General features: G+C 35.6%; 7 protein-coding genes and 2 long non-coding RNA genes across 15 annotated transcripts; 3 read left to right on the top strand and 6 right to left on the bottom strand.

Annotated features, from left to right (window-relative positions):
* The first annotated feature begins 19,494 nt into the window (after positions 1 to 19,494).
* On the top strand, positions 19,495 to 22,497 carry LOC113105542 (oxidoreductase HTATIP2-like). 3 transcript variants are annotated; one of them, XM_026266651.1, is made up of 6 exons: positions 19,495 to 19,600; positions 20,509 to 20,692; positions 20,922 to 21,029; positions 21,449 to 21,586; positions 21,703 to 21,764; positions 21,940 to 22,490. In XM_026266651.1, the coding sequence occupies exons 2-6, from the start codon at positions 20,510 to 20,512 to the stop codon at positions 22,154 to 22,156; spliced, it is 708 nt and encodes a 235-aa protein (XP_026122436.1). In that variant the 5' UTR covers positions 19,495 to 19,600; position 20,509; the 3' UTR covers positions 22,157 to 22,490. The 3 variants fall into 3 exon arrangements, with proteins under 3 accessions (XP_026122436.1, XP_026122435.1, XP_026122437.1); XM_026266650.1 differs by having other exon boundaries at positions 19,504 to 19,691; positions 21,940 to 22,491; XM_026266652.1 differs by lacking the exon at positions 19,495 to 19,600 and adding an exon at positions 19,622 to 19,760 and having other exon boundaries at positions 21,940 to 22,497.
* Positions 22,498 to 23,093: 596 nt separating this feature from the next.
* LOC113105541 (protein arginine N-methyltransferase 3-like) lies at positions 23,094 to 74,313 on the top strand. 2 transcript variants are annotated; one of them, XM_026266648.1, is made up of 13 exons: positions 23,094 to 23,110; positions 23,342 to 23,441; positions 24,697 to 24,853; positions 26,286 to 26,430; positions 28,237 to 28,302; positions 28,829 to 28,950; positions 33,057 to 33,156; positions 47,322 to 47,400; positions 53,320 to 53,507; positions 56,303 to 56,389; positions 64,505 to 64,555; positions 66,211 to 66,298; positions 73,931 to 74,313. In XM_026266648.1, exons 2-13 carry the CDS (start codon positions 23,345 to 23,347, stop codon positions 74,038 to 74,040), a joined length of 1,290 nt encoding a protein of 429 aa, XP_026122433.1. In that variant the 5' UTR covers positions 23,094 to 23,110; positions 23,342 to 23,344; the 3' UTR covers positions 74,041 to 74,313. The 2 variants fall into 2 exon arrangements, with proteins under 2 accessions (XP_026122433.1, XP_026122434.1); XM_026266649.1 differs by lacking the exon at positions 23,094 to 23,110 and having other exon boundaries at positions 23,340 to 23,441; positions 24,774 to 24,853.
* Positions 74,314 to 76,460: 2,147 nt separating this feature from the next.
* LOC113105540 (sodium- and chloride-dependent glycine transporter 2-like) lies at positions 76,461 to 86,423 on the top strand. Of its 3 annotated transcripts, none has more exons than XM_026266644.1 (16): positions 76,461 to 76,942; positions 77,743 to 78,195; positions 79,457 to 79,601; positions 80,061 to 80,192; positions 80,346 to 80,519; positions 81,321 to 81,468; positions 81,573 to 81,705; positions 81,873 to 82,007; positions 82,131 to 82,234; positions 82,501 to 82,625; positions 82,782 to 82,894; positions 83,047 to 83,178; positions 83,461 to 83,560; positions 83,862 to 83,962; positions 84,137 to 84,304; positions 85,804 to 86,423. In XM_026266644.1, exons 1-16 carry the CDS (start codon positions 76,940 to 76,942, stop codon positions 85,960 to 85,962), a joined length of 2,325 nt encoding a protein of 774 aa, XP_026122429.1. In that variant the 5' UTR covers positions 76,461 to 76,939; the 3' UTR covers positions 85,963 to 86,423. The 3 variants fall into 3 exon arrangements, with proteins under 3 accessions (XP_026122429.1, XP_026122430.1, XP_026122432.1); XM_026266645.1 differs by lacking the exon at positions 76,461 to 76,942 and adding an exon at positions 77,479 to 77,646 and having other exon boundaries at positions 85,804 to 85,962; XM_026266647.1 differs by lacking the exons at positions 76,461 to 76,942; positions 77,743 to 78,195 and adding an exon at positions 78,616 to 78,799.
* Positions 86,424 to 90,127: 3,704 nt separating this feature from the next.
* LOC113105271 (uncharacterized) lies at positions 90,128 to 91,971 on the bottom strand. The gene is made up of 6 exons (XM_026266327.1): positions 91,847 to 91,971; positions 91,310 to 91,681; positions 91,113 to 91,148; positions 90,734 to 90,835; positions 90,615 to 90,643; positions 90,128 to 90,520 (listed from the first exon to the last, which is right to left on the bottom strand). Exons 1-6 carry the CDS (start codon positions 91,887 to 91,889, stop codon positions 90,392 to 90,394), a joined length of 711 nt encoding a protein of 236 aa, XP_026122112.1. The 5' UTR covers positions 91,890 to 91,971; the 3' UTR covers positions 90,128 to 90,391.
* Positions 91,972 to 98,915: 6,944 nt separating this feature from the next.
* Positions 98,916 to 99,820, bottom strand: LOC113105270 (uncharacterized). Its single transcript, XR_003292327.1, has 3 exons — positions 99,784 to 99,820; positions 99,101 to 99,202; positions 98,916 to 99,004 (listed from the first exon to the last, which is right to left on the bottom strand). It is a non-coding gene; the product is annotated as an uncharacterized LOC113105270 (long non-coding RNA).
* A 10,042-nt stretch (positions 99,821 to 109,862) lies between these two features.
* LOC113105269 (uncharacterized) lies at positions 109,863 to 111,915 on the bottom strand. Its single transcript, XM_026266326.1, has 6 exons — positions 111,825 to 111,915; positions 111,293 to 111,649; positions 111,078 to 111,125; positions 110,838 to 110,982; positions 110,659 to 110,698; positions 109,863 to 110,033 (listed from the first exon to the last, which is right to left on the bottom strand). Exons 1-6 carry the CDS (start codon positions 111,865 to 111,867, stop codon positions 109,926 to 109,928), a joined length of 741 nt encoding a protein of 246 aa, XP_026122111.1. The 5' UTR covers positions 111,868 to 111,915; the 3' UTR covers positions 109,863 to 109,925.
* A 1,122-nt stretch (positions 111,916 to 113,037) lies between these two features.
* Positions 113,038 to 113,844, bottom strand: LOC113105539 (uncharacterized). The gene is made up of 3 exons (XR_003292378.1): positions 113,628 to 113,844; positions 113,465 to 113,499; positions 113,038 to 113,193 (listed from the first exon to the last, which is right to left on the bottom strand). It is a non-coding gene; the product is annotated as an uncharacterized LOC113105539 (long non-coding RNA).
* Positions 113,845 to 117,209: 3,365 nt separating this feature from the next.
* On the bottom strand, positions 117,210 to 119,101 carry nitr12 (novel immune-type receptor 12). The gene is made up of 6 exons (XM_026266643.1): positions 118,922 to 119,101; positions 118,469 to 118,822; positions 118,014 to 118,391; positions 117,804 to 117,932; positions 117,525 to 117,571; positions 117,210 to 117,444 (listed from the first exon to the last, which is right to left on the bottom strand). The coding sequence occupies exons 1-6, from the start codon at positions 119,094 to 119,096 to the stop codon at positions 117,316 to 117,318; spliced, it is 1,212 nt and encodes a 403-aa protein (XP_026122428.1). The 5' UTR covers positions 119,097 to 119,101; the 3' UTR covers positions 117,210 to 117,315.
* Positions 119,102 to 122,628: 3,527 nt separating this feature from the next.
* LOC113105537 (uncharacterized) lies at positions 122,629 to 128,144 on the bottom strand. 2 transcript variants are annotated; one of them, XM_026266642.1, is made up of 9 exons: positions 128,089 to 128,144; positions 127,591 to 127,941; positions 127,388 to 127,504; positions 127,071 to 127,223; positions 126,912 to 126,952; positions 125,449 to 126,434; positions 124,643 to 124,711; positions 124,501 to 124,532; positions 122,629 to 123,179 (listed from the first exon to the last, which is right to left on the bottom strand). In XM_026266642.1, the coding sequence occupies exons 1-6, from the start codon at positions 128,129 to 128,131 to the stop codon at positions 126,327 to 126,329; spliced, it is 813 nt and encodes a 270-aa protein (XP_026122427.1). In that variant the 5' UTR covers positions 128,132 to 128,144; the 3' UTR covers positions 122,629 to 123,179; positions 124,501 to 124,532; positions 124,643 to 124,711; positions 125,449 to 126,326. The 2 variants fall into 2 exon arrangements, with proteins under 2 accessions (XP_026122427.1, XP_026122426.1); XM_026266641.1 differs by having other exon boundaries at positions 124,643 to 126,434.
* Positions 128,145 to 129,058: the final 914 nt, after the last annotated feature.

Raw genomic sequence — 129,058 nt, 5'->3', positions numbered from 1 at the left:
ATAAGATAATACATTTTGGCTATGATATAAGCAAAAATTTCCACATCAGTGCATCTTTAGTACTGATCTTTTGAACTCTGAAGCCTTAAAAAAAAGTTTCAAACATTGATAATAATAATACATTTTTCTTGAGCAGCAAATCATCATATTCAAATGATTTCTGAAGGATCGTGTGAAACTGAAGCCTGAAGTAATGCTAAAAATGCAGCTTTGAATCACAGAAATAAATAGAAAACATCTGTTTTAAATTGTACAAATATTTAACAATATATAAATATAAAAATAAATGTAGCCTTGGTGAGCATAAGAGACTTCTTTCAAAAACAATACATATCTTGCTGACCCCAAACTATTGAATGGTAGTATACCTCTCTTTTGAAAATTGTTTGATTGCTTAGCAAACTAATGTTGGATCTATTATACATTTTTCTGCATATGAAATTACTCATTTGCACAGTTTTTACAGTTATCGCTTGTGCATTTTGGATATACTTTAATGTCTTACTGACGCTGAAAGATGTTATTATCATATTGTTTCACGAATATGAGCTCTTGATCAGAGTGCTAACCATACAACTGAGCATCTATTTCTTGATTATGTTTGCATACATGAGGCATCCCATGACATTTTCCCTTGATAATATTACATTGATTCAGAAATAGCGTGAGAGAAATCTTAATACACCTGTGCATATTGCTTGATTTCTCTTAGTTGTGTTACATCTGCTGTCGAGACTGAATTAGTTTAACTGTGGCAAACCAAGCGAATCATTACACACCACCAGCTACACACACACACACACACACACACACACACACAGCATTTCTCTTTGCCCCATTACTCACAAGCCAGCGTGACCAATCCTGCTTTGTCACCAGTGGTCAGGTCATTCAGTGCCGGGCTGTATTTCTCTTTCCCTCTCTTTCTCTTTCTCTTTTTTTCCACACACTCGCTCGCTCAGCTGTCACATGAGAGGAACGTAAAGGAGCGAAGACGCAGCTTCTCTCCCTTTGAGTCGGGTCACCGAAAAGAGTCACAGAGACAAGAGCAAAAGATAGAAACGTGCGATTTAAAAGAGATTTAGAATTGAAAAGAAACTGTTGAAAAGTGTGTGTGTGAGGGGAGGGGGGCGAATTATCATTTATATCGTCTCAAGAAGCAGATAGTTATAATCTTATCAAATATTTATAATCTCAAATTCATGGTTTGTGATCCGAAGAGCTCAGAGTTCACAGTTCTGGTTCATTGAACAAAACTTATTTACATGCATTCATGTGCATTTTTACACATTTTCACAAATGCTAAAATAATTAGTTCAATTCTGAGATGTGTAAAAAGTGCCAGTTTTTATCTTTAAGACATAAAACATAAAAATTACTTTTGTTGAGGCAAACTAATATAGTCTCATTGATTTAAATAAAATGCATCAGTTTATATTCACTTTTGTTTCCTTCATAATGTATAACCATTAATTATATATCATTTAATGATTTAGACATGCAATGTATATTTACTTTATTGAACTGAATGAACAGTTTTAGTCATACCTTGTCAGGTAACCTAAAATGTTTTTAATGTTGTAAAAGCTACACTACTCTTGCTCAAAATGTAATTGGATAGGACTCAACCCGAATCCACTGCATTTAATAATAATAAAAAAGATTTTTAAGACCCAGATTAGTTGTAAGCAACTCTCAGAGTATATTTTTACGGTCTAGTCTCCTCAGTCTGTTCTCCATATGCCGAGTCCCCTGTTATTGGGACGAATGGACATCTTGCCACCAAGCTGGTTCTTAACTCTCCATGTCAAACACAATGGCAGCAATTATATGCTAATCAGCGCCGGCCTGCCGTAGCCCTCTCGCTGCAATGTGCCTCTCTGTGTGTCTGAGCTGGTACCCATGAGCGTGTTTAGTCACGGCCTATTACAGCACCATTACGACGGTCACGCTTTAAATCTGGCTTTCTCCACGCAGACGCTAGCGCTTTCAGCCTCTGTGTTCAAAATCATATTAATGATAATGATATGTAGTAATGATAGGTTATAGTCATTATTAGGACGATGGTGAATGTAATTGTATGTAATGAATATGATTTTTACAAAAATGCTTATGGCTTTTTTTTGCCATCCTATATTTGTGTTTTTATATATATCGGATCGGTGCATGCACACAGATTGACAGTATAGCACATGCCAAAAAAGATACACTCTGATGCAGAGACACTTTTAGTTTCATTCCATGAGTTTTCACTTATTATTATTTATTTTTTTTGTTGATTGACTTTTAAGGTAAGTGTTTAATATCGTTGTATTTCAAATGTCTTTAATTGAGCGCCCATGACTGTGTTTTGGGAAAGGCATGTTTTTATTTTTAATTTAAATGGACAACTAGAGCACATTGTCACTGACACAAATGTTCAGGTAAACTGCATGACTTTAGAGTAGAGTAAACTATTCAAATACTAGGACTTTTATTTATGTAGAAGAAAACTGATATATAATTGATGATATTTCCTGTAAAAAAGGGTTATTACATTTTTGTGTACTTTAAATAAAATAAACATTAACTGATATATATATATATATATATATATATATATATATATATATATATATATATATATATATATATTCATTTTCATTTAGTTTTGCTTGATGTTCAAAAATAATGAAAACTAAAACTAAGATAAAAATAGATACTTATATAAAACCTATATAAAAACTAATAAAAATAACAAAAACAAAGTCAATTAAGTAACTCTAAAATTAAAATGAAGTTCTAAAATAGAAAAATAAAAGCTAATTCAAACTATGAATAAAAGCTATAGGATCTCATCAATACTAAAATAAACTGCCGTGAAAAAAAAACACATCTCATCAGTATTAATCCTGCCTAGAAAGTGCATAAAAACTGTATGTTGTATCAGTCTTTCTAATTTTGATGGTAATTAGGGGAGCAAATTGCTGTTCTCACAAAATGCAGGAAAAGCAAAAGTTTGCTGATTAGCATATTGCTGGGTGCTGGCATCTCCTTTGCTCTCTTCAGTCATCAGAACAGCACAGGCCGGCGCCGCTTTTAGCCCAGCACACACCCACAAATGCTTCAACCGCACAATGCAGAGCCTGGGCTGAATGGCCACTTCGACAAATGAATTGTTTTAAAATGAAGCTCCCTGTCTGTCTCTTGACTGCACCTACGCCCCGATCTCCCTAGCACCCCCTGCAAAAAAACTTTAACACACCCCCAGTGGCCGCACCTCCCACCCCCTAAAAGCAAAGGCCCCTTTTGTTAACCTAATGTGCATTTACCAGTTGCTTTAGCTGGAGACATCTGCTGTGTGCAACCAGTCAATATTGTGAGGCCAGTTCAAAGCAGCCAGTTCATTATTCCTGTCAGCTTAACAGGCAAAAGGTGGCAGACTGCGGGAGTGCTGGAGCACAATGCCAGGCACAATGAAGGGCTCATTACGCCATGATTTATTTGGACAAGATGCCCGTTTTCACCTCGGGTCGGCACCGGTCTTTAGGTCTGGCCCTTTCCACGTCGCCACCCCTCACAGTGAGATCTTCAGAGAGAGATGATATATTGTAAAAGGTCACGCTGATGTGGAAAGCACGGTGGCTACGGTGAAGTGTGTCCACAGAGGGTGGCAGTTCTGTTGGAGGCTTTCAAGGCTTTTATATTGTGCCTGTGATTTTAAAATACTTTTTATGACATCTTTGTACACCACTGGCCCAGTTATATAAGCATCAGTGGCAAATGTTTGTCTTAAGAACTCGGACTGCTTACTTTTTTTTAGTAAGTAGCCAACAAACTATTCTCTTCGGAGACGTTCACACTGTCAGTTTTTTTTTGGATTGACAACCGCATTTTCTTTACAGGTGTGAGTCTCAAAATGTCTTGTTCACACAACAGCTTACAGTTGTGTTTAGAATAGGCTACTGTCTGTATGAACGTGGTACGGGAGACAAGACCGTATTCTTTACCAGTAATAACTACAATGACCATGATCAAAATAAAATCAACGATGGCGATGTCCATAAAACTGAAATTCTTATCACTTTCTGACATGACAAGAGTCAAAATGCAGCAGCCTATAAATTTGAGTGGAGAGCGGAGCATTTGACTCACGCGCAGAACACAAAACTGACGGGAGCGGCTCCGGTGGAAAACTGAAGGGATCTGAAACTTTCAGATGGTCAGCATCTAATTAAAAAAGTTACCGAAAATATATGTGGAAACACTCTCTATACTGTATGATGTGAAAGAGAGCGAGATGTCCAGTCCTGTTCTAAGAATGCATGCAGTGAGTCAATGAAAATGTATGGTTGTCAAACCCATAAATAACCAGACTTTGTGTGAACGTAACCGTATTAAGGACTTAAATACAGGACTGATAACCATGTTCTGCTGCTGTGTAAAGCAATTATACAGTATATAAATATATATATATATATATATATATGTATATATATATATATATATATATATATATATATATATATATATATATATATATATATATATATATATATATATATATATATATATATACGCTGTATATATATTTTTAGATGTTTCATATATATTAATTTAAATAAATGTAATAGGTTAAATAAACTATTATTATTTTTAATAAACATTAAAAAAATATTTTTGTGTCATCAATGTTTAGGCCAATCAATGTAAATATTAAAGGGGGGTGAAATGCTATTTCATGCATACTGAGTTTTTTACACTGTTAAAGAGTTGGATTCCCATGCTAAACATGGACAAAGTTTCAAAAATTAAGTTGTACGTTTGAAGGAGTATTTTTGTTCCCAAAATACCTCTTCCGGTTTGGCACAAGTTTCAGAAAGTTTTTTTTCGAGTATGGCTCTGTGTGACGTTAGATGGAGCGGAATTTCCTTATATGGGTCTTAAGAGTGGGAGCGTCGCGAAAAGTCACAAAAGAAGTGTGTTTTTGGTTGACAGGGCAAGACAAGTTCCCCTGCATTTCGAAGGTGCTTGTTTTACAAACAAGGCCCAGTTTGACGCTGGATTTGCACATCGTTTACTTCTTAAGGATGATGCAATCCCAACGAAAAAGGGTCACGATCGTGTGTTGGAACCGCAGGCGGTGAGTAAAACTGCTTCAAATATCTCTGTGTTGTTAACTTAGCTATCGGCACGTAAGCACATCAAGTAAACAACATGCGATGTTGTCATCAAACTGCACTTTCCACATGTACAGCTTAAAAAAAAAAAAAAGTGGAACATAAAGTGGAACTCAGTCATTTTCCAAAAGCGCTAAGCAAATATATATACAGTTTCAGTACATACCACATAGAGACGTCGTTGCTGATGCTGCTCTTGTTAAATTTCAGCCTCTGGATCTGATCCTGGATCATAAATATACGACTAAATCTGACTGTTAACCATGGTTTGTTTTGGATGATGGTTTTTTTCCTCACGGTAATGTCACAGCTTCCAAACGCTCTCAACGCAAAAGCCTACTGGTGCTTGTGATTCTTTAGCTCCGCCCACACGCCACGCCTCCAGTCGGTCGTGTTTTTCCGGGAAAAATCGGTACAGACTATCTTTCTCTTATGAATATAATAAAACTAAAGACTTTTTGGAGTTATGAAGGATGGAGTACTACTCTATAGGTACTCAAGATTAACAGGATATTGAGTGAAAACGAGCATTTCACCCCCCCTTTAACATTTTCCAAATTACAATTATTAAAATTCTTTGACAATTTAGCCCAATCTGATATTTTTGAATGAAGAATGAGTTTCTGCCAAAATCAGTATTGTATCTAGTCGGTATTGAAAAATCCATTTAAAATTTTACACAAAATGCGATATCCGCTGTGTTATTCTGTCATGTTTTCTCCCTATATTGCCAAACCGTGACAAAGGCCAGTCTCCCTTCTCTGCAGAATTCGATACATCCACTAAACCAATCACAGTGCACCATCCCATTATTAGAAGTAAATCTCCATCACATGCATTAAGATGTAGCGCCATTTAATACACTGAGCTATAAATCATTGACAAGCTACACAATATCGTGTTCATAATCGCTGATGAATCGTATTCGATTATGAACTTGATATGCAACAAAATGCCTCTTTTGTAATGGGATTTATTGGTTTGTCTCGTCGCTCCAGGACACAGCATCACAGTATGTTAAGTGGCGTAACATTTCTGTCACACGCTTGAGGCATTCAGCCAATCACAATGCACTGGATGGCCAATCAGAGCACACCTATTTTTTTAGAACAATGATCTTTGTAAAAATCAATGTGTTTCAGAAAGGTGGGACATAGAGGAGCAACAGTAATTACATTATGTGGAAAATAATGTTTTTATTTTATTTTTTACCTTAAACCACATAAACACATTGCATTACACCAAATAATGTTCTTTTTAGCATCCCTTTAATACAGCATATAGCAGTAAATGAATCTAAAATTGCATTTTTCTCAAATTAATCAAAATGGATTTATAGCATTTGGAAATAAACTCTTCATACATATATATATATATATATATATATATATATATATATATATATATATATATATATATATATATATATATATATATATATATAAGACTGGGATGTATTCAGGTAGGACAGTCAACCTACATATCATTGACTCTTTAAGACATTATTTTTAGTTTCATGCACTGGGCAGAACCATAGAAATTGGTATTTAAAGAAATGATCGACCTCTGCCCTCTATGAAAGCCAAGTATAGGTCTCATAATGCTCAGTGGGGATCATGTGAGGTGATGAGTACGGCTCATTCATACATATGCAGTGAGATCATAGCTTCAGCACACTGCACACATACAGAGCCTAATTGCTATTTAATGTATGGAGGAGACTAAATAGGGCAGAAGAGAGATTCAGTCTCGACTCATGTGGCGTTTTGTTAAGACGCCACGGCCACACCTCTCTCTGAATCCATTTGCCTAAATCACAGCGTCTCCAGAGGCCCGCTGGATAATGTACCAGCCAAGCCTGATAAACTGTTTTGTTAACAATGCATTATGAAGGCAAGAAAGGGAGGACTAAAAGAAAAGAGAGAGGCAAAAAAAGAGGTGGACACTTCTGAATGCCAAACAGTTGGGTGGGTGTGTTGGGCCTCTCTATTCGGAGGAGCAAGAGGTGACACCCCCGTCTCAACGCTCCACACACAGACACACACACATATACGCATGGCTCATTTGATCCAGGCTCATCTTAGTCACACCACCTGCTCTACTCATTTTTCCAATACACGCTCGTTCACAACCACGATGGAACCAGCAACAGAAGGTGTCCCGCTCCCCCCGACCGCTAGCACCCCGGCTCTCTGTCCCGTTTTTACCCATCACTTTCCAATCCCACTCCTCCCCAAGCGCAGGGTTTAAAAGAAGATGACAGCGAAGATTGAATGGCCATCACAGAAAAAGCAAAAAGACACAATGAAACGATCAATGACGCTGAGATCAGAGGACTGTTTAAAGTCTGTGTGTGTGTGTGTGTGTGTGTGTGAGAGTCCTAATGGGTCATCCGTCACGGTTAGTGTTTCCTTGTCATGACAGGTTATAATAAACACCCTTTATTTGCTCGACATCATCTCACCTCTGCTTCAAAGGGGGAATAAATGTCTCCCAATTTGACACTGGATCATATTCATTTCATGAGAGGTTTCTAATGACCTTTTTTTTTTTTTTTTTTTGATTTTATTTGATTTTCTATTTGATTTGATTTAAATTCATTTCATTTTAGTTATTATATAGAAACACTTCAGTATAAGGATCAATTCTCACTATTAACTCGTTGCTTATTAGCAGGCCTATTATGTGTTAGTGTTCCTGTAGCTCAACTGGTAGCGCACTGCGCTAGCAAGCGCAAGGTTGGGGGTTCGATTCCCTGGGAACACATGATATGTAAAAATTGATAGCCTGAATACACTGTAAGTCGCTTTGGATAAAAGCGTCTGCTAAATGCATAAATTTAATTTAATTTAAATTTAAATTTAATTTAATTTAATTTATTATTAACATATTGGCTGTTTATTAGTATTATGAAGCACATATTCTACATGACCATATTCTAAATTCCCAATCTTACCCAATATCAAATCTTAACAACTTCCTTACTAACTATTAATAAGCAGCAAATTAGGAGTTTAGGCAAAAGTCATAGTTTATGGTTTGTAAATGGTGAGAACTGGTCCAAAATAAAGTGTGACAGATTGTTTTTATTTTAAGTGTATTTAGGCCTGCTTTGCTAGTTACCAACCAATTTAAAATCTAATCTGTTAATTTATTTATATTATGTATTCTGTCCTTAATTACCGTAATTTTTACTCATACAAGTACACTACTGTTAATGGGATCAGTATTTTTTTTTTTATAGATTTTTTTCAATATATATATAAAAAAATTACAATAAAGACTTGTAAATAGTCACAAACAATATATTTCAAATAAATGCAGTTCTTCTTAACTTTCTAGCCTTCAAAGTATCCTGAAAAAAAGAAATTGTTGTTTCCACAAGATTAGATTTGAAAATGTATTTAAATCGAATTTTTTATCTTAAATGATAAAAATCCTGTATTTTTTATTAATTATTTTTATAAATACTGTATTTATCAATTAATAACCTTGGTAAGCATAAGAGACTTCTTAAAAAAAAAAGTAGCAGTTATTTTTCGAATGGTTGTGTAAATTATACCTTGCATCTCAGCTGGTTTTAGTTCAGGAACCAGAATTTATTTTGGTCATCAAGTGGTGACAAATACCAAACAAAACTTTCTAATATAAAATATATTATTATTACCTTCAGCTGTGTAGGCCTAACAATATGCAAGTTTTTGACACAGCATTGGAAGAATAGGAAAATGTAAAATTTTGTAAATGCAAAAATAATTTATGATAACAGATGAAAAAATTACATGATTATTTATTTATTTATTGCAAAAATAGTGTTATCTTTAGAAAATTAGATGCCCCGATGTTCACAACAAAATAAAGGGGTATAGTTTGTTCCTTCATTTATTTTCATATCCCAGTGAAGCAAGATTATATTGTTCATTGCATTTTATTTTTTACACATTAAAATTTTTTCCACTGCTGCTCATGACCCTAACTGACCTGCAATCCAATTGATGGGCTGCAACCCACCAGTTGAGAACCACTGTAAAAGTTGGCATACAGTATACGGGTGGACCGGACCTGTTTTATACAACAAACACTGAACATAAGACAATGTTTCTGCCCATTCTACAACATTCTTAAATTTGTACAAATTATTTTTGAAAACCATGTGAAACATTCTCAGAACTTGAAAGCATACAGTTTGCAACAACATTTATAGTTTTAATAATACAGTATATAACATGTTTCCTTGTCCTGTCAAAACTGATCAATCTGTCCCAAGATCAGACTAATATCTAATTCAACAGCCACTATTTAGCATCTCACCATGTTCCACACTTGCGGTCTCTCAGGACAGCTATCCCCAGAAGGACTTAGCAAATCCAGCCACTCTGAGGAGAGTAAGTCCCTCTCTGATTAGCCATTAGCCCCTGCACCGATGGGCTTTAATGCCCCAGCAGCACAGCTTCTGCCGTACTCCCCCTCCCGTGCCTGTCGCTGTCTTTCGTCCTTTCTCTTGACTAATTGGCACAGAGGGGTATCTGACAGGGTTGCAGCCTGTGGGAATAGACATTGACATCTGATCTGATGCTCACTTAAAATCAAAATCAGACTAAACCGCACTGTCGGGACTTCTGGGCTCCTGTGAGGATGGAGATCTTGCCAGCAGTGGCTCAAGGTTTGGGACACTGATGTCAACACTGCAGACAGCACATGAGAGATAAAAGAATGAAGACAGATCATTTTCTCTGTCTCAGTTTTATTGACAGTGTCCAGATGATATAAGTGGAGAGGGAAACCTTATGCTGTCATATTATACATAAAATCCTCATCATGTTTTACCGTACATACTGTAGAAGAAATCCTGTCAGTATTGCCTGAAATGGTTTGAAGAATGTTTATATTTCTTATATACAGTTTACACTTTTTTGGATTATTAAGATTTTTTTTTTTATGTTTTTGAGGGTTTTCTATGCTCCCCATAGAATTATAATATATCGTTAAAAAAAGATTATTGTGAAATATTATTACAATTTAAAAACAATTCTATTTTAATGCATGTTAAAATATAATTTATCCCTGTAATGCAAAGCTTAATTCATTCTAATATGCTTCTTTTGAAATCAGGAACATTTCTTATTATTATCAGTATTGAAAACTGTTTTGCTGCTTTTTTTTCAACATTTCTTTTTATTAATAGAAAAGAGAAAAATAAATCTCTTTTAAGATTATAAATGTTTTACTGTCATTTTTGGTCAATTTAATGCACGCTGATTAAAAGTATTAATTTCTTTCCAGAATAAAACCTGGTATTTGTTCTACAATACTTTATTGCAGTCAGATCGAAGCCTTGTATCTTCTTTGTATCAGTTTGTTGAAAGTTCTTCCATTATTTATTAATTAATTTATGTTGTTCCAAACCTGTATGGCTTTCTTTCTTCTAAAGATATTTAGAAAAATTGAGTTCCATTTTTTAAATGGAACTAAATGAAGTTCAAAGTAATAATAATAAATCAGTTTAGTAAATACAGACTATTTATATTCTATGCACTCTTAGAAAAAACTGTTACTGGGGCAGTTCCTTTTCATAAAGGTACACCTTTGTACCTTATTCACCCCTAAAAGGTGCATATCAATACCTTATAGGTACATTATTAGTGCCTTTACATATTATTGCATGTGCTGTATTCGGTTATTCACTCAACATCATGCCTCGTGGTTTAGTGCGTCAACATATAGCGTAATTGCTCTCCCGCAGAGACCTGAGTTTGAATCCCACCTCAAGGTCCTTTGCTGATCCCGCTTCCCTCTCTTCACCCCAATACTTTTCTGTCATCTCTGCACTGTACTCTCCAAATAAAAGGCACAAAAAGCCAGTAAATATAACAAAAAAAAAAAAAAAACATTTTATGTCAATCAAACTTGAATAACTTATTAACTTTCTGTGACTTTGTTTTTCAGTCTGTCCAACATTTATGGCACATCTACGACTTTGATGATGGTTTTATGTCGCAATTTGGATCTTGATATTCCCAGTCCCCTTTCACTTTCAACATATAGCAATTTTTCTACCCTTTAGCGTATGGCGATCCACAGAGGAAAGCAATTTATACATGTTTGGAATGACATCGGGATGAAAAGATAATGACCGAATTGCCATTTTGAGTGAACTGTCCCTTTAAGAAGCATATGTGATATATATGCTGTATTGACATTGATAGGAACAATATGAAGGTTGAGGTTCAGCCTTAAGTGTGTGTGAACCAGGTCTAACAGATTACTGAAATCACAAAAACTCTCATATGGCCAATACACATATGTGCATGTATTTCCTCCAACTTTTGGCTTACAGTAAATAAATACTGTGGTCAAAAGTGTATCCAGATGCAACTATATTTGTCCATCATCCAAAAGAGACCAAGTAGTCTCATTTGTCCCCCGAGTAGCCCAACATCATCCTCTTTACGTTTCTATCCAAATAAAAAAAAAATTCCATCCCATTCTTGTTGCGGCATCTCTCTTTCATCCATTCTAAAAAGAAACGGTGAACAGAAACCATCGTGAGACTGAACATCACAGTCGGTCGACTCCTAAGCAAACATCTCGGGCTAATGACTCACCCATCTTCTCCACCTCTCCAATTAGGTTCAGTCATGGGGGTTAGAGAATCTTTTAATGCCTGCTAATCTCTAACACACACACGACCCTCTCTCTCACTAACACGGCCTGGAGATAATCATCGAACCACCCAGGCAGCGAGGGTGAGAGTGTGGAGGAATGAAACGAGCCCAATCCCTGCAAACCTTCTTCATCAACCAATAAATGGAGAATATGCAAATGCTGATTTGCTAGGAGGAGTACTGTAGGGTTTATAGGGATTAGTGCTTGTTCAACTCCGCTCCCTGCAGAGCTGTCACACTAATACAGGTGTTGGTAAACTGTTGTTAGCCTCCAGCTAATTTGGTTCCTTTCACTGTGGCATTGTGCTAGCAGCCTGGCCATTTGTAGTTGTGTTTGCTCTTTGGCGGGGAGAAATCTCAGGGCTGTGGTGGGTCTGATATGATCCTCTGCTTGGTTCAGAGTCCACACTCTGGGCTACTTTGGATCATCTTAATGAGAATCTTAAAGCCAAAGTCCTGCTGAGAGGCCAATGAAGACGTAGAAGATGCTGATTCCACCTTTTGTTGAAGAAGATCGTGTTTTGTAAATGCTCCTGCTTGTGAGGTTTGTTTAGCATGAATTTTGGCACAATATCAATATTGTAAGTAAAACCGAGAAACCATTCTCACTCAAATCAGTCGTGACTGATGTGGGAAAGAGTGTAGAGGTTAGCGACTTAGCATGTTTCCCTAAGACGAGAGGCTGAGTTGCACACAAAGCTCAACCTCAGAGAACATCGGCAGTTCAAAGAAGTCATTAGGATAGTCCAGACGTGCGACAAAAGGGAGATTTGAAGTCTGCTAACAGAACTGATAGAGAAAACCTAAATCAAATATAGATAACCACTAGAAGAAGCTTTCTCTTACTATAGCATTAGCATTTCATAGAAAACAAAAGGCTCAGTGCTTACATTTTCACTTGGGTAAATCTGAGAATCTCCCAAGCCTCCCAAGCTCTATCCTATGTATATATCCATCCATCCGTCTGTCCGTCTGTCTGTTCAATTCAGTTCAATTCAATATTATTTGTATTGCGCTTTTTACAATACAAATCATTGCAAAGCAACTTTACAAAAAATTACGTTTCTGTAATATTTAGTAGTAGCTTATCAGTGGTGACTCATGCTTTATGTACATATGGCAGAAATGTACGGAAACAACAAAGACATAATCAAACAATCAAGCAACGAACACTATTAACAGCAATTATGATGCAATCAAACTTATAGCAAAATTGGTATTTCTGTTTGATGTTTCAGGGTTGGCATCATCTGAGGTCCTCTGAGGGGTTGGCATCATGTCTTCCCAGGTGTTCTGGATCCAGACTGGAGCTTAAGAAACAAACAGAGACATAATGGGCATAGCTGCTGTTACAACCAAGCGAAATTGATTTATTTAACCCAAGCTAAAAATAATAATGTGCATTTGATCAGATATAACTGCAGTTCAAGATTATGAGATTCATTATTTGAATACTTGGCGAAAGAGATGTGTCCTTAATCTAAATTTAAACAGAGAGAGTGTGTCAGAACCCCGAACATTATCAGGAAGGCTATTCCAGAGTTTGTGAGCCAAATACAAAAAAGCTCTACCTACTTTAGTGGACTTTGCTATCCTAGGAACTACCAAAAGTCCAGCGTGTTGAGACCTTAGGGAGCATAATGGATTGTAACGTGGTATAAGGCTAGTTAGGTATGCAGGAGCTAAACCATTAAGGGCCTTATAGGTAAATAATAATATTTTGTAACTGATACGGAACTTAATAGGTAGCCAGTGCAGAGACTGTAGAATTGGTGTAATATGATTATATTTTCTTGACCTGGTAAGGACCTTTGCTGCTGCATTTTGGACTACCTGTAGCTTGTTCAATGAAGACGCAGGACAACCCCTAGCAGTGCATTACAATAGTCCGGTCTAGCTATCTCTGCAAACAGTTTGTAATTGTAAAATAGCAATTGCTAGGAGACTGAGTTGTGTTTTTAAAGTCAAGTTTTCTGTATGTTTTAGAACCTGGTTCAGCATCTGTTCACTTCTATCTTAGCTACTTATACTGTATATTTTTCAAAAGCTCTCACTGGTGCAGCACATTTAAGGTAAAAAAATATGTACCCTTTAGGGGTACATAAGGTGCACAGATGTAACTTTTAAAAAGGTACTGGTTCAAGTTTTTACATTTTTTTTTTATGAGAGTGTATTCTCATCTACAATTACCTAACTGTGGAAAATGTGAAAACTTTTTTAAGACAAACATTTTCATGTACCTCTCAGAAAATTACTCAATGTAAATTAAATTGATGAAGCCGCCCCTACAAGAAACTTTGACCAGCCCTGCGCTGTAATACACTTCACCCTCTCCTCCCATTGTAAGCTAACATATCTGTGCTGGCGTGCTTAACACAGCATGCCGGACAGATGTGCTAATGCATTTCCAAGTATTAACTGAACCTGCTGTGGCCTGGCAGGGGCCTCATCTATGCTCCCATCTCCCTCTGTGTCGGCCTGCTCTAATCTGTTTGCTTATTTAATTACGCCATTGTTTTGGATGAGCTGGCAGGAAGCCTGGTCAAAGCAGGTCTGAGACCAGCTTAGCTGATGGCATTTGGGCCACAAAGCTGAGCTGAGCTGCACTGATACTAAGCCTGGATCGGTCACTCTGCCAGCACTTAGACTCAGTCCGAGACCTGTGTAATGAGTAATGATGAAGCTTTACAACTGACTACACAAAAACTGTGCGAAAGAGACATTTTTCACCCCAAACCTATATGATGTCCACATTGCTTGTAATGTAAAAGTGTCTGTTTTTCTGATTATATACTGATTACTCTCATTGTGTCAAAATATGGTGTAAAATATAACAATCTTCAAATAAATGAATAAAAACGGACAAATATAATAAAATCCCTTCCAGATCTTGGCATGATATGAGTCATGGGGCATTGGACAAGCCATTGTTAAGATTATCTGACATGCAAATGAAAAAATATAACAAGGCAAACGGTCAAGTCTAATGATGTCACTCCTGTTCAGCTCTGGGATTGTGAAGCCTGTGATTCCTGCACCTGTGGGACCACTGAAGAATTAAGCCCACATTATTGGACAGTGCTTTTTTGACAGTAACTGACAGTTGCTTTTGACTGTAAAGGGTATTGAGCTCTAATTAAGCTAATCCTCACCCGGGGATCAGCTGGGATTGGCCTGCAATCCTCAGTCCCTCTGTGGCAGCTCCCTGGTTCTGTTCTGGAAACCTCCACTTGCCTCTTGATTTTAACCTGACATCCCGAGCCGCCCGCCTCCTCTTTGGCCCCTTGCAAGCTGCAGATCCTGCAAAGGTGCTACAATGAGGAGCAGATTGTGCTGTCAGGCTCCATTAATGGCCATCATTAGCATCACACTCAAGAGTCAGTGGCTCTGCTGGCTAAGCCCTCTGTGTCAGTGGGCAGGTTTCAATTGGCCAGGATATGGGACATATTGCACTGCAGTGGGGCATTAGGCCTCCTGGTTCTGTGGATTCTGGATTAGACATCCATTTTTTAACTTAAAGATTCTACGGTTAAAACAACCTCAGAGTCATTTGGAGGCTTTGAATAATTTTGCTGTGAAAATGCTTCATGGAATATTTTGAGATAATCTAATTTAAACCTAGAAATAGAGAAAAAAGTTTTAGGGTTTCAACACATTTTAAACAAATGTTATTGCATAACATGAATATGAACTAACTAGGGCACTCATTTCAAAGTCACTATTCAAGTGCTGCTGTCAATAAAACTACATATATACAGTTTTGCTGGTTATATATTTTTTCTTATTTTATCATTTTTAAAATAACAGTTTGTTGTGATTTAAGTACATTTTATTTTAAATTCTAGTTTTTAAAAATTGTCAACAACAAAACATTTCAAATAAGATACATTTTGCATTCATTCATTTATCATTCATGCATTTATTTATTATTTATTTTTTCATTTACTCGTTCATTCATTAATTTGTTCTTTATTTATTTATGTACTTATTTGTAAATTTGGCTTTAAATAACCTTTTTCAATGTGCCCCCTGTGCAAAAGGCGATAGAGAGAGTGTCAGAGCGCTGTTGCGCTAGTCCGAATGGGGACTTTTATTATGAAGCGCGCTCATCGCGCATAGCCGGAAGAGACACTGTTCATGACTCTGAGATCGGCAGACCGCCTCAGCTGCTGCTAGCGATCAGGTTTCTGCATAAATAAGTGCTGGAGATGTGCATCATCATCCACATATGTCTTAGTTTGAATGTATCTTGTGATGTGTGCGTCCTATACGAGTGAGTACATATAACCGTTGCTTGATTGCTTGTCAATGATGACGCAGTTATTAGCTGTCTGATAGTGTGTGATAATGCTATTATCTACAGCTATTCTTGCACTTATGTTTATTTACAAAGTTCAGCATTATAATGTTATTATGTTATGAGTCATGTGGATAAATAATGACCATGAATGCACTGTCTTACAAAGTGTTTATTAATCATTGTTACTGTAAAGGGGAGCAGCCTATATTTGTGTATGTAAAATACTTGTAAGAGTGGTTCCATTTATATACATATTGCTTTATTCCTTTCAGAGAAACCACACCTTCATCGCAGTCATACATTTCATGCTTCATCTGATAAGCACCAAGCTTTCACAAGGAGACCAGATTATTTAAAGACTGTGCTTAAGTTTCGCCTCTAACTGGCTCACGCCTCCAGTCATTCTCAGCAACTTGTGTCTGCTCATCTGCAGTAGCCTCAGAGCTCATCGCTGTCAAACCTTATCCACTGGGTGGTCACTGCGGTCCTCAAGCTTTTGGTCCACATCTTGTCAGTGGACACGGTCTGATGTGCATGTAAAGGCTGACTCCCCCTCTGAGTTGATCATACTATATCTGTGAAAATAAACCTGTTCAAACTGATACTTCCCTCTGTGGTGTTCTGACCGACACACCTGGTTCGCTGCGATTCAAACTAGCCCTAACAGTATCTGGTAGATCTTCGCTACACCCCCTGTAAAGACAGTCGTCAGTCAAATGATATAAAATTTTTTAATGCACTTACATGTGCTTAAGTTACCACTAGCTAGTTTTTATCTGTAGCCTTCTATTTCTTAGAATTATTGATTGTGAAGTGTAGTTAAAGATCTGGATTTGCTGAGTTAGAATTACAATCAAATGTATGACTTTAAGAATTCACGTCCACATGCATCAAGCTGTTTTGACATTTAACAGTATGGCTTTAAAAAGTGTTTTACTGGCACTGTGAATGACAAACCTCCCCTGAACCTCAGCATGGCCTCAATCGCATTTCCTACATACGTTCATCCGATCGAAGTCAGGACATAATGACTCAACATGTGTGTATGACAGCGGCCTACACAAAGCCATCTCTCCTCCGCAGGCTGCCACAAACCCCCACCAAGACGGGACAATAGGAAGCCCTTTTGATTCCATTCAGTGGTAATTAACAGACTATACTCCGCCGGCATCTCCAGAGCTCATCGCGGTCGCCCTGTTACCGACAGGACAGCAAGATCGAAGCCTTTTGTCTTAAGCGGCGAGGGGGATGTGGATTCATTCATGATGCATTTTGCATTCTTCCCTCTCCTCGACGAGATTGGTTTAAGCTCAATAATAGAAAAAGAGCAGCTTTTCAGAGGGAGGCTTAAAGTTAAAAAATCAGCAGGGAAAATTCAGTCATTGCATGGGCAGATCCAGATGCATTGTGGGATGCTTTCTGAATAACACTTCCTTACTTGAGCTTTACAGTCATTTTAGAGTAGTTGAAGAATGGCTGCATGTATTAAAATATGGTTTATTGGGCATGAAAATTTTAAACAAAAACATGCTTCTGTCCTTAAGAAAAAGCTTTTTTCCCTAATCATTTTAAAGAAGGAATATATCAGTAGCCTTCTATAAATCTCCTCTGCATTTGTTCAGTAACATCTGAAAGAGGATTGTCAGCTGACATATGGGTCTATTCATACCAGCGGCCAACAAACGTTTGAACAAGAGGTGGAATTTAAACAGTTGGACAATAAAATCTGCTTTAAAGGATTGGAGCATATGGTGTGGCCTCATTGACTGTAGAGGAAAGGGTTTAATTCACTGCTTTGATATGTTTAATGATACAGTATGGTGCAGTTTAGCTCCATTTGAAGACTTGAATCATGCTTTATTATTGTTAAAATATGTTCCTTTGTGAATTTTTTGGTATGAAAGCCATTTCATACCTTAACCTTAACCTTAAACAGAAAGAGAAAGCCGTTATTGAATATATCTCATCACCAGAAGCACCAGTTTTAGATGAGTGGCAGGAAAGAGCACATCTTCTGAATGCAGGGGCCCCAAGTATTAAGCAAGGGGGGGATACAGTTCAGAGATCTTGGGTTTACACTGACTCCTCCTGGTGAGAATAAGGCATCACACACTGTTTTTAGGACAGAGTGGGAAAGCAAGTCAAAAGCTTGTCAAATTGGGGCTGCACATCATCTTGAACAAAACTACTTCATTAATATAGGCCAGTGATGTGACAACATATTCATTTTTAGAAGTAATAATCATCAATTTAAATATTAATTATTTTGTTAAAAATAGTTTGCTAAATGTTTTAATTTGAAAAAGATAACTAAAAAAAAAATCCATCTTTCTTTCTCTATATACAGTCTCTAGGTGAACAAAAGAGAAATAAAAACACCTTAATTGTGTGATAAAGTTTAATATATGAAATAATTCCACACTGTGAGAGAAAGTCAAAGCTGCAATAGTTTGAATACATGTACAGTAAATGTGAAAATACGAGATATGTAACATGAAAAATATTAAATAAATTTGGAATAGATAACGATTAAAAAAATAAAGAATTAGATGCTGTTTATTGTAACTTTCAGTTATTAAACTAAATAACTCTGTAGAGTTTACATAATTTAATCTCAATTTTAAATGTTGACTGAGTCAATAAACCGTAATGGTTTATTCAAAGGTGCAGTTGCATGAAGTTGTAATTGTGACATATGGAATGCAAATGTGAAAATATGAGATAAATATGTGATATGAAAAGTATAACAGCAGGGCTCGACATTAACGCTTGTCCGGGACAAGTGGATTTTGTGAAGGGGCAAGTGAAAGAGAATTTTACTTGCCCGACGTACCCCTCTCCCTCCCTTAGACACCATTTACTACACACAAAAGGCTCATTCACACATGGTACATTTTAAATTAATGAATAATAATGAATAAAAATATAGTTTTTTTTTCTACGATTTTTGAAACTTTTCGCGATCGACTTAAAATGCTTCCAAGACCGACTTGGGTTGGTGACTCGGATTAAGACATGACTTGCCATCACATGACATGACTTGTGGTTTAGTATCATATCATATTCATATTTGTATGTCAAAAAAGTAAAACATTAATCTAATAACATTATTTATTTATTTGGACAGATGGAATTTGTTGATACTGATTTAATTTGAATAGTAGGTTAACAACCTAACTTAACTCTAAATTTATTGATCACATGTAAAAATTCAATGTAAATGGAGACATGTACATTTAATTAGTTTAGGAAAATGTTTCTCATAAAGTTAAAAAGTGTAACAGCAATCAGTTTAAAACAAATATAAAAAATATGCTGATTAGATGTTAAGCGCTGCATTCTCTGTAGGCGTTCTGCGCAAGCGCAGTGTGAATCAGTGGACGCTATTACAGGAAGAAGCTACAGCGTATCAACTATCAGCTACCAAAGTCCTCTGTTTATGGAGCTTGGCATGAATATATTTGAGATTAACTGGGGTAAAACCTTAAGCTTCTTCACCGTTTTTGTTGTTGCTCTCGCCGCTGTTTTTAATTATCTGGAAAGTTCAGAGACTGAGGAGATCCCAAGGTGAAATATTCATTACAGACCACTACTGTCACTTTTATTAAACTACTATGTATCCTATATCCAATAATGGTTAGTATATCGCTGCTTTCTTTCGACTGTGCTGGCAACATCTTATGTTTTTTTCTGCAATACGTAATCATTTGATTCTCGATTACAGCAGCTTAAGAACGACCACACCTCGTTATTGTATTTAGCTAAATAACATAATCAAATAATAATAATAAATAAATGTACAAAAAAAAAAAAAAAATACAAACGGAGAATTTGATTCAGAGAGATAAAGAATATAATATTAAATAATAATAATAATAATAATTAAAAAACAACATTTAGGCTATGCATGAAATAAGTCGACTAGACGATACCGAATGCAATAAATCAATTCAGCAGAATCAATTCAGTCAGGTAAACAACACATTTGCTGGAACCGACTGTATTGTCACGTGGTACTCGAAACTTTTCTACACATTGCTCAGCATTGAAACACCTCACAGTTGATTGTAATTATATATACTGGAGAAGGATATTTAAAAAACATTTGATAGAGATTTCTGGGGCGGATTTACATTAGCATGTCAGATACCACATATTGCATTAATGGATTTCAACAATTCCAGACCTGAATTTCAGATATTAGCCTACAGTAGACAATTGTCCTGAGATTTGAATGTGGTTCAGTGAGCATCAACTCATGAAGCAGTTTAGGAATAAGGAATAAAACACCTGTTTGTTATAGTACAGCTGCACAAATTCTGCAATGTCATGGTGATGTTGCGAGACTCAGACGGTTACGTATGCAATCATTTCTTCATTACAGAATGGATCTGAACGCGATGGAGGAGAATCACAGACAGAAGAACAGAACCTGCTTCATTCTCGGCGCGTCAGGTGAGACCGGAAAGGCCCTGCTGAAGGAAATAGTGGAGCGCAACATCTTCTCCAAGATCACTCTCATTGGACGAAGGCAGTTAACCTTCGAGGATAAAACCTATGAAAATCTGGTAATGTGTCACATTTGAGAATGTTGTGTCCATAATTAGTTTGCATACCAAATATCAAATCAAGTGGCTTAAAGGGAGAGCTCATTCAAAAATGAAAATTTTGGGTGAACTATCTTCTTAAAGAAAGACAGCACAACACAAGATTTCATATTTTGTTAAAATATGCAATGCATTATTTTAAAAATGTATCATGATTCTGACTGTTTATTTTCCTCCTTGTTCTGTTCAGGTGCAAAAGGTGGTTGATTTTGAGAAGCTGGATGAATACGCTGAGGCTTTTCAGGGCCATGATGTTGGATACTGCTGTCTAGGAACAACCAAGGCCAAAGCAGGAGCTGTATGTTTCAGATGTGATCATTTTGTGAACTGTATAAATGCATGAAGGATTTTCTGCTGAACCTTAGTTATTTCAACTTTAGAAATATAAGAAAAGGGTTGTTTTTTCTCAATATTTGTATAACTCTCGCAGAAAAATAAAAATCGCTGGGTGCATAGATCGATCAGTAACATCACTTTCAGCTAAAAGATCCGCACTCGCTGTATCTTCTTAACTTTTAATTTTGCAACAGAGCAATGGACAATTAAATGTTTTGGCAACAACCCTTCACTTTCTGTTTTTTTATTAAACTATGATGCATTTGTGGGGAGCCCTTTGCGAGTTTACATTTCGTGTCATGTCATGTTTTTTTTTTGTGGTAAAGTCTGTTAATTGCATACTAAAAAACATAACCTTTTGTGTTTTGCATGGGCTTACAGGAAGGGTTTGTGCGGGTGGATCATGACTACGTACTCAAATCTGCAGAACTTGCCAAAGCAGGAGGCTGCTCACATTTTCACCTCGAATCCTCCAAAGGTGCAGACAAAACCAGCAGCTTTCTCTACCTGAAAACTAAGGTACCTTATTATAAAACCCTGTTAAAATGATACGGCTTATTTGATTTACAAAGAAGCTTGTATTTTCATGTCATTCAAGCCAATTTCTGTCCAATCCAACACTGGTGTATTTGCAGGGACAGGTTGAAGCAGAAATTGAAGACCTTGGGTTTGAGCGTTTCTCCATCTATCGACCAGCGTGAGTCAATGTTGTGCTACAACAAGAAATAAAATCTGTTGTGATTTATTATATTTCTTAGTCTGTTTATAGTCTGAGATCATAGATCTTTGTGGTGTGCATGTCTGCTTTTCCAGTTATTTCTAAATCATCATTTCATTTGAGTGTGTAATTATTATTATAATATTTTTTTCAGGGTGCTCTTAGTGGCCAGAGAGGAGAGCAGGCCAGCTGAATGGGTGGCCCAGAAATTTCTTGGTGCTTTCTCCTCTGTTTTCCCTACAATGTCTATTTCCATCACTGCAGTGGCCAGAGCTATGGTTATCAACACGCTTAAAGATGGAGGAAAGAAAGTGGAAATTCTTGAAAACAAGGCCATATGCAATCTTGGAAAAATTGGAGACAAAAAATAAAACCTTTATTTTTTTTTTTATTTTTTTTTTATTTAATTTTTTTTTTACTTAAGTGCAATTCTGGCTTGGTGTGATTCTTCAGCGGGATAATCCAAAATATTTTTTTACTGCAGTTTACTTGGATGTAATTATCATATTAAGTATTTAAAAACTGATTGACACTAATTTAATATGTGCTGTGTTTCTGTATGCTTTATTTTTGGGCTCTGGTGCTTTTTTTGTTATGTAATTTTATATTGCTCAGGAAAAAATAAATTATATTCATGGTTGACAATAACTATTGTCCATATTATTTTGTGTGTAAAAGGCCTATCTGAAAATTGGATTAAAACAGTCACCTCTTTAGTCACAACTAGAAGACAAAAGCATTAATTTACTGTATTAAACCTACGACACATTATAACTCACAGAAGCTGTTCAGCAGCTATACAGTTCAACTGCATTCAAAATATAATTTTTTTATATGGTATATATTATGTTATGTTCAAATTGTTAATGGGGGAGAGTTTACTTATGTGCTTGACTCTTGCTTTCTTTCTTATCTAACTTATACTTTAAAAATTCAGTTTAAATTTAACTTTGTAAAAAAAAAGAAAGAAAAAAAAAATCCCCCACAGAAAAGTGACAATACTAATTCACACACTAGCCATACAATACAAATGTAGTATTACTGTAAGCCTTTCAATAATTATAGTGTGTCCAAAGTCTTGACTATAGTAGGTAGGTCTAGTGCGTTATTCTAGAATAATGTTTTGTTAAGATTCACAAATACAATATACATAATGGAAACAAAAATAAACAATGACGTATTAAACGTCACATGCCTCTCGGTTACTGCGATTAATAAAGAAACAGCGACCTCACATGGCGACGAAAGCGAAGTACGCCAAAATAAGAATGACCCGGATGAGAAAAACGCGAACTTTAGAGACTACAACATGGAAGCGTACACAGGTACACGTGAGTGTATGAAATGATGCATATATTTGTTTCAACCTATGATGCGATTAAACTGCGTTATTCTACAGAGTTGGATAGTGTATTGTAATCTAACAGAAAACGTACTGCAGTTCGGCATTTTTTAAATGGCGTATTTAATAGTATAAATTTTATTTTTTGTCAGTCACCAGTTGTTTAGAAGGTGTTTATTAGTTATGAAATTTGCCATTGTATCTTGTGATGTAGGTGATGATGCACCCGAGTTGTCTGACAGTGATGAGGAACAATGGCAGTCGATGGAGGAGGGACCTGAACACATCACAGTCCCGTGTTTACTCTGTGACAGGTAACATTCAGCAGAAATCATTCACGGTGATGCTTCCTAAAAGAAAACTGAAAGACATCTCACTGGAGACAGCAATATAATTTCATGTCTGCATACCTGTATTTGAGAAAATGTAGCATGTTATTTTCAAACTTAAATAATGTGCTTTCTTGTTGGCTACTAGAGGGAACTATTACAATATATGAAATTTAATGTGCTTTGGATATCTTATTATCTTTTTCTACATGCTATTAGTGAAATGTGAGATGTATAACCCCAAGAGAAACATTTTAACATTTCAATTTAATTTAGATTAAATGCAACAATAGTGCGGTGAAGCTAGAAGAAGAAAAATGCAGAGGAATACAAACTCATTTTGATTTAGACAAATACAAACTCATTTTGATCTCACAAGGATGGATATATGAGCCAATTCAATTTTAGTTTTGTTTTTATACTGTCGTAGATTTGTTCATGTATTTTTTTTTTTTAGTTTTCATTTTAAGTTGTTTAATTTATAGTGTATGTTTTTATTACAATTTGAGTTTTTATTTCCACTTAGTAATTTTAGTGCTTCAACTTAAACATATTTTATTCAACAATGTTTTTATTGGGTTAAGTATTTCAGTTTTTTTCCATTAACAATTTTTTTTAAAATCATTTTAAACTTAAACTATTTCATACTTTTAGTTTAGAGTAAATAACCCTGGTCTGAAATTATTTATTTATTTAAAAGCTGAGTAAGGCTTTGGTTTTGTGTGTTAGAACTGTACAGAAAAAGGATGACATGCAAAACTAAAGCCTTAATTTGTACATGAGTCCAGGTGTATCTCTACTTCATTTCTCCAAATCTTTATTCTGAAAAAAATGGGAAAACCTCAAAATTATAATTTTTGGCTGAACTGATTTTTTTTTTTAAGATCAAAGGGTTTGTTTTGTACTCAAGTATATGCGTCTCACTTTAAACAGGTTTTGGTTTGCTGCTCAAGAACCATTTCTTATTGTGATCAATATTGTGCGGCTGAAATTCTGTGTAAACAGTGATTTCTTTTCTTTTTTTTGACAGGATTATTTGACAAATAGAAAATTCATAACATAATTTATTTGAAATAAAAATCTTTCCTTATTTTTTTTTACTGTCACTTTTGATCAGTTTAATGCATCATTGCAGAAAGGTTCATAAAAATATATATAAAAATAACATACTTACTTTATAACTTTTGAATGTGGTAAACATGTTTGAAACGCATTGTGCTACTGGCTTGCACTTTGTTAGATGTTGAAGAGTTGAGCGAGGCCACAGCTGTGACGGTGATCCCTGCGGCTGGTGATCAGGTGTCTCTTCTGCTTCAGAGAGCCACACAGGCTGAAGACAGAGCTCAGAGAGCCGAGGAAGCTCTGGCCCGGGCTATGGACGATCTGCACAAACTCAAGTCAGTATAACCTCAGCTTCACTCTTCATATGCATTGAATCACTGTGGTTCAGCTTTCTTTTCTTTTTTTCCCTCTCATAGTATAAGCAAATAAGCATTATTCAACTTGTAGAATAACAGTAATGCAACTGTAGTCCCTTTTGTTCAATCACTCATCTTTAGTTTGATTGCAATAATAACACAGTGTAGCTTATGCCATCTTAAACATGCCTTACCTGATAGTATGATGTTCAAAAAACATGTCTCCAGCTGAATTTTGAAAGTTCCAGGGCTTAATGAGAAAACTTTAGATTTTTGTATTCCTAATTGTGGATAATCAGATGGAACCCAGTGCATTATGGGTGTTGAAGTTTTCCTTTTTTGCCACAAATTCTTTTTTCACTTTTCATGTATCACAGATTAAAAAAATGTCACGTGACGTGAAATTGAGTTTTTATTAAAAACCCATATTGCCAGCAGTGAATTACCCTAAAAGAATAATAATAATAATAATAATAATAATAATAAAAAAATGGGTTAAAGGGATAGTTTATCCTAAAACCAACTGAAAAATCATTATGCCAGAACACAAAAGAAGATATTTAGATTTTTTTGGTCCATACAGTGACAGTCAATGGGGTTTAGTGCAGAATTTTTTCTTTTGTGAAAAGAAAGGTTTGAATAAATGCAGAATTTAAATTTTGGGGTGAACTGTTCCTTTAAATACAACTGTAAATGCAAGCTCTGTGGACTGCATATGTGAATTTTCCCACAGACTTTTAATAAGAGAGCATTAATGCACACACATTCTCCATTGTTTTTCCAGACTGAAGACCAAATTATTTACCTACAGTATTAACTGGTGTTACAATATGTCACAGTTTCTCACAGAGATGCTTGAAAATTAGTTCAAAATTCAAAGGCTGATGAAAAATACCAAATCGAGTTTTTGTTCAGTGGCAGTTAATTCAATATGTAGTAAATTGGTTGCAATACCTATTTTTTTAGTTTACATCTTAGTTTATGCTGGAACCAAATTTACCATTGTTTAAACTTATCTAACAAAGCAATTACAATAATGGCACTATCCACATTTTTTTAAAAAAAACTATATATATATAAAGGGACCTTACCTTCAGTCTTGACTAATTTGAAAGAATGGCTCACTCTGAGTTTAAATGTGCAACTCCAATAGATGTGTAATATTTAAGTGGGTCCAGCAGGGTGCAGCATAGAATTCAGTTTCACACACACTTACTGTGGCTAGAGGTGCAAAAAAAGAGGCGGGGCAATAGAAGTTAGAGATGGGGTAAAATTCCACTGCAGTGGTTAAGATTTTGAGCGAGCGCTCACATGCACGTGCACGTGTGCTGGTGGACTGACCAAGCCTTCCTCTGTCTTATTATAAATATATATATATATATATATGTGTGTGTTATTTGCATTGCCCCAGATTGTTGGCACAAGGTCTAGTGCTGAACGCAGACACAAGTCGTGGCCCTTCATGCTCAGGGGCCATTGCCGAGTTGAGAGAAGATGAAGATGAGGCCTACTTTAGCTCTTATGGGCATTACAGCATCCATGAGGAGATGCTGAAGGTAGGTCTGTCCCCCTCTAACGTATATCTGCGGCCTTATTTGCTTAAGTAGAAGGTCACAAACAACTCCCACTTTGTGCAACTACTTCCAAAAAGATGCAGAGGTTCGCTCTATGCAGCAATATTCGCCATTATTTATTCTCCCACATTGCAATTTTCCAGATTTATTATTAGGATGTCATTGTTTGAGTGCTGTAACTGCAGTAAGAGAGGTTCAAGTAAGGAGCGTTTGGATCATCAGCTCTCATACTGCAGTATGTCCTGGAGATTGCCAGTGATTGGTGCCTCCTCCAACTTGCATTAAACGGCGGTTTGCGTCAGAGTTGAAACTCTGCAGAGCAGAGGCGAGCTGTATGGTCCAACGCAAGCGCTGACGCATTTTACTGTCCACCGTAAAATGATGCCGTTTACCGTCATGAGTCCGATGTCACGATTTTTAACCCTTTAACTAATGCAAAACTTTCCATATTAGCAAAGTTAAGTGAACTTTTCTGTCCTCTGTTTTTTCTGCATCAGAAGAGGCACTCAAATAAATTGAATTGTAAAAAAAAAAAAAAAAAAAAAAAAAACACAAATGTTAAATACTTTTGGTTTTCAGAACAGAGCATTTTTAATGGATTTATCACATAAGATTCAAATCAGATCCTACTGAATAAACAGAAGTGCTGAAAAATCAATCCAATAAGCTGATTTAGTGCTCAGTTATTATCCTATTATAGTATTATTAGTTATTATTGATACTGAATTATTAATAATGGTTCTTATGATCATTGTTGAAAACGGTTTTTAATAAATTTTTTAAGATTCTCTAATTGAGATAGAAATCTTTTGTAACATTATAAATGTTTTTACTGTTACTTTTTATCAGTTATTTTTCTTTCTTTCTTTACCCCACACATTTAAGTGGTAGTGCATCATGGTTTTCACATGTTAATCAGCAGCAAAATCTCCATATTACAGTTATTTCTGAAGGACTATTAGCTGCTGAATTAAGATTTGCTATTACAGGAATACATTACATTTTAGAATATATTAGAGTAGAACAAAAAATATTTTAAATTGTAATAATACTACACAATATTATTTTTGTTGTATTTTTTATCAAATAAATGCAGCCTTATTTCAAAAATGTAAAAAAGAAAATAAAACACAAACTTTTGTCCTTTAGTTTGAACAAAAAGTTCCAGAAAAATATCATAAACTTTCAAGCTGAATGTAACTCAAAAATAGGCATTAATTATTTAATTATTTATTTATTTATTCAAGTTATTACTGTTATTTTAACATGTCCTGGTTTAAACCAATATAATTGTAATGGCTCTGGTCTGGATTGTCAATAGCTGCCGGCATCATGTTTGTTCTGGGTGGTACTTCATCTGATTGGCAGGTTAATTAGCCATTTCTGGATGAAATTCTGCTGGCAAAGCAAGAAGTGTCAGGGTCAGTTTTTTTTTCATCTCCATTCCCGACCACACCAACCTCCTCCCCTCAAAAAAGAAGAAAAAAAAAAATCATTACCAGTCACACATCCTTTAAATTGCTTTCTAATTCAATCCTGACTGTTAAAAATGAGATTTTTATTTCATGCTGTTTAACGATTGTTAATTTTATTTCCAGCGTGCTCCTTAACTGTCAGCTTTAACTGTGGATAAGGCGTTAAAATGAAATTTTTGCTCTGAAGGATTGGATCGTGTTCAGCGATTCCTCTCGCACTGGGATGGGTGCGCTCTGTCTTCTTAATGGAAAGTAGAATGGTGACGCTGTGTCATTACTTAGGACTTTGTTTCGTCTCTTTTTTTTTCGACAGGACAAGGTGCGTACTGAGAGCTATCGAGACTTCATGTACCGCAACATGGACGTCTTCAAGGGCAAGGTGAGTATGGGCTTCTTGAAGCCCAGCCACTTTGGCATTTTTAAGTGTTAAAAGCTACAACAGAGTAATAATGATTGCGTTGAGAGGGGGATGATATAAAAAAACCCTCGCATTACACAAAGCTGCAGTATTTTTTTTTTTAAAGGGGTGTTTCTTATGTGTCAACTGCAGTGGGCTGATAACAGGATAATGGTGTTTCAGCGCTCACACACAACATACACCACAGCTCATATACAAACCATTAATTTTGCGCTGACATTGGCTAGATCAGCTTTAGCCGGCCGTGGTTGAACATGGATCCCGAGGTGACACGCTAAGCTGGAACGAAAAAGGTGAAGTGGGGGTAGACGAGGAGAGGCTTATCTCGGCCATCGTGGTCCAGCCAGTGGACTTTGGCAAATAAGGGTTAGACCCTGTCAGCATGATAAATGCCTTGGGTGCCATTATTACACATCTGTACGCTTAAGATGGCACAGACAAGCTGGCAGAGCGCGGAAAGGTTATGCAGTGCTTCTTTAACCTGCAGGTGGTGCTTGACGTGGGATGTGGTACGGGAATCCTCTCCATGTTCGCCGCCAAAGCAGGAGCCAGGAAGGTCATTGCTGTCGACCAATCTGAGATCATTTACCAGGCCATGGACATCGTCAGGTGAGTCAACACTGCAGCTCAAGTAATAAACAGCTTGTCTTGAGTGAATGAGAAAGGGCCTCTTGGGAGGCATTTACTTGTTTTTAGTAAAAACAAGGTATAATATTGCTCCTTTTGGAAAATAAACCATCTTGTGTTCCTCTGGTGTTTTCTGAACATCTCCTCTCTCAATGTGATGTCCTTTTATGGCTTCCAAAGTGTTTTCTGCATTATTTTTCCCCCAACTTCATCCACTTTGAGTCACTTCTTCCCATCAATCCAGCTTCTTTAACCTGTACAGTAAGAGTTTTTCTTTTTTCTTTTTTTCTTCTGGTATTTATCAACAATTTTACTGGTCTGACCACAATTACATTTGCGTGAAATTTTTTATTCAATTCATTCATTCATTCATTCTTTTTTACTTTTTTTTTTTACTTTTTTTTTTATTTTTATGCATTTTTATATTTTTACTCCAACATTTGTAACAACAGTGGCATATGATGCATTTGCTGATTTTTGCTGAAACTGATGTTGTGTAGTTTTCAGCACATTCTTAATGAGGCATTCATGACCGTCTCAAGTCGGTTTTGCAATTTCAACATGTTTGATGTACGTTAGCCAACTAGATAACAATACATTTGTGATAAATCAGTGGAATTTGCAGCAGCAATAACAGCATAACAGAATACAAAACACAAAAAAAATAATAAAAGCACGTTTTCTATCTGTATATATTACACTTCCCACAACTTTGTGGGGAAGTCGTGGCCTAGTGGTTAGAGAATCGGACTCACAATCAAAGGGTTGTGAGTTTGAGTCTCGGGGCTGGCAGGAATTGTAGGTGGGGGGAGTGCATGTACAGTTCTCTCTCCACCCTCAATACCACGACTTAGGTGCCCTTGAGCAAGGCATTGAACCCCCAACTGCTCCCCGGGCGCCGCAACATAAATGGCTGCCCACTGCTCCGGGTGTGTGCTCACAGTGTGTGTGTGTTCACTGCTCTGTGTGTGTGCACTTCGGATGGGTTAAATGCAGAGCACAAATTCTGAGTATGGGTCACCATACTTGGCTGAATGTCACTTCGCTTTCACTATATGTGTATACACACACACTCTTTGTTATATTGCAGCCATTTGCTAAAATCATTTTTTCATTTTTTTTCCTAATTAATGTACACACAGCACCCCATATTGACAGAAAAACACAGAATTGAATTTTTGTAGATTTATTAAAAAAAAGAAAAACTGATATATCACATGGTCCTAAGTATTCAGACCCTTTGCTGTGACACTCGTATATTCAACTCAGGTGCTGTCCATTTCTTCTGATCATCTTTGAGATGGTTCTACACTTTAATTTGAGTCCAGCTGTGTTTGATTATACTGATTGGACTTGATTAGGAAAGCCACACACCTGTCTATATAAGACCTCTCAGCTCACAGTGTGTGTCAGAGCAGATGAGAATCATGAGGTCAAAGGAACTGCCTGAAGAGCTCAGAGACAGATCTGTGGCAAGGCACAGATATGGCCAAGGTAACAAAAACATTTCTGCTGCACTTAAGGTTCCTAAGAGCACAGTGGCCTCCATAATCCTTAAATCGAAGACGTTTGGGATAACCAGACCCTTCCTAGAGCTGTCCGTCCGTCCAAACTGAGCTATCGGAGGAGAAGAGCCTTGGTGAGAGAGGTAAAGAAGAACCCAAAGATCACTGTGGCTGAGCTCCAGAAATGCAGTCAGGAGATGGGAGAAAGTTGTAGAAAGTCAACAATCACTGCAGCCCTTCACCAGTCGGGGCTTTATGGCAGAGCGGCCCGACGGAAGCATCTCCTCAGTGCAAGACACAAGAAAGCCCACATTGAGTTTGTTAAAAAACACAACTGTCCAGTACAGTCCCACCAGTGAAGCATGGAGGTGGCAGCATCATGCTGTGGGGGTGTTTTATTACCAAGCTTTATTACCTTACAATCTCTTCCCCAAACTAGCCCTCTTTTTATTTGTCTCCATGCTTGACTTCAATGTGTTTACGGACTGCAGTCACGTTCCTAAAGGCCTGTCATTTACCTCCACCCAGTTGACTTCCAATCTCCCCTGCTTCCATCCCGGCCCTGTGTCTCACACACACGCTAAACATACAAATGAACTCCAGCTTGCCCTATTTGCTTCCTTTACGACCCGTCTGCCCATTAAAATTACCTCATGTATCACCTCCGAGTGCACTTCCATTTCATCCAGAAGCAGGAATATAGTTTTATTTGTTGGAGCTGAGATGTGTTCACCGCATGTGGTTTCTCTGGGAGATTTTTTTGATTATGGTTATTGTTATTATGTAAGTCTGAGGAGCGGAAGCAGGCAGGAGGATGAAAGGAAAATGAAGTTTAATTTTACAGCTCGCTGGGCGGCTGTTGGGCCGAGGCCTCCTAGATGCCACCTGAGTGTGTATGGGTTTTTACAGAGGAGGTGGTCTGACATGCATGATGCTTTATAAAGCTTCATAGAGGCGAGAATTAAGTATCTCAATTGAGTTTTTAGCTTTATACACTATATATACATAAAAAAAAAAATATATATATAAGGAATTAAATAAAAACTTTGACAGAAATGCATGTACAGTGGAGTGAAAAGTAGTATTTACATGAATAATTAAGCACTTAGTTATTACAGTGACTAAAAATGAGGGAAATAACAAAAGATTTAATCAGTAAATCATAATCAGTATGTTTTATTATTTTTTTCACAGTAGATCCCGCCCCAAGTATTTATGTACTTATTATGTGTACAAACTGAGGGATGAATCAATAATAATAATTCTTAGATATTTAATATGCACTGTTTCTATAATGCAGGTGCATTACACAATTTGATCTTGGACTTAATGATAAATTATTTTAGGATAAGTAATATATACGAAATATTTGAGATCCACAGTCTTTTTTTAAGAACGTAAGGATAATTAATGGGCAAAAACAATAATGTTCCTTGATAAATGCATACAGTATTATGTTTGTCTGAGATTTAGAAGTCATTCTAAATTAAGAATAATCTATACTCAAATTAAAACCATATTTTACAAAAACCTAGGCTAGTTGTGTTGCACTTGTATTGTGTGAAATGTTTCTCTGTATTTTTGCCCCTTTTAGTGTCTTTATTAATGTTTAAGGAGAATTTTACAACAAAAATCCAGATAATGCCCATGTGATCTCTACTATTGAGGTACTTATTCCCTAGATTACACCGTTTAACACCAGTCATGATGGTGATTTGGTGGATAATCCATTCTGCCACCATCACTTTACAGTTTAAATCCAATCATTAGTCCCTGAGGATCAATATACTTGGATCATATTCCCTAAACCAAGTACCATCCAGCAAAGGGAAGTATTTAAGCATCCCAAATCCCCCCTCCTACTCCTCTTTCTCCCCCTGTAGCTGACATTGTCCTCTAAATTAACCCAGTAATGAGATTAGTGTTTCCTAGCTCAAGACAGTCCATTGAAGGAGGGGCGTATAGAGGGAGCGCTACAATGGGATTCTGGAAGAGTGTGATAGCGCGAAGGTGCAGAGATAAGGATCGGCTGGGCAGAAATGCGCTCCGAAGCCTTGAGTAATGACTCTGTCCCTAGTAACATTAGCTGTCATGATAATGGAGTATTTAGAGAGATTGATGCACAGGGTTACCGGTCAAAATGGGAGCGATCGTTTAAATAAGGGGGGATGGGGGGTATTCATGCACATTTACACACTTACACAAACACTCAGGTGAACGCTAGTTTGTTGACCCTTAGTGCAAAAGGTCATGGGAGGAGGTGCTGTTAAATTGGGAGCGTTAGTGTTGTTGTCCTGGTGAGTGTAATTTGGATTAATTAGCAGTCGTCTTTGTGGAGATTGACTCCCGGGCCAAATTAGCATAATTAACATTAGGTGTTCAAACTAGTAACATGCATTTTATAATTTATTGATTTTCCAAACATTATTTTATTTTATTTTGTTCATTGGACCACTTGCAACTTGCAAAAAAAAAAAAAAATGGACAATTTATAATGTATTCATTAAATTAAATTTAGTTAATATAATGAATATGCATACATCTACTCGAAGTGTTAGATAATTTTATTTTTGCTCTCTGTAGAGCAAATAAACTTGAAGACACCATCACGTTGATCAAGGGCAGAATAGAAGAAATTGACCTTCCTGTGGAAAAAGTGGACATCATCATTTCAGAGTGGATGGTGAGTGGATGTTAGCTTTTTGTGCATTTTTTCAGTTTGTATATATTAATATGCTTTCCATAGAGAAAAAAAAATCATTATACAACATTTTTTTTGCAATGGATTGCACTGCTCATTGAAGCAAAATGGCTAGCTTTGCCTATAAAAGACTGCATTTGCAACAGTTATAGTTGGGTTGGACCCAAAATTAGACATAAAGGATTTGTATTTGTCAGCGTCTTTTTTTCTGTCCAGTCATTTCCCTTTTCAAAACCTGGTATTGGAAAATGAAAAAGCTGAGAGGTGTTGTTGATTGATACATTGCAGGCGTAATCCGTAATGGGGTAACTTTCATGCTCATTTTAGAAGCCAGGCATCACTCCTCATTTATTTGAACGTGACTGATGATGAGAATGAGAAGCAAAACTTTAAGAGACACATGTTAAAGGAATAGTTCACCCGAAAATGAAATTTTTCTGAAAATGTATTCACCCTCAGGCAATCCATTATGTAAATGATTTTGTTTTCTCATCGTAACAGATTTGGAGAAATGTAGCATTACATCACTTGCTCACCAATGGATCCTCTGCAGTGAATGGGTGCCGTCAGAATGAGAGCCTAAACAGCTGATAAAAACATCACATTAATCCACAAGTAATCAGTGTGAAGCAAAAAAAAGCTGTTTGTACTAAACAAATCCATCAATAAGATGTTATTTTGTCGAACATCAAATGTTTCTCAACTACCTTCTTTTACATTCCACTGAAGAAAGAAACTGAAGAAAGAAACATTTTCATTTTTGGGTGAATTGAACCCTTTAAATCTGACCGAACATTTCTAATCCATTGTAAAATAGCCAATGCAATAGTCAGCATATTAGTTACCGGTATATACTGCTTATTATTCCTTGGCTGAATAATTGTTTATTGTGATTATTCTTTGTTGATAAATTATTTATAAAAATGATGTCTTTTGTCGTATTGCTTGCTATTACTGTTGCTTGAAAAATGAAGACGTTTCATGCTGTGCCTGGCTCCCTTTAAAATAATGTTAAAATGACTGTAATGCATGGCATCTTGTGGATAATTGCTTTGATTTCTATCCCAGCAATTCAGAGAAACTGGTATTATGGGTTTGACCACAAGGAAGGCGATAAAAGCTTGTATTGCACTGCTCTCTTTGTTTAAGTTCCCTTAATTTGTAGTCCAGTAGGAAAGGGGAAAAGTAGGTCATAACTCGAGCCACCTAGCCACAGGCTCAAAAAAAAGGACATTGGAGAATTTTCTCTAAATTTGGAAACTTCCAGGAATTCCCATGCGAATTTGACCTGCATGCGATTTTCTGACGTCTCTGAGTTTTTTTATTGCTTGCAGGCTAATTGTGAAATAATAAATGTTTTATATTTCATCCCCTTATGTTTGCATGTTAGGGCAATAATTCAACAAACTCAGTGCCTGAGGCAGTGGCGAGCATGTGCATGATTTTCCAGTGTGTACGTGTGATGTGTACCTGAATGTGTGTGTGCAAAGCCTCTGACAAAGTAACCTGAGATTTGGGTCACTGGAGCACATTATTTTATGATTACAACTCTGGCTTGCTAAATGGTGTAAAAATCCTGCCCTTCATCATCTGTGCAATGTCATCCGTTTTATTCCCAAAACGTCTGAATTGTTTGTGCATTGCCACCTTTCCTTGTGAAAGCAGGGGAGCGTACAGCCGCTTTCTGAAAATCATTTTTCAAGATGTTATGGAACAATAGTTGTACAATTACCTTATTACACAGAGCTGTAGGAGACATATGTCCACAGAAAAATGCAGTCACCCTGCTCCACAAGCTCCGATATCTAACTTTGAAGTGCTTGTCAATCCAAAATGATTTGATGCTGAATTGGGTCAAATGGTCGTGAGCAAAGTATTGCTGTACTTTGATCCATGAAAGCTTCCAGAACAGACCGTGAAAGTAAAGAACAAGATGAGCATTGAAAAAACTGGTGAAGGATTTAGTTGGAACCAGTCTTCACTCAGAAATAGTAAAGGAATACAGTTCACAAATAAATGTTAATTTATTAAACATAAAATTTTGAAGTAGAAAAACTGAATTGTGTTTTCTTGTAAAATGCACTCTAATATTTTTAGTTTTTACAAAAATTTACAATTTTATGAAATTGTTGATTTTTGCAGTGAAAATGCTAAATTTGTTGAGAAAAAAAAAAAAACTTCTGACCTCGCCTTAATAATAGTGTTAAACTTACTATATATATATATTAGTTTATAATGGTTTATACAACTTGAACTTTCTTAGAATTATGTTTTGAATTTAGCACCTGGCTGCTATATATATATATATATATATATATATATATATATATATATATATATATATATGTATATATATATATATTATATATTATATTATTTTTTATTAATATTTTGAATTGGTTTTTCTATTTTTTTATTTTAATTTTTTAACATCTTAGTAATTTTGTTCTATGTTTTTGTCGTTTTTATAATTTATTTTGTTTGTATTTTCATTTTTTTTTATGTTAAATGATAATGTAAAATTTTGCCTTGAACATTTGTGAAAACATGTTTTTTTTTTATATAATTTTTTATTTAAAGAACTTTTTTTTTTTTTTTTTTAAGTTAACTGTAAAAACCCTGCAAAGGAGCTATTTTCCCCCCCAGATGTGTACCACATGTGTGTTTAAGGTAGCTGATTTTAAACATTCAACAAGTCAGTGAGATTTTCTTTAAACTGTTGCTTCGCCATAACCGGAAAGAGGAAGCTGATCATAAATAATTGTAACCATAAAGATGCTGACGCCTCTATGGCAATACTGAGAATGCATGTGTGCTTGCAGTATTGAATGTGACAGTGTCATGCGCAATCAAGTTAGCATCTTTTGCTTTCACATGCTTGCCTTTATTCATCATCAAACAGAGTGTCAATTACCATGAATTAAATGTTACAGTTAATAAATGCCATAGTGTCTTGTAAACTCGCATTGGTGCATATATAGTCCGAAGAAACTGTCGGAAAAGTTTCTCCCAGGAGGTTGGCTGTTCTACTTTTCAGATGGCTTGAGTTTGGATGTGTACTTGTAAGTGCAAGAACGAGAGGCAGAAAGAATCGATAAATCAGAGGGGGTAATTTTCAGAAGGACGAGATGTCATCTGGCAGGGAGAGACGGGTCTGGGCCGCTGTAATGTCATTTCATAACTCACACAATTGATCTGTACTTTAACACCCAGCAAAACAAACAGACTGGATTAGATTAGAGGGGCAAAAAGAAAGAGAGGGATGGTTTCTGCCACTGGCTAGGTGGAGGAGAGGAGAAGTGAATTAGGAGAAGGCTAAATAAAGCTTGTCACAGGATGATCCATCACATCATATGCTATGTCTTTCAGTTCTGGCGGGGTTACACCTAAGAAGCGTGAGGATGCTGGATCGGATGTTTTGCAGCTCTTGAAATAATTTAATAAAACAGTTATCTGCTTTACGATTGTCTGCTGGTGTATATGGCCTTTGAGAGATAGTTTACCCAAAAACTACAAATCTGTCGTTATTTCTAATTCCAACCCCATATTATTTTTTCTATTCTGTGGAATAAATTATTTTTTCATAATTGTTCTTTTTTTTTTTCATTCAATGAACCTTAATGGGAACCAGGGCTGTCTGACTCTAAAATAGCACCATTAAAAGCATCATAGAAATAGTCCATGACTTCTTCACTATATTTCAAGCAGTGTCGTTATCGTTGACTAAAATATGAAAAAAAAACATGTAAAGTACGTTGATTGAAAACAAAAAATAAATTTTAATTAGTTGCCAAAGTAATATTTCTCATCTGATGTTGAAATTGAAAAATTTAAATGGAAATAAAATTAATAAAAATGAAGTATATGAAAAAGAAACACGAGTAGAAGTAGAAAAACTTAAACTAAACTTCATGTCAATGTTTATTTTTTCATTTCCTTACTCATATATGGCTTGATAGTGATAGTTTGCTGTTCACTTTTAGTGAATGTGTTAAATAGTTTTTAATAGTCTTTTCAAGGCTTTGTCTTCTAACCAATCTTTTTTTTTTTTCCTTCAAATATTCATTTCAAATAAACAACAGGTCTTCTCACATAATCAATGGTTCTTTTTGGATATTTAGAGGTAAATATCTACTGAAAAGATAAATTACTCTAGGGCACTGATAGTAGCAATAAATTTGAATTTGTTACTTCAAAACATTTGTACAACCTCTACTCTGCTTGAAGATTTAATGAATTTAGATTTAGCCAATTTCATCATGTTCATCACAATTAAAAAAAAAAAAAACAAGGTGGATGACACTGAGATATTTTAACACTTCTTACAATTATTTGATTCTTTAGCAGGTTATTGATCACTTTACATTGGGCATATAGTGATGCAGAAAAAGGTCTTGTGTAGATGCTCTGAATTCTCTGGCATAAGCCTATTGGTTAAAGATCAGGGCTGGAGAACTAAAGGTTGCAGGTTTTAACCTCTCAGGGGGCAGGCTTTGAGCTATCACCACTGCGCCCTTGAGGAAGGCACTTAACCACAGACTGCTCCAGGAGGATTGTCCCTGTAAGAAGTCGTGTGGAAGTCATGGTAATGATTAATACAAACCCTGGTCAAAAATGAAAATTCTGTTTTCATTTACTCACCTTCATGTTATTCCAGACCATTATTCTTTCTTTCCTCAGAGGAAAATAAGTATGGGAGCCCTGTTTCCGCCACTGAATAAAAAATTGAAATGGTAATTGCAGTTTTTGTATTTTATCTCCACAATTCTGACTTTTTTTCTAGCAATTTTGACTTTACATCTCGCAATTCTGACTTTTTCAGAATTGTGTGATATAAACTCGCAATTCTGAGAACATATCAGTATTCTTTTCTTCTCAGAACTGGACTTTATAACTTGCAATTGTGAGGTAAATCTCACAATTCTGAAAAAAATAAAATACATAGTTGTGAGATGTAAATTACCTTTTTTCATATATTCAGTGGCAGAAATGGGAAAAAAATAAAAGTTAGTTTTTTTGTTCATACAATGAAAGACAGTGGGATACAATGCTATCATTGGTGCAGTAATTCAGGCAAAAGGAGCCCCAACTAAGTATTGAGTACTGTACATGCTCATACTTTTCATTTTTATACTTTTAAGTTGGCCAAGATTTCTAAAAAAGTTTTAAGCCTTTAAGCCTAATTTTCTGAGATACTGAATTTGGCAGTTATAATCATCAAAATTAAAAGAAATATGTCAGTCTGTGTGTAATGAATGAATATAATATACATGTTTCACTTTTTGAATGGAATTAGTGAAATAAATCTACTTTTTGATGATATTCTAATTATATGACCAGCACCTCTATGTCCCCATTAATCTGGTTTGGTCCTTCGAAATTAACATAGCGGGTTGAACTTTCAACTTGAGCTCGATTTGAAGTATGTTTTGATATTTAGCACATTTGGGAAGCGATGAGCTGCTGTGTGTGGTGATGGTCAAGTTGAATAAATGGCAGATCCCATCTTGGGCCTCATTATCTCTCGATAGCAGTCTTACCTGTCGCAAAAGAGGACAGCTGCAATCACTTACATCCATTCACAGCCTACAGCTGCCTGCCTGCCACACACACACAAACAAACCAACAAACATACACACACACACTCTGAAGTAGTCAGGTACACTTGTTGTTTAAACAATATGAATTAAGCACAGAGATATTAATGTTGTGTTGAGGTCAATTGGAAAGAAACTCGCTCTTTTAGCAAATGGATTGTTCGTTTCCTGATATTCCCAGATTTAGACTCCAACATGGTTTCCATTTTCTTCTATGTTGCACCATGATATTTTTAACTTGTGTTTCCCACAGTGCTTACCTGGATCTGTCACCGACTGACAATGAAGCTTTCAAGCATCTATTGTCCCTCTAAAATGAATCATGGAAACATGGGGCTTGCCTCATTTGAATATGCCTGTACAATATGATACATTTACTACTCGTCTGTATTCATATGCTAATCAGGCTCTTTCACACTTGATCCACACAGAGCAAACAGTTTTCCCCCTAGTGTTTTGATTTATTTCACAAACTATGCTTTATTAACAATAGCGTTTAGTGTAATGTTACGGTCATTTTTCTTAATGTCTTTTAATGGTTGCCCACACACAACTTTAACATCTTTACATCAAACATCTTTATGTTTGCCTTTACTTTTTTCTTTAGATGAAGAGGAAGAAACCTTTTTTTTTTTATTGCACACTTTGGTACTAATTAGCGATTCACAAATAGTGGAATTCAGGCTTTATTATTATTTTCATGTTATACATGATGCATGTATCAAGCAGTGATGTTAACTGATTATTTTCTGCTGAATGCACACAGATTTCCTGTCCTTACTCTAGCATGATCTTTAAGGGACAGTGCCATTTAATAAGAACATTTTTTTTATGGGATTAAAGCTAAAAAAGTAGTTTCTATTGATAAAACAGTCCTAAAAAAGTATCAAAGTTTCCACAAAAATATTAAAGCAGCAAAACAACATTGTTCTAACTGATGATAAGGTTTTTTAAAAAAATAAAAAAATAAATCTAATTAACATATTAAAATATAAAATATTTTATCTATATTTGATTAAGTGATATGGTTACATTATTTCCTGTAATGTCTCTCCTCATCTGTCCCATTGTTTTGTAAAGATTAAAAACAGCAGGAGTAATTATTAAGCCATTTGTATTTATTTACTGTATATTACACTATGAAGTGATTAGTTGGGTATTCAGACATTAAATTCATTATACTGCGTAGTTTGAACCATTTATGTGTTAAGTGTTTTGCTTTGGATTTGTGGGATTGAGTGAGTGCGAGCTAGATTACAAAGCCCCTGGGAGTTGGATTGATGTTGTTGTACTTTAATTGAGAGGATTGTTTATTGAATGCTCATGACGTTGGCAGACGTTGAATCGTGCTGATGCCAGGTGTTTATGGAGCAGAGATGGCCACTCTGGGCCAGACAAACACTATTCTCTGATGTTCACAAGAAACAGATTACAGCAGCATGATCTAAAACAGACTCTTGACTTAATTGACCTGTGTTTCAACATTTGATTGTTTGTCTTTTTTTTTTATTGAGAATCGCCTTTTTTGCACAAGCCATCTGAGTCCTCACATTTAATTTATTGTTATGTGAACCGCAATTATACTACATATCATATAGAATTCTCTGTTCCAAATCTAAATGGAAAAAAGTAGCATTCATGTATTTGTGTGTGTTTATGGGGTGATTTGTTTAATGTGCATGAATGCTGCTGTCCAATTTTCATTAGCACTTTATTAGTTGCATTCATGTATTTCTGCCCCAGCTCCACATGGCTTAATGAATCGATCTGCATTTTGGCCACATTCAGCCATTAATGTCGCAATGACTCTTTTTACCACCAGTGTGTGTTATTGGATCTTCTCTCTGTGGGATTTACCTAGCTGTGCACACTTTTCTTGTGGGACTAGAAGTTGTGGGATGCCAGCTTATAAAAGTATTTCTTTAAAAAATGTGTTTCAGAAAAAGTGTTTAGGCTATTTTTCAGGAAACAATAATGGGAAACAATGGATCCAAGCACCATGAAAAAGGCTGGTGATTGCACAGATTAATTCTTTCCTTACTAATAAATGTTTAAATGCTTGGTGGGAGAAAAGAAAAATTACTTAATTTTAGGATTGCAGAGCAGTGTTGGGGTGCTACTAGCTAAAAGCAGAAAATCTTCACTATTTTCAATGCTATAATAGAATCTGTATTCAAAACATTGTAGCTTTTCCATTTACAAGCTACTTTTATTTAATGAGTAGTGGTAAAGCAAGTACTAATGCTATACGGGTACTGTATAAAGTGTTCTTGTTACAAGTTGCATGTACTTGTTATTATAATAACAATAAATTATGCAAAATTACATGCAAGTAAGCCAAAATCTAACCTTAACATATATAGTTGATTGATATTAACATATACATGTAGTTAATTCATATCACTCAGTACTTAAATATACTGTATAATTAGACTGTAACAAGGACACCTTAAATTAAAGTGTAATCAAAAATATTTTCCCTTACAGCTTTAATACAGTTACATATAGCAACTTATTCTTGTTGTTTGGAATTAGATAGATAGATAGATAGATAGATAGATAGATAGATAGATAGATAGATAGATGGATAGATAGATAGATAGATACCATAGATAAATAGATACATGGATCGAGAGACAGACAGACATATTGTAAAAAAATTTGGTTAGTATTTTTTTTTTTTTAAATAACAAATAAATACACATTAATTTGAAACAGTACTGTAGTAAAAACAAATTACCATTTTCTATTTGTATTATTTAAATGTAAATTTCCAGAGTAATTCTTCTGGTCTTCCGAAATCACTTTGGAAACGCTCCTGTGTCACAGCGTTCTGAAGCACGTGTAAAATCAGTCCAATGGAGCAGCGAGACGTCACAAGCGTTGTGATTTAAGCACCAGGAAGTATAAAAGCACACCCGGCAGAGCACAAGTTATATTTGATGAAGTAGCATGCAAGGGTTATGGCAAAGGGAGGCAGCATCTTGTTCCCTCTGGGAACCATGGTTACATACATAACCTAGAGACGTTCCCCTTCAGGAACTCAAGCTGCATTGAGAATAGTTTTGGGAATAAGAATACACTGCAGCATACTACCAAATACCTGCCTGTGTGTGTATATCTCCTGTTCACATCACGAAGAGAGAACTTGGGAACCTGGGGTAGATTCCAGGTCTAGGTTATAGAAGTGGACAAAAGTCTGTGGAGAGGACCAGCTCACTGCAGCACAAATGTCCTGCAATGCCACACTCAAATTGAAAGCCTTGGAGATTGCCATACTCCTGGTCAAGTGTGCTCTGACCCCCATAGGTGATGGGATGCCAGAGGACTCATAGGCTAGTAAGATGACCTTGACCACCCACCTACTCCTAGTCTCCTTGGTCACTGGAGATCCTTTCTTTGGCAAATAAACAGCTGATCTGCCTTATGCCACTGGGCAGCTCTGTGTGTAAGCATCCAGTGCTCTAACTGGACAGAGCAGATTAAACTTTTCTTGGCCTACTTCCTAGAATGGAGGAGGGAAAGCCTGAAGAGCTATGGGCCCTGGCGAAGAAGTGGGTACCTTAAGGACATACCCGACCCTCGGGTAAAGGAATGCCCTAACCATGTCTGGAGCAAACCCAGAAACAGAAAGTGTCTGAAGATCCCAGATCCTTTTAAGTGAGGAAATAGCAAGGAGAAAGATAGTCTTGAGTGTGAGAAACTTGACTGAAACTTAATCTATGTGTTCAAAGGAGCCAGGTCACACGAGGGCACCTTAGTGCGCTGTACTGGCCTCAGCCTCAAAATGCCATAAAGGAAACAAGTGATAAGTGGGTGTCTTCCCAATGATTGGCCACCCAGAAGTGCATGGTAAGCAGCAAAGGCTGTCATCGTATACCTTCAAAGTGGAGGGAGATAACCCTGCGGAGAATTGCTTCTGCAGAAACTCAAGAACTGTACCAATTGGGCAGTTGACTGTGTCTTGCAGTTGCTGTCCACACCATGAAGTGAAAAGCTTCCACTTCAAGGCATACTGTTTCCTAGTGGTGGGAGCTCTGGACTGGAGTATAGTCTCAACACCCTCAGTTGAGATACTAGATGTTAGGGGCTGTGCCCCCTCAGGGGCCACACCCGCAACTTCCACAACTCCGGGCGGGGTTGAAGAATGGAGCCCCCCGCCTGAGAGGGGAGGTCCCTCCTGATCGGAATCTCCAGTGGAGAGCCATCAAGGAGGGACACCAGGTCCAAGAACCATTCTCTGGCCAGCCAGAATGGGTCTTCTAGCAACAGGTGGAGCCCTTCCCAGCATACTCTCTCTAGAACTCCCGGGAGCAGAACGATTGGGGGAAAAGCATACAGTCAAAGCCTCAGCCACATCTGCACCATGGCATCCAGTGCCAGTGTAGCTGGAAGTGTGAGGGAGAACCAGAGCAGACAGTGTGTTGTTTCCTGTGATGCAAATAGATCCATTTCCGGGGTATTTCTGAATGCAGACCCTCCAGCCATTTGATGTAGGAGACCACCAATGTATTTTCTGTGTGGACAAGCACATGATGCCTCCAGGTCTGGAAGGAAGTGTGTCAATGCTTGAAACATGGCCAGCATCTCCAGGTATGTGCCAAATGAGATTCTTCCACATTTGCAAGGGACGTAAGCATCACCATGTGACCTTCTTCATGCAAAGCGGATTCCCCTTGGGGGAAAATGAGCCATCATTACAAGGGTCCTCTGCACAGCAGGCCAAAATGTATCACGTTGGATGCTGCTGCCATCAAACCCAACAGCCTCTGAAACTGTTTGACAGTGAGTGACTGGTCTTCTCTTACTCTCTTGACTGTCATGAGGATTGACTCAATTCTAGCAGGACACAAATGTCTCTGCATCATGGTAGAATCCTACACCATACCTAAATAAGTGGTTCTCTGTTCTGAACTGAAGCAATGGAACTGAAGCCGTTTAATAGTGGGGTTTAAAAGATGGAGATCATAGATCGGACACAACCCCTTTTTTCGAAAAGATGAAGTAACGTATGTAGAACACGGACACCCTTGTGAGAGGCAGAACACTTTCTATGACCCCCTTCTTCAAGAGCGTATCTACTTCTTGTTCTCTTCCGTGTTACTGTTGCCAGGTGGCAGCTGGGAATTTTACACGTCGGAGCTCACTGAGCCCTGAAGCACCGAGAGTGGCAAGTGTAACAAAGAGCCTCCGTGAGGGCACTGAGGAGGAATGGGCACCATATACTGAGGTGTTATCCTTTCCTATGGTGGGGCTGCCCTCAGGGACCTGATGATGGTGTCCTCAGGACCATTTAGCCAAGGTCCTCTTAGATGAAATAATGGTCCACAGATCTGTTTTCAGACTAGAAGACCCCGACTGACAGCGTCGCCCAAACCCCTGATCTTTCTGTGGAGGGGTGCAGATTGCAATGCTCTGCTTTTGAGACTGGCGGTATGAGGAGCTTGATGGCTGGGGCTACTCCCACTCAGCAGCCCCATAGGCCTGGGAGCAACAAAGCAGGATATGTTGGAACACTGCTGCTTGCTTTGTTGCCTCCTGAGACCTATTGACGACAGTGTTGACTGCATTGCTGAAAAGGCCAGATGGCTAAAGCGGGGCGTCTAGGAGGAAGAATCTGTCCGTTATCTTACATTTCGGACAGATTCAACCACAGATGCCGTTCTGTGGCCACTAAAGCTGCCATTGAACGGCCTCTGGCCATTTCTTTGGTAACACGGGACAAATTTGTGCTTGTAGACAGACAGACAACAGTAAATAACACTGAGATATACAGTACACTAAGCGCTAATGAAGATCAGAAGCTAACTTGCGCTCCGCCGGATGCGCTTTTATACTTCCTGGTGCTCACGTCACCCCACTCATTATGTCTCGCTGCTCCATTGGACTAATTTTACACATGTTTCAGAAAGCTGTCAAGCAGGGCATTCCCAAAGCGATTCTCGACACAGCTCAAGTTCCTGAAGGGGATCCGTATTATCAGTGTTGAAAACAATGTTTTTGTTCTGCTTAAATATTTTATTGTCCACTTTAGACATTCTACTAGCAGTAAGTAAATTTGCAACTACATGTCAACATCAGTTAGTAGAGTATTAGTAGACTGTCTGCTTAATATCTTCTAACACTTTCTTTGTCAACTTGTTGTCAACTTATACTAAGCCTAAACCTACTCCTAACACTAACCCTAAACCTACCCTAACAGTCTACTGTGAGAGTTATTAGACATGTAGTTTCAAATTTCTGAGATTTAGTTGATATGTAGTTGACACGTAGTTACAAAGTTACTTATAGTCAGTAGAATGTCTAAAGTGGACTATCGAAATAAAGTGTAACTGAAAGTTCAAAATAAAAAAATAGTAAAAAAGTATTTTTAAATACTGTCATTTTAATAATTTAATGTATTCTTTGTTGAATAAAAGTATCAATTTATAAAAAAAATCTTGCCCTAATATTTTGAATGGTAGTGTGGGGAGTCGTGGCCTGGTGGTTAGAGAGTTTGACTCCTAACCCTAGGGTTGTGGGTTCGAATCTCGGGCCGGTAATACCATGACTTAGGTGCCCTTGAGCAAGGCACTGAACCCCCAACTGCTCCCCAGGCGCCGCAGCATAAATGGCTGCCCACTGCTCCAGGTGTGTGTTCACATTGTGTGTGTGTTCACTGCTCTGTGTGTGTGCACTTTGGATGGTTTAAATGCAGAGCACGAATTCTGAGTATGGGTCACCATACTCGGCTGAATGTCACGTCACTCACACACAACATCCCCCCTTACCCCCCCCCCCCCACACACACACACACTCTTCTCTCTCTTTCTCTCTTTGTCTCGCTCTCTGTCTCTCTCTCACACTGCAGTGGAGGCAGCCGCCTGTGAAATTGGGTTCTAAATTACACCATGGAGAAGCTTAGCCATCACTCTGATGCTAAGTCTGTTTAAAAATGGCCCAGAGAGAACCAGTATGAGTCGCTGTCACAGTGTGGCTTTTGAGGGTTCTATGAGCACAGAAGTGCCTATGTGACCTTTTACAGCAACAGACTTATCAATAAAACATCATGAGAGCATGCCTTTGTTGTATATTGAAATATTATTATTTTTAATTTCTAAAGGAAAGTGTTTTGTGCACATGAGAGCTGTCATTTCCACACTAAGATACACATTGTGCAAGACCACATGTACACTTTGGTGATAAAGAACATCTTGTTGTACTTATTTGCTTTTAGACTTCCATATAACTTTTGCACCAACTAGACAGCAGAAGACCACATTGATGAAGAATGTTACCCCTCATTCTAGGTACATCCATCACGTCTGTCTTCTGTAATTGATTGTGCCTCTGTTTTAGATTACTCTGAGTTAGCATAAAGCAGCCTTGTTTCACTCATGGCCGTCTGTGCTGCTGTCCAAATTGAGGCCAGTGAGATGCAGTCAAGCTGCAGTTGAGCGGTAATAGAATAATTCAGGAGGTTACGTGTAAACTACTCATGCAAAACCAGTGTCAGTGAGGGGTCAGTGCAGTGAAATGGGACTATGGGTGACCATGCATAGGTTTTAACAGGGTGCAGTCTGAAGGTCTCATAAATCCGGAGGTTTTGTGTTTGATATCGGTTTGGTTGTGTTTGTGGATGCATGTTTGAAAATGCCAAATATTAGTCTTGAAACATTTTTGAAAGATATTGCAATTGGAGTTTGCTCATGCAGAAGGTCATGGGGGGTTGATAGTCTGTTCTAGGTAGTTGATAACTGTGCCTAGTTAAAAGAGCTTGTTTCTATCCTATTTTCATATTTAATTTTAGCATAAAACAAATAAAATAAAATCACAATTTTATCCCATCGAACATTATTTGTTATTGAAATGAGAACATGTAAAATTGTTTAAAAAATACAAAACAAACAAACAAACAAACAAAAAAAACTGACATTTAAGGTAAAATACCAGAAATGTACGATAAAAAATATGGTAGCAACATTTCAGGTTTTACAGATTTAACTTACATTTACAGTAAATAAATAAATACAAATTCCACACATATCATTAATTGATTGTATGCTAATATACCAACCATCTGCTTTGTACCACTGCTTACAGCAAAAAATGACAATGTATCATCAGAAGCAGCTTTTCCACAAGCTGAGATGGTAAACATCATCATGGTGACACCCATGATGCTAAAATAATACATTAATTTAAATAAACATTAATTTAACATCAAATGTAAGCTAGAACCCAAATGTACACATCTGATAAGAAACAAAAAACTATAAAATAAATGTGATGTGAAGTGTCATTATACAATGACTTGTTCTTTTTTACTTCCAAAAAGATGTACTTTTAACATAATTTTATTTAAATATAATAAAATAAAGCATTTTAATTAAATGTAAGGTTAGATCTCTTACAGTTATTCACCGTATATAGTACAGAAACTGTTAAACAGTTAGCAGGTTTTTAGTGTAACGGTTTCATAGTCTTTTACTGTTAAAATCACAATCTGTGTCCTTTTATATGTATCTTTAAATATGAAAAAGTTTTCCCCCCAATGTTGTCATTTTCTAGGGCTACTTCCTGCTGTTTGAGTCAATGCTGGACTCTGTGCTGTATGCCAGGGATCGATACCTTACAGAAGGTGGTTTGGGTAAGTCACATCTTCATGTTTCAGCCCTTTTACCTTCTCATGCTGAGCTTAGGGGTATCTGGGAGGTCCTTGGCTAGACCTACCAATAGTTTTTTTTACTGATGGAATACAGTGAGCCCATTTCACTGTATTCTTTTATTTACAAGGTCTATCAAACAGACTTCATTTATTTTAATAGGAGGATTTCATACAGACTGAATCAGGGCTGGCCGAAATGATGAAAGATCAGTCAACTTGTGTGTTTGTTTCCCCTGCAGGGACATTTTAAGGAGGTGTTATTATGAAAATGGTGTAGTGTTGAACATTGTTTTGCCTCCCCCTTTATCCTGACTATGACCATTGAAAACATGGAGGCGTGTTAATATGCCTTAAAGGGATAGTTCACACAAAAATGAAAATTCTGTCATCAATTACTCACCCTCATGTTGATCCAAGCCTGTAAAACCTCCATACATCTTTGGAACACAAATTAAGATATTTTTTATGTATTTTCGAGAGCCCTCTGACCCTCCCATAGAAAGCAAGGATATTACCATGATCAAGGCTCAGAAATATAGCAAGGAGATCGCTAAAATTAGCCATGTGACATCAGTGGTTCAACCCTAATTTTACAAAGCTACAAGAATACTTTTTGTGCACAAATAGAACAAAAATGATGACTATTCAGCAATTAGTCTCCTCCGCATCACCCTATAGCACAGTTTTGGAGAGTATCACAAACTGTACACTGTAAAACTGTCTGTCTGTCTGTGTCTGTCTGTGTCTGTCTGTCTGTGTCTGTCTGTGTCTGTCTGTCTGTCTGTCTGTCGGTCGACAGTATGGAATCAATTGCTAAAAAATTATCTATTCATCTATTAGAATCTATTCAACTGCCTATAATTCAGTGTAGATTAGGCCTTCTACAGTATATTTGTAAAAGTCGTCTCACCACGACAGTTTTGTAGAAATACCTTTCACACTTGCGTAGTTTACAGCATAATGCTCTGTGTGTTTTCCAGGTGTTATCTCTCTTATCTCACACCCTGCATGGTGCTGTGCTTTTTACTACATATTGATTTGCGTCAATAAAACATAAATAAACCAAGTGCTGAATAACTAAACAGTCCTTGGGCCCTCACCTTCTAGATACCAGAAATCAAAATGTTTTTCTTTCATTGTTCGGGGAAACTAAAGTCTGCCAAAGGTTGTGGACAGAGTGGAAGTGGATATTAAATATTCTGCATGAGTCTTGTGGCTCTGCGTCATTTTCTTGTCCACTGTGGAGGTTTAAGTGAACAGATGCTGAGGAGGTTCGTGGTACGCAGCACTGTGCACACGCTGACTGGATGAATTATAACGTCACGGATCCTGAAACAGGAGATTCTACTCTCTAATGATCTTTAAGGCATCATGGGATTGAGGATGGGTAGAGTTGGGAAATGTAAGGAATTTAAAGGTTCTAGTTATATTCAAGCTCTAAATAATTGATCATAAGTAGTATGTATTTAGATTAAAAAAATACGTAGCTGTGAAATATTATTGTTACAATTTAAAATAGCTGTTTTCTATTTTAAAATTGTATTTACTTCAGTCTGAAGTCACATGATCCTTCAGAAATCATTCTATTAAGCTTATTTGCTGCTCAAAATACATTTCTTATTATTATTATGTACAGTTGCACAACTGTTTTCACAGATATTTTTGTTGAAACCATGATGCATTTTTTCAGTAGAAAGTATTTATTTGAAATATATCAATCGTTTGTAATAGTATACATAGCTTTATTGTTGCATTCTTGCTGAATAAAAGTATTAAAAAAAAATTAAAAAAAAAATTTAGTGAATGAGCAAGCTTCATTTTTTAGTCATTTGGACCTTTATTCAAAAGTAGCCTATAGTAGTCATTCATTTGTGTATCAGACCATAAAATACAATATACAATATATTTTTAATTAATAACAATATTTTATTTAATAATAAATATAAAGTTTATATAGTGTAACTTGATAGTAATTTAAGTATTTTAAAGATCATTAACTTTTGACTCTGTACTGTCTAGATAGATAGATAGATAGATAGATAGATAGATAGATAGATAGATAGATCAAAATACAGTAAAACACTAATATTGTTAAATATTCATATGGAAAACAGCATGTCATTTATCCCTATCATGGCAGAATTTCTGTTGTTTTCATTACTCTAATATTTCGATTATTTCATTATAATTTTAAATGTAATTTTCATTAACAACAGTATTGTATTTATATATATATATATATATATATATATATATATATATATATATATATAATATTTTTATGAAATACTCTTGACAGCAGTTTTAAATATTATAAACATAATTTTTCGACTACTTCAAGACTTTTCAAAACTATTGCCACTTATTTAAAAGAAGTAAGCTTTATTTATGTCACAGCCATAAACTATTTATACCTAATACATGCATGTTGTATTGGGGGAGGTACATTGTTATTTTATTGCTCAAAAATATGGTGTATCTAGGATGAGGCATCCACACTTTTCCAGGGAAAGAAATGTTGAACATTTTAAATCTGCTAGGAAAACCAGAAACTGAGAGGCACAGGCTGAACAGCACTGTCTCGTCCAGTGAGGCAGTGCGTTTCTATTTTTCCATTCAGTCGGAAAGCCCGCAGCCATGTACACCTGGTGTGAAGCAGATTGATATAATGACCCATCATGTGGCAGCTCTGCACTGTGTCAGATCAACATTACTTACCCCTGCCACTATAACCTCGTTTTTCCCTCTCTCTTCTTTCATCTTTCCTTTTATACCTCATATTATTAACCTTTCTCTTCATCCTGAAACATGGCTCACACTTTCTCTCTCTCTCATCACTGGACGCCTTTTTGCAATTCAAGTTTATTTGTATAGCGCTTCACGATACAAAACGTTGCAAAACAGCTTGACAGAAAATCAAGTTTCTACAATATATTTAGTAGTAGCTTATCAGTGGTGACTATTTCAAACTGATGTACATATGGCAGAAATTTACGGTAAAAATCAATTAAAGACGTAATCAAACAGACGATGAACACTGTTATTTTTATTAATTTTCCACCCCCTGTTCCCACTACCCTCTTCTTCTTCACGGCTGCCCTCAAGAGAAACCGGAGGGAGGTGCTTGACAAACGGGCCATGAGCACCGAGTCGAGAAGGACGCAGATGTCAAAGCTATGAATCTTGGGACACTGCCTCCCCCTCATCCCTCTTCTCTCTCTCTCTCTCTATAGCCTCCGCTCCCCGCTCAGGTGCGGGACAGTCCCGTGTAGCACCCAATCAGCGCTCACCTGCATCTCCCAAGACAATCACTCATAGCTCTACTAATCAGAGAAAATGAGGTGACAAATCCACTCCAGGTGCGTGTGTGTGTGTGGTTTTTCACCCTACGTGACACACAGCGAATGCTTTAAGGAACAGGGTGGGGGGTATAACTCACCAGTCACGATCCTGTCACATGGGAGACGAGATTTTGATGGTACACACTTTATTAAGGTGGGCAAGAGTGAATGTGCACCCTTAACCCTTGATTAAAGGTCAGACAAAGTTGGTGAAATATTGCCCAGCATGGATTTCTGTATCTTAAAACTTGTCTTGGACAGAGTTAATGGTACTGTCTGGAAATAGCTGTTTTTTTTTTTATAGGTATCACTGCTGAACAATAACAAGAAAGTTTTCTATTATGTAATATCAACAGATATAAAATGTCACATTTCACAAAACATTTCAAAAAATTATTATTTTAATCAGTATGTTCTTTTTGTTTTTGAAACCTAAAATGTGATCACGAGGCTGCATTTCTTTGATCAAAAATACAGTAATAACAGTAATATTGCAAAATATTATTATTATTTAAAATAACTGTTTTCAATTTTAATAAAATTAAAAAATGTATTTATTCCTGTGATGCAAAGCTGAATTTTCAGCATTATTACTCCAGTAATTACTCTTCAGTGTCACATGATCCTTCCGAAATCATTTTAATATGCTAATTTACTGCTTAAGAAACATTTTAGATCAGTTTTTTATTTCACAATATTTTTGTGAAAATGTATTTTCAGCATTCTTTGACAAAGAAAAAAAATTGCAAAAGAAAAAGATTTATTTGAAATAGAATTAAAAAAGTAATTACCGTCACTTTGGTCTATTTTGTGCATCCATTACTGAATAAAAGTATTAATTTCATTTCAAAATAATACTTTATTGTTTTTAGCTTTGTTTAAATAGATATTTATTTTTTAGCTTATTTAACCAGGTAAGTCACTTTAAGATTTTTCACTCAAAATTAAATTCAAAGGTACATTTGTAATGCATATTTTCAAATTAATATTGGTTATACCTTTATATGATACTAATTATTTTAGCTGTCAGAAATATTTATGCATTTAGTTGGAACCTAAATTATAATTCTTTGAAAAGAGGTAAACTCTCTTTATTTAAATAAATTGCTTGGCTGTTAAATCTTAATCTAGATAAAATAACTACTTCAAAGATTTTTCTAAACTAGTGCTACAACCATTTGTCATTGATGCAATCACTTCTTTATCTCAAGCACAGAGAGAACATTACCTCATACATACTGTAGCTTGTTTGTAATTGAAAATATTTAGTGTTACAATTACCCTGATCTCCTCTGATACTCAAACCAACCATGTGAGTATCGGAGGAGTTCTTGGTAATTGTAACACTAAATATTTTAGTTTTTAACTTATTAAAAAGGGAAAACTAGGATTTGCACTTTTCATGATCTCCTATTTTAGTATATATATATATATTAGTGACGTCTGCTTTCTCCTGGAATGTGAAATAAATGCACAGCCGCTTTGAGTTAGTGTCTGATGGCCAAACACAACAGACATTAAGAACTGATGAATGCAGAGTTTTTACGATTATGACCATCAGCTGAATTTAGATTTTTTTTTTTTTGCCAGAAGCATGTGCATGGTAACCATTACCATTATCACACAGGGACATTTACTAGTGCTGGAAATGACTGAAACATTACTGAAAGAGACCGTCAAGGCTGTGCTTTACCATTTCATGATAGATGTGCTCATTATTGCACATTTGTGTAAAGGATGAGGTCTAATACGCCCACACAGTGACCAGCCGTCTGTTATGCTTTAGCTTTCAATTACATAAAACCACAATTTTTGTAAAAACTAGTCACATTTTTAGTTTTTAGTTATGTTATCCTGATTCAGCTTTAATGGAAATAGTCTTTGGTTTGCTTGGCTTTTGATCTGTGTATTTGTAACACATTTACTGTTCCTGTTTACCATTTTACTCGTGTGTAAAGAGTTTTGATTATTGCATTAATATTCCTTATGCCTTGTCATAACTGTGGTGCATACAGACTGCTGTTTCTATATAGTTGTGGAAGTTTTTCCTCCTTTGATTAATGGCAGTAAGTTTGTGCAAACATTCAGAGCTGCTATATTTAATGACAACCCGTTAATATGCAGTCAAAGTTTATAAATGTAGGACATTTAATTGGAGTCATTTCCAGTTTAATGGACTCAAACCAGCATCCCTGGGAGCAGTATAACCCAGATATGTCTAGATCATATGAGCGAACCACTGCGAACGGAGATCTGAAAAGCTGCACATAAATCTTTTAATGGATGTGACATGGCTTAGAGGTTGAAGTTGTGGCCTGGTAAGCCAAAGGTTTTGGGTTCAAACCCCAGAAGGTGCAATTTAGGATCTCAATTCCAGATGACTGTAGTAAAATATGTGCTACGAGTCACTTTGGATAAGAAATTATCTGTTGAATGAATAATCTTCTTGTCATCTAAAGTGTTGACTCATGAGGGCTTGGTTTGACTGTGCACATATATCATATGTAAGCCGTGCAGTTTATGTCTTTTACTCACTTTCATGTATCATCTTTCTTCTCAGTCTATCCAGACCGCTGCAATATCAGCCTGGCGGCGGTGGGGGACACTCAGAAACACAGTGACCGCATTGCATTCTGGGACGTTGTGTATGGCTTCAAGATGACGTGCATGAAGAAGGCTGTGATACCAGAGCCGGTAGTGGAGATGTTGAAGCCCGAGACGGTCATTTCAGAGCCTGCCGTGATTAAGGTAAGAGTAGAGACTGTAGTTGGGTTTTTCTAGAAAAGTCTGAAGGGAATTATCTGTGAAATGATTAGTTAATTCTGAACGTCCCCTTGGGGAGTGATGGAGTGTGCCATCTATCAAGATTTAATAGTTTGTCTTCAGGTAAAACATGTTGTCTTTTGTGCTAGTGATGGTCCTCAAATCGAATTTGGATAAAACCATTATATATGAAAATGTACATGTTTATTTAATATAATTTCACAGCACAGTAGTCTAGATGAGTAGGGTTCCATACACTACTATTCAAAAGTTTGGGATCTGTTTTTTTGTTGTTCAATTGTGACATTTAAATGCATTTATTATTTCTATTTAAAACAAATGCTGTTCTTTTGAACTGTCTAGTCATTAAAGAATCTGGATTCAAGTCGAGTCACCTTTATTTATAAAGTGCTTTTGACAATACAGATTGTGTCAAAGCAGCTTTACAGTTTAAATAGGAAAATAGTGTCAATGGCAAAAAAAAAGAAAGGATGAAAATGTAAAACAACTTCCACAAAAAATAAGCTAATATTAAGCTTGACCCTTTTTTCCCTGTATTGATAAATACAAATGATCCTTGAGCACCAAATCCGCATATTAAAATGATTATTGAAGGATCATGAGATGCTGAACGCTTGAGCAATGGCTGTTGGAAACACAGCTTTGCATTACGGTAATAAATTTCATTTTAGAATATATTATAAAAAGGTATTTTAAATTGTAATAATATTTCACAATGTTACTGCTTTTACTGTATTTTTGATCAAATAAATGCAGTCTTGGTGAGCATAAGAGACTTCTCTAATAAAATAAACTTACCGAGCCCAAACTATTGAATGGTCTCAATTTCAAATCTCAATTCTTGATATTAAATTGGTAGTTTACCCAAAAAATGAAAATTGTCATAATTTACTGATCCTTATGTTATTTGAAACCTTTCTGTGTTTCCATTGAACACCAAAAAAAAGTCCAAGCTTCTCTGTTAAATAAAACAAAAGTGGATGACGATTAATACTGTGATGCATGTTTGGGTGAACTATCTCTATGCATTTGACTAATCTTGTTACTAATCCTCTCTTTTTAACTATATAATGGTTTCTGTCTCATTGGATTTGGTGCACATCATTAGAGCACCTGAATTTCTAATTAATTGAGTCTGGGCCTGACAGAAAGCCAATTTCCTGTGTTGTGGCCTTGTTTTGAGATGGAGGATGGAAGGGAAAGAATGTAGGTAGGATAAAGGCAGAAGATGAAGAGAGTGACAGATCGTGAGAGAGGAAGTAAAGCCTCAGAGACAGTCTGTGACAGAATAGCTGATTGATTAATTGAATCCTTGTTTAACGTCCTCTTTAGTAAACTTCATTACTTACCACTGCCATGGCCTTGGATCCACTTACAAACACACACATATGCTTAATGCTGTGTTTGTTTAATGCTTTTTTATGCTGTTTAATGGAGTTTTTCCTTAAACCAGCTTTAGTGTCATGCATATCATGCATATCGTACAAAAATTTGTTTAAAGAAAATGCCACAAATCAATCTAATATTTTATGTTTATAAGAAAGCTATTGATAAGCATTAGATATGTGATTAAACAGATACTGTGCATATTTTGACTAGACAGACCACAATTGTAAGATTTTTGCTGATTTATTTAATATGCAGTATAATTTTTTATTTTATTAGAAAAGTTTACATATTTTTACCCATATGTTCAACCTTAGGAACTGAATTTCATTATATTCTTTGACCATGATCATAAAATGGTTCAGACATAAGCAGTAATGAAAATTCAATGCACACATCAATCTTTCACTGTCTGTGCAGAAACATTGCACATCTTACTTCCATTATCTCACTGACCCACCCCAATAACGCTATTTAACGGTAGTCAGAGTTCCATTAAATGAACACACTCCAGCGTGGAATTCTCTTTACTGACTCATCTTCCTCTTAAACTTGCCACAATCACCGCTTTATTATATTTAAGTTTTTTTTTTTTATTAATAATTTTACCATGCAGATATTCATGTAATCATTTTGCAAATGCAATTATTTAATATTAATAAACAAAAAAATGTCTAAAATTGACATCCAGGTTTAACTGTCTAAGAAACCCTGACTTGTTTGTTGTGTTCACATTCATTTGCTATAAGGAATAGTTCACCCCCCTCATAATAGTCCACAAAACATTTGCTCAACTTTACTCACCCTCAGGCTCTCCACAATGCGATCAGTAAACAGCCCTAACCAGTTCTAAAAACCTATACCGGTGGATTTTGATGCAATGGATAAAGGTGATGGACATTTTCACTAAAGGAAGCATTATTATCAATTTTGGAATAATTTTGGATTTATTGCAAACATGCAGCTTTTCACTTCACAATGTTAATTGATGGACTGGATTCGTGATCTGTTTGGACTCTCATTCTGATGGCACCCATTCACTGCAGACAATCCATTAGTGAGCTACAGTATGTATTGCTACATTTTTTTCAAATCTGTTCCAATAAAGAAACACAAACCCATATACATGTAGGATTGCTTGGGGCTGAGTTTTTTTTTTTTTTTTTTTTTTAGCAAATTTTCATTTTTGGGTGAACTGTTCCTTGAAGTTGAACCACTATAATACAGAATGTTATTAACAGTAAACAACAAAGTTGACTGTAGGGTTTCATAATTATATAAAATGGAATGGGATGGACAACTTTTTATTCAGCTACATTAGGAAGTTTGAAAAAGTTTTGTGTGTGTGACTCTCTTTGTGTATCTCTCTCTAGACTATTGACTGTGGCTCTGTGACTGTGTCTGAGCTGGAGTTCGCTGAAGACTTCAGCCTGAAGATAACGGCCAGCACCATCTGTAAAGTCAGTAGATCCAACTTCTAACACTAACACACATTTACCAACAAACTTGCAAACAAACTGTGATTATTACCTGTCTTACACACACTTCAATCATCATAGCTAAACAAGGTTGTCAGGTGTGAAGATTAATTAAGGGTTGGGAAGATGGATTGGCCATTTGATTGGATGGGATGGGTCAGGGGCTCAGACATCAGTCTGGTTTGATGGACAGACAAGTATTCTTACAGGTGGAGGTAAAGACAGGCACGGAAAGGTTTACTTTAATTATTTCATGACCTAAATTATACCACATATCTCCATTTGTGAGATCAAATAAGGTGGGAGGTTATTAAACTGAGATCTGAAACAAAAATCTGTCATTATTTACTCACCCTTGTGTAAATTTGAAATCTCAAGCTCGGTTTCAGGAACTTTTCATTGTTGTCATGTCTGTCAAGCTCCAAAAAGAACATAAAATACCATAAAACTTCCAAAAAAGTAAATGATATAGCTTGAAAAAGCCTTAGAGAGAATAAGATATAAAAAAAAAAAATCTTGTCAACACCTATCTTTTTGAATGGTAATATAGATTCAACGTAAGTTATATATTTCTCTGAAACCATACAGTTTCTCTTTGTCAATAGTCACTGAAATCATCTTTTTAATATACATAATTTTAACAGTTGTTGATTCAGCTTAATTGAGCAGGTGCAGTCACGTATGACACATTCTAGAACCAATGCTTTTTGGCTTTAAAAGAGTTATTGGGACTATTTTTATAGTGTTTTATTGGATTTTGAACAGCCTACATTGTAGGAAACAGAGCAGCATGGACATTCTTGAGAGTTTCTTCTTTTGTGCTTCATTGAAAAATAGCGTTATACAGGTTTAGAACAACATGAGGGTGAGTAAATCCATTTCTGCGTGAACTATTCCTTTCAAGACAATATGTTCCTTTTTTCTAGCTATATTGTGTGCTAGTTCACCATTTGTGTCGGGTGTATTTTATGGCGAGAGAGAGCATGTGTGTGTGTTTGTCAATGAAAGAGCGAGACCTGTGAGAGACGGTCAAAAAAAAGCCAACTGAAATTTCAAGTGTAATTTTTCTTTTGTCTCCCAGGTTTTGTCCCAGCATCATTGTTCCTGCTTCTTTGTTATAACTTTTATGGATTAATCAATACTGTATTATTATCTCCCTTCCCCTTTCCGAGTTACTCTGGATTTAATGGACTTTGTAAACATCATCTAATTTCTCTGCTGCTCTCCAGTAATGGAAAAGCACATCCTGATTTCCTCCCCGTTTAAAAACTTCTATTTTTAGATAGGAGGCAGGTACAAGCAATTTGCAGTTTTTTAAATATCCTTGAATGTGTTGAGGAAAATTCCATTTATAGTCAAAGATGGGATTCAGCGCCCTATTTTGCACTGCTTTGTCATGTAATTACGGAGGCACCCCAAAAACGGAGGGAAAATGCTGTCGTCCCCATGATTGAGTGCATGGACTTATTCTCCTGCCGACAGTCCATTCATCACATCAGGCTGCCTAACCTTGCATTAAATGAACAGCGCTACCCTGCGCTCTCGTGCTCGGCTGGCGGAAGACAAATAACGCTCGCTTCTATAGTTGCACTGGTCCTCGGCTCACGTTGTCCACAGGGACGGCAGTCTCTACTTACTCTCTCTCTCAGCATCTCTAATGCTTTCTCTTTCACCTCCCTCCTGTAGAAAAAAGTGTGTCACTCATAATTTGTCAGATTTGTTTTGATAAATTCAGTATGTATACTCAGTTTTGGCCGAAGTAGAAGTAAGTGGGGTAAGCTGTGCCGCCTGTTTACTTTAAGTATAGCATGAACGTTTTTTGAGAGTTTTTTCTTTTTTGGCTCTCTGAAAAATAACATACAGGTTTAGAACATCATGAGGGTGAGTAAATCCATTTCTGTGTGAACTATTCATTTCAGGACAATATATTTGCTAGGAAAATACAGCTAACATTGAGGGTCTAGAGCTTTTATATTAGGTATAAAATGTTCAGGACACGTCTTGTGCCCTGCAGTTAAAGCACATCTGAAGATGTGCGTAATGTTTGCGTCAGTGGTGATTTGCCTTAAGGACACTTCATGTTACATCAAGCTGTGACAAGAACAAGACTGGTAATGATCATACAGTATTTGGGGGGAAGGAAAGAGGGATAATGCTTGTTTCCTTCATATTTGTAAAATTTCAGTGGAGACAAGGCAATGAGTTGAAGTTAGGTATAAGGAGTGTAAGTACTAACAGAAGTTAAGATCTTTTAAATATGTGCTTAACTTATAATTGGAAGTTAATTCCAATTAGAACTTTACAGTGTTACTAAATAATTTAATTTCAAATTAAAGCTGCAGTCGGTAACTTTTGATGCTCTTAGCGGTCAATAAACACAACTGCTTGCGTCTTGCGGAAGAACATCGTAGCTGGAACTACTTCTCTCTGTTTATGTCTATGAAGAATCAAAAAGTTTACTGGTTTACTCCGCCGTGGTACCCCCGAAGCAATCTAAAATAGTCCGAATATAAACACTTATTATAGGTGTACCCTAGTGATTCAGGACAGGCAAACATGGTTTGGAAAATGGATTCATGGTGTACTCGCTTATTATATACATTTTTCTACATTTTGAACACAAACAAAGTTATGGACCGCAGCTCTGATTGGTTGTTTCTTACTGGGAGCGGATGACTTTCTGCAAATGGCAATAGGACCACTGGGAGGAGCCAGAGGAGCTTGAGTTTTTTCACAGATGATCTGTCTCATATTCTACTGTCAGGACATAATGACAGGTTTAACAAATATTAAAAAAATATATTTTTACAAAAGTTACCTACTGCAGCTTTAATTCTCTTTTGATGTACTTTTGAACTTTATATTCAAGAATCTAGCAAAAAAGTATCAGTTTCCACAAAAATATAAGCAGCATATGATTTTAATGTTGATCATAATTTAAATGTTTCTTGAGCACCAAATCAGCATATTAGAATGATTTCTGGAGGATCGTGTGAAGTTGAAGACTGGAGTAATGCTGAAAATTCAGCTTTTCCATTACATTTAAATATATATATATATATATATATAAGTAGAAAACAATTATTTCAAATTGCAATAATATTTCACATTATTATTGATTTTAGTGTACTTTTATTGAATAAATGCAGCTCTGTTGGCCTAAAGAGTCTTTGAAAAACATTTACAAGTCTTTTAAATGAAACTTTAGTCAGTAACAACATCACTGTATCAATATCCATCTGTTATGATTTATTGTGAGCATCATGCATATTATTTCTGTTAAAAAGCACAGTGACATCTTGCAATGCGCTCATCCTGCATTTCTGACGACTTCAGAGACTGACTCGACATTTCCAGTAAATGTTAACAATGGGACATCTTTAGATATCCCAAATAGCTGAGACTCATTGGGTGAAATCAAGTCAGTGGAGTTTCATTATAGATCATCAGTGTAAATGTTCCTTTTATGCAAATTACACTTCCTTTGTACAAGTTACTCTTTGTTAGTTCTTGGCCTCCAGTAGTCATCGTGAAATAGTAGTAATCGTGATCTAGCAAATGCATTTATCTCAAGTGACTTGCCTAATTAAGCTCTGAATCTAATAAAGCTTATTTTTTACTTCCTTATAATTAAAATGCCCCAGGATAATCAAAAAGGGGCTACTGTAAATTCATGATAGTTTATCAGCAGGGAAGTGTAGTTTTAGTACAAACAATTCTGCAATCCTTGCTTTTCTGGTGGCCACATTAAAACTTTTATTGGCGTGATAAAAGCTACTTGTTTTTAACAGAACAGTATGTACAGGAAGGCCTAAAATGTAATTGAGATAAATGTTTAAGAAACAAAGATTTTGGGAGAAAGATACTAAGTTTTGGAAAACTGGTTCGCAAGTTTATCCATGTCCTTGCTATCCCAAGTGACGTGTGATGTATCATGCACACAAATACTCATCTCTCATGATGCATACAGTTGTTTTGCATTGCAATGTGCTCATAAATTATTCTGTTGCATGAATGATTGTGCTTTGCTATGTGAGGGAGACTAATAATTACTAGAATGTGAGGCTATTTTAAAAACACCAGTTCCAGCAGAGTGTCAAACTAGAGGCGGTAGTGTACAAACCCTCTCATCGCATAAGTGTTTAAGCAACACTGTCGATTTTAACAGGCTGGAGGAAGGTCATGCACGTGCCCAAACACCAGTATGGCTCATCCAGTCATAGATTTTACAGTACTTATACTGTGCGGACTATCTGTTTTAGTTAAAATGTTTTTATTATACATTTTTAGATCAGAAAATGTAAATGGAGGGCATATACAGTAGCACCACATCTAGTGGTTTTTCCATTGTTCATGCACAGTTGAATATAACAGGAGGCAAAAATTTTACCACTTATTTGTTCAAATGACCTGAAATAGTATGAAGTTATTTTTAGTTATTTTCAAGACAAAAAGTGTTGTGATCATCTTCTAAGAGAAGCAAGAAAGGCTGTATTTGTTCTGTTTCAACTAATGATAGGCTACCACTTTTCTACAGCATTTCTGCTTCTCTCTATACTCCACTTTATGTAGGTGACTGTGATGTTCCTGCAGTAATGTCCTTCCCCTCTAATTAAACCCTGTGCATTTGTTTCCAGTGTGGCGGAACGTCAAACTCTAAGGGAAAAGCAGAATAACAGGAATGGGAGCTTCATTGGCACTGGTGTGTGTTATGCACAGAATAGGGGAGACGCCGGGTGGAGAAGGAGGAGGGGGGTAGAGAGCTCGAGGTGGTCGAGTGTGACGCCTCGCACGCGTGAATAAACCCCATCAAAAGCGCATTAGCTCCCCTTCCTTCGCAGCTCGCTGCATAATTGTATCTGGCTGCACCACGCTCTGCTCCGACATGATAGCGCTGGAAAGGGCTTGATGATGAATTGCTCCCCGTTGGTGTTAGCGATGATGATAATTATTAATTTTCCCCCGACCTGTTCTCCAGGTAGCCTCGCTGAGTGGCACCGTGCGCCGCCTCCTGGGCCGGGAAACAGCTCGCGCGCATCACTTATCTCCCGACATTCCCCGGGTGTGAAGGCTGAACACTTTGATGAGAATAAAAAGCCTCCGTTTCCATCATTTGTCCCCCTTTTCCCGCGCAGCTCGGGCTTTTGTGTCTGCTCTTTCACTCCGCCCCGGTGCGTTAACGGGGGTGGTTTTATTTTGTTTTATTTCTGGCAGGGAGTTATTTGGCTCTGACCCCCGTGTTTTCAGTGGGCATCCTCTTTTGTCGGGTATTGGATTCTGTTAACATTTCTGGGCAATTTACGCTCACAAAAAGGATGAACCCGTTTAAAGTAAAGCGGTTTGGAGATGCAGAATTTTATTTATTTATTTTATTTTATTTTTTAAGTGACTCTCAGATTTATGGAAAACAAGGAAAAAATGTATGCACCACCTTGCTATTTTATTACAATTACTACTATTAATTATAGAAAATTATCGGAAGACTGTAATTGAAGGTAACACATATTTAAGAAAATCAAAATATAAAGGCCTATTGTTTATATTAAAATGTGACCAAATTAGTAATATAATTGAGTGTAATCATTATAGTAAATGTAAAAATATATATATATAAAACAATTGTATATATATATATATATATATATATAATATATACTTTTTTTTCTTTTTTTTTTACAAATCTATAATTGTTAACTTTTTGCAATTCTGTTTTTTAATATTGTTTTTAATAGTGTCTTAAATAAGCCCATACAAATGAATCACACAGAACAGTTGTTGTTTGTGGATGTGGTGTTAAACCCTTGATTATGCTGCTGTGGCTTTGTCCTCTTAAAGCTATTTTAACAGAAGACGAGGAGGATTAATAGGTGGGTGTTCTGCTCTGGTTTGTAAGGGAGGGAGAGAGACACAGGCATTAAGCCAGAGCTGTATTTCTCCCCACAAGGTCCCTGAGATACTTCAGGCAGAATGGCTCACATTATCACTGCAGTGTCCCCTGGGAGTTCACAGGGTGACTGCGCTCTGTTTTCTCTCTCTCTGTGTGTGTGTGTGTGTGACACACCTCAGCCTTTCATTCAAGGAAATCCTCCTCAATTTACACATTTCATAATTAAATAAATACTGTAGAAATGTAAAGTACTCCTTTCCAGTAAATTGTGGTGTTTTGCTGATTGTAAACAGTTGCATATGAGAAATATTTAACTTGGAAACCATGTGAGTCATCAAAAGAAAAAGTTATGAAATGTTTGTCTCCAATCAATCATATTTACGAGCTGTTGTCATCAGCGATGACAAAGTTCATCTATGGTGTGCCAAATGACTCGCAAATCCACTCTTCCTAACGCATTCAATAAGCAATTAGCCCTGATTTGATAATTATTGCTCCACGTAATGTCTGATAATGTTCATTACAAGCCATAATTACACTGACCTGACTTTATTTCCATCACACCTTCAGTGATGTCTCTTGATCTTAACAGTCATTTCTGATAAAAAGTGATTTGCTTGGATTTAAGAATTGTGTTGAATTTTTATACACTCCTAAGAATAAAGGATCTTTATTGGCATCAGTGGTTCCACGGAGATCCTTTAACATCCATGTAATCTTTCTATTGCACAATAATTTCTATTGTTTTGTTTTTTTTTCAGATTATTCTTCACACTAAAAAAAATGGTTCTATTAAGAACTATTCACTGAAAGGTTCTTTGGGGAACCCAAAATGGTTATTCTATGCAATCACAGCAAATAAAACAATTTGGACCTTTATTTTTAAGAGTGTAATATAGTTATGATTCAAAGACTGATTATCTGTCTACACAATTAAGATCTACCAAAGCACTTGGGACAGAAAGTAAATCTATATTTTACCTTTAAACAAAGCAACTTTAAAATATGGCGTTGTTGCACAAGTCATTTTAAGATATTTTGTAAATTTGTACATTGTGGGCAGATTTCTGAAATTACTATTGTATTTTAAGTCAGTAGCATCTTCAGATCATAACTATTGAATTGGACAAAGTCAATTTATAAGTTAACTTAATTTAGTACCTTTAAAATAATCTATAGTTTCATTAGTCTATACATTTTTAAGGTATTTTGTAAGTTGTGTGCAGCTTTTTATTTTATATTATTAATTTTATTTTTAAACCTTATTTTATGGGCAAGGATGCTTTATAAACTATATTTAATTTCAAAAGAGTCAAAACTAAAAATGCTGCTTCCAGTGTATTAGTTAAAGGAAAAAGCATTTAAATTTAGTGACTGCTACTTTTTCTTCCCTCTCTGAATTTTTCCATTTTCAATGTGCCATTGCCGTGCTTATACATGTCTATTCATGCCCCATTTTTATAAGTCTGTTTGTCATAATTAAGATTCACTTTCATTTTATAATTGGAATTAATTTAATAAAGCAGTTTTAAAATGATGTAAGTTAAGGTATTTTTTTTTTTCAATTAAAGTTGAAAATACTCCAGATTTGGTTAAAGAAAATAGTGGCTCCAGTAAAAAGCTTGCTTAAAATTTAGTCACCTCTGCTTTTTCTTCCCACTCTTTATTTTTAAACATCTTTGAGGTGTCTTTTTTTATTGTTGTCTTGCTTACCTTTCTCTTTATGCCCCGTTTTCTCTTTATCAGTGTTCTCTCTCTCTCTCTCTCTCTCTCTCTCTCTTCTCATTGATTGCGCTCTTTGTGTGAGCGAGCAGACCCTCGTGTTGTCAGCTGCGTCAGGATTAAAAGCTATTAGTTCTGCATCATTGCCACTACAAGTATGCTCCTGAGATTGATAGAGTTGCTCCGCCGTCATTGGGGGCAGGTTGGGACAAAAAAAGGGTAGTTTTCATTTCCATAATATTGGGTATACACACTGTGTGTATTAACACAGAGAACAAACAAAAAGGATTATTATTAATCACTAGGCTTTATTAAATAAAAGGATTATCTTTGTAGATGGAGCGTTTCCACATCACTGTGCTTTTTTAAATTACTTGTCAACATGTCTGTTTTTACACTGGTTTGCTAATTGCTTCCTTTTGGCCTGAACACATGTGAGCGTTTACGAAAATGTCATGTTCTAACCTCTCTCTCCTATTTCATTCCAGGCCATCGTGGGCTATTTTGACATTTTCTTCGACAAGAGCTGTGGAAACAAGGTAAGCAATAGTGCTGTGCTGTGCTGTGCTGTTTAACAGCGAGCAATTGCGGTCACGCCTTGACGTCTTTTAGGCCCGAGGCAATCGCAATGCAATCGCTAGCCTTTCATACCTAAATGCTGAAATAAGCATTTGCCTTCCTCCAGTGGCCAACTGGAACAGGCAAGGAAATAAGCTAAACCCATCAGGCACTGGGAGGGCGATCGTGCACTGGGTTCTGATAATAGGAGCTTAAGCAGGAGGATATGGAAGGATCTTATGTCTTTTGTCCTGTTTTTGATGTTTGAGAATATTGTTTAAACTGCATCATCTGAGTTTGTGTTAATGATCTGGTGGATAACCACAGCATTTGGTTTGTTTTTTAAATTGTATTTAACATTGTATTTTGGCCCATTTTCTGTCTTCACACTTCTCTGTAGTTTGCCTTAATTTAGTCTCTATTGTCTCCTTGTAATGAATTTGTAATTAAAAAAATGTGCACTACATTTTTTTCATTGAACTTTACACTGTCACGTATTGACCTGGATGTATGGAAGCTTATTTCCGTTATTCCGATATTACATTTTAGAAAAAGTTTTTATCACACTTGTGAATTTATATCTTATGATTCTGATATCCCACAATTTGCCTGTTTTATCTCACAATCGCAAGTTACTTTACTTTACTTTATACTTTATTGTCAGACTGTGTCTGAAATTTTTCTTGCATAACAGTATTTATGTTTACAACAACATTTAACATACAATCTACATTGACATTCACTCCAGCAGTCAATTATACATTTCATACAACATTTATACATCTGCAACACCGTCCCAATGCTCTTGATCTCTGATTAGGTGTTTTTGTGCACCAGGCAATCCTTGCACTGAACAAAAACACCTAATCAGAGATCAAGAGCATTGGGACGGTGTTGCAGATGTATAAATGTTGTATGAAATGTATAATTGACTGCTGGAGTGAATGTCAATGTAGATTGTATGTTATAAAGTTATAAAGTCATACTCGCGAATTAACTGCATTCAGACATTTTTCTCAGAACTCTTACTTTACATCTTGCAAATCTGTTGTTTTTATTTATAAATACATTTTTATTTTGACTTTAATTTCACAATTACGACTCTTTTCTCAGTTGCGAGTTTAAACTTCACTTCACAGACTTCCGAGTTTGCATCTCGTAATTTTGATCTTTTTCATAGAACTAAATGCCTCGTCATTCAGTTTTATTCATCTCTGCCACAGAATAAAAAATAAATAAATGAATAAAAAGTTAACTGGGACTATCTGACATCTGCATTTCAAAAATAAGCTTCAGTAGATTATAAATCACACAAAATCAGGTGTTTTTAATTAGTCGTGCCTTTAAGGCAGGTATGTTTATCACCCATAGCTGATTTATTTTGCAACCAAAAGTGTCAGATTATCAGGGGGTTACTGGGATGCAGAAATGAAAAAAAAAAGTTTTATATTATTTGTTAATATTTATTTAAATGAATTTTGACAACAAAACTAAGTATTTCAACATATTCACTTTCAGAATCAATCACTTTTCTCTCTTATCAGTCAATTTTCAATGTAAGCAAAGCATGGCAAAATCATTTTCCTGTTTATTTCAACATAAACAGGTTTTTAATACGACTGTGTTTTAATTTTAGGTCATGTTCTCCACTGCTCCAGACTGCACTAAGACGCACTGGAAACAGACGGTGTTCTTACTAGAAAGCCCTATTCCTGTCAAAACCGGTTTGTACCCTGTTCACACATGCTTCCTATTTGTTTGAACTGTCTTCACACCAGTGTTTGCTTGTACTAGTGTCTGTCTTTTAACTGTGATGAGATCTGGCAAGTACATATGCAGCCATCACCTTTCTTTAAAACACAAAAAAGATGTGTGTCCCAGGGAGGTGTATCTTATCTTTCTTTACTCTGACAGTTGATTCTTAGACGGTGACACAGGTTATCTGTCAGTCATTGAGAGATAGACACATGATTGAGCAGTTCTAGAGCCCGTCCACATAAACAATGCAGTTTGTTCTTTCTGTTGATAAATATATATGATGATAAAGTATGTGGTGTCTTCAGAATCATTCCAACAGGGTGTCAAGATGACACAACACATCAGGTTTGTAGATAATGTATTTAGGGGCATTGTTTTTGTGAGCCTGGTATGACTGGTTGATGTTGTGTGTGATCTGATTACATGGTATTTTCACATAGAACCAATAATCCTTTGACTTTTTGTGATCCCAAAGGATTCTAACTACTTAACACATTTTTAAATATATGCTTACAAAGCATTTAACAACATAACTTATTTATAACTTTTACGTATATAAAGTGGGTACAGAAAATATTCAGACCCCCTTAAATTCTTCACTCTTTATGTTCCAGCCATTTGCTAAAATCATTTAAGTTCTTTTTTTTTTCTTCATTAATGTACACACAGCACTCCATATTGACAGAAAAACACATAATTTTTTTTACAGTTTTGCACATTTATTAAAAAGTAAGTATTCAGACCCTTTTCTCAGTATTTAGTAGAAGCACCCTTTTGATCTAATACAGCCATGAGTCTTTTTGGGAAAGATGCAACAAGTTTTTCACACCTGGATTTGGGGATCCTCTGTCATTCCTCCTTGCAGATCCTCTCCGATTCTGTCAGATTGGATGGTAAACGTTGGTGGACAGCCGTTTTCAGGTCTCTCCAGAGATGCTCAACTGGGTTTAAGTCAGGGCTCAGGCTGGGCCATTCAAGAACGGTCTGGGAGTTGTAATGAAGCCAATTCTTCATTATTTTAGCTGTGTGCTTGGGGTCATTGTCTTGTTGGAAGTTGAACCTTCGGCCCAGTCTGAGGTCTTGGGCACTCTCGAGAAGGTTTTCATCCAGGATATCCCTGTACTTGGCCGCATTCATCTTTCCCTCGATTGCAACCAGTCGTCCTGTCCCTGCAGCTGAAAAACACCCCCACAGCATGATGCTGCCACCTCCATGCTTCACTGGTGGGACTGTATTTTTACAGGTGATGAGCAGTGCCTGGTTTTCTCTACACACAGCGCTTAGTATTAAGGCAAAAGTTCTATCTTGGTCTCATCAGACCAGAGAATCCTTCAGGTGTTTTTGAGCAAACTTCATGGGGGCTTTTTTCTTTTCTTTTTAAACTTAATTTGGCACCTTGAAGAATACCTTCGTCACGGTTCATTTTTATTGATTAAAAAAAAATAGGAATCTTTTCAAATAAAGTGTGTGTAAAAAAACTGTAAAAAAGTCTTATATTGGTTATATTTTGTAATATACAGTATTCGTAAATGTATATAATACACATAAGACTGAAAAGGCTTTTAGTTATGCTACTTATTAATAATAACATTAATGTAATTGTAATTTTACTACAGTTATATTAACTGACAAATAATACAAATAGTGCTTTTTGCACATATAAAATGATTTGGTTCCTGTAAAGAGGATTCAAGTCTAAAAAATACCATAAAAAACATAATTGATATCAGCCAGAAACTGATTCATTTATATGTACATTTCTTTGTCATTTTATTTTAATATTTATTTTAATTTATATTATTTGGTTTTAACTTGCTTTTGCAAAAATACTCTCATATCAGCCCTCTGTTGTTTAAAAGAAGCAAACAATGGGAAGAAAACTATATAGATGATGAGAGGAAAGTGAATCAGAATCTGAAAGTCTTTATGTATAAGTGTTTATGTATAAGAGCAACACAGACCATCTACACTTATATCAAGGCTCAGTATGTCCGTAGATGGCGAGACAGCATCCCGGCCGTGCTAACAGATGAAGTGTGTCTTATCATAATGGGAATCGGAGAAATGTCATCTGATGCACAGATGGATGAAGGTGCTTTAGCCAGTTTCTCTGATACAGCACACTATTATAAATGACTGTGGCCTAACTGTAGCTGTCCACGGGCATTACCACGGACAGTTCCTGCAGGAGCCGTTCAATGATAACTTGAAGGTCTGCTAACACTACTCCTGTATTGCTGACACCAGTGTCCGATTATAATCAGAAGGAACAGTTGTGTGATTATATTCTATGGCATATTTGAATATTTGTTGCAGGAGCTCCAAAAAATGGCAAATCTATAGTTTTATAGTGACTAACCTAGATTAAGTTATTTATAGTTCATATTTCCTCACATGCACACTCACCAAGAGTAGCTCTGCGATTGGCCTATTTCCTCTTGATTGACACCATATGGGTTTAGAGTTTCGGTTTTCTGTTTGCTTTGCTCTGTAATGTGTGTAATAAAAAGATAAGAGAAAAGCTGGTATAAGAGAAACATGTTTGGGGTAAACAACTGTTTTTGGGCAAGTACCATGATCATAGTATAGTAGAATTTGGAGTACCATGTATAGATAAGTTTAATATCCTATAAGCATGACAATTTTGTCATCATTCAGTACCATGGTACTTTACTGTTCTGATGTTTGGGGGTCAGTTTTTTTATTTTTATTAATACTTTTATTCAGCAAATACATTAGGTTGATAGAAAGTATGCATCAAAGAATACAGAAAGAAATGATATTGGCTTCCACAAAATAAATAAATAAATAAATGTGTGTGTGTGTGTGTGTAAGCAGCACAACTGTTTTAAACATTTCTAATAAGAAATATTTCTTAAGCATCAAATCAGTGATACAAAATTCACATGCTGAAAATTCAGCTTTGCAATAGCAGAAAAAAAAGATATGCGTCTGTGAGTGAAGATAGACAAGTTGTTGTAAATTGTAATTATGTTTCATAATATTACTGTTGTTAATTTTATTTTCATCAAATAAATACAGCCTTGGAGAGTAAGACTAAATGATTAAGGAATTGTTCACAGATGATGCACATCTTTTTTACTTAATTTGGCACCTTGAAAAAGAACTTTGTCATGGTTCATTTTTATTGATTAAAATGAAAAGATAAGAACCACACTCTCATGTAATGAATCTCATTAAAATAGGAATCTTTTCAAATAATATTAGGAATTACATTTGACATTCTTCTCACTTTAATTATAAATACGTGATTCATAACGTGTGAATTTATATTGGATTTCTTTTCCAAACAGTAACAGTTGTGTGCTTTGTGTTGTATATCACCAGGCTGTCATTTGTATAGAATAAATGATCGTAAGAAGAAAAATGCATTCCTGTCAGCTCACGCTCAGGTTGCGTGGATTCTTCTCCTGTTTGTGTTTTAGTAATTACTTTTCAGCTGTGTGATGAGAGGGGAGGTAGACTATTCAACGGAAATACAAAACGCCCTCAGAAACGCAATTAAAGCAGCCGTCATTTGTCATGATTTAGTTGGGTTTGCCGATCATTAAAAGGAAAAGATGAGAACATTTCCTTGAAAATCTTCGTTTGTCATGCATAACCAACCTTTAAAGTCGAATAAAAGAGGTCACCCTGTGTTAAGTGGTCTTGGGACATTTTGAGGGTAGATGTCATGTCTTCTCTCCAAATAAGTTTTCAAAAGCCTATATATTGGTAATAGACTTGAAGAACAAGGCAGCTTATTGGAATCAACCATGCAATGCTTGGTGTAGTACTTTTAAATAGTTAAAGCTCACAGGAAATGCAGTCGGTCTGCAGTGTGAAAAGGTCCTTGAGGTGTCAGACCAAGGTTCCTTTAGGAGGAGGTGCGATTATTTGATAGACGGGGCACTGTGGTTAGCTGGTGATTCCGAAGGCCTGTTTTATGCATCTCCTTTACAGGGGCCGCAGATTTATGAGGTTATGCGCTGCAGAGCGAGAGGTGTTGTGTAATGCAGCTTTTGTATCTTGTGCTGCAGTGTTGACTTCCCCCCCCCTGAAAACTGCTTTAATGATTGAACATTACATGTTGCAAAAGTAATCTCTTACAAAGGGTTAAATAGTTCTCCCAAAAAATTAGAATTCTGTCATCATTTAACTTCATATGTTTCAAATCTCTCTCTTTTTTTTCTCTTTAAAATCCAATGTGGTTTTTGATCCCACTGAATTTCACGATATGGACAAAACAGTTTGTGTTGTGCAGAAGAAATGTATCATTACATCACTTGCTCACCAATTTGCTCTGCAGTGAATGGGTGCCCTCAGAATGAGTCCAATCAGAGTCCAAACAGCTGATAAAACCATCACAGTAATCCACAAACAATCCACATGAATCCAGTTCATCAATTAAAGGGGTCATAGGATTTCAATTTAAATTTTTCCTTTCTCTTTGGAGAGTTACAATTTCTTGGTGAATCAGCTACTGTAAGTATGTTTTGTTATTAGTTTAAGTATTTGCAATTGAATGTTCAAATGCAGAGTTTTGTGTGTGTGTGCGCATGTGTGTGTGTGTGTGTGTGTGAGAGAGAGAGAGAGAGAGACACAGGGTCACTCAGTGGAGTCAGCTGTCTTAACCATCCGTGGCTTGTGTACTACAAACACATACGAGCTTCATCACTGTGTCTGTCACACCACTCTGTTCCCCTTTTGGGCTTGAAATTGACATTATTATTTAACATCTTTACATTTATTTAGAAAGATGAAGCTCGCGATTATGGAAAGGGGCGTTGCATTTCCGACGAGTGCTTGCAGTGTTCGGCCAATCACAATGCACTGGGTCAGTTGGCCAATCAGAGCAGAATGTGCTTGCCAGAATGGGGGGACTTTGTAGAAAACAACGTGTTTGAGAGAGGTGGGCCATAGAGGACCTACAATAATGTACAGTATTGGAAAAACAATGTGTTTTTTTTTAAACATTAAAGCATGTCAACATATTCTTTAACACCAAATACACAAAATAATGACCCCTTTATGACCCCTTTAATATCAAAAGTTGGACATTTGTAATAAACAAATTCATCAAGATTTTTTTCATTTTTAACTGTCACTTAAATAATAATCCATTGTAGTTTATTATCCATAATAACACTTGTCTGTCCCCTGTCATCTTTTCACATCTACTGACATATTTGTTTTGAACTGTTCTTTCTTCTAAACTGTGCTTGATTTATGAATATTTATCTTCTGATTCAGAAAGGATTATTTTTTTCACTGGAGAAAGCAGTATTATGGATGGAAGACTAGTAACAGTTTAAGCTAGAAATGTTATTACAAACGTGTCGCTTTTTGCTACACAAGATATTAATTCATGGACTGGAGTGATGTGGATTATTGTGATGTATTTATCAGCTGTTTGGGCTCTCATTCTGATGGCACCCATTCACTGCAGAATAAATTTTTCCAAATCTGTTCAAAAGCAGAAACAAGCTCATCTTGGATGGCCTGAGGGTGAGTAAATGTTCGGCAAAGTTAACTTTTTTTTGGTTGAACTATTCCTTTAAATAAATATTTGCAGAGACTATGATGCTTGTTCTGTACATTTACACACCAGCTTGTTTGATTAGCAGTCACATTATCGAGGAATACATCAAGATGTTTTACGTTGTCTCGTTCGTTTCTCGTTTCAGCCTCCGTCACCCTTGGTTGCATTGGCATGTTTAATGCAAATGGTACGCTGATGTATGACGGTTCTAGAAGCAGCCTTGTCTCCTTCATTTAATTAATGTGCACCAACAGCTCCTTTCTAATAGATCACAAATATGTTGCTCGCCTCTGTGGTCTCAGAAAAAACCCTTCCAGTAACTACATCCCAAACTGCTTTACTCTAAGATTTAACCAGGAAGTCTAGGGTCAAGTAATTTCACTCTCTGTCTCGGTTCTCTCTACAGACCTCTGTGTATCAAAGCCCATTGGCAGTAAGTGGGCAAGTGTTTGTTATGAAGTGCAGACACACACCAGTGTGATGCACACAGACATTTTCTGCAGGGCGCTTAAGTTTAATAGATCTTTCTATCATTTGTGCTCACACTGGTCAAGAGAAAACCCACTGTGCGTGCTTTTTACTTTTGGTAGGCAATATGAGATCTGTCAAGTTGTCACTGTACAGCTGATTTTAATTAAAGGAGTTCTTGCTAGATGAATAAAAAAAAAAAAAGGCTTCAGCTTTTTTTGTTTGTGCTTTTTTGCTATTGAACAAACATTTTGATGATTCTATTCCTGACACATTAGTGCATGACTTGTATGGCAAGTAGTTTTTCATAGGCCTGTTCACATCAAGAATGATAATAACTACATTAGCATTCAAATAAATGCTTATTCACAAAAATAATTTTCTATGTATTAGAATTATGTAAGGTTGGGAATTGTACGAAATTTTACAGTTCTGATTCTGCCTAATGATTCCGAATCCATTATTAAACCATTCCATTTCCATAAAAAATTTTAAGGAACTTCTGAGAATTAAATCCGTGTCTTCTGTGTTCTGGTAAAGCTCCCAGTGCTTTGTTAACGTAATGCACCAGAAACATTTTTTGAGCCGAAAGTTTGCACAGTTCTGGTGTTTTTCAAAAAACAGAAGTGGTTCTGTTTAGGAACCACTGATCTATATACATATTTATATTATAGGTCAGTGATAAGAACCTTTCCTGGTCCTTAACCTTGTAAGTGCATCCTGAATCTTCCATATATTCCTCTGTTGCGTTATCGTTATAGTTGTGGTATAGACTTCCCTATTGTCAAAGACATACATACAATTATTATTTAAACTTTATAGTATTTGTCCTTCGTGTGAACAGGCCTCAGTGGTCTTGTACTTGCATCCAAAAATAATTATATTGGGTTAAGGAAAAGTGAATTGTGAAAATAATTTATTTTTTATGTTCTTTTAAGGGGATCATTTGATAGTAAAAGGTACAAGAAAACCAATGTGATAGTTGCAGCGCACTGTGACGGTCACATCTGGCTTCTCCCCATCTCCTCATGTCAAAATGCTGCAGTCAGCATATTTTAATCTCATGTAACCTGCAGCAAAGAAAGAAATGATGGGGAGCGGAGGGCTTGTTTGCCAAATGGGTAAACATTCATTTACGTCTGGCAGTGAAACGTGAAGTTAATCAAAGTGATTATCTGGTGTAATCATCGTCATTGTCTTCAGGCCTTTCTTATAAACTGTGCAGCCTGTATTCCTACTGTAGTTGTACTGTAGAGAAGCAGCAGCTTTCTCTGCCATCTGGAGCCAAGCTGCATGTCATCCTCCCCTGATTCACTGTCAGCTTTCTCTTCTCAGCTAGTTTCAGTTTTGTTCAATGAGAGACAGTAGATATTCCCACTTTTGGTATTACACAGCTCCGAGTTTTGACAGAAAAGTGTCATTTGTGGCTGAGCTATATGGTAATAAAAAGTGAATATTTACTCTTGCATGTAAACACATGCCAGGAAAGCTTAAATATCTTACATTTCTAGCTGGTGTGAAGGCATGTCACCATGGAGATTGATCTGTGTTAAATCCTGTTTTCCACTCTCTGTTTTTCCTTGTGCAGGAGAGGAACTTCCAGGTCAAATCACAGTGCATAAGAACAGAAAGGACCCCAGAGCACTGCTCATCACACTTGACATTGCTGGCCGGAAGCAAACCTACAGCCTTCAGTAAAAAATTGTATTAGGGGGAAAAAACATTTTGAGAAATGTAGTGTTTAATAACTCAAACATTCTATTAAAAGTTTTTCTATCAAATATCAGTCGTTCATGAGTTGTATATAAAGTGAAAGTTGTTCTTTCTGTGACAAACAACAGGACCATACACCGAGTCAATATTTGGGCAACTAATGAAAGTCAGTCTTTGTTTTAAATCTCTTAATATCCCATAATATATGGGATATTTGGGCCTTAATGACTCTTCATGTAAAGCAGTGGAAGAAATCTAATGTCCTACTTGAGTGAATAAAGTAAAAGCTTCCATGAAATCTCGTACTTGGTACTCGTTTTCTATGTTATCATGTGCATACTTAGGTCTTAGCAATGCCAAAACATCGAAGACTTAATTATGACTATATTGCATAAGATTGTTTGCCTTTACACACTCCTTTGCATTGACAGCTGTCATAAAGAAATATAACCTGAATGCCACAATTGACCAATCAGAATAAAGTTTTCAGGTAGTCGTGTAATAACAGAACCTGACCAATAGGGGGAGCAAATATGAGCTTAATTGGCTTAAAACGTGCACTTGGCCTTCCTGAAGATAAACAAAAACTTGTTTGAATGGCAATCAGTTATGCCTCGTGCTAAATAAACTCCTTTTGTGTGGAAAAAGCTGATAATATAGGCATAAGAAATCGACTGCCTATCCAGTAGTCTGTATATTTGGCATGACTTCTTCATTCCAGTATATATTTGGGGTCTGCGTTTGGGGTGCATTGTGACAAAAATTATTATTATTATATAATTCTTTTTAAAGATATGTAAATAGCTTTGCCTCAGATGTGATTATATATATATATATATATATATATATATATATATATATATATATATATATATATATATATATATATAAGGCACTACTGTAGATGTTCCAATAGCCACACTTGCGTTCTTGCCCTTTAGGTGCACGTGCAGTAGGTTTGCAAGACTGACCTAGGACATAAAAAAACACCATGCTAATAAGAAACCATCTTTTAATAATACGGTTGCGCTAAATTGTAAAAATGTCCACAGAAGAGAAACTGATAATCGCTGTACAGTAGAAACGTGATTTCGTTTAAGGCCCTATTCCATATCTTACGGGCACTTCTTGTGTTGTTTTAACAACAAACACTAACAAAGACAAATGACCATCGGCTGATGCATAATCTTATCTCATGCAATTAATTATAGGGCGAAAGAAAGTGGAGAGAACTACTTAGTTTCAAAGTAATCTATTCCTTATCAGACCCATTGTGTCCACTGTCATTTTTAGAGCAAAGCAAAAACAAGTTCGGAAAATTGCCAAATACAAAAATGTTGGTCAACACAAGACAATTCCAAACTTGAAACTGTAATAATCAGCCTGAGAAACTGAATTATTCGTTAGGTAAATGATTAGCTGGTTGTAGACCTCTGAAAGACTGCATATTTTTGTTGTCTGTATAGCCTACTTAAGGCTTACCGTGTTTCTCTTTAACGTGCTTTAAAGACAACGTATAAAGGTGACACGGAAAGAGAAGCAGAAATCAATTACAATTATTCTCTGTTGACAAAGCAATTAAACCCAGAGCCAAGAGCTAATCCAGCCGTATAGAGGCTTATCACAGGCGGCCGCAGATTTATGATGGTCACTGCTGCAGCGTGCATGTATAGGGTGATATCAAGACTGAGGAACTGAGCAGCCGATGACTCGAGAAGACTTACCGACGTTATTATATTTCATGTTTAATTGGTTAAGAACTTTATAATAACTTTTATCAAAAGCCCTGATTATATAGGCTAATCTTTAACAGCTCAATATTCAAATATGAATCGACTTAAATATGCATCATCTGTTATTCTATAATGTGTGTGTGTGTGTGTTCAAGTTATTCATGCAAGTTGTTCTTTCCAATAATAACTGATGCTATATTCATTTCAGTGCTTCTCTTTTGGAAAAAAAGGGTGCTCTCTGGGGGATGATGCTTGGATGCTCAATGCAGTGTGGTTATATCGAAGCTAAAAATAGAAAATTACTCCTCCTTTGTCTTGCGTAAAAGTTTAACAAATGAGTGCCTCCACTCCTCTGAAAACCTCGCCCACTTTTCATACTTGAACTTTGTGTGCCGGTGACGCATAAGGGTACGTGTGCGTTTGTTTGACGTGTGAACTATGAACCATGAGATCCATTACTCAAATACTATAGAAAATATGCTAGAAAAGTTTGTATAGTAGTGTTTCGCAATTTTTCAAAGTCAACTATTTGATTGTAGACATAGCCATTCGTGTTTAACATAAGCAACTTCGTTCAAAAATCATATTTCCATGGCCTTATCTAAATAAATAAAAAGCCAGGCTTGACGCAGATCTGTGCATTGCTGGAAAATAACCTAACTGTGATAAGATGTAATTAAAAAAAAAAAAACGGGCCTGTTATCTATCTTTAATAATACTGCATGATGAAACGCCATTAGATTGATCTATATGTATAGGAGTCGGTCAACTATGCAGTCCCCATGATGCTTGCGTCTGCAGAATCTTCTCCGTGCGTCAGATGAACATCTTTACATAGTCCTAAGGGACAAGTTTATTAATCAGTCATGAGCCAGTCCGTCCCCAAATGTAGTCTCGCGCTGCCTTGTGTGTGTCACGAGCTCACGTCTTCGCTTGTTGCCCCTTTAAAAATCAGAATTGAAAGCCAATGATTTATCAAAGCCCTATTATCAAGAAAATGTCACGCGAAGGGTACCTTGCCATGCACTGACGCAAACCCGATCTTTCCCACGGAGCTATAGAAAGCATTGCACTTTGCAGCCAAACTCAGTCTGCCTGCCTTCGTTCCAGCTGTTTTCTACTATTAACCCACATTTGTTGACTCTGCACAAATGGTAAGTACAGCACATTCATTACTTTGCGCTCTGCGTGTTTTTGCTGTGAACAAATTATTTAGAACAGTCTTTGGGGGAGAAAAGTATTATTTCTGAGCGCACTAATTAACGAAGTGTCGCTATCCACGGTGCTGAAACTTTATAGCCAGCGTTTTTACGCATTTTCAATGGCAGTATTTAGTTATATATATCAGGTTAAAAATAAATGATTACAAATTCATAACCTTCGTAGTACTATTCATATGACAGCCGGTTTATGTTATTTAAAAATATAAATATATATTTTTTTATTTATTATTATACTATTTAGATAACTAGAATTGTATAACTTATTTCAAAAGGGTTTTAGGACATTGATCTCCTATGGTGCGATGTAATTGTTGGTGTAATGTTCCATGTTTGGACCGGGGTTTGTACTGCACAATTACACCGGGACTGGTGCCTGCCGCAGGGGGGAAAAGTCTCGGCCGAGACCGGCAGCTTGTCTATTGCCCATAAAACCAGGGGATGTGCCGGGGTTGAATGACAGGAGGTAAATGAGGCGTAAAATTAAAGAATCTTTCTCTAGTGGTAAAAGCAAGAAGCAAACAGCTACCGTCCGTGAGCTGAAAATCAAAGAAGTGGAGCAGACATGTCCAGAAAGGGTCTAGCATAAAATACATTGCAGAAGTTATAGTATGATAGCGTGAACATTTTGCCCAGGGGTAGGTTTCTGTAGAAATGCTGGGTCACTCATAGCAGTTAATTGTTAGGCTGCGTTAATTACACTGATCCTGTCTAATGTGTATTTAACGTTGCAGGATTTTTCTGAGCACGGGGAAATGTTGAGACAACCGTCAAACAGTATCCCGCCCCAGCCGTCTGGGGGAGCGGTTGGAGCTACAACTACTAACAAACCGGAGAACGGGAACCCGGTGCCCCAACCGCCGCCTGTAAACGAACGGAAAACTTTTTGTCCATCGGAAAATAAACCGTGCGAAATGGAAGCCAATAAAGCATACGGGACGTTTAAGAACGCCGCTCCTGGACCCCCGTTTGCTCCCGTTAATTCTGCCGTGCGCAAGGATTCCGTCGGTAAAATGGATGGTTCGACCGGTAAAGCCACGTCGGACTTCATGTCTAACAACCAAAGTGCTGTAAGGACCGCGGCGGAGCATAACAACGCCACCGGTGACTGGACCACCATGAGCCAGACCACCATCATCCTGGGTACAGATGGCAATACATCTGTTCTGCCTGGCACGGTGACCGGGGTAAGTGCGTGTTTAAGGAACGTTTCATTCCGGTTGAATCAGCCAATCACCCTGAGCGTAAAGCTTTCAAACGGGGAGAGTCTTGAGCGAAAACAAAAGCTTGATGTTTTCGCAGTTGCATTGTAAAACCAAAGGAATCCAGCTGCAGTTTTGTCCGTTAAGATCGTTACGGTTTGAATTTCGTTTAACCACTTAACGTTACTTTTGTAAAATAAATAAACAAATAATAATAATAATAATACATTTATGATGATAATAAGCTAGTATAGGTACGTCTCACTCAATCTTTAAATAATATACTTAGCTTTTTATTGTGATATTTAAATTTACACTTAGCGATAAGTAGTGACGGTTATTTGGAGTGGGGTACTGTTGCTATGGTTACCTACTAACCAAAATCTATTCGATGGCGTTTTAGGCGACTGGTAAAAATGCGCTGTGACTAACTTGTAGTTTTTCGTAGGATTTTACCATAACTGAAACGTTTAAAACACATATGCAATTATATAAATATGTAACGTTAGTCTTATTTAAGGCCTTCGAACCTTTTGTTTGAACGTAATTTGGACCGTTTTTACTGTGTGAAAATAACGGAATATTCTCGGTAATGTATTCTACGCAATCTCTTTCAGGAGTAAAAGTGTTGTGGACAAAAGTAGTACATTGTTCAGTTGTCTCTCAAACGAAATCTGTTTCTAATCTGGAATTATTTGAACTGTGATACTAATTGTTTCTGACAGCACTGTGATTAACTTACTGCAGTTTTCACGAACAGGGCGAGTGAGGGGATGTGTGAAGGAACCCGAGTAGTCTGCATCAAATGCTTTAGGCTATGTTTTAGGATTGCATTGCAAATGAAACAAACCCCAAAGATCAAAAGTTACAGCATTTGCTCTGTGATTAGAAATGAAGAGCTGAGCTTTGCATGTAACGTATGCCTGTGAATTGTGAAGTTTATTGTCCTCAGAGATTGGTTTCTGATGACTGGTTGTGTTGCAGGATAATATGTTACATAAGAATCTTCTTATGGTACAATTCCCTTTGGGGTGTTTCATTAGAGCCAAGGGCGACCCCTTTATTCCCAGGTCATGGAAACAAGACAAAAACATTTTTGGAGGAACATTTGTTTATAAAAAAAAAAGAAAAAAAAAGAAAGAAAGAAAAGTTGATTCGTAATCTGATGATTGTAGCTACAGATCGTTAAAATCTGAATATATATTAAAATGTGCGTTCATAAATACTTAGCTGTCTGTTCTTCCAGGATGATGATGATGATGGAGGAGATGAGAATAAGGCCCGGGGGAACTGGTCCAACAAACTGGATTTTATTCTGTCCATGGTGGGATATGCCGTGGGTTTGGGAAATGTGTGGAGATTCCCATATCTTGCTTTCCAGAATGGTGGAGGTGAGGAACAATCAAAGGGCATCACATTAGAAAATATTAGGAACTATTTTTGTTCTGCTACAGATCGATTTTTATCGAAAACGACTCGGATTGTCAGTGTGTAGTAATACACGCACACAAACTTTCGTTAGAGGCAATTTTTTGTTCTGTTACAAAATTAAAAAATCGTTTAATAATTGCACGTATTTTATTTTAATGTACAAATTATAAGGGTAACGAAAGATTATTATTAGGTATTATTTGTACACAGTAATAGTGTAATAATGTGTTATAATATTTATTGTGTTTATTATCCATTATCATATCTTATTATAATATTATAAAATATATATTGTGTAATTTGTTTATAAAAGAAAAAAAAAGAAGAAAATCTAAAATTCAAACTTTAATATCTTTATTGTTCTCTCTACTCGCGAGTCCTGCCTTTCTCAATAGCAGCTGTTTTCTCTTTTTGTATAGGTGCGTTTTTGATACCTTACCTAATTATGTTATGCCTCGCCGGAATACCTATATTTTTGTTGGAGGTGTCTTTGGGTCAGTTCGCCAGCCAAGGCCCGGTGTCAGTGTGGAAAGCGATCCCAGCTCTACAAGGTAAACTGACGTTACTTTATTAATTGGTGCTCCGTTATGAGCAATGTTTGATTGTGCTAATGTGTCATATTAGTGTTTCCAGTGAACTGGTAATCGACTTTCCGACTGCTTTAAGTGTAATTTCTATTATCTGGTTTCATTTTGTTATTATAGGTTGCGGGATTGCCATGTTGATAATATCTGTCTTGATAGCCATATACTATAATATTATTATGTGCTGGACATTGTACTACCTGTTCGCTTCGTTGAAGGAGACACTGCCATGGGCCACCTGTAAAAATGAATGGAACACCGTCGAGTGCAAAGACAAAGACATGCTGCTTTTGGGTAAGGATGAGCATCTCTCTCTCTCTCTCTCTCTCTCTCTCTGTGAGTCCACCCACAACACCCCTTTTTCTAACTAAAATGCGCAATGCGCAACCTGTATTTCAGGAATTAAGTAGCCTACCACTCAATTTAGGTTATTCAGTGTCATACTGCTCTTTTTATACCCCAGATGCGACTGTTTCTCCCCATTGCACCAAAAGTTACTTTTTGATGAGTTGACAGATTTTTTTTTGTCAGATAAAGAAACTGTCAAATAAAGTGCTTTTTCCTTTTAGTACCATCGTGAATTAATAATATATGTTGTTTTTATTTTATTTAGAATTATTGTGTCACATTATTTAAAGGTGCGATTAGTGAAATAAATATTGTTTCCTGTGCTTATCAGAATGAGTTTTAATATAAATAAAATATCTGTTTTTTTATTGTGCGTTTGATTTAATTTGCTGACATTTTTACGTTTTAAATCGTTTAGAAACGCTGTTCTCAATGTCGTGCTTTTGGTGAATTCAGCAGAAAATCTGCTTGCTTGACAAATTTACTGTAAGAGTTGGTGCAGTGCCGCAGTGAGATGCACTGCCCCCTCGTGGCCTGTTTGAGGAGCGCCACTAAATCTGCACACGAATCATAGACGTTGTGTACAGTATTACAGTGGTTTGTGAACTGTGTAGGCCGACGTTTGATTTATTTTGTTGACTTAATTACTTTTAAGACTGTTTTTCAAGTAGGTAGTGGATGACGATGGAAAACAGGACTTTTTTTTCCACGTTCATTCCAAGTTCTGTCTTTGTTTCTTCTGGCTAGACTCCTGTATACTAAGGGACAGAAACATCACATCAGTCAAGAACACCACATTCTGTTTATCTGCAAATGCTGTCGGAAATTTAAGTAAACTGTTAAATGCCACAGTGGACAATAAAACCTATGTCAGCCCTAGTGAGGAGTATTTCAAGTAAGTGTGCTTTTCTATCTATCCGTTTGTTTGTGTATTTAGAGATGCTTCTGTGTGTAATTTTTCATGTTAATTGGATACTAACCACAGTGCTTTCTTGACAGGTATAATGTGTTGCATATTTCCAAGGGTATTGAATACCCAGGTGACATCCGTTGGGCCTTGGCTGCTTGTCTTTTTCTGGCCTGGCTTATTGTTTATGCCTCTTTGGCTAAAGGGATCAAGTCCTCAGGGAAGGTAAGAGAACAGGTTGATTATTTTCTCTCCTTATTTCCCCTCTATGTACTATTAAGAGAGAAGCCTACAACAGGCCTCATCTGGGTTCAGCTGAAAGATGACTTCTTTATTTCAGTCTTCAACTACAAACACATTGTAGTTGTGATGTACATGCACTTTGTTTTCAGGTGGTGTATTTCACTGCGACGTTCCCCTATGTGGTGTTGGTCATCCTGTTGATCCGAGGGGTCACTCTTCCAGGAGCCGGTTCTGGGATCCTTTACTTCATAACACCCAAATGGGAAAAACTCAATGATGCCAAGGTAATAAAAATAACTGTGTAGTTTTGTTTATTATATTTGATAGTAAAATGTTACATATTCTTCTCCAGAATGCTTATTATTTCTTTTCCTCAGTTGATCTTTCTTTACTCTTTTTGACTTTAGGTGTGGAAGGATGCTGCTACGCAGATTTTCTTCTCTCTGTCTGCAGCGTGGGGTGGTCTTATAACCCTCTCGTCCTACAATAAGTTCCATAACAACTGTTACAGGTAGCCAGCTCTGTCACTTTACAATACACCACTGTTTAAATGTTAGGGTCAGTATAGGATTTATTATTGAATTATTTAGTTGAAAGCAATTAATTATTTTTTTTTTTCAGGATACATTGGTCAAAAGTGACAGTAGAGACATTTATAATGTCACAAACGATTACACATTCTACACATTCAATAGACACATCTGCTCAAAGTATGCATTATGGTTGATTATTAATGAGTTAAGATTACACATTGCGCTCTGTCTCTTTGTTTTTCAGGGATACTCTCATTGTGACGTGTACTAACAGTGCCACAAGTATATTTGCTGGTTTTGTCATTTTTTCAGTTATTGGCTTCATGGCTCATGAGCTCAAAGTCCCAATTGAGAGTGTGGCAGATGAAGGTAGGTTGTATGAACGCATGTGTTTGTGACTGGTGAGCTAAGATTAACTATGATCAGATGCCTGGTGCTGTGTTTTCTATCTAAATATACAAAACTCACCACATCATCATTGTTTTCACATAAAGTCTGGTCTGTAAATGTGCTCTTTTTGTTTAGGTCCGGGAATTGCTTTTGTGGTCTATCCAGAGGCCCTGACTAGGTTGCCCTTGTCACCATTCTGGGCCATCATCTTCTTCCTCATGCTGCTTACACTTGGTCTGGATACTATGGTAATGGAATCATAAAATCTATGATTTACAGTTTTTTTTTTCTGTGATATTTTTTTTTTTTTGTGATCATAGTAAAAATAAATAAATAAATAAATACCTAAACTGCTTTTCGTTCACACTTTTGCTCTTTCATTTAATTTTTTTCTTTCCAGTTTGCCACCATAGAAACTATAGTGACGTCTGTTTCTGATGAGTTCCCCAAGTACCTGCGCAAACACAAGCCTCTGTTCACTTTGGTTTGCTGTTTATGCTTTTTTGTGCTGGGTTTCCCCATGATCAATGAGGTAGGACTACTCTTATAACCATCTGCGAGAACTTTACCTTTATAGCACACTTTAATTAAAGCAGCTCTCTGGTAAACAATAAAAAACAAACAAACAAAAGAAATATAGAAAGTAAACGGACTGGAATGGAATACCTAAAGCAGATAATTGGAAAGGTCTGAAAAGATTGTTAATTAGTTAGCTTTTTTAATTAAAGTGATTCACTGGGTAATTTTTAGATTAGTTCTCATTTATTTTATTTTTATTTTAAATGTGCATATGTGTGTGTGTTTGCCCTCACAGAGTGGAATGTATATGCTTCAGCTGGTAGACACTTTTGCAGCCTCTTATTCTCTGATCATCATTGCCATATTTGAACTGATTGGAATCTCGTACATTTATGGTGAGTTTACAAAATTTATCTTTAGAAGATATATAGCTAATAAATAGTAAAAGCTGTGAAAGTGGACTAGCGAGTCGATGAGTTTACTTGATCAGCCTGATGATGTTTAATGTCCCTGACAAAATCTATTCTGATTTAGTCACAAATGTGAAAATATCTTTATTTGTGTGAACCATGGGCCTTAATTCATGCTTTTAGCCAAACACTATTCACAAAACCCATTCACTTAAGGAGGATGGATCCAGAAGTGCTGAAATCTTAATGCGTGTTGTCTTTCTTCCTTCCTGTATTTGTGGTGCAGGACTACAGCGGTTCTGTGAGGACATTGAGATGATGATTGGGTTCCAGCCAAACAAGTTTTGGAGAATTTGCTGGGCCTTTGTCACACCAACCATTCTCACAGTACTTTCACCTTATACCTTATATGACCATTCCTGACACACATCCAATATCGTTGCATGCACACATTGATTAGTACTATTACTTTTGGTTAGTGCTGCCACTGACCCTTCCTCTCTCTCTCTCTCTCTATCTCTCTCTGTCTGTCTCTTTCTCACTCTCTCTCTGTCTCCCTAGTTTATCTTGGCACTAAGTCTGTATCAGTGGAAGGTGATGACATATGAGGATTACACTTATCCGACCTGGTCTATGGTTCTCGGCTGGCTCATGGTCATCTGTTCTGTCATATGGATTCCAATCATGTTTGTTATTAAGATGCACATTGCACCTGGATCGTTAATTGAGGTAAGAGAGAGATGTTTGGACTGTTTTGTATTTGAGTGTTATTAAAAATGGCTCAGTATTGCCTTTCAATAAGTAGATGGCTAGTTTTGTAACATTTTAGGAATTTAGTTTTTCTTTTTTTTTTTGCCCAAAGTTTTCCCCAATTTTAATCACTCAATTTTCATAAAGTTTAGAAATTATACTGTTTTTGTCCATTTTACTAATTTATCATTATTATTTGTCTATATAGTTTATTCATTTTTATTTAAGTTTAACTGAATAAAATAATAATAATAAGAAATGTTACCTTGGCAACTAGCTGAAATACTTTTTTTTTTACTTGTATTTAAAATATTTAAAACAGGGGTGTAGCCATCTTTTTAGAAGTGAGGGGGACATAAATTATATATATATATATATATATATATATATATATATATATATATATATATATATATATATATATATATATATATATATATATATATTATAGAACATTACAATAGAACATTTCTGTGATCTATAGCCTACCAGTCAACAGTTTTTGAACAGTTAGATTTTTAATGTTTTTAAAGAAGTCTCTTCTGCTCACCAAGCCTGCATTTATTTGAACCAAAGTACATCAAAAGTTTTTACTATTTAAAATAACTATTTTCTATTTTAATGTTCAGCATCATTACTCCAGTGTCACATCCTTAATAATTAAAATCATTCTAATATGCTGATTTGCTGATTATCAATATTTAAAACATGAGTACAATTTTTTCAGTATTCTTTGATGAAGAGAAGGATACAAAGATCAGCATTTATGTGAAATAAAAAGCCTTTGCAACATTATAGGGTACTGTATATCATTCAAAAATATATATTATTTGGAATATAAATTATAGAAATGAATACTTTTATTTAGCAAGCTTTAAAATCTCAATAAATAACATTTTGAAATATATTTGAATAGAAAACAGTTATTTTAAATAGTCTAGTAAAATATTTCTGTTTACTGTTTTGCTGTTCTTTGGATCAAATAAATGCAGGCTTGATGAACAGAACAGACTTGACTGGTAGTGGATACTATAGGCAAATTTAATTATTCTCTAATTTCTAGCTTTTAATTTGCTTAGAAATCTATAACTGCTTGACAATAACATAAAATAATAATATTAAAAGTGGGGGTAATCTACGCCCCTGATTTAAAATGTGTTTTATTTCAGTTAATATTAATTTTAAGTAACACATTTTTTATTTTATTTAAATTACTATAATAACCCTGGTGAGAACAACATTTTTGCATGAATAATAATCGTAAAGAATTATTGAAATCTTATGGATATAAAACAACATGTTAAGTATACACATGAACAATGCTAACAACAAAATAATGAATCAAAGTAAGTCTTTCAGTAAATCTATTAAATTCTAGTTTTGAAGAAGATTAAACAAATGTAATAAATTAATCAATATCTAGGATGCAAACCAGGCACCCAGCATTTAATTTAGGTGCCCCTTCTCGTTCTCTGCAGCGTCTGAAGTTGGTGTGCTCTCCTCAACCCGACTGGGGTCCGTTCCTGATGAAACACCGCGGGGAACGCTACAAGAACATGATCGACCCTCTGGGCACCAACTCCCTCGGCCTCAAACTTCCCCCCAAAGATTTCCAGCTATCATCCCAATATAAATAATCCTTCTCAATTTCCTGTGAGTGTGAATCTCCCCCAGGCCTCTGAGGGTGAGACCTGCACTCACGTCAAACTCTTTCCCTATTCAACCTCCCCTCTTTTCCATAGTCTTCTCTTTCAGCCATATTCCCCCTCTTCTGACACTTTTAGAGGGGTTTTTCAGGTGGAAAGCACAGACAACCCCCTATGATTTTTTGTTTTCTGAATAATTATTTGTAGTCAGTCTGAGAGAGGTTCTTTTGCGCACATTCTAAAACACTGATCCCAGCTGAACCTTTTTCTCAGAGGCAATATAATGATGCAGTTGCAACTGTTGAGGCAATATTTGACTGATCGTGCATCATGCAGTGGTTGTTTTTTAATTATTTTTGTTTAATTTCCAAGTGACTGCTGACATCAAAAAGAAAATAATGAATAGAATAACATTTATATTTCTTGTCTATTTGCTTGTCATCTCTTAAATGTGGCGAACATAATGAGATAAACTGCTGAGTAGTGCACAGTGAACTCGATCTCTTTTCTGGTATCGTTCTATCGCTCTCTACTTGTGTCCACTTATAGCCATACCTTGTGCCTCAGACTTCCTCTGTTTATAAAATACTGCATAGTATAGTGCTAATTAAACCAATTGTACTACATTATGGAGGGAAGTGAGCACATTTCAGTCTCTGTGAATTATAAGCTATCCTACTCTTTTACTAATCTGTCGGAAATATCTCTATAATGTTATAGAAGCCAAACTCATAGTGTAGGCTCCAGTAGTATAGATCCATCCCCGTCTTCAAGAAAACTTGGCCATGCAAAACTGTAATAATACCTTTTACTGTTGTTTAGAATAGTACTCAACAGCCAACTAGTAGTTATGTATATATACTACTAATATTATACTAATATTATAGAGTATGCTTTGGAGTTTGTGTCGTGATCTGTTCATAGACTTGTGAATCTTCCTATTCTTAAGCAGTATGCAGTTATAGTGGAGTACACAAAAGAAAAGTAGAGGAAAATCAAGGAGTGTGGTATGTGTGGCAAACCAATCGTCTCATGAAAAGTAGCTTACACAATATTTTTAATTGCTTGCAGAGGATATGTAGATTAGGAAAAAAGAAAAAGTTTTTCATCTGAAATCCTGTGCTTAGGGACCACACTTTTCAATCTCTTTGTCTGTTTGCCATGAAACAGGGTCTCAGGTATTACTCCATGTCATCAAGCTTATTAGATGTTGGATTAGAATTGAATTGAACTTGATGTCATTCACATATAACTAGGGCTGCACGATGAGTCATATTTTAGTCGTGATCATGATTTCTGCTTCTCTTGATTTATTAATCATAATCGCCTGGGATGTTTTCCCACTTTCTATTTAATTTAGCATTTGCATTATCTTGCACTATGGTAACATGCTTCCTTTCATGGTGTTGTTGCCAGATTTCAAAAATGTAAATACACCATTAAGAGTATTTTTCAATTAATCTTCCTAACCATGTACATGCTCTCTCTATGAAAAAAAAACACTGATGAGCTGAAAACACTGGCAGACAGGCAGGTTGAAGTTTAGAGATATTCTATTGAGATGTTAAATGCTATTTAATAGTAAAAAACAACTAGTCACCTTTCTTTAAAGCAGTCGATTGTGCTGTTTGCTGCAATTAAATCTGCGAGCAAACCATGTGAATTGACTCTATTTTGTGTTTATGTGAAAGTGCAATATTTCTGATGAAAGTAAAAAAAAAAAAAAAAAAAAAAAAAAAAAAAATATATATATATATATATATATATATATATATATATATATATATATATATATATATATATATATATATATTTTAAGCAAAGAAATAAACTGTTTAACCGTCATTAACCCTTTAACCATTACTGTGCAGCCCTACATATAACCGATTCTCTGTACGATTTGTGAAAGTTGAAATTTTCAGAATATTATGCAATATATTGTCAATTTGAAACCTTATATATAATTTTCAGCTACTGGACTGTAAATATGGTTATAGACAAAATTAATTCGTAAGATTGCTTTAGACAACAGTTTTATCTTATTTAGAGTTGAGTAATTAGAGTTATTACATATATATACAAAACTCTATATATATATATATATATATATATATATATATATATATATATATATATATGTGTGCTAGTTGTTGTGCTGATCAGTCACAGCACTACAAAAAGCACTTTGATTAAATATCACATAAAAATAAGTGGTTATTCTCCACTTCCACAGTGATAAAAAAAGAGCCTAAATAATAATAATAAAATAAAAGTACTTTTATTTTTTAATTCAGAATGTATGCCTAAACTATTAGTACTGTGGATATTATTTAGTTAGTAAAAAGAGCCACACTGCCCACGCAATGCAAGTAATAACACTGAGACTTTGCCTGGGCACGATGGGTTTCCAAAGCCATGTAATATGCAGATACTACACTAATCAGCTTGAATATAAAGCATTTATAAAACAGAAAAAAAGTACTCCTCAGAATATTAGTGTCACAAAAGAGATGCTTTTTCTGATACATGTTTAATCTTACTCTCTGTGTAGTTTATGTGTGTATGATTGTGTGAAATAATATGCAGCGATTCATGTTTAGATTTATACTTATCCAACCATCCAGACATGGTCAAATTGGTTTATCTGCAAGAGCTTATTTTACTCAGAAGCTCTGAGTTACGTAGCACAACAAACACTATCCAAAGCACACGAATAGTAGACTGCTGCTGCGATTGTTGTAATATTTAAGGTATTGGATAGAGTTTCTGTTAGTCCTTGTGTTGCTGTACGTCTGTCCGAGAGCTATTGTTACAAGCCCTTCACTTATCAAATATTCTGTGGGAAAAAAAAATAATAGGTAGCAGTCTTGCATGTGCTGTTTGTGTTGCTGTGGATTATTTGTCCATGTATGCTTCCCCTTTACACTTCTTTCACGAATGTGTCCCTCGCTTAGCAGCTGAGTTTACCATCTCTTCCTACATACAGGACGACACTGGGCAGTAGGCAACCAAAGAAGGAGAACTTCTCAAAGGGTTCTGAAAAAAAAAGCTTAAAAAAAGAATATATATTCTAAAAGAAAAAAACATATATACACACACATATATATATATACACAAATAGCCTATATGAAGAAAAGATATGTATATATATTATTCTGTGTATTTAGGAGACTGAGATACTGCCACTCATCCTTCATTTAGTGGTCATTGTTGATGTGTGTCTATATGTTACATGACATCTTCAGGTAACCTTTGGCCTTATAGATGTCCTCTGGTAATAAACGATTATGTGTATTTCAGAATAATGATGCAGAGTAGCTTCCAATCAGTCATTGTGTGGTCAGTCTATATTGTATGTATGTCGTGTCATTTGGCACTTTACTGTGGACCTATCGGAGCATAGGTAAAATTTCTTATTACTTGGGTAATGTCATATATTTCTGTGTGTTTTACATGAGGGAAATCTGCCTATGGATACAGATATGTACCTCCAACAGATCACGGCATCATTTGAGTTGAATTGTAGAGTATAAATGTGAAAAATATCTAGATTTTGAAAACTGTGCCAGACACGCACACACACACAAAAAAGCAAAATGTATAAAAAGAAGAAAATGAACATATATGAAAAGGCATAATTTATTTTAAATGTCATTAATCCTTGAGGCCCTACCTCAGATTTTGTATTTATGTATTGAAATGCAAATTGAATCATAGTATCTTTGCCAATAATACAATAAAAGACCATATTTATCATAAAATGTATAACCTCTTAACCAATAAATAAATGTTAATGTTTTCAACTCCAGTTGTGTTCTTATATGCCTGAGGTTTTTTGAGTCATATTTTGTTCAAAAACACGTGCACACATACTGTACAAACTTACACATGTTTCAAAAAACAAAATGGTTGCAGTTTAAAAAAAGGATATCAGAAATGTCATCTCAACATAGGTATCTTTGTCAAATATTTTAAAAGTTTTTTTTTTTTTCAAAGTTGTAAATAAAACAAAGAGTATGTTTTGAAAGAAAATACTATTTCAGTCCTTCTACATGTTATTACTTCGTAATTATTTGTGAAATTTAGTAGCAATTTCTGAGTAAAATTGTTTCAAAGAAAAATCCTACACCCATTTTTTCAGTGTACTGTACCCTCCTCTTGTGTGTTTTTCATGCATGTGAAATATTAGTACACAAGAACTTGATCAAAAACTAGTAACAAAAAAAAAAAAACTATTTTCTGATGCATTAGACAACAGAAATATTGTATTATTGAAGCAGTCAGTGGGGCATGACATTGCACACTGTAGCATATTTACTTCACGGCACAAATTATACAGGTCAAAACTGGCATTTAGCATTTTAATTGTTAGTAAAATAAAATTCTTTGAATTGGTTATTAATGTATTGGTTCAAATACATTAATTCTCTTGATGTTTCACAGCTCCATATGTTACCTGGGGCTCTTGATCTTTTTTCGGTCTCTGTTTAATTTTCTTCTGATTGTGAGCAAATGTTAATGCTACATAGTTCATCTCCTCCGTTTTTGACTAAAAAAAAAACAAAAAAGATACATTACAGCATTTGACAGCTATTAAATATTTGAAGCGCCAAATTATGAATAATATGTAGAAAATGTCTTACATTTTGACTGCCGTTAGTTTGTGAAATGCCTGAAAACATTGACCAAAGTGAGACTAGAAAAACAAAAACTGCATGGGCATAGTTTGAAAATACCAGTATAGGCGGCAAATAAATATTACCTGCTCTATGTTTCTTTAAGATGTAGAACAGAATGATGTTGAGAAGTATGGACATCACAATGATTGTTATCAGTGTTGGCCAAACAAAGACAAACTGATTCCCTATAAGATGAAATATATGGTGACATTATCTTTAATTGTTCTGGTAACACTTTACAACTATGTCTCATTTGTCAAGTATTTGTGAGATTTACAAGCAATTTCTGATTGAAAACAATTTCAAAGTGAATCTTGCACTAGTTATTTTCAGTGTAAAAAACAAACACATTTTTTAATGTTTTAAAATATTTGATTTCTTAATTTTTATTCTCTTTACTATTCAGCTATATTAACTGAAATCATAGTGATTTTTTTTAAATGAATATCAAAGTGGACCTACTACAGTCATCTTCCTTTTCCTCATTTTTTTCTGTCCCTATAAACAAAACAAGTAATTTCATAATATAATACAATACAGTGCAACATCTAAAATGAACAAAATCATGAAACTAAGGCTATTCACAAAGTATTTCTTCTCACACTTCAGGTGCATGAAATAAATTACATATGCTGGGTACATTCCAGTCAAATGCTTACCGTTAAAATGCTCTTCAAACATCAGTCTTGTTCCATTTCCAAAATACATCTCTCGATAAATAATAATCCCACAGTAGTACACGGCGATGTCTGTTTGCTCCATGTTCAGTACTGAGAGACTGAAGCTGAGCTTGTTCCATCCTAATGTATACTTTGTGGGATCCTGAAATTTGTCTCCAATTATTATGGCAGTTTTGTCTGATTCAGCCAAAGCCACAAAAACTGGAGCAGAACTGTTTTGTATTTTGAACCAGAACACTTTAAAGTGTCCATCATCTGGTGTGAAGCACGGAAGAGTTGTAGAGTGTCCAGGCTGAACTCTCACTGCTGACTCTGGTTGAGACACGCGCAGTACAAACACAGCATACACACCTGAAATAAATTTAAATCAACTTTAAGTGTTTGAAATTGTAATAGCTTGTTCCCAGTCAACTCTAGAAGTCTTTTAAAAAAATATAAGTATTTTTTACAAATTGTTCATACAAGTTAAAATATATTTAAAAGGAATAATAGGTCAATAAATCTGTGTGCACTTACACTGTTTAAGGACAAGACATATGAAGTATAATAATCTAGTCATGTTTGAGGTGCTGTGCGTATACACTCCTTCACCTGTGATCTGCAATCTTATGTTCCTGTTCCTTCTCTCAAATGCACATTCATTGATTTAGTTTTTCGAGAAAAGAACATTGCTCTCTAAGGTGGTTGTTTTTAATCATGTACATCAGCATAGGCGGAGCTTGTGTAAGACTGGGCAAGGCTTATAACCTTTCCCTGGCCACAGGCTGAAATTAACAACGACTTGAGGCTAACATTTCACCAAATTGGAAAAAAATTTAACTCCACAATTGAACTGAAGGTATTTACGGCTGTTGCGAATAAATAAATTAAATTTAAAATAAATATATGCATTTAGCAGACGCTTTTATCCAAAGCGACTTACATTGCATTCAGGGTAACCGTTTTTACCTACGTGTTCCCTGGGAATCAAACCCACAACCTTGCTGCTAACGCAATGCTCTATCACTTGAACCACAGGAACATTAATAAAGAGTTTAACAGGTATAATAATACTTAAATAATAATAAAGTTAAAATGAAATTAAAAGTGTTGATTGAGGCATTAAAGATCTCCTAGTGTTGCATCATATTTCTGTTTACATGTTTTTAAAGTATTTAGCATTATAACCAATCACAAGCGTTTCTGATGAGTTTTTTGAAAATAATGTCCAATCAGACGTGTTCAGATTAGTCATCACTGAAACACTGAGTTCTGTTCACTGCACGTGATCGATGGTTGAATTCTGCACAACAAAGTGCAACTTTACTGATTATAATGAGAGTTTATTTTCGAGTGCTTAAACTTGTATTAGACTATAGTCACTATTGACGGAAAATAAAAATGTAATAATTAGTAACAAAGTTTTTATTTTTTCTTAAACTGTAATTAACACGTTGAATTCAGCCATACTGTATTAAAAATTACATAACAGCCATGTATGGTTTATGATGCATAGTTAATAGATTAGTTGAAGAGCTTTTATCATTTACCTTAATTTGATTCACCCTCCGGCATTAAGATGATTAAGATTTAAAAAATTCAATACCACTTTGTGACCTTTTGAGTCTCAAACTGTTTCTGTGCAGGCCCTCACCAGGAAATTAACAACTGCATTAAAAAGACAAGCAATGGTAACAAATGTCATTGTTCTGCAATCCAGTGTTGTCGCCTCAAGTGAGGGGATGTGTGAAAAACATTTCTGAAAAAAGTGTTTGTGGTTGTGATGCAGCACAGAGTGTGAAAGTAGAGGTATGGGTCATCATTGTGGACGGAACGTTTATGTACACCTTTACGTTCAGAGAGAAACAAAAACATATAATAATGTGTATAACACAGTATGATACATCAAATAGTCTCCTAGTTATACATAGCAAATAACCTAATTATAATTAAGAGCTCTTCTATTACTAAATGTATTAGCAATTGTCAAAAAAATAAAGTAGCACAGAACAGGACGAGAAAGATAGTTTAAACCATAAGTGTGGACTACATGCTTTCCACTGTGTCTGTCCAGTCTTCTGTGCATACATAAAGAAATATTCCTTGGCTTCTCATGCAAACAGCTAAAATTGTCATCAACATGCTTCCCAAAAAGAAATTGCCAGAATATTGAATAAAGCAAAATTAAAATTAAAATAAAAAAAAGCAAAATTCAAAGTCTCACAAGGGCAGAAAAAATTGCGTGGACTGAATGATCACATCATTTTGCGGGGGCTGAGCTTTAATCACAAACCATTTGCACTACAGGAAGTGTGTGTTTATTTATTTTATTTTTATTTTTTACCTCTTTAACATCTAAACTACATCTTTATGGCTGCTGGTGTTGCAGCAAAAGATGATCTTATCATTGCATTTGCATTGATGGCACCAAATGTTATTTTTATTAAATGTTATTAAAATATTTGGAGCCCATGTGAGAAAAAGTTGTTTAAAATAATAACTTAAAGGTAATGTACTGACAAGAAAAAAATTAGGAAATCCGTTGCCTTAAAATTAAGTAAATGAAACTCATGTATAATTAAAATAAAAAAAGTTAAGTTACATTAACAAATAAACAACAAGAACAACAACAAAAAGTTGTTGTGGTCACTTTTATTTTTAAGTTCGACTAAATTTAATTAAGTAGAATAAAGTATCTTATTTGACTGATTTCTTTCAAAATGAAAATTTAAGGCTACTAATACAATTCTCAAAATACAAAATTGTTCAAAACAGACTGCAAACAAAAATATCTATGAACAATTGTCAAAAGCAGGTCAACTGCTTTTATTGAACTGTCCTGAGCACGTTCTCACTTCTCAGCAGCAGGCATGTGAGGCGGCTTCTTCTTCTTTTTGCTTTATTGCAGATCGCAGACTTATAAGTGCATTACTGCCACCTATCTCTCAAATGGACAATTGACATGCTATCTACACTCTCAGTTAGGAGTGTCAATGGTCCATTTGGGAGATAGGTGGCTGTAATGAACTTATAAGTCTGAGAAGTCTCACTGAGAAGTGAGAAAGTGCCCGGGACAGTTTGATCAAAAAAAATATATAAATACTGTTCAGTTTCTTGCACAGACCGATTGTTTTGTGCCTTTACACATCAGTGTATCATCACGAGCTGCAGGGTTTAATTTGGTTTTGTTCGTGTATGTTTTTTGTGTTTTATTAGTGAATGTTTTAGCCATGATTCCCATCAACTTACATACTAATGCAATAGTTTGATTTAAAAAAATCTTGTTTTGTGTTCTACTGAAGAAACAAAGTCCCCTACATCTTGGATGTCCTGGAGGTAAGCAGATAAATAATACATTTTCATTTTTGGGTGAACTATCCCTTTAAAGTCAATTCATCGTTGATTTAGTGATGTTATCATCATACAGCTCAGTTCAGTTCTCTTCAAATAGTGTCTCTGCAATCAAGTTGTTAATATTCCCAAAAATCAAGTGTCTCAAAATTAAGTCAAGTCAGCTTTATTGTCAGTTCTTCCACATGTATAGTACATACAGAGAATTGAAATTGAAAGTTGTGACATTTGCCAAGTATGGTTACCCATTCTCGGAATTGGTACTCTGCATTTAACCCATCCAAGTGCACACACACAGCAGTGAGAAGTGAACACACCCCCGGAGCAGGAGCAGAGTAGCCATATATCCAGCACCCAGGGAGCAATTGGGGGTTCAGTGCCTTGCTCAAGGACACTTCAGCCATGGGTATTGAGGGTGAAAGAGAGCGTTGTTCATTAACTCCCTCCCACCTACAACTCCTGCCAGCACTGAGACTCGAACCAGCCTGGTAACTAGTCCGGCTCTCTAACCATTAGGCCACAGCTTCCCCCATGTGTTACTCTTAGACCCATGGTGCATACAGATAACACTAACAGTAAAGCATAAAAATCTAGATCAAATATAAAATATAAAATACAACTATACAGTACACTATTCAATAAGGACATGTAAAAAAAAAAATACAGTTAAAAAAAGCAGTGCAAGGCACATAGAAGAGAGAATGCAAGCTAGAATGCAAGTTCAGGAGTGAGTTCAGCTTCCTGACAGCCTGATGAATGAATGAATGAATCTGTCCTTCAGTCTGCTGGTCCTGGCAGTCTCCTCCCTGATGGCAGCAGACTGAAGAAGCTGTGTGATGGGTGGGTGGGGTCACCTGCAATGTAGAGGGCTTTGCGGGTGAGACGGGCTCCATAAATGCCCTGGAGGGAGGGGAGAGAGAGACAACAATGATCTTCTCTGCTGCTCTCACTATGGGTTGAAGCACACTATGGGTTAGAATGCTCTCGATGGTGCCTCTGTAGAAGGTGCACATGTTGGGGGTTGGGGCTCTGGCTCTTCTCAGTTTGCAGAGGAAGTAGAGATGCTGCTGTGATTTCTTGGCCAGTGCTGCTGTTGTGATTTCTTGGCCAGTGCTGCTGTGGTCCTCTGGGATGTGCACACCCAGGCCAGCAGAGTGAAGAGGAGGGGGCTCAGCACACATCTTTGGGGGGGCCCCAGTGTTCAGTGTGATGGTGGAGGATGGGTTGCTGCTGACCCGTACTGCTTGAGGTCTTCCAGTCAGAAAGTCCAACAGCCAGTTGCACAGCGAAGGGTTGAGCCCCAGCTGGACCAGTTTGTAAATGAGCTGTTGAGGTATGATAGTGTTGAATGCTGAACTGAAGTCTGTTAACGTCAGTCTGATGTATGAGTCCCTTTGGTCTATATGTGTGAGTGATGAGTGGAGGGCAGTTGCGATGGCGTCAGGCTCGTTGTAGGCTCCTCTCTGTGTGGTGTAAACAAAGTCTAAAATGTTATTACCACTTGATGGAAAGTTAATGTGTTGTTGTATTTTTGGAAACAGTCTGCAAATCTGCATGGTTGAAATCTCCTGCTATGATGAGAAAAGCATCAGGGTGGGCTGTCTGCTGCTCACTGATGTGTTTGTACAGTTCATTTAGAGCATCGTTCCTGTTGTTGTTGTTGGAGTTCAGAGGAATGTATAGAGCAAAGAGCACTATGTCTGTATATTCCCTCGGTAGATAGAACAGCCAGCACTTAATAATCATAAACTCCACAAGGGGTAAGCAGTGTTTGCATGCCACAACAGCATTGCGGCACAATGCATCATTGATGTAAACACAAAGCCAGCCGCCGCGGGTTTTTCCTCTTGCGACGAAAGCTCTGTCCGCTCAATAGCATGTCAGCTGATCGAGCTGAATAGCACCATCTGAAACGCTGTTGCTAAGCCATGTTTCCATGAACACAAAAACACAACAGTCTCTTACAGTCCTCTGAGTTGAGCGTAGTAATCGGATGTAGTCCAGTTTACTGCCCAAAGAACTTACATTAGCCAGTACGATGGTGGGGATAGCTGTTAGCCTAGCCTGGATGCCTCTGTGCTTACCCTTCTTCTGCTTACTCTCACACAACTTGTGGCACCTCCGCTGTAAGCGAGATGCAGTAGTGGGGGTCGGTGATGGTGTAGGCCTCCATAGCAAACCGAGGTCCCGTGCGGGGAGTTTAACTCTAAAAATGTAGTTCTGCCGACATCCAGCAGAAACTCATGGCTGTATGCGTGCTTAGAGACAAGTAGATGCGATGAAGACATACAAAAACACTTAAACTCACAAAGACAAAAAACATGAAAACACCAATTAGTCGGGAGCAAAAGAAGCTGCTGCGTGTGGACGCACCGTCATCTTGAAGTAAGCAACTTATTGATATTGTTAGTGAACACCTTCAGAATGAGACATGGCCTTTTTGGGACTAATTTAACAAACACTTGAAACATGATAATTACACTACCTTTTCTTAACATGCTGCAAGACTGTCAAAGTAAATAAATTTTTATGACATCTAAACGTCTTATATAGACGTCCACATGACTTCTCTAGAAGGCTAAATTTGATGTAATCCATGTGGATGTATTTTCAACATTTTCTAGGGATAACCACAGTCTCATTTAGACATCACTTATACTGCTTGACAAAATGAACACTCTTAGGTTAGGTTGCATTAAATTAAAACTCATGCAAATCAACTCACAGACACTGTGTGTTTGTAAAAAAATTAAGAAAAATAAATTTTACTCATCATACAGTGGATGACAATTAACAAACAACAAACTATTTAGTTTGGTTAGGTCCATACAGAACACTAGCAGTCAAAAGTTTTTGAACAGTAAAAACTTTTTTTTGTTGTAATTTGGATCAAAAAAATTCAGGCTTGGTGAGCAGAAGAAACTTCTTAAAAAAATAAATATATTCTAATTCATTTTTATTTCAGCTGCAATTAATAATTAATTAATTATGGTACATTCAAAGATGGTATATTCAGTATTCATGCAAAAGTCAAGTTTTTAACATACCTGAATAACATCTGCATGCACAATAATGAAAAGTACAGAGTCCCGTGTACAGCAGAGTCTGATTTGGCAGGTAGAACAGGAACTATAATTGATTTGAGACTCAGTTAGAGATTGTCACAACATCTCGTTTCAGAATCGCGTGAGCGTCTCAACGAGAAAGTATAAATATAAAATATAAATGTAAGTATTAATTTACCTCAGACAGTCCCACCTCATGTGCAAATCAGCAAACAGGGATAAACCATGCAAAATAACAAAGAGCAGAAGTTGAAAACATCAACAAAAAACAATATATTTTAAGGGTGAAATTTAACATTACATGGACAAACCAACGAATAAGAGTACATTTATAATGCTTACCTTTTTGGGTTTGCACTCATCCATTCGTCTGTAAGAAGACCATTATGGTTATAATTTCTAATTGCGTCATGTTAGTTAAGGCCATGCCATTCTCTGTAGGTTTGATAAAGTGTCTTCAAAGAAGAATAATATCAATGACATACAGAATCTATCGTGATGGTATTATCAGTCTTTGGTAATATACAGAATTAATACCTTTTAAAATGTTTAAAATGATTTATAATAGTATTATCACACTTTATTATTTTATTGAAAAAAAAAACTATATGAAGTGCAATAATATTATCTCTATTATTTATTCATTATTTATAGTTACTATATATATTTATTTATTTAATGGGTCACGCTTGTGTAGTGTGACAACCAAACCAAATCTCCAGGTTCTCTTATGAGAACAAAGCTGAAAATCTTATGTGCACCTCTGTCTATAACACATGCACAAAGGAGCCACATGTATAAACTTTTTATTGAACACAAAGAAATTAAGTTCATTGTTACAGAAACTAACAGACCAGAAACAAATAAGTAAGATGAAATTCATTTAGCTAAGTTAACTGTGCATCATCTTTCACAGTGTAACTTTACAAATAAAAAATAAATTGCAATCTGACAAGATGAAAAAAAAAAAACACTATAAAACAATAGAAATCACTGATATTATGTAATCTAATTTAAATAAAATTTAACTCGGGCACTTAGACCAGTTGAGTAAAGGATACAATTAATTCTAAAACAAGTTCAAAATAAAACTATACATTTTTTTTATTTGTTAAAACAATATTATCAATAAAAATATAATATTTAATCAAATATGAAATGCAAAATCAATCATCTTTTAAAGCTGTGTATACAACCTGGGTCTCCACATCTTTTAAAACAAACATTTGTATTTTAGCAAGTTTATGACTTCGGTAAGCTCTTTGGCTCTGTGATGTGTCTGAAAAAAAAGTGACAAAAGTAAGATTTTAATAAAAATAAAAAACTGCATGGGCATACTTTGAAAATACCAGTATAGGCGGCAAATAAATATTACCTGATCTATGTTTCTTTAAGATGTAGAACAGAATGAAGTTGAGAAGTATGGACACCACAATGATTGTTATCAGTGTTGGCCAAACAAAGACAGACTGATTCCCTATAAGATGAAATATAGAGTATGTTGACATTATCTTTAATTGTTCTGGTAACACTTTACAATTATGTCTCATTTGTTAACAGTTTGTTAAAAGTTATTTATTAATTTATGTTAATGTTATTTCTTATGGTATACATGCATTAACTAACAACACTGAATTGTAAAAATGTGAAATTAGTAAATAATGAACTTATTATTAAAATTAATTATGTTATCATTTTTTTATTATTACAACAACTGTAAAAGTACACTGTAAAACCTTTTTTTTTCAAAATTGTAAATAAAAAATATGGAATATATTTAAGAAAATACTAACTGAGTCATTCTAATCAATATAAAGAAATTCTACTTCAAAATATGATGCTTAATTCAATGTGCTATTTGCCATTTATTTGTTATTATTTGTGAAATTTACTAGCAATTTCTGAGTGAAAATGATTTCAAAGTGAATCTTGCATTAGTTATTTTCAGTGTAAAAATAAAAATAAAATATTTGATTTCTGAATTTTTTGTCTCTTTACTATATAGCTATATTAACTGAAATCTTAGTGATTTTTTAATGAATATCAAAGTGGACCTACTGCAGCCATCTTCCTTTTCCTGATTTTTTTCCGTTCCTATAAACAAAGCAAGTCATTTCATATTATAATAAGTCACAATGTATAATGCGATATCTAAAATGAACAAAATCATGAAACTAAGGCTATTCACAAAGTATTTCTTCTCACACTTCAGATGCATGAAATAAAGTACATATGCTGGGTACATTCCAGTCAAATGCTTACCGTTAAAATGCTCTTCAAACATCAGTCTTGTTCCATTTCCAAAATACATCTCACGATAAATAATAATCGCACAGTAGTACACAGCGATGTCTGTTTGCTCCATGTTCAGTACTGAGAGACTGAAGCTGAGCTTGTTCCATCTTAATGTATACTTTGTGGGATCCTGAAATTTGTCTCCAATTATTATGGCAGTTTTGTCTGATTCAGCCAAAGCCACAAAAACTGGAGCAGAACTGTTTTGTATTTTGAACCAGAACACTTTAAAGTGTCCATCATCTGGTGTGAAGCACGGAAGAGTTGTAGAGTGTCCAGGCTGAACTCTCACTGCTGACTCTGGTTGAGACACACGCAGTACAAACACAGCATACACACCTGAAATAAATTTAAATCAACTTTAAGTGTTTGAAATTGTAACTTGTTCCCAGTCCACTGTCTTTTAATGTAACTTCTTTTTAAAAAATAAAAGTATTTTTTACAAATTGTTCATACAAGTTAAAATATATTTAAAAGGAATAATAGGTCAATAAATCTGTGTGTACTTACACTGTTTAAGGAGAAGACATATGAAGTATAATAATCTAGTCATGTTTGAGGTGCTGTGCGTATACACTCCTTCACCTGTGATCTGCGATCTTATGTTCCTGTTCCTTCTCTCAAATGCTCATTCATTGGTTTAGTTTTCGGAGAAAAGAACATTGCACTCTAAGGTGGTTGTTTTTAATCATGTACATCAGCATAGGCGGAGCTTATGTAAGACTGGGCAAGGCTTATAACCTTTCCCTGGCCACGGGCTGAAATTAACAATGACTTGAGGCTAAAATTTCACCAAATTGGACAAAACTGAATGTATTACGGCTGTTGCTAATAAAGTGAAAATGAAATTAAAAGTGTTGATTGAGGCATTAAAGATCTCCTCGTGTTGCACCATATGTTTGTTTACTCATTGTTAAATCTTTTAGCGTTATAACCAATCACAAGCATTCTGTTGAGTTTTTGAAAATAATGTTCAATCAGAGGCATACAGATTAGTCATTGCGGAAACACTGGAGTTCCCTTTCAGTCGGTCACTCTTGATGTCACGTTACTGCAAGTGGGAATTCTCCTGTAAACCTCAGGACATAAAAGAGCATTTTCCTAAAAGAGCAATTTCTCTAAAAGAGTAATAAACAGGCGCATCTTTGTAAAGACAACTGATCTTCCTTATAAGGATGCCATTTCACCTGTGCGTTTCTTTGTGTGGTTGTCACCTGGCACCGGGTGATGGTCACGATCACTGCCTCATGTGTCTGGGCATCAAGCACGATGATGAGGTGGCCTTTGTTGATCAGTCATGTTCCATCTCAGAACTGGAACCAGGCTTCGCTACTGTAACTTCAGGGGGTGGATTCCTGTTGCCGCTGCCTTGATCTGGGGCTCGTTCTGGCGGCTGACAGATGAGAACCACTTCTGGCAGTAGCACGGGTGGTTTGAGAGATACAGGGGGGGCAAACCCCGCAGGGAACCATCACTCCTTCAGCACCTTCAATCAGGGGAGTGACCCATGGAACGCACTGGTCCCTCTTCAATGAGCATTCCACTGGTATCCAGTGGACCTCCCCCTGACCAGATGTCGATCTCAGCATCAGATGGAGAGCTCTCTGAGGAAGATTTGGCTGCGCTGCTGTGATGGTCCACAGAAGCCAGCGAGATGGGCTGGATAGTGCTGACCAGGCACCTAGAAACCCTACAAGCTGGACCCGTGGAACCACAGCCATACCCACAGTGGGGCAGAGAGATGGAACACAGGGACCCAACTCTGGCGGCTTGTGAGAGGGCCAGAGAGGGGTATGAGTGTGGGGTGCAAGGCTCACCTGGTTCCACAAGCGTTATCCAATCTCACTCAGTGTGGTAGTGCTTTGACAATGGTGGGTGGAACTACTTGTTCCGAGCCCTGCCCTACACCCCTGCTTACATGGCGCTTTGGTAGGGATCCCAATTTGTCGGTCACTGACGTGACATCGAGAGTGACTGACTGAAAGGGAACATCTCGGTTACGTATGGTTACTCTCATTTCCTGAAGGAGGCTGTTGTACCACTGCTGAGCTGCCAGGTCACCGGCTTGGCTCCTCAGCAAAAACTTGGCATGCATTGCACCTCCTGCCTTATTATACTCGGCAGGGGCAGCTGGATGCAATAATTGCATGAAAATCTGCATTGGCTCGTTTAGTTTACACTCGAAGTAGACTGGTCTACTGAAGCGATATCCCAATTCGTCGGTCACTGACGTGACGTCTCTGTTCCCTCATACAGGGAACATGGATTACCATATGTAACTGAGATGTTCTCTTCAGTGATAGACTTTTATCAGTCATACCTAGAAAAAAGCTATTTTATTCTACAAAAGTGTTGTCCTCTCTATGGTTGGTGTCCAGAATTTTGTAATAATCACCTTCACTTGCAAAATAAAAAATCAATGGAAAATCATCTGGTGAAGATATTTATACAGTGGCAATGAGTACTGAAAGTTGTGGTTTTTTGTATCAGTATAAAGTACAAATAAGAAATGAATCTCAACAGCAAAAATCTCCTGACAAAAATCAAGAGTTTTGGTTGAGATGAATGAGATTTAACATTTTGAATTCATTACCCTTATGTGACCTTTTGAGTCTCAAACTGTTTCTGTGCAGGCCCTCACCAGGAAATCAACAACTGCATAAAATAGACAAGCAATGGAAACCGTTGTCATTGTTCTGCAATCCAGTGTTGTCGCCTCAAATGAGGGGATGTGTGAAAAGCATTTCTGAAAATAGTGTTTGTGGTTGTGATGCAGCACAGGGTGTGAAAGTAGAGGTATGGGTCATCACTGTGGACGGAAGGTTTATGTACACCATTGCGTCTCCTAGTTATACATAGCAAATAACCTAATTATAATTAAGAGCTCTTCTATTACTAAATTTATCAGCAATTGTCAAATAAATAAAGTAGCAGAGAACAGGATAAGGAAGATAGTTTAAACCAAAAGTGTACTACTGTACATGCTTTCCATTGTGTAACACCTGTGCCGATACAAATTAATAGTCAAAGTTTCTCAAGGGCAGAAACAATGGCATTTTGCTGGGGCTTAGCTGTAATCACAAATCATTTGCATTACAGGAGGGTTTTTTATTTATTTATTTTTTTGACAACATAAACTACATTTTCATGACTGCTGGTGTTGCAGCAAAAGGTGATCTTATCCTCTATGCGCTTGCAGTGATGCCACCAAATGTTATTATTGTTAAATGTTATTAAAATATTTAGAGTCCATGTGAGAAAATGTAGTATATAATAATAACTTAAAGGAACACATTTCTTGCCACTGCTTGCATTCTATTGTTTATGTCAGAAAAACAACAATGCACAGGTTAAGAAAGGTAAATATTTAGAATTTGGAACTGTGATGAGTGGGGCAGGGCCGAGAGCTGTGAGAATGGAGCGAGGCCGGTGGAGTGATTTGGAAATGAGCGACACCTGCTCCTATCACCAGTCTCGAGTACCACAGAGGAGCACCGGAAGGATAAAAAGAGTAGAAACAACAGTGAAGGACGAGAGAGAACCAGGCCTGGATATTATTTTGAGTTTTGATTTTGTTTGTGCATGGCAGTCATCCTCGAGGGGCTGTGCCACTCTTTTGTGTGTATTTTATCATTAAAGATTTATTTAAATGTTTGCTGGTTCACGCCTCCTTCTTCCCGACTTATGAACTTTGTTACAGGAACTTTACTAAAAAAAAAAAAAAAAACACACTATAAAACATAAGAAATCTAATATTATACAACTAATATTATATAATCTAATTTAAATAAAATGAAACTCAGGTACTTAAACCAGATGTAATAAAGGATCAAATGGATTATAAAACAAGTTCAAAATAAAACTATACAACTTTTTTATTTGTTAAAACAATATTATGACAACAATCAAATATTTAATCAACTATTAAATAAAAGGTTGAAAAGTTACCTGAATTTTTTTATTCTTTTATTTTTTATTTTTTTATATATACAAGAGGATGTTGAGAAGCATTGATGACACAGTGACTGGCAGCAGTGTTGAGCACAGACAAATGAATGTTAACCTACCACAGGATGAATTATGATAAGATAAAATTATGGTGATATAACACAATTATTTGTATTTTTTAGAAGCATGAAGATGAAGAAAAGAGTAACTAAACATATGAGTATTTTTTTTCTAAAATGGGTGTGCTAAGCAGGGCTATGATTTCATGGTAATTATATTATTATTATTATTATTAAATGTTTTTGTCAGAAAGTCATTTGCTAAAGGTTTAAAGAAAAATCTTAAATTCATACTTATACAGGTTAAGTGCAATGCATATGATGTATGATCATTTAGTCATCTTAACTGATCTGTAGAAGATTACACATGCAACAGGCCTTTCTGCAGGATAAAAGCTCAATCTTGAAAGGGTTAAAGATTAAGTATTGGGGTGGAGGCTTTAGCCACATCTTCCTGTCATGTTGTCTAAATTTGTCATTTTTTGGGTTGGTTTAAATAAAGAAATCTTTGTTGTACCCGAATAAAGGTCATTATTTCGTATCACTAAGTTCCAGAAAACAGATTAGCTAAGATACTTAGCCTACATTTTATTAGTTATTTGCAACATATAAAATATTAAGTGCAAAATGAGACACATAAAAAAAATTGCGCATATTACATGCAAATCAGATAAATAATAAAAGATGATAAACCAGTCAGGCTTAGGCCTAGTTCAAAAGGAATATAACAACGAAGCTAAAAATATATAGTCCTAGTTAATTTTTTTCTTTCATGTGGCTGGCAGCATAAGGGTTCCTCTCAGATTTAACAATCAGAATAAATACATTCTATTCTTTCATCCAAATTGAGGCTGAAAAATGCAGACAAAAAATAGGCAAAACTAATTTTGTCATTGTAGCAACCAATCTATCACATTAGCACAACAACATATAAGCAACTTCAACAATTTCAAATGATTGCAGTAGTATATTATTTTACTGCTGGATTAGTTTATGCTTTTCCCAGAGATTGCATGAACCAAGAGATGTAGTTCCCTTTCAAGGGAACTTCGAACTGTGTCCTCTAGGGGTCGCTATGGAGAACACCTCGTCATGACTCATGTCTGAAGCATACATTGAAAAAACAACGAGTTGGCTGGCGACAGCCTCTGACATCACTACCGGCACGACTGTAAATAAATGCCAGGAAAACAAGTCATCCTCTGATTCGTAATTCATTGACAGTTTTGTTTGAAGTGTGCATCTGAGAAATGACAACGGTAAGAGCTATCTTTCTCCGTTTATCATGGCATCCACTAGAAAGGCATTTAGACAGTGTGTACATCCGTGTCTGTGTTATTTGACACCTGATGACACACACAGCCTTTGCGTCTTTTGTTTGGGCGAAGAGCATGAATGCGATGTCCTTGAGGGGGCGATCTGTGTGCACTGCATCCTCTCTTAAATCTCCCTCTTTGCCATCTAAGCCCCTCCAGGATACATCTTGCTTAAATGGCAGAGCATTCGCAGCAGCAGGCTGTGGCTTCATTGCGCACGATGGCAGTGCTTCAGGCTTATCAGGCTGATCTGTTGAAGGACCTGGATAAAGGCGAGAGCCTTTTAGCCTACCAGGTGGACGCACCACAGACCTCTCTCTCCGTGCTACCAAGCAGGCCAGCCTCTGCCATGGGTAGGTCTATGGTGGCCGTGGTGGTAACGGAGAGACATCTGTGGGAGAACCTGGCAGACATCGGGAAGAAAGAAAGGGGCTCGAGAAGATCAGGGAGTCAAAGATGCACTCAGCTGCCTTCAAATCCTTCATTCCACAAAAGTCCAGGTCCGAGCCCGAACAACATAGGGGTCCTGGTCCATCTTGATCTGAGGATTAAAGATGGGCACAGAAGGCTAGTCTCGTGCTCTGGTATTGGGCGGCTGAGATCACAGGCTTCTGCAGGAGACTCATTGCTCATGTGATGTTCAGTGCCTCTGCGATGCTTAGGAACCTTTAGGTACACACGCTAAGCTCTGTATACTTTCTAAAATCCATGTAAGTTGTAAGTGTGCATGCAAGACTCTGCACACTTTCTGAAATCCTGTACAGTAAGGGTTACGCACTTAGCTTCGTTTCCCTTCTTGAGATGGTTAGACCTTGGTTCCTTGGGCTCCATTCAGCCAGTGTGTATTTGTTTATACACTTCAAGCATTGAGTATCCCTTTAAAGGAATCCTTCCTGATTCCAAGCCTTCTGCTCTACCCCGGGCCAAGGCACCTAACAAATAAGTAGGTATGTAGCTTAGGCCTTTGGCTATGAGGGGTAATGTCATGGACAGCCGTCTAAATGTCCCAGGGGCAACTCCCATTGAAATGGTAGAGTTGGTAGTTAGTGTTTGCCATGATTCTGACCGGCACTCCCCTCGAGGATGCAGTTCGAAGTTCCCTTGAAAGGGAACATCTCAGGTTACGGATGTAATCATGGTCCCCCGAGTAGGGAACGAGACACTGCGTCCTCTAGCTCCCTGCCATGCTTCGGACGCAAGCTTCAGAAAAAGAAGTGGATGACGTGTTCTCCTGGCGCTTATTAATAGTCATGCTGGTAGTGACGTCAGAGGCTGTCGCTGGCCAACTCGTTGGTGTTTTTTCAATGTATGCTTCAGACACGGGTCACAATGAGGTGTTCCCCATAGCGACCCCTAGAGGATGCAGTGTCTCGTTTCCCTACACAGGGAACCATGGTTACACTAATGAGACGTTTTCATAGCTTTGAGATATTTAGCACTCTAAAGTTATAGTTTCCCCTTCAGTGAAGGTCTCCAGGACTTTCTTTTGAACTACAGCAGCAGATTTGATGAAGCCTGCGAAGGAAAGCATACAAACAGTATCATCAGATCATAATATTATTCTCTTAAATTTTGCAAATTGAGAATTAAATTAAAACTTTAAAAAAAAATTAATAATTAAAGCAGAACTAATCTCTTCTCCGCAACAAACACATCTTTACTCAAGTGTAGAAAAGAGCATTTCAGAGGTACTTTAAACATGATTGAGGTCCTCTGAGCATTTGGCAACATCTTATGGAATGTTTGTAAGACATGGGTGTGAAAGGTCTGGGTTTAATTTTTAATTCTTGTGAACTCTCATTTTCATTTTTTTAAATGAAGTTATTTCAAGTTATTTTCTATATTTCCTTAACACCCATTATTATCAAAATACAAAAAGAAAGAAAGAAACATGTCCAAAGTTATTTGAGCAACATTATTAATTATATTGTTCCAATAACATCATACTCTCAAAATTACATTTATATGTGGTCTAGACAAAGAGGGGACATTTAAATGTTGTACAGTAGCACATCCAATAATGAGCTGTTCCAGATAATTAAGCCTGTCATGGCTATTAGATACACTTTGGATGCTTTTTGATGCTTGATTATTTCATCCTTAGAACATGTCCAATGAATATTATCCTATGAATCATGTCATCTAATAAACGGTGCCCCCTACATGCAGTCATTGGAATAACACAGGCTTAAAACATCTCCCTGCTGTCAAACCACTACAGAACATCTAGTCAGACAGTGCTTTGATCAGTCAGTTTCCCTCAAAATATAAGAATCCCTCAAATTCAATGACATATTTTAATGCAAATAAAATAAAATGTATTCTTGTAAACTCTAAGCTCATATAGGTACTGTGGCGGTTTCCTCAAACAATGTATATTAGCAATATATATTACTGTAGCATTTTAACTGTAACATTTGATATTAAAAATGGGCCTAAGCAAGATATTTGCTTTGAGAAATATGAAATATGGAATGAACTTCACACTTTTTTTTAAATTGCACCTTCAGGTAAAGAGCATCTAGTCAAATTATCAGTTTGCAAAGTAAAGAATCCCATTAACATGGCGTATTTTGAACAAGGGAAAAAATACCTATGCATGGTGATTCAGTTAATTAAAGAGGTGCTTGTATAATCACCATTTATGTTGGGTTGCTTGGTCATGCTGGAGGAAAAACTCTTAACATAGCCAGATCACAACTGTCTGTGCTTTGATGCTTGGGTTTCACTGCAATAAGAGTGATGTATGGAAACTTTTACGCACAGAGATCTAAGCGTGCTGAAGGTCGCTTGTTTATTCTGTTACTTTCAGAAACAAAAGCTGACCGCAACCTGAGTGCTGTGCATCAAATTCATTGTCTTACATGTATTCAGTGGCATATGTCTGTTTTTCGAAACCATTAGTCAGTATATGAAAGGAGGTATCATGTGGTTTTATGCACACTTTAACAATGCATTGTGCTAAATTTGCAGTGACACTAAGACTTCACAACATCTTTGTAAAGATAAGACACATTACTATATTAGATCATCATATGACTTAAATAATGACACCTGCAAAGAAGCAAAAGTGTCAAGTTTCAGTGAAGCACAGTGATAAACAATTCATTATGCATTAAGAGAAATATTTTTCCCTTCCTCATGTTAAGAGAAGTCTGTAAAAAAAAAAGGGCCCAATAATTTTTTTTTTTTTTTTTAAAGCTGTTTTTTTGCATGTTTTGAATTACATGTGACATTGTGTTGTGCTTTAGAGTTAAATAAAATTTATGTTAACTAAACAGTCAATGTCCTGGCAGATGATTACCAGCTCTTATTCCATTTTTCTACAGTGCTGGCCAGGAACATGTAACATGTTTAGGACTGCAGGTTGGATCAAGATAAGTGACATCAAATTAAGCAAGAGTAACATTTAAATTTTTATAAATGAGCCTAGCCTGCTACTTTTCAAAGTAGTTCAAAGTATTACTGTATATATCATATTATGAATAATACTGTATATTTACAAATATATATTTATTTTCAGAAAAATATGATTTTTTTTTATTGTCATTGCTGTTTCATAATAATAATTATTTTATTTGATTTTATTATTTTAAGTTATTGCCATCTGTGACTTAACACCTCATTTAAAAACAAGGGGTGTTTTGTCTGTGGTTATGGAATGTAGTGTGAAAGGCATGTAGTGTTTGTGTGGTTGAGAGATGAGCTGGGGTCAGTCTGGTGGGTGGAAAACAGTCAAACTGTGATACTCTCATGTGCTAACAGGTGCACACACTGGTATGCAGATATATAAGAAAGCTTTTATCTGATTTAAACTGTTTAAACACACATTTAATCAGATTTACACAATGTTTAAATATTTTCTTTAAATTGTAATGAGTAATACTATCAATATTCATATGATCAGGCTATACTGATGCTGCTCACAAAGTACTAAATTGTTGTCAATTGTGAGCATAGTTAATAAGATTTGTAATATTTTTGTACAGCTACACTGTAAACAAACTAACGTTGAGAAAATGTAAAAGTTTAAGGCAACCGGCTTCAGGACATTTCAGTTTATACAACAAAAAGTAGAGAAAACTCAAAAATATCCTACAAAAATTAGTTGAGAAAACTCTAAATCTCTAAGTGTATTTTTTGGTGTGTATATTTATAGCTTTGTAATTTGGTCCGGCCAAGTTCCCTTCACCACGTCTAATTCTGTACTGAACAGCTTCTTCCTGTCAAGGTCTGTAAAGGAAGTGATATCATTCACAAACCCTGCCTCTTGAATAAGGGTGTGCTTGTATCTAACTTACAGAGAACTTATCAGATATAAATTAAAGTTCTTAGAACTTTCAAATACATTTGATCTTTACAACTTTTATTGCATTGAAAATGCTAAACATTGCAGAGCTCACATTCGCTTTAAATGTACAGCATTAGTAATAGCGTGTATATATATATATATATATATATATATATATATATATATATATATATATATATATATATATATATATATATTAGAGTCTAGATGAGTTTATGGCTTTTTAACATTAGAGTAATCTACAGTATTTGACTGTGTGCCATTGTTGGACTATCTAGTGGCAGAATACACAACATCTGTATCCTCTGGATTTCTGGCTGCTCTTCTGGATTTGTGTTTTGAGAACTGTAGAGCAGCATACACTGATGAATAAGGCTCCTGCAACAGATTTAAATATGTATTTAATAACATGTAAAAACAAATGTAACTAAAATATGTACAGAAAAAAATCAGATACACAAAAAAAATCAAGAAATAATTATTTTTGTGTATATATAAAGCTTACTAAAATACAAATACATTTTCTCACTTTATAGCATCACTAATTTTTTGCGCAATCTAACAGTGAACCATATAAAATTTCCCTGAGAGCAATGTTTTCTGCTCGAGAGTTGCATTCACATGGACTCATTTCAACTATGCAAGCCTTTTCAAAGACATGGTAAGAGCTAAACAGAAAAGGCCCACAGGCTGTGTGCAAAACAATCTCAAGAGACATTTCTCCTGAACAATGTTAGGTGTAAAAGTAATATTTAAATATAACTAATTTATGGGTTTTAACTCTTCTCATTATTAATCATTTGAATAGCATACATTTGCACCCTGAATATTTTAGAATTTGTCACCCTGGTGTTTAATTTCAAGGATTGTTGTCAAGATATCTGCAGATTTTAGAGGACTTCTAAATAAAAAAATAAAAATAAAAAATAAAAAACCTTTTTGGTTATGTATTCAAATGTATTTTTTCAGAGAATGAACATTCTTATTTTAACAATAAGTTTACCTCATGATGTTGTGTTTCATGGCCATCAGCATCAGCGGCAACAGAAAGGGAAGCTAAAAAAGAGGTTCAGCTTTTTTAAACTTACAGTTAATCCACTGCACAGTTATTTTCCAAATTATATCCATACCGCAATGTATATAAATCTTCTGAATTGAATAGATGCAGTGTTACCTTTTCCCTGTGTGCTTCTGTCCTGTATCTTAATGATGAGCGTGGTGAGCAGAATGATGGTAAGAATACCAATAATGCTACCAAAAATAAAGGTCAGCTTATAAAAGATATTTTCAGAACAGTCTTTTGTAGAAATCGTGCTCTTGTTCGGATCTGTTAAAATTAAATACAATTTTACTTTAACACACCGCCTTTCAGATAAAAGCATTATTGTAATGTTATGAATGTTATGTGTTATGTGTAAACACCTTTATTTGTATTTTCTGTTTTATTTTGCTGTGGTGTATCACTCCTCTCTGCACAGTAAATAAAGACTTTAAATATATTTAGTCATTAGTCATTTAACACATTTAAAATGATCCACATATATGTGTATTATGTAATATATTTGTTGTTATATTACAACTAGACAAGGAGCAAAAATAAACCCTTTACAATAGTGTTACTGAAAAGGGCAGATTACCTTTAATGTCTAGCTGTGTTCCATCACCAAATGTCATAATCAAAGAGCTCCAGCCACAGAAGTACAGACCAGAATCAGAAAAGTCCACATTTAAAATTCGTAGGGAGGTGTTTTTGGAGTTCAGAGACATCAGCAGATGATCTTGTTGAAAACCATTTAAATAAGTACTATGTAGTTCTTTAAGCTGGTAGCTTTTCAATGTGTATACAATGGCATTAGGTACAGAACTCTTTGTTTGCTTGAACCAGTGTATATTCTTTCCAACGTTTGAGTTGTGTTGACACCAAATAGTGACATTCTCTCCTGGTTGAGCTGATAGATTGTCTATCTGAGACGCTTTAACAGCTGTAAGCAAGCCTAAAAATCACAGAGGAATAACAGTGTTTTGATATTTATATTTATAATCTTGATAAAATTGTTCCCCAAAAAGTCCTAAAAGCTCATAAAACTAATTCACAATTAAAGTTTACTAATTAATATTGAATTAATCAATCTTGTATGAATGAAGTAATTATAGTGCAATAATGCTTACCCGTGCCACAGATCACCAGTGCTGAAATTATTATATGAACCATTGCAGTACTGAATCAGACTAGAACCAACGAGGAAATTAAAATGAGGAAATCAATGTGCTTTTTTATGTGAGGGGGTGTGGCTTGTGCTTACATCAAACTATGACAGACCTGTCAATCAACAGGTTCAACATAAGAAGATTCATTGTTGATCAGATATATTGATAATGTTGTAATGTTTTCTTTACTGCTTTGGCTCCCTAGTTTCTCCACAACATTATTGAGAATATATGTGACCATGGACCACAAAAATTAAATTGCTGAGGTATATTAGTAGCATTAGCCAAAAATACATTGTATTGGTGAAAATTATAGATTTTTATTTTTTTCCCAAAAATCATTAGGATATTAACTAAAGATCAGGTTCCATGAAGATATTCAGTAAATTTCCTACCTTAAATATATCAAAATTAAATTTTTTATTAGTAATATGAATTTCTAATTACTTAATTTGGACAACTTTAAAGATTTTTTAGCACCCTTGGATTCCAGATTTTCATATAGTTGTATCTCAGACAGATATTGTCACTTAAGACTGTTTTTTGTGGCCCAGGGTCACATATGTTCCAAAGCAGCAAAGAACTAATAGCATGTTTGATTGTTATGTGTTTTTGAATATGTTTTTTATTTATTTTATTTTTTATTTTATCATTTCTGAATTATATTATTGACATGATACATTGTACCTTAACTGATAAACTTGATTTTATCAAGATTTTCTCTGAAGGCCCAGCACATAACACTCAGTCGGGACTGTAGCTTTCTGCCTAACTATTCAACTTAAGGTGAATGAAAGTGACAACCCAGGCTCATGAAAAAACATGAAACATGATTATGTAAAACTACTATTTAGCCATGAGTGATCAAACTTTAAATGGTATTAGTTAACACTACAATCTATGAGTCTGTAACCATGAGATCCATGTATGTGTGACACTTTAAGCGGCATCTAAACTGAGATGCAACCTAAAACTATGATGTTTAATTGTTATCTCAACCTAAATTAATGGGCTTTCTGTAATGGCGTCATAATGATTTTATATCAGGAGTCAAAGTATTGCAACCAAATTTAATAATCTTAAACATTATTTACAAAAGTGCAAAGAAAAAACAGTTTTTACAGTAATGACATTTTTAAAGAGTAAAAAAGCAATCCTGTTTAGCTGTTAAAAATAGTTAATAATTAATTAACTTATAATATGTTTGAATATGTTTCCTTTTTCAAGGAGTATCAGTGTACACAGCGGTTGTATACTCAGTATGTCGTCCTGCTGTTTTGAGTCTCTTCTTTGAGAAATACACAGAAGCATATTCTACTGAATAATTTTCCTGCAAAGAAATACAAACATATGTCAAGATTTTAATTCAAGTGATCATACGACAACATAAAGTTTATTCTGGAGTCTTTGTAAACGGTTTTCCTTTTCCTTACCCTCCAAAATAAATACTACAGCAAAAATAATAAATAAATAAATAAAAACATCCAACAGAAATAATATTGTTCAGTTGGAATCATAAGATGATAATAAAACTCATATAACAATAAATAATGAGCAGTTATAAATGTATAAAGTAATTAATGTAAGTCTGTGGAGTTTACCTTGTCATTATGCTGTTGTGCTTGAGATTCAGCGACTGCTAGAAAAGCAGAGAAAAAGTCAATCAGTTGAAATTAAAAAAGCCATAATTTCAATGTCATTTTTAATATTCACTCCACATTTGTGATTTAACTCAATTTTTCCAACTATGTGTAAAGAGTTTACCTTTTTTATGCTTCTGTCTTCTGTGTTCCCTGATAATCCCCAAAATAAGAGGAACAATACATGTAAAAAAAATTATTCCACCAAATAGGAGGGTCAGTTTGAAATAGATGCCTCTAGAACAGTCCTCAGTAGACACGGATGATTGCTCATGATCTGTGAAAGAGTGGACATCATTTCAAAATTCAAATACATTTTAAGTGATGCCACAAAGAACACATTTTATATATTAATTTCCCACGTAATCTGAATCAACAAATTAAACAGAGCAATAGTAAATTTTAAACGCCTGCAGTTTTTATTTTAAAAACTGTTAAATGGTAAAATGACATACCCTTTTTTGAGGTTCCTGTGTAATTTTTCTCTAATATGAAAACATTTGGCAAAGATAAGTCAATTGCGGCATTTACAAAGGTATTAAATCGTGACCCTGCACCACAAAACCAGTCATAAGGGGCATTTTTATTTATTTGAGATTATACATAATCTGAATAAAGATGAATACATACGTTTTCCATTGATGTATGGTGTATTAGGATCGGACAATATTTGGCCGAGATAAAACTATTTGAAACCTGGAATCTAAGGGTGCAGAAAAATCTAAAATCTCTTTTAAAGTTGTCCATGTGTAACATGATCTTTACTTACTATCCTAATGATTTTTGACATAAAAAAAATCTATAATTTTGGCCCATACAATGTATTGTTGGCTATTGCTACAAATATACCCCAGCCACTTGAGACTGGTTTTGTGGTCCAGAATCACTGTGTTTTTCCAACACATGCTATTAATGACAAAGTGAAACCAACAACTAACAATATGATATGTAGGTGTAATGAAAGAGGTTAAATAAAGATTACCTTTCACTTGAAGTATTGTTCCATTGCCAAATTTCATGTCATAACCCCCAGCTCCACAAAAATAGAAACCAGAATCAGACATTTTCACTTTCCTAATTGTTAGAGTGGTGTTTTTGCTGAACTGCTCCATGACCATGTGATCTTTTGTGAAATTGTTGAAATAATTTGGCTCAACCTTCTGAAGACTTTCGGTGTATAACATGTACACAATAGTAATGGGTACATCCCCGTCTGTTTGTTTGTACCAATAAAGATATCCAGAAACACGAATATTGTGTGAACACCACATAGTAACATTTTGTCCTGGAAGAGCCTGTATACTTGCTATTGAAAACGTCACTTGTAGAAAACCTGAAATTGAACAAGAAAAGTAAATCCATAGCACATCACATCACAAAACAATATAATTAAATTAAAATAATTTTTCAATTAAAATAAATATCTCCCCATATTGTCCACAGTAGAAAATAATTCTTACCCGTCCCAAAGAGCATTAAAGCTGCAGCTGAAATGTGTAACATTTCTGCACTGAGTCAAAACAGAGCTGAAGAGGAAATTAAAAGTCTGATATAAAATATTTAAGAAGGAGGAGTGGCTTTTGCCACAGGAACTGTGATAGACCAATGAGATGGCCGGTTAGGGTCAGACCCATGTTTGATAGTAATGATACAGGAAATGAGTTTTTAGTCCCCTGAAAATATTTATTTTCTGAATTAATAATATTGAAACATATTTTTGGATAACGTAATGTGATATCTTACAGTACACCTAAATTTGTACATTTGTTCTTGTGAATACTGCATATATAATTGTGTCACTGAATACATTATTAATGCAATATTCATAAATGGTCAGTGAAATAGAGATATTTCAAATAATGTGAGGTTGTAGGCTATTATTGTAAATTTGAAACTTAGGTAGGGGTTTCTTTTTATTGATATATATTTATTTGGGCATGCTGTTGGATATCTATTATATTTATATATCTGGCCTTCTGCTATATTTTCAGCGTATAATTTGTAATCATTATAATTTGTGTTTTATATGACATTAGTGAAGTCACTTTTTTTATATATATAAAAAAAGACGACTTCCTTTTTAATACTTGTCTAAGCAGTTTATGCAACTGGCCCAAGGTTGCAGAAATACATTTATGAAGTTACACTCATTCAGTTGAGTACTCATCGAGTAAATTACTATCCCTCACTACAGCCCCCTAGTGTTTTTCAAAATCATTGCCAGGACCCTCGTTTTATACAAAAGTGCTTCTCAAACCTGTCCTGGGTACCCTTAAACACTGCAAATTTTGTATGTCTCCATCATAGCATTTACACAATATGAATTCATGTTGTGGTGTCTGTCTTTATAATAATAAGATCACAGTTTTGGTGATCACATGTCGAGTTCCCTTTATCTGCATATGATCAAGAAGCGCTTATAACGCAAGAAGGTCAAGCTTGAAAACCACAACTCTTACAATAACCCTTCTTCAATTCAGTTCTTCATTGATGTTTTAACGTAGCCTGTTAGAAGGAGCTTAATATCAGACTCACCTGGAAATATTGCAGATAATTGCTTGACTTTCACATTTACTTGGTAGAACTAATAATAATAATAATAATAATAATAATAATAATAAAAATAGGTGTCTGCTGTCTTCACAAAAATATGATTGATATATTGCACAAAAATCAGCAAGATTCTCATTTTAAATAATAAAATTATTTTAAATTGTAGTAAGATTAACCACAGAGCTAACATTAAATAGAAACAAAGACAATTCTAATAAATTAACATTTTTATTCAAAAAAATTTACGTAAACAATAATAATACAAAATACAAATTAGTTATACAGTGGATAGACAAAGAAAGCAAAGGGTAGGGAAGAACAAAAGAAAAAAGAAACAACTAATTTAAAAGCAATAGATCTTAAATTATGAAAAAAAAGACATCAACAAGCTGCCATAGCATATAAACTGCATAAGTTATATATAAAGGGACACAAAATGTATACTATGATTTATGATGAAGAGGAATCAGTTCTCCTACTGAGCTTACAAAAGGGGGCTAGGTTTGTGTGAAGGCATCAGTCTGACAGTATGTGCGAATGCAGTTTTATATATATAGCATGGTAGAGTCTCACACAATTGGAAGAGCACACGTCGTTGAACCGAGTGCTGTAAATACAGACTGACATACAGACCCCCCCCCCCCCCCATTTATAATTTCAGCAGCTAGGGGAGTGAAATAGCCAAACTTTACACTCCACTGAAACTCTGCTTCAGCTGGCTCAGATAGGGGTATCTGTGTTATAAACCTTAATTTAATTAAAAGGTTAAACTGATTACATTTATTATTATTATTATTATTATTATTATTATTATTATTATTATGTGCATATATAGGTTCTGGTGATTGGCTCAAAAAGCCTGGAAGTGTAACGTGCCAATGAGCAAAAAGGACAGATTTCTTTTTATCAGGGGTACGAGAACTGAAGATGTTTAGCTCCTGCTGTATGTTGTCTCCAGGTATACAAGAATTATATTGTTTTATACTTTGTAATATATCAGTTTTGGTTCACTGACGAATAATATAATAAATCTCTTAGAAAAAGAATGAGGCTGTCACCAACTTAAAAGGGCTTTTTCATAAAATGTTTTTTTTTATCATTATTATTATTTATTTTTACTAAAAAGAGAGAGACAGATGTTTTAGGTGAAACAATGGCATTCTTTTTATTATCGCTCATAACAACACTCGGACACATCAAATATAACTAATACACACATAAAGGACAGCATTACTTTATTATGTTATATCACAGAATTGTTATTTAATACTAGAACATCTAGCAGTGGAATATACAACATGTGAGTATGAGCTTCTTTCAGTCTCGTGTCTGCTTGAGTTTCTTCCAGAGAAATGTACTGCTGCGTAGCTCAACTCCTCCGCTACATCCTAAAACCAACAGCAAAGCACTCTTTACATGAATAAAACAAAACAGAGTGAATAAGAAATGTAGTTTATTTAAATTTTACCTCATTAGCAGGAGATGAAGAAAGTGTTGTTTGCAATGGCTGGGTGTCTGTAAACAATATGAATCTTTTCAGTTGCAGTAATCAGTGAGTTTTTTAAGATACATTTTAAAATAAAATCTTAATATTTACATTTTTGGATATGTTCATATGTACATGTATATTTTGCAGTTTTAATTAAGGTGGATTTCATTTAATTTCATCAAAATTACTGTCAGTAATGCTCAAGATTATCATACAATATGATCATCTGTGAATATTCTTAATATGAAAATAGCTTACCAGAAAACCCTTTTTGTCGTTTATGTACTCTTTTACATAGAAGGAAAGCGATGATCGCTAACCACAAGATATTTGTTGCTACCAAAACTGGGACCATTAAGTCAGTCCAGACGAACTCAGAAATTGGTTCTAAGATTAAAAAAAAAAAAGTCTAAATATTTTAAACTGCAATTAAAATGTGATTTGATCTTTCAAATGCATTTTTCTCACCTCCAATTTCAAGCCGACTTCCATTCCCAAACAGTATCTCTCCACACGTGGCCACAGCACAGTAGTAAGTCCCAGCATCAGTTAAACTGAGGTTCTTCTTGGGGAGATTGTAGATACAGGACTGTACATGTGAATCTTTCTCAGAGCTCTTCTCACACTGATCATTTATGTTTCCATGCTTGTAAATGATTCCTGGGTGTGTATCTCCCGATTCATGCCTAAACCAGTAGATGTTGTGATCTCCTACACATTTCTCAGTGAGAACTGAACAGTGAAGATTCACAGAGTCTCCTGGGTTAAACGCATACTCATTTACCCAAGTACCAGAGTCCATGTCAGACAAAAATTGCTTAATGTGATGTTGTCTTGTATTGACCCCTGAAATTACAAAACTATTACAACATTTAGATTTTTTCTTCAGGACAAGCAATTTGATTGCTTCTTGGTTTGCTTACCTTTGTAGCTTAAAAACAGCCCACTACTAAACGTTATAAGATCATAGTCACGGGAACCACAGTAATAGATTCCAGTATCCGATGGCTTTGCATCTTTTATGGTTAGGACAAAAAGATCTCCTTGCTTTAGAACTGTAAATCTCTTGTCATTCTTGAAGTCTCCATACAATGTTGGTGTCAAAGTGTCAGCATAGAGACTGAGGATGCATTTTGGAGCTTCTCCCAGAGATTGCTTGAACCAAGAGAAATAGTTTTCGTGGTCTTGAGAAATAAAGCACTCTAAAGTTATAGTTTCCCCTGCAGTGAAGGTCTCCAGGACTTTCTTTTGAACTACAGCAGCAGATGCGATGAAGCCTGCAAAGGAAAAAGTAGAAACAGTATCAACATTATCTTAAATATTGTAAGGTGAGAATTAACTGTGCAGAACTAATCTCCTTTCCACAACAAACACACCTGTCCTTAAGGGTAGAAAAAATATCAGAAGTACTTTAAACATAGTTGAGGTCCTCTGTGCATTTGGCAACATCTTATGGAGTGTTTGTAAGACATGTGGGTGTGAAAGGTCTGGGTTTAGGGGAGTCAAGACTTGCCTTTCTGATTTAAATGACATGTGATTGGCTGTTGTCATATTTCCATTCAGGCCTCTGACCCAAGACGTACAGTATAGCATGTGATGTGGCTTATCTATTGTTCTTATGTTCATGTTTGGAACCTCTGTGAATCTGGTTCTGGTGTTTTCAAATTATCAACTGGTAATTTAATTCTTTAATTATTGCAAATGCAAATTTTCAGTAGTTTTGACCTTTTATTTTGACCTTTTATTTTCTGTATTGCTTGCTACAAAGTAAGCTCGGACTGAAAATAAATAAATAAATAAAAAATATTAATAATAATAGTAAAAAATAAAAATAAATAAAAATATAAATAAAAATAAAAAAACAAGTCCAGTGTTATTTGATCAACTTTATAGATAGAAGTCTAGAAATACAGGAAATATTTGAATGTTGTGACTCCTCCAGTAATCAGCTGTTCCAGATAATTATGCCTGTCATGGCTGTTGGACACACTTGGCATGCGTTTTGATGCCCAATTGATAATTTAATCCTTAAAACATATTCCATAAATATTATCCTGTGAAACGTCAACTAATTCAATGAAAAAACGAAACACCTCCCTGCTGTCAAACCACTAAAGAACTAGTCAGACAGTGCTTTGATCAGTCAGTTTAGCTTAAAATATAAGAATCCATCATATTTATTTACCTGTTTAAATGCAAGCTTCTGTAGTAATAAAAATATTTAATGAACTCTGTAATGCAAACTAGCTTGTATAAACCTTAATTAAACTATTTAATAATCGACAAATAAGAAATCTGTACATGTATGAGGCTGTACCCACATTGGACAAGTGGTTTGGAGAATGCATGGATGATTCAGCCGCAGGCGCCACCTTTTGGCGATATGCGGGAGTTCATTAGGCACGACTCTCACAGTACATTATTGCTACTCTTACCAATTACTGTAGTATACTTAAGTAAAGTTCAAGTATATTTTTAAGTATACTTTATGTAGCAAGTATACAAATATCAGTGTAAGTGTACTGTTTCAATACTCCTTGGGACTAAATTTGCCCACTTTCTACAAAAGTATACTTTAAGTATAACAGTAGCAAACTTTGAGGGGACCACTACTTTACCTCTATGTTTGTAGTTTGTACTGCAATTATACTAAAACTGAACTTAGTATAAGTTCATCTTGGTATACTGATAGTTTACTAATTAAATACGTTGTACACTTTGATGTATAGTCTCAGTAAACAACTAGTCTAGTAGTTTTATACTGCAAGTATACTCATAAGTTTTCTTTAAGTGAACTTTACATCATACTTAAAGTATACTACTATGTCCCTATTTAGGTTTGAATTTGTATATATTTTGTTGTATGAATATCTGAACATACAAAACATCAAAAAAAAAAAAAAAGAGAAAACGATATCTGCTTGTAAACAAACATAAATGTTTGGTTTCATAAAACGATGAGTTGGAATCAGAATGATAATCAAAACGTAGATGTCGATCAACACCCCAAAGCTTGACAGTAATTATTACCTCTTCATTGGTTGACATTTTATTCCATAATGTTACAGTTTTGAGGATGTTTCATATCAGATGATCGTGTTACGTGCATCTGGTGTTTCGTCTTTCTTCTTCACTTGTGGTCTATGGAGTGGCCTAAAGTGGAACACACTTCAAAATGTGCTAAAAAAAAATGCAAATCGGATGTACACTCATTAATGCGGTGCATTATGGGACTGAATGAGTGCCCTCGATGATGTCAACTATGGTTTCATCCACCACCATAAATGACGGCCCCTAGTTATGTCCCGCAGTATTTGATAGTATAAGGAGGATTTAGGACACAGCCAAGGTCTTAAGATTCACTGGCTGGGTCCAAAAGTTTTATTTATTTCATAATTATTTTTTTGGTCCAGCAGTCACAGAGTGGAGCACTGGATTATGGGATGTCAAAGACATTGAAGAATACCTCCATGCTGCCTTCAAAAATCAATCAGTTGAAGACATCTTAGGAGACAGAAAGTCATTCTGACATTAGATTTGGACGTGTCTTCATTCCTACCTTGGAATGTGTCATCTGAAGGCAGCAGTTAGGACACAGCGACTAGACTTCCAGGCAAGTATCTCTGTATAATACTGGCCCTCCAGGAACAGGATTGGACATCCCTGCTGTAGGTCATGTGATTATGGGTTTTTTAAACAACAGTAGTTGAAAGCACATGAATATTTACATATGATATTACAAATGGGTGATGGAATGAATATGTGTTTTAACTTGCACCTTCAGGTAAAGAGCATCTAGATAAATTATCTGTTAGCAGGTTAAAGTACAATATCTAATTAGCATGTGTCAAATTTTAAACACTGCAAAAAAAGAAAAAAAAAGAAAAAAACATTCCATGGAGTTTGTTTAAGAGGTGAATAATCACTATAATCACTATTTATGTGGGGTAGCTTGGTAATGCTAGAGGAGAAAATCTAAATATAGCAAGAGCATAGCTGTCTGCATTTCGTTTTAATGCTTGTGTTTCACTGCAATAAGATGATGTATGGAAACTTTTACCCACAGAGACCTAAGCGCGCTGAAGGTCGCTTGTTTATTCTGTTACTTTCAGAAACAAAAGCTGACCGCAACCTGAGCACTGTGCATCAAATTGTCTTATATGTATTTATGGCTTAAGTCTATTTTCGAAACCATTACTCAATGTGTGAAAGGAACTAACAAGTGGTACGCATGCAGTTGATCACTTTAACAGTACATTGCGATAAAACTGCATTGACAGAGACACTTCAAAAGACTATTCTAAAGACAAAATATTTTACTATATTAGATCCACTGCAGTGTTCATATAATGGGATTTTCTCTATTTTTTTCTGAGGTGTTTTACTTATATTTTGAATTACACATTGCATTGTGTTTTAGGGTTAAAGAAAATGTCTTTAATGGATAATGTCCTGGTACAATATTGCAGCATTTTTCCTTTTTTTCATGCAGAGGTTATGATGGCCAACATACTGTACATGTTTTGGACTGCAGATTGGACTAAGATAAGTGACAGATCATATTTAACAATTTTGAATGTCTTGAAATTAGTTATTAGTATATTAGTATAATTCCACTTCTCTTTTATCAGTGCAACCCATACCATCATTTAAAAAGACTACGTATTAAAAATATGGGAATTTTTATGTCTGATAAGATATTTTAAATAAAACAAATATATAAATATATAAAAGTTTACTTTCATGGCTTTCATTTTTTGTAAGTTGTTGTCATCTCATTTAAAAACAAGGGGTGTTTTGTCTGTTATGGCTATGGAAAGTAGTGTGAAAGGCATGTAGTGTGATGGTGTTTGTGTGGTTGAGAGATGAGCTGGGGTCAGTCTGGTGGGTGGAAAACAGTCAAACTGTGATGCTCTCATGTGCACACACTGGCACGCAGACGTTTAGGAAAGCCTTTATGCGATAAAAAAAAAAAAAACAGTTTACACACATTTAAAATAGATTTGAATATTGTTTTAATAGCATTTTTTTTCAATTGTCATGAGTTTATTCATAATGGTCATGGCAATACTGATTCTGCTCACAAAGTACTACATTTTTGTGAAATGTGTGCATAATTAATATATAGTTGTAATAATTTGTACAGCTATGTTCTGATGTGTATATTTACAGCTTTGTAATTTGGTCTGCTCAAATTCATCTCAGCACGTCTCATTCTACACTGAACAGCTTCTTCCTGTCAGGGTCTGTACAGGAAATGGTATACCATTCACAACCCCTGCCTCTTGAATAAAGGCCTGCTTATATCTTCATGATAGCAAATACAAACTGATTTAATTAAAGTTTCAAATGCATTTGATCTTTAAAATTTTTATTGCATTGAAAATACTGAACATTGCAGAGCTCACATTCGCTTAAAATGTATGGCATTAGTAAAAGCATTTCAATATTAGTGTCTTGATGATGAACATAATGGTTTTAAACATTAGAGTAAGCTACAATATTTGATTGTGTGCCACTGTTGGACTATCTGGTAGCAGAATACACAATATCTGTATCCTCTGAATTTCTGGCTGCTCTTTTGGATCTGTGATTTGAGAACTGTAGAGCAGCATACACTGATGAATAAGACTCCTGCAACAGATTGAAAGATGACTTTAATAGCATTTTAATTTATTTAATTGAATTAATTTTAATTTGAAATTTTAAGAAATTATAATTAATAATTAATTTACAAAAGAAAATAATATAAGCAAAACAGTGAACACACACAAACACTCACTCACTCACTCACACACACTCACTCACACACACACACACGCACGCACGCACGCACGCACGCACACACACACACACACACACACACACACTCACTCACTCACTCACACACTCACACACGCACACACTCACTCACTCACACACACACACACACACACACGCACGCACGCACGCACGCACGCACACACACACACACACACACACACACTCACTCACTCACTCACTCACACACTCACACACGCACACACTCACACACGCACACACTCACTCACTCGCACGCCCGCACACACACACACACACACACACACACACATCAGCTGGTCTGCTATCCTTGTGGGGACTCTCCATAGGTGTAATGGTTTTTATACTGTACAGACCGTATTTTCTATCGCCCTACACCAACCCTACCCCTAAACCTAACCCTCACAGGAAACTTTCTGCATTTTTAGATTTTCAAGAATTTTTCAAGAAGCTTCATTCTGTGTGATTTATTAGCTTGTTTACCCGTGGGGACCTCAATTTGACCACGAGGCCCCATGAGTCTGTGTGTATTCAGGTTTAAGTCCCCACCAGAATAGAAAAACAAGTACACACACACACACACACACACATATATATATATATATATATTATACATGCAAGTATCCAAAAGCATTCTCTGGTGATAGAATCATGATTGATTTCTAATTCTGATTTTGGGGACAGTTCGGAAATAAACAATAAATGTGATTTTATTCCAAGCTGTAAAAATAACTTTTGTGCCTTATTTTTGCTTACTAAATTTTAACCATATTTTCACAAAAGGATTTCAACCATGCTGTCCTATTTAAAGACATGGTTAGAGTTAAATAGAAAAGAGAAGCAAGACTGCAGGCCGTATGAAAACATAACAAATCTCAAAATAGTTTCTCGACATAAAAATAATATTGAAAAAACCCAGATATTAGAAAAATTTCTTTACATTTTATGTCCATTATCATTACAACTTCTTTCAATAGCAGAGGCTTGCATATTTATAATCTTTCTGTACTCCTGTCGACCCAGTCTTTAATTTCAACTGTTCAATATTTTTTGGCAAAAAATGTTGCAGAAAAACCCTGGAACTCTTGGTTAAGAATTAAAATATATTTATTTAAAATTCAGAGAATTTAAATTTTTATTATAATAATTAGCTTACCTCATGATGTTGTGTTTCATGGTGTTCAGCAACTGCGGCATCAGAAACAAACAATTATTTACAATTATTTCACTGCACAGTTATTTGTAAATTTATACAGCAATGTAAGTAAATCTTTTGAACTGAATAGATGCAGTGTTACCGTTTCCCTGCATTCTTCTGTTCTGTATCTTCATTATGAGTGTGGTGAGCGAAATGATGATGAGAATAACTATAATACCACCAAAAATAAAGGTCAGCATGAATATGACAAGCATTAAAGAAAGGCAGATGATAAAAACCTTTATTTGTAATTTCTGTTTCATTTTGCTGTGTAGTAAACCTCCTCTCTGTGCAATAAATGAAGATGTGAGTCTTTCATAAAATCCACACAGCATCACAGAAGCATTTTGGAAATCACAAGGACGAATAAGGATTTTATAAAGCTGTTTTACAAAAGTGCTGTTGAAAAAGGTGTGTGTGTTCCATTGCCAAATGTCATCAACCACTTTTGCCAACCACAGCAGTACAGACCAGAATCAGAAATATCTTATTGAAATTCTTAGGGATGTGTTTTTGCTGTTCAGAGACATCACAAGATGCTCTGGTTGAAAACCATTTAAATATGTTGCCTTTACTTCAAGCTTGTATAACATCATGTATACAATGCTGAGAGGAACAGCACTGTTTGATTGTTTGAACCAGTGTATGTACTTTCCAAAATTTGTGGTGTGCTTACACCAAATAGTTACGCTATCTCCTGGCTGAGCTGTGATTTTTGTTGACTAAGATGTTTTAGCTATGAGAAAACCTAAATCCAACAGAGGAACAATAAATAATTTTACAGCATATTAATATTTGGAACATTGATAACACAATAAATGCTGTGTACAGATCACACCTAATCAGTTTAATTAATAATGAATTAATCTTGCATGAATGAAGTTATTATAGTGTAATAGTTCTTACCCGTGCCACAGATCACCAGTGCAGAAATTATTTTATAAACCATTGCAGTACTGAATCAGACTAGAACCAACAAGGAAATTAAGATGAGGAAATCAATGAGCTTTTTTATGTGAGGGGGTGTGGCTTATGCTTACATCAAACTATGACAGACCTGTCAATCATCAGACGAGTCCACGGCTACAAGAAAATTCATTGTTGATCAGATACACTGATTATAATGTATAATATTAATTTTTCTTAACTGCTTTAGCACACCATAGTTTCCCCATAGCACTTTTGAGAATAAATTGTCTTAAATCAGCTTTACAAAGAACTATAATGCATGTTTGACAAGAATGTATGTTTGTGTCTTTTACTGATCATTCCTGAAACATACATTTTACCTGAGCCACAAATTTATAAACTTGATTTTATCCTGATTTGAATTCTCTGAAAGCCCAGGGTTCAGTTGATTTACAGGGTTTAACCGTTTGATATAAATAGTATGAAAGTGACGAGCATAACTATTTAGTCTTGAGCGAGCAAACTTAAAACTCTAATGTCTATGACTGATCAAAACTTGTATTTGGGACCATGAGATTCATGAGTAATGGCTAGCTGGACACTTTAATCTGCATCCAAATTGAGATGCAAACTAAAACACTGATATTTATTTGGAATCTAAATACATAAATCTAAATTAATATCAGGAATCAAGCTATACTGCAACACAATTTTTGTAAACTTGATCATTATGTACAGTTATGCAAAGGAAAGACAGATCTCTGATCTCCTCAATAATTACATTTCTTTAAAAAGTACTATATAGCTGTTAAAAATAAACCATAGATAATAAATTAAAAATATGTTTGAGTAAGTAAGTAATTAAGTTTCATGTTTTAAGTAGTGTCCGTGTACACAGTTGTATCCTCCTCAGTATGTCGTCCTGCTGTTTTGGGTCTCTTATTTGGGAAATACACAGCAGCATATACTACTGAATTATTTTCCTGCAAAGAAGTACAAACATGTACATCAAGATTCTAATCAAAGTGATGATCAAAAGTCTTGGATTTTACTCCAGAGCATTTGGATACATTTTCCTTTTCCTTAGCCTCCAAAATAAATTCTACAGCAAAAAGTTGAAAAAGCATCTATTCGTGTCCTTAATAGCCAACAGAATTAGAAATAATATTGTTCATTTAGAATCATAAGATAATAGCACACACACACAAACTATACAAAAATATGATTATTCTTTTAATGTGTTTTTAAAAAACTCATTGCAATTAATCACTTATAGAAGAGTCACAAAAGTAATTCATTTATACAAAAATACAATATGTTGCTCTTTATAACAGAAAAAAAAGAAAGTGTGATCTGGTAGAAAACAAAGCTTTGCTTGTTTTTTTTATGTACATGGTTTTACTTAGCCCTCAGAGTAACATGTCTATGTCTAACATTTAACATAAGTCTGTGGAATTTACCTTGTCATCATGCTGTTGTGCTTGACATTCAGCAGCTGGCACTAATCAGAGAAAAAGATAATCAATTATAATCTTAAAAATCATTTCAAAGCTATTTTAGAATGTTCATTCCACATTTGTGGTTAAACTTAATACTTTAATCATGTTTAAAAAGTTTACCTTTTTTATGCTTCTGTCTTCTGTGTTCCCTGATAATCCCCAAAATAAGAGGAACAATACATGTAAAAAAACATATTCCACCAAACAGGAGGGTCAGTTTAAAATAGATGCTTCTAGAACAGTCCTCAGTAGACACGGATGATTGCTCATGATCTGTGAAAGAGTGGACATCATTTCAATGAAATGTTTTAAACGGCTCGACAAAGAATACATTATAGAATAATTTTCCATAATTTGATTAGAGAGATTAAACAAGAATATTAATATATTTAAAATGTGGTTTTAACTATAATATTGAGATAAAAAAAAAAACATACCCTTTTTGAAGGTTCCTGTGAAGTTTTTCTCTGATATTAAAACAGTTGGCCAGGATAAGTCATTTACCATTGTGGCATTTACAATGGTATTTAAATTGTGTTGTTTTTCAACCTGTGCTATTAAAGACAAAGTGAGAAAAAAGAGAGCTATAAACAGTATGTAAAAAAATCAGTTATCAGTCAGAGAGCCTCAAAAAGATTACCTTTTACTTCAAGTCTGATTCCCTTGCCGAATTTCATGTGATATACTGTAGCTCCACAAAAGTAGAAGCCGGAATCAGACGTTTTCACTTTCTTAATTGTTAGAGTGGTGTTTTTGCTGAACTGGTCCATGACTATGTGATCTTTTGTGAAATTGTTGAAATAATTTGGCTTAAACTTCTGAAGACTTTCGGTGTATAACATGTACACAATAGTAATGGGTACATCCCCGTCTGTTTGTTTGAACCAATACAGACCTCCAGAAACATGAATATTGTGTGAACACCACATAGTGACACTTTGTCCTGGAAGAGCCTGTATACTTGCTATTGAAAACGTCACTTGGAGGAAGCCTGAAAACCATTAAATAAAAAAAGTAAAACTATAGCACACCACAAAACATTATTTTCAGTTCAGTATAAAAGATATAATTACGTCTCTAATTATAGTATTGTAGTTTATAGTAAAAAAAAAAATAATAATAAAATAAAAATGCTTACCCATCCCAAAGAGCAATAGAGCTGCAGCTGAAATATGTAACATTCTGCACTGGGTCAATAAGAGTTGAAGAGGAAATTAAGTGGGTGATATTGATGTGTTTTATATATAAGGAGGAGTGGCTTTTAGCACAGCTAAACTATGGTAGACCTATCACTGAAAAGGCCAGTCAGGGTCAGACCCATATGTGATTTAGCTGAAAACAAAGAGCATAATCAAATACTAAATATGCTCTGATGATGGCCACATACTGTTTAGTTGGTGTTGTTGTTTTTTTAGTTCTCTGAAAATGTTTGATATTTTACGAATGAATAAGATTAGTAAATGAAGGCATTATCTGATATATCTTGAAATTACTATCACATATTAACAATATCAGTACAACTAATATTTTTTTTTTTCTTTTTTGGTTGTGTATGTGTGTGTGTACATTTTACATCAAACTTATAAAAAAATATATACATTTGCTTAGAGAAATATCTTCTAAAACTGGTTCCACATCTGCTGGGATAAATATAATGTTAAACTTTTGATGTTGTGCATTGGACCTATCCTAATCATGTACAATGCTTCCTAATAAGTCAATTCAATTCAATTCAATTCAAGTTTATTTGTATAGCGCTTTTTACAAAACAAATCGTTACAAAGCAACTTTACAGAAAATTATGTTTCTACAATATTTAGTAGTAGCTAGTAGTTTGTGCACATTTGACAGGATTTTAGAAAAAATAAAAATAATAATAATAATAGACGTAGTCAGCTAGACGATGAACTATCAATATTATTAATTAAGTTATTATATGATTCAGTCACACATTTAGCAATAATTGTTAGTTCTGTTTGTTGATTCACTTTGTCAAGTGAAGTATACATATTTATTATGTTACACTGTCTTAAATCTTTCTCATATGCAATTTAAAGTTAAAATATCTAATTAGCCAATTTGAATAATTGGCATACTTCACTACAGCC

Source organism: Carassius auratus, chromosome 7, assembly GCF_003368295.1.
Source record: "Carassius auratus strain Wakin chromosome 7, ASM336829v1, whole genome shotgun sequence".
NCBI lineage: Eukaryota > Metazoa > Chordata > Actinopteri > Cypriniformes > Cyprinidae > Carassius > Carassius auratus.
This window is presented reverse-complemented; position numbering and strand designations above follow the sequence as displayed.

Excerpts from the sequence above, each read along its gene's own strand:
- LOC113105542 (XM_026266650.1), top strand. The coding sequence starts at position 19,564 with ATGGAGCTTGGCATGAATATATTTGAGATTAACTGGGGTAAAACCTTA. Across the intron at positions 19,692-20,508 it reads GAGACTGAGGAGATCCCAAG|AATGGATCTGAACGCGATGG; the intron begins GTGAAATATTCA and ends TCTTCATTACAG. Across the intron at positions 20,693-20,921 it reads ATAAAACCTATGAAAATCTG|GTGCAAAAGGTGGTTGATTT; the intron begins GTAATGTGTCAC and ends TGTTCTGTTCAG.
- LOC113105541 (XM_026266648.1), top strand. The coding sequence starts at position 23,345 with ATGATGCACCCGAGTTGTCTGACAGTGATGAGGAACAATGGCAGTCGA. Across the intron at positions 53,508-56,302 it reads CAGAGCCTGCCGTGATTAAG|ACTATTGACTGTGGCTCTGT; the intron begins GTAAGAGTAGAG and ends ATCTCTCTCTAG. Across the intron at positions 56,390-64,504 it reads CGGCCAGCACCATCTGTAAA|GCCATCGTGGGCTATTTTGA; the intron begins GTCAGTAGATCC and ends ATTTCATTCCAG.
- LOC113105540 (XM_026266644.1), top strand. Across the intron at positions 81,706-81,872 it reads GGATCAAGTCCTCAGGGAAG|GTGGTGTATTTCACTGCGAC; the intron begins GTAAGAGAACAG and ends CTTTGTTTTCAG. Across the intron at positions 83,179-83,460 it reads GTTTCCCCATGATCAATGAG|AGTGGAATGTATATGCTTCA; the intron begins GTAGGACTACTC and ends TTGCCCTCACAG.
- LOC113105271 (XM_026266327.1), bottom strand. The coding sequence starts at position 91,889 with ATGACTAGATTATTATACTTCATATGTCTTGTCCTTAAACAGT. Across the intron at positions 91,149-91,309 it reads GTTTGAAGAGCATTTTAACG|GGACAGAAAAAAATGAGGAA; the intron begins GTAAGCATTTGA and ends TTTTGTTTATAG. Across the intron at positions 90,644-90,733 it reads CTTAAAGAAACATAGAGCAG|GCATTTCACAAACTAACGGC; the intron begins GTAATATTTATT and ends CAATGTTTTCAG.
- LOC113105269 (XM_026266326.1), bottom strand. The coding sequence starts at position 111,867 with ATGGTTCATATAATAATTTCAGCACTGGTGATCTGTGGCACGG. Across the intron at positions 110,699-110,837 it reads ATACAGGACAGAAGCACACA|TGCCGCTGATGCTGATGGCC; the intron begins GGGAAAAGGTAA and ends TTCCCTTTCTGT. Across the intron at positions 110,034-110,658 it reads ATGAAACACAACATCATGAG|GAGCCTTATTCATCAGTGTA; the intron begins GTAAACTTATTG and ends AATCTGTTGCAG.
- nitr12 (XM_026266643.1), bottom strand. The coding sequence starts at position 119,096 with ATGACAACAGCCAATCACATGTCATTTAAATCAGAAAGGCAAGTCTTG. Across the intron at positions 118,392-118,468 it reads GCTGTTTTTAAGCTACAAAG|GGGTCAATACAAGACAACAT; the intron begins GTAAGCAAACCA and ends TTGTAATTTCAG. Across the intron at positions 117,445-117,524 it reads CTTCATCTCCTGCTAATGAG|GATGTAGCGGAGGAGTTGAG; the intron begins GTAAAATTTAAA and ends TGTTGGTTTTAG.
- LOC113105537 (XM_026266641.1), bottom strand. The coding sequence starts at position 128,131 with ATGTTACATATTTCAGCTGCAGCTCTATTGCTCTTTGGGATGG. Across the intron at positions 127,505-127,590 it reads AATCAGACTTGAAGTAAAAG|CACAGGTTGAAAAACAACAC; the intron begins GTAATCTTTTTG and ends TGTCTTTAATAG. Across the intron at positions 127,224-127,387 it reads CACAGGAACCTTCAAAAAGG|ATCATGAGCAATCATCCGTG; the intron begins GTATGTTTTTTT and ends ACTCTTTCACAG.